Source organism: Puccinia triticina, chromosome 4A (genome assembly GCF_026914185.1).
Source record: "Puccinia triticina chromosome 4A, complete sequence".
In the NCBI taxonomy this organism is placed as follows: Eukaryota; Fungi; Basidiomycota; class Pucciniomycetes; order Pucciniales; family Pucciniaceae; genus Puccinia; species Puccinia triticina.
The window spans coordinates 2,596,599-2,735,905 of record NC_070561.1 but is presented as its reverse complement, the minus strand read 5'-3'; the positions used below and the strand labels follow the sequence as shown (position 1 = coordinate 2,735,905).

The 139,307-nt window shown below is 46.6% G+C and overlaps 18 protein-coding genes across 18 annotated transcripts; 10 read left to right on the top strand and 8 right to left on the bottom strand.

Moving 5' to 3' along the window:
• Nucleotides 1-4,980: 4,980 nt before the first annotated feature.
• Nucleotides 4,981-7,523, top strand: PtA15_4A335 (uncharacterized protein; the record flags this gene model as incomplete). Its single annotated transcript, XM_053168209.1, has 7 exons — nt 4,981-5,053; nt 5,140-5,857; nt 5,984-6,218; nt 6,330-6,535; nt 6,690-6,854; nt 6,942-7,290; nt 7,491-7,523. 7 exons carry the CDS (start codon nt 4,981-4,983, stop codon nt 7,521-7,523), a joined length of 1,779 nt encoding a protein of 592 aa, XP_053019441.1.
• Nucleotides 7,524-25,030: 17,507 nt separating this feature from the next.
• Nucleotides 25,031-27,244, top strand: PtA15_4A334 (uncharacterized protein; the record flags this gene model as incomplete). The annotated part of the gene is made up of 1 exon (XM_053168208.1): nt 25,031-27,244. The coding sequence occupies one exon, from the start codon at nt 25,031-25,033 to the stop codon at nt 27,242-27,244; it is 2,214 nt and encodes a 737-aa protein (XP_053019440.1).
• A 4,358-nt stretch (nt 27,245-31,602) lies between these two features.
• On the top strand, nt 31,603-31,953 carry PtA15_4A333 (uncharacterized protein; the record flags this gene model as incomplete). The annotated part of the gene is made up of 2 exons (XM_053168207.1): nt 31,603-31,660; nt 31,811-31,953. 2 exons carry the CDS (start codon nt 31,603-31,605, stop codon nt 31,951-31,953), a joined length of 201 nt encoding a protein of 66 aa, XP_053019439.1.
• Nucleotides 31,954-39,023: 7,070 nt separating this feature from the next.
• Nucleotides 39,024-41,702, bottom strand: PtA15_4A332 (uncharacterized protein; the record flags this gene model as incomplete). The annotated part of the gene is made up of 3 exons (XM_053168206.1): nt 39,024-39,344; nt 39,885-40,298; nt 41,700-41,702. 3 exons carry the CDS (start codon nt 41,700-41,702, stop codon nt 39,024-39,026), a joined length of 738 nt encoding a protein of 245 aa, XP_053019438.1.
• An 883-nt stretch (nt 41,703-42,585) lies between these two features.
• Nucleotides 42,586-44,906, top strand: PtA15_4A331 (uncharacterized protein; the record flags this gene model as incomplete). Its single annotated transcript, XM_053168205.1, has 5 exons — nt 42,586-42,742; nt 42,840-43,129; nt 43,208-43,497; nt 44,549-44,660; nt 44,739-44,906. 5 exons carry the CDS (start codon nt 42,586-42,588, stop codon nt 44,904-44,906), a joined length of 1,017 nt encoding a protein of 338 aa, XP_053019437.1.
• A 166-nt stretch (nt 44,907-45,072) lies between these two features.
• PtA15_4A330 (uncharacterized protein) lies at nt 45,073-45,518 on the top strand (the record flags this gene model as incomplete). Its single annotated transcript, XM_053168204.1, has 2 exons — nt 45,073-45,420; nt 45,507-45,518. The coding sequence occupies 2 exons, from the start codon at nt 45,073-45,075 to the stop codon at nt 45,516-45,518; spliced, it is 360 nt and encodes a 119-aa protein (XP_053019436.1).
• Nucleotides 45,519-52,825: 7,307 nt separating this feature from the next.
• On the bottom strand, nt 52,826-53,778 carry PtA15_4A329 (uncharacterized protein; the record flags this gene model as incomplete). The annotated part of the gene is made up of 4 exons (XM_053168202.1): nt 52,826-53,077; nt 53,259-53,396; nt 53,519-53,689; nt 53,770-53,778. 4 exons carry the CDS (start codon nt 53,776-53,778, stop codon nt 52,826-52,828), a joined length of 570 nt encoding a protein of 189 aa, XP_053019435.1.
• Nucleotides 53,779-85,759: 31,981 nt separating this feature from the next.
• On the top strand, nt 85,760-86,100 carry PtA15_4A328 (uncharacterized protein; the record flags this gene model as incomplete). Its single annotated transcript, XM_053168201.1, has 2 exons — nt 85,760-85,762; nt 85,819-86,100. The coding sequence occupies 2 exons, from the start codon at nt 85,760-85,762 to the stop codon at nt 86,098-86,100; spliced, it is 285 nt and encodes a 94-aa protein (XP_053019434.1).
• A 6,796-nt stretch (nt 86,101-92,896) lies between these two features.
• PtA15_4A327 (uncharacterized protein) lies at nt 92,897-93,453 on the top strand (the record flags this gene model as incomplete). Its single annotated transcript, XM_053168200.1, has 3 exons — nt 92,897-92,968; nt 93,080-93,148; nt 93,217-93,453. The coding sequence occupies 3 exons, from the start codon at nt 92,897-92,899 to the stop codon at nt 93,451-93,453; spliced, it is 378 nt and encodes a 125-aa protein (XP_053019433.1).
• Nucleotides 93,454-96,265: 2,812 nt separating this feature from the next.
• PtA15_4A326 (uncharacterized protein) lies at nt 96,266-98,827 on the top strand (the record flags this gene model as incomplete). Its single annotated transcript, XM_053168199.1, has 2 exons — nt 96,266-98,241; nt 98,311-98,827. The coding sequence occupies 2 exons, from the start codon at nt 96,266-96,268 to the stop codon at nt 98,825-98,827; spliced, it is 2,493 nt and encodes an 830-aa protein (XP_053019432.1).
• Nucleotides 98,828-100,601: 1,774 nt separating this feature from the next.
• Nucleotides 100,602-105,106, top strand: PtA15_4A325 (uncharacterized protein; the record flags this gene model as incomplete). The annotated part of the gene is made up of 8 exons (XM_053168198.1): nt 100,602-100,716; nt 100,805-101,251; nt 101,336-101,450; nt 104,351-104,497; nt 104,584-104,662; nt 104,744-104,790; nt 104,872-104,929; nt 105,017-105,106. The coding sequence occupies 8 exons, from the start codon at nt 100,602-100,604 to the stop codon at nt 105,104-105,106; spliced, it is 1,098 nt and encodes a 365-aa protein (XP_053019431.1).
• A 1,382-nt stretch (nt 105,107-106,488) lies between these two features.
• On the bottom strand, nt 106,489-106,896 carry PtA15_4A324 (uncharacterized protein; the record flags this gene model as incomplete). The annotated part of the gene is made up of 1 exon (XM_053168197.1): nt 106,489-106,896. The coding sequence occupies one exon, from the start codon at nt 106,894-106,896 to the stop codon at nt 106,489-106,491; it is 408 nt and encodes a 135-aa protein (XP_053019430.1).
• A 1,684-nt stretch (nt 106,897-108,580) lies between these two features.
• PtA15_4A323 (uncharacterized protein) lies at nt 108,581-110,839 on the bottom strand (the record flags this gene model as incomplete). Its single annotated transcript, XM_053168196.1, has 12 exons — nt 108,581-108,972; nt 109,038-109,282; nt 109,355-109,368; nt 109,448-109,541; nt 109,609-109,741; nt 109,814-109,887; nt 109,976-109,985; nt 110,087-110,135; nt 110,207-110,352; nt 110,420-110,497; nt 110,585-110,711; nt 110,783-110,839. 12 exons carry the CDS (start codon nt 110,837-110,839, stop codon nt 108,581-108,583), a joined length of 1,419 nt encoding a protein of 472 aa, XP_053019429.1.
• A 1,828-nt stretch (nt 110,840-112,667) lies between these two features.
• PtA15_4A322 (uncharacterized protein) lies at nt 112,668-113,364 on the bottom strand (the record flags this gene model as incomplete). The annotated part of the gene is made up of 4 exons (XM_053168195.1): nt 112,668-112,682; nt 112,757-112,916; nt 112,989-113,103; nt 113,178-113,364. The coding sequence occupies 4 exons, from the start codon at nt 113,362-113,364 to the stop codon at nt 112,668-112,670; spliced, it is 477 nt and encodes a 158-aa protein (XP_053019428.1).
• A 5,598-nt stretch (nt 113,365-118,962) lies between these two features.
• Nucleotides 118,963-120,956, top strand: PtA15_4A321 (beta-tubulin; the record flags this gene model as incomplete). Its single annotated transcript, XM_053168194.1, has 9 exons — nt 118,963-118,976; nt 119,050-119,068; nt 119,179-119,194; nt 119,277-119,331; nt 119,413-119,461; nt 119,543-120,422; nt 120,509-120,680; nt 120,762-120,827; nt 120,926-120,956. 9 exons carry the CDS (start codon nt 118,963-118,965, stop codon nt 120,954-120,956), a joined length of 1,302 nt encoding a protein of 433 aa, XP_053019427.1.
• Nucleotides 120,957-123,155: 2,199 nt separating this feature from the next.
• On the bottom strand, nt 123,156-123,461 carry PtA15_4A320 (uncharacterized protein; the record flags this gene model as incomplete). Its single annotated transcript, XM_053168193.1, has 2 exons — nt 123,156-123,187; nt 123,263-123,461. The coding sequence occupies 2 exons, from the start codon at nt 123,459-123,461 to the stop codon at nt 123,156-123,158; spliced, it is 231 nt and encodes a 76-aa protein (XP_053019426.1).
• A 1,859-nt stretch (nt 123,462-125,320) lies between these two features.
• PtA15_4A319 (uncharacterized protein) lies at nt 125,321-128,333 on the bottom strand (the record flags this gene model as incomplete). The annotated part of the gene is made up of 12 exons (XM_053168191.1): nt 125,321-125,393; nt 125,460-126,126; nt 126,200-126,342; nt 126,403-126,513; nt 126,584-126,803; nt 126,869-126,917; nt 126,988-127,132; nt 127,209-127,247; nt 127,363-127,465; nt 127,554-127,785; nt 127,879-128,020; nt 128,140-128,333. The coding sequence occupies 12 exons, from the start codon at nt 128,331-128,333 to the stop codon at nt 125,321-125,323; spliced, it is 2,118 nt and encodes a 705-aa protein (XP_053019425.1).
• A 9,369-nt stretch (nt 128,334-137,702) lies between these two features.
• On the bottom strand, nt 137,703-138,793 carry PtA15_4A318 (uncharacterized protein; the record flags this gene model as incomplete). The annotated part of the gene is made up of 4 exons (XM_053168190.1): nt 137,703-137,717; nt 137,792-137,951; nt 138,016-138,136; nt 138,220-138,793. The coding sequence occupies 4 exons, from the start codon at nt 138,791-138,793 to the stop codon at nt 137,703-137,705; spliced, it is 870 nt and encodes a 289-aa protein (XP_053019424.1).
• Between the last annotated feature and the right edge of the window lie 514 nt (nt 138,794-139,307).

Here is a 139,307-nt window from a genome sequence, read left to right as displayed (position 1 = left end):
ACCGGAAGCGGGGAGACCAGATGTTGTGGTGTCCGGTGGCGGCAGGTTGGCATCCCTGCGGAGAGTCGGACAGCTCGATCTCCAATGTCCCAATACTCCACAATACATGCAAGGATTTGCGTTGAGCATGTTGGTGTCGGTGGGGCCGCGATTGCCTTTTTGTATGTTGCCAATCGCCGCTGCGATATCTTCGACTGTAGGATGTCCTGGTCTTCCAACATTTTGAGGACGAGGACGGGCTGCTGTGAGGTTCGATTGCAGATGTTGAACCGGTATTTGAGAAGGTCCCCGGCGATGGGGTGCAGAACCCTGACCTTGATTTCCCCACGAAGTAACTGGTTGTTGTTGGTTGGGCCAGGTGCGAAAGACCGTCGGATTACTGGGAGAAAGCGAGTCAAACCATATAGCCTCGCCATACACCGAGGTGATGATTGTATGGATATCGCGGGCCGTGACATCTTTCTTTTCGCCAAGCTGTAAGGAAATATTTTGGAAAAGCTGAGAATGGGACATGGATGGCGGGGGTGGAATGATCAATTGCAGCATGAGGCTTTCAACAAGGGCCGGCAAGCCGGCGCTGACTTTCTGAAAATTGGAAAAAATGTTGAATAACTTATTGAACAACCCTGGGAGCTGGGACGGATCGGTTGATGGACCGGATATACGGAGTTTGAGTAGCTTGTCCATAAGTTCCATCTGACGAAATCAAACTGTGCCTTGAAAGTTCGTTTGAACTGCGTCGAACGCCGCGGTTCCAGTTGTGTGTCGATCGACCAGGGATGCGAGTTCGTCATGGACAGTGTGGATGAGGAATAATAGGCAGATGTTTTCCTGCGCTGAAATCTTTGCGTAATTCTCCGGATTGTCAAAAAAGTTCGCATGACCAAGCGTTAACAGGATAACCCGAGTAAGACCCTGTTTCCACTTGCCAAAATTCGACCCGTCAGCCGTCAGTTGCTCGATTTCGGATTTGTACACACTAGGTTGTTGCAAAAACTTGTTCCTAGGTGAGATGTTGGTCTGGTTGGTCTGTGACATGAATGGAATGGGCGATATGGGAGTTGATAAGTATTCTAACGTGGACAACAATGTTTCTGAGAGAGAATTGGGTGAATTGCTTCGTATTAAGTTTGTTTTTGGTTGATACTCAGGCGTCAGAATGATTGTCGTGACAGATAGACCGAATGGATTCGGGATAGTTTGATAACCGTGGAGAAATGGGGCCGATGAAGACTTGTTTTTGTCGATGTGTCGGGTTACTGTCTTGGAAAAAACGTATGAAATGGCCGATATGAATGGAGAAGGGGGACGATCGAGTATAAACGGATCGGGTTTCTCTTTGATGGGAGAAGGAGGGAGTGGGGGTAGCTTGAGGAGTGCTTTATAGGCTTTCGTTTGTTTCAGACGTTTTGCACAAGTTGGTGGAGGAAGTGGTCCTGAGAGTTCAGGTTGTTCCCGGCAGGTCCTGACCATAAACCGGGTCAATAGTTGCCGATAGTTGAATAATGAAGGCTAGGCCTGTTGGTAGACTGTCGACTCTTAATCTGTTGTGGCTAAAAACCTTGTTTCTCTATTGCTCCTCCCTGAACTCCTCTTGTCTCCAGATACTCCAAATGTGGAGTTTGTCCACCCCACACTACAACACTATTTTTGTCTCTTCTGAAAGTCTGGGGAACAATAGAATCCAGTGGGTACAAATTATAAGCTCTATCATACAAGTGCCACTAGATAGAAGCATAAATTAGATGTTAATAACAGGGGAAATGGAAGTGAAACATATCTGAAACTTGGTATGAGTATAGATGGTGTAGTAAAACCTGATACAGCTATCTAAGGGGTAGAGAGGTTTTACTTTCCAGCTGACAATTGATACCACTAAAAAAACAATAAAAAAAAGGATAGAGCTATCATGTCAATCAAAGTAATAAAGCAACCAGAGATCTTTGAACCAGTACCAGCAAAGACATTGAGAATCTTGTGAAATATCCTCTGGTAGGTTGCTTATTGGTGGTTGTTGGCCTGAAGTGCATTTCCAAGCAAAGTTAGTATATTTGAATCTTCTGTTGTGAATGGAAGTTTTATCATCAGGTATTCTGTATTAATCCAACTGAGCAGTCAAGGTACCCTCTCGGGACTCCCATACACCAAGCACTTGTCTTTCAATAAATTTCTTGGATTTGAGTGGTAGTTGTTTGATCTCAGCCATTGTTGATGTAGGAATGAAAGTCTGGGCTAGTCCTGAGGTCGGTAACAGATCCAATACATCCGGGTTGTGTTTCAGGAGAGCATACCAAGTAGTCCACTTCTTCAGGTTATTGGACTCCAATTTGCCAGTATCCACTTCCTTAAGTACTTCTCCACTCAGCTTAGGTTGATCTGAATCTGGCAGTAGATTTCTATGCTTGGAGGAGGCATTGATGATCTTCTTTTGTATGCTAATTGGGTTACTAAGGACTGTAACCTGCTTCAACTCGTTGCTGAGAATTTTAACGTGGTTGCAAGGGCGTTTAGGATGGTATATCCAAGGCACATCGGACTTCACAATTGGCTCTGTTGTTGGGTTTGATGGTGTTCAAGCCTTGCTTGTAGGTGGCAGAGAGGTAGCTGAATCATTAACACTGTCTCTCTTCATGTGTATCTGCTTGTGTTTGCTTGCTACATCCTCACGTGCAAGAGATCCACAACGTTGATAAGATGTTGCATCACTTTGAACAAAAGAATTCAAAGGGTTCCCTGAACATGATTCAACAACAAGCTTGGTTCATTTGTGGAAGCTGAAAGACACAAGATGTTGATCCTACTGGGTGAAGGACACTTGCCAGGGATGGATGTCTTTGGTCCAGTCTGTTGTTTTGACTTTGAACTGCATGGCTTCAACCTTGATTTGAGATTACTCAGCTGTAGTTGAATTTGTGCAAGCTGCTGACAAATCAAGCTTATTTCTGCTTCAATGGACATCTTGATGAAATGAAAAGGAAGAGCTAGTTTTTGAGCGGATCAATTGTTTAAATGATTGGAAATTACAACCAATGAGGAGAAGCCTGTACGGGGTTGGAACTGAAGAGGCTCAACATGATAGAGCAGCTTTGAGACCTCATCTGATTGAAGATTTGAAACCACAAAGAATCCTGTGGCAAATGAACAACGACAACAGACACAATAAAACAAAAAAGCCGCCAACGGTGTTGAACTACTCTGAGGGAAGAATAGAGCTTTAGAGGGATTTGGTGCTTGAAGGGCTGCCTCTCAGGGGAACAAGAAAAAGAATATAAGAGTATGCAGTCTTAAGGAAAGGTGTGGCTATAGATATTCTTGAGGTATGTCTTGAAAGGTATTTACTTGTCTACTAATCTAATCTAACAGTTGTATAATGAATGGAGGACTTCCCGTCAACTTTGAATAAATCTGGAATTCCAGATTTTGCAGGGGAATCTGGAATCTGGAACTCTGGATCCCTTCGGGGAGCTTTGGGGACCAAGATTTCCCTGCAAAATCTGAAAACTGGTGGCTCAGATCTGGATTTCCAGATTGACGGGAAGTCCTCCAATATCTAGCTTGTCCAATCTGATTTATTGGCATTAGCAAGGGTAATGAATGGTGACCAGTTATCTGAATTTCTGGGGCAGGATCTGATGGGGAACAAATGACACGGCCAAAGAGGGCAGACTATATATAAAATGTGGAAGGTGGGGACAAGTGCCAAGTGAAAGTGAGTGGGAAGAATATGAAACTGGTTACTGAGCCCTGGAAACAATCAAGGAGGTGGAGAGACAATGAAACTGCCAAGGTGGCTGATACAAAAACAAGAAGGGAATAAGAAATACCAACAAGGGAAAATACAGCTCATATGGGGGGTTGTATAGTGCCAAGGCGGATACATGATGTCATTAGAAAGGGCTGGTGGGGGCTTGTACCAAGGGGATGATGTAACAAAGGGTAAAGACAAGGAAAAGGGGGGAGGCTGAAACAGTACAAACATGTGGCTGAAACCATAAGAGGATTATGTCATATTCTAGAAGGAAAAAACAGAAGTGAGTTGGGGTGTCACATGGTGGGGAAAAGAGGGGGGAAGAGAAAGGGGGGCCTGTCCTTGGTGTCAGAGGTCCTGGGGCTTGATTCTTGAGGAAGATGGGGCCTTGAGTAGTCCAGAGTGGTTGATAGCAAGGGGGAAAGCCTTTAATTTTGGTGCCATATTCAGGATTGGCTTACCACACCGCTTGTGAGTGAATTCTGCTGGTTCAAGGCTCAATGTTGGCTTGACGCACCCTGCATGCCCCATGAGGGGCTTGCAAAGCCCTGGGCCATGCTCTTTGATGCTCCTCCGCTCGCAAAAGATACAGCCTATTCTATGTGCAGGTCTGTCTGGTCAGACTAATCAAGCAGTGGCCCACTTCCAGCCTTGACTCAGCGGGCAATGGTGATCATGGTGCCGAATGCCATGGCCGGGACTTGGTCTTGTCCAAGTTTTTTTGGCGCGATGTACTTTTTTGGTGGAAGCTTGAAAAGGTTTCTGGATCAGAGACTATTCCAAGACTGCATTTATTTTGAATTTTAGCTACTAGGCTCTTGCTTGAAGGCACAGGACATGGTCCTGTTGGCCAAGACCAAAGAAGGCTCAACTCCTGGACTGCGTCACTACTGGCCTGATAATTAACACCGCTTATGTTAATGTACCGCTAGCCAAGATAAATGGGTGTCATCCACTTCGTGCGGGTTTCTCGATTCATACCTGCGACAAATTTGGTGGGTACATATCCTGAGGAGTGGTTTCAAGAACTTAAATTCCACTCAGAAAACTGCACTCTAAGGAGCAATACGTTTCGTGTTTTCAATTCCGTCAAGATTCCTTTTTTGATAAAACTTTTGGGCCTTGCCAAAAAGGAAATTCTTTTAAAATACCCCAAGACCCTCATCGGAATTTGTCATACGACGAGGGACACGCAACTACAAACCATCCAGTCAGGATCCAATTCCATCAAAATGTCTAACTTCTTCCGATTCCCGGTCCTCCTTCAGATAATGCAGATATGCTGGATCATGATGAGCGCAGAGGGTCAGAATTAGTCTCTTCATCCAGATTTTTACCCCTGAACTTAGACCAACATTGTTTGTTGACTCAAAATGCTTTGTTCGCTGCAGGTTCTTCTGACCGCTCAAAGCCGATTCGACGAGTGGTTTTTGCATCGGATGTTCAGATCAAAGCCATTCGTCCGTGGTCTCCAGCAACTCACAATACTGAAGGGTTGAACTTTCCAGGATCCCCGAGGCGTTCAACAGTGGATCAAGAGAGCTCTTTAATCTGCAGCGGAGATTCACTCGTTCTACAGTTTTCTATCCCTCGGAGCTTCCCTCAAATCCCCAAAGTTGAGGAACAAGAAGCCGGAGATGAAGATTTGAATGATCGATTTACCTTATATCTAAAACCAAGCGGCACTCAATTTCTGCACCCTAACGCAACGATCACCTATCAATCCAACAATGGAAGTTCCGCAAATTCGAACCAACAGTTTGCAACCACCAAGCCAATCATTGCAGATGAAGTGCTAGCCTATTCTGGCACAGCAATTTCAGAAGATGAAATGATATCTCTGGAAGGCAACCATATGGACCGGTTTAACAACTGGGCCAATATCTTGATCCATCATCCCTACGGCACAAAATGTGTGAAGAATTCTGATGATCTGATTCTGGAGGGTGCATTTCAAGTCAATGGGCGTCTTTGGCACATAAAAGCATTCGATTCTTACCAGAAAGTGAGAGGCCCGCATGATTCTGAGCTGGACACGTTGAGCTCCGACGACAAATTGCACTCCACATTGGTAGTTTGGAACAATTCAGATGATTGGGGAACTAGTGGGTACGTTAAACAATTTCTTCTCAAGCTCCTAAGAAATTGAGGAAGGTAAAAACGTCTTCCGTCAAATCTATTCAACTGACCAAATCTCATATTTTTTTTCTCGCCTCCTTGTGGAAAAACTGCTAGCAAACACGAGAATTTCCAACAACAAGACTTCCAGGATGATGAGTCTTTGAGTAGGGTGATCAACAATTCCACGAAGGCCTCTTCTCTTCAAATGACATATACCGAGAGTTCGACTCAACACTTTCTCCAGAAGCGACAAACGATGACCAGTGACATAGCTGGATTGACTGGAGACAAAGTTGATTATGCGCGTACGATTGGCTCGACTGATGGATGTCCGCAGAGTCCAAAGATGGTATACATAGGCATCGCAATAGATTGTACATATCTGAGGAAATATGGATCAGCAGATGCAGTCAGATTGGCAGTCTTGAATAATATGCATCTGGTCTCATCAGTTTATCAGAGGACCTTTAATATCTCTTTGGGCATAGTCGAGATTAATATACCCTCTGAATCGACTTGCCCTTCTCAGCCTTCGTCCGATCGGCCTTGGAACATCGATTGTCCTGACGCTTCATCACAGGGCCTCGATATTAATGGACGTTTGAACAAATTCAGTAAATGGAGGTCTGATAAAGGGGGCTCTGATGGCGCTGGATTATGGCATTTGTGAGTCCAAGCCAAACACTGTTTGTGGGAACATTATCCTACAATCCAAACCCCGATACCTCAAAACAGTTGAAAGACAAAATGGGAAGCTGCGTCATTACTTAAAATATCATTTTGCTTACTGCCAAGTGATTTTTGCTTTCTCTAATAAAAGGCTGACAGATTGTCCGAGTGGAAGTCAAGTAGGGGTTTCTTGGCTTGGGGCGCTATGTAAAGTGAATGCGGAGCAGGGTGTCAATGGTGGAACGACTAGTGGGACTGGGGTCACCGCTTCAACACCCAATGAATGGGAGACTATGGCTCATGAAATCGGTCACAAGTGAGTTAGAAAGTTGTTAAGTCTCATTTTCCTCTTTCCTTCATTTCTAAACTCCTTCTCTTAATAATATATTTATAATGGGGACAGCTTTGGAGCGGTTCATGATTGCACATCCGGATGTAGTATGGGAGATTCATGTTGCCCGGCCTCGACCTCAAGCTGTAACAATGACGATCAAAACATCATGGCTCCTTCAAGCACAAGTGGCTCAACCAGCTCTTTTTCCGCTTGCTCTATAGGCAACATTTGTAGTGCTCTGAAGCCAGGGAACAGTCAGAGGATGGATTCAAGTTGTGTCAGCGAGCTTGCACAACATTACACAATCGCACTCAATCAATGTGGTAATGGGATCCTCGAACCTGGCGAAGACTGTGATCCCGGTCAATTTGCTTCTCCGTGCTGCCAGTGGGGCGTCTGCAAATTCTCGCCTGGTTCGGTCTGCATGCCTTCGGCAAATTCGCCTTGTTGCTCTGCTAACTGTCAATTTGCACCCGCCTCAACTCCTTGTAATTCTTCTCAATCACTCTCGGCTGCAACGTGCTCGGGCTCTAGTCCCAGTTGCCCTCTAGAAACTGATCCAGAAAGCTCAGATTTCTCTTCCTCATTTTAGTTTCTATCTACTTTGTTCTTTTTCAGTCTGATTTATCTCCTCATACAAGTATCTCATAGGACGTTAGAAATTGGAGGCGTATGAATCATCCCCAATAGTCCAATTCAAGCAAAGATATGATAAGAATAAAAATAAATAAAAATGTACTGTTGGTTTGAAGTTTTCTTTTGTATTTTTCCTGTCATCTGATGGTTTTTGCTGGTTAAAAATAAGAAATGGGAATTTCACAAGATTGGCCTGTACCAATGCTACCATAGGCATCAATTTTTCAACACTTTTCTTATCTTCCACACAAAAATAAAAAATAAGAGTATTAGCATATTTCACATCTCCATGTTGTATTAGCATCTCTTAGCTATAGATACAGTTTGTAGTCCGCAGCATCCTCTGAAACCTAGTTGATTGCACTTAGTCCAGTCCAGTTCCTGTTCTTGTAACTGTTTCCCCATTCAACATTGTTTCAAGAATCTGTTGTGGAAATAAAGGTTGGGTAGTGTGTAGAAATGACCACCTAAACCTTCTTCAAGAATTTTTATCCGGGCTGAGTGATTATTGATGTCTTGGCTCCACACTGCTACGTTCTACTAGCCTTCAGCGCTCCACAATGAGCCTGATCTATAGCGTAATAATCCACAAGTGATGAAGTTCTGCACTCCGCAAACACAAGTCCGCAGTAGAAATCAAGCCAGTAAGAAAATAAGGGTCACATAAAACACTTCTGATGCTCTAGTATGTCTCTAAGTGTAAGTACAATGATCAGTAGTAAGATAGATGATGAAAAGGAAAAGAGAAGAGAAGCTGTGAGCCCTCCACCCCCTTCCTTCCCTCCACACACATCCACCTCCATTCCCACCAAATCCCGCAGCTTTGAAAATTTCCCGCACTAGTCTGTCATCTCCGTCCAACTTCTGCACATCACTTTTCCAGGCTCTGCTCCTCTCCAATACTTGACCTCCCATGTGCTCTGCCTAGCCCCTGTCAGTTGGTCTCTCACCAGCGCCTCCGCTTCAGCTACCCTGGCTCACCCACTTAGGCACCACTGCTATCAGTCCCCATGTTTGGTCTGCCACAGTCCAGCTCTAACCGTCTGCTCTGGTCCGCAATCTGCATACTATCCCTTCTGTGGATGTGTGATTTTCTGTAAGCTTTTCCTTTTGTGCTTGTCTGACATCATCCTCAGTGCTTATGTCACCAAATGCACTCTGGACTCAGCTGCTTGTGCATTCCTGTTGTGTTACCGGCAGCGCAGCAGGAGGTGGGTGGAGTCCATGGAGAACACCTAGCCAACCCCTGTACGCGCCAAGCCACCAAACACGTAAGATGAGGCAATTTATCTTGACACATGCTTCAGCCTGAAGGCAGGCGCTTACAGGGCGGTATAGGAGGTCGAGCTCCAAGCATGCTCCTTGGGAACTTCCCTCAAGGTCTAGGTCTCTTCCTCAGACTTGTCAATTCCTCCCCAGCAAGGCTGAAACGCTGCGCTGCGCTACAAAAAAGCGGTCTTTTAGCGCAGCGCAGCGGGGAACCGCTGCGCGGTCAGCCCAAAAAGCGGTAGCGCAGCGCCAGTCCCGCTGCGCTACCGCTGAAAATAGCGGGGGCCCGCTTTTTCCCCGACCCAAAAAGCGGTAGCGCAGCGGTCGGGGCCGCTCCTTTCAGCGCCGCGCAGCGGCCACCAAAACAGCTGCGCTTTGCGCTGCGCTGCGCTTTTTTGGCTGGCAGCGGGGGAGCGCTACGCGGCCAGGTCAAAAAGCGGTAGCGCAGCGATGGGTCCGCTGCGCTACCGCTGAAAGTAGCGGGTTCCCGCTTCTTGCCAGACCCAAAAAGCGGTAGCGCAGCGGGCGGGGCCGCTACTTTCAGCGCAGCGCAGCGGCCACCAAAACCGCTGCGCTGCGCTTTCTGAAGCGCAGCGCTTTCTGAAGCGCAGCGCTTTCACCCTTGTCCCCAGCCAAGCTGCCTCAGAAGCTCATCCTCTCCTTCCTTGCAATTGTCTCTCCTAACCTGGCCTCTTTCTCCATCTCCAACAAGAATTGTACTTTCTTTGCCAGCGCTCCTACTAACATGGCCCCTTTCAACAGCCCCAACAGAGACCGTTCCTTTTTCTCAACCGCCTACCTGCCCTACTGTAAGAGCCCGTTGGGGGGGGGGGGGGGCTCTTCACTGGGGCAAGGGGCTCAGGGACACAGAGGCAGAGCCTCAAGCAGTTCTAGAACCTGCGTTGGGGTGGATTACTAGCTCGGGAGAGATGTGAAGGAGATCTCTCAGTCAGAATATCTACAAGGTAGGAGGGAAGGGGAAAAGAGGAAGTTGGGATGAGAGCTTACCTAGCTTGGGGGAGATGTGAAGGCAATCTCTGCCAAGCCAGGAGGGTGGGGGAGTGATTGGGTTGAGTAGGGTATCATTTGGGATCCTGCTTGTGACACCTCCAAGGGGAGGGGTTACACCTACTTAATAGTTTTAAAAGAGGACTAGATACTCACGTTCACACGTGGGGTCTAGCGCCTTTGCCCTCACATCCTTGGGTGTCTGTCTGCTCCGCTGGCCTCTCCTCCATCGGGAGCTTCTCGCAGACATTTCTTCCCTCCCAAACCACTCTATGCTAGGGAAGCTTAAAGAGAGACCAGTACAGTGGATCAGGGATTAAACCTCCCCCTGACCCACACACAATAGTCTTGGAAAACCACTCTCTGTTTTTCGGGGCTCTCAAAATGTGAGCAGCCAGTTGAGTGAGCCAATAAGCTAAACAGGCTAATGCGCATAGCGACATGCTAGCCACCACTGTGCCCCGCATTCCACGCCTTCCTATGAGCTAAGTGAAGGGATTTTGAATGAAGACCGCCCACAAAGAAAGCACAGAGATGAGCCTTTGGGCTCAAGAAGGGACAGTGAGGGGATGAGAGCTCACCAGATTGGCTTGGATAGGAGGCGCGGATAATGAAGAAGAAGAACCAATGAAGACTTGATTGCTCGGACTAGGCTATGTATAAATAGACTAAGTACAAGGCATCAAGTTGTGGTCGTGGATAACAATGAATATGACATGAAATGAATAGAAGGTGATGGAACCCGATGGAAGAAAGAGAAAGAGGACTTGGGTGACATTCAAACTATCACAAAGAGATCTTGTGCGCAAGAGATAACACAGTAGAGAGGAAAGTACAACAAACCAGTCTAGGCAGGGATCAATGTCACATGGCTAGTAGAGAAAGAATACATGACCTAATCTAAAAGGTGAGCATCATGGGCAATAGATCAGATAAGGACAGAGAGAATGAAGTGAGTCTGGAAGGGGGAACGGTGACAAGTAAGAGAGGCAGAAGGAAGAGATGAAAAACCCAACACTAAGCAACATCAAGCATGGCGCAACATTACCCGGCGCTCCACAGCTCTTGAGGGCGACAGCGGTTTGTTGTAAACCTCAGAGTCTTCAGCAAGACCTCCCCACGGCGTCTAGGTTAGAATGGACGCCCGAGCTATCACTGAGTGGACATTCTACCACACTTGTCAATATAAATCACCACACCGTTTGCCCTGCTCAATCAACAACTACAAAATGTTTAGGTCCGTTTCCTAGTTTCACTATCTCTCTTTCACAAGTCCTCACTTCTATCCTTTATACTTCTTCCTCTCAGGTTTGTCTGTTGTGCTCCTGTCGCCGCCGCTGTCCGATTGCTTGCTCACAAGCATCTCAAACTCTTAAGGTTAGCATAGAAGAAATACCATTCAATAATGAACTCAGAGCTTTAAATGTGTTGTGATAACAGTATCTACTCAACACAACAATGACACCCATAAACAATCACTATCCTGATCAATAAGATGAGAGTTAGAGCTTGAAAGAGTTGATTGATTGCTCATAGTGATATCAGCAACGGTGAAACAAATACAATACATGTATCTGTATATTCTTCCTGTATTTGTATCTTTTTTGCACCCAATATTATTTATTTGTATTGTATTCAAAGACCAATACTATACAAATGTATTCAAACTTTGGTATCTTGTTGCAAATACAGCCCAATACAAGATACTGTATTTTTATGTTTTTTGATAGTTTTTCTGTATACAGTCCACAGTGGCAAAAAACAAGAAAATCAAGGTTTAATAATTTATTGATACAATACTATGGTATTGTATCTTCAGGCAGATACAATACATTTGTATTTACAATTTTGTATTTTTGAACAGATACAATACACAAGTATCTGAAGATACTGTATTGTATAGTATCTGTTTCACCGTTGATATCAGTATCTAAATGATACAACAACAACACCAATAAACAATCACTAACCTGAATGATAAAAGATGGAAAGTTAAGGATAAAATAACAGGTCTTTGTAAATAATAGAATAGGGACCTGATTGATAAGATGAGAGTTAGTGAGAGTTAAACTTATGTTGAGCTTGAAAGAGTTGATTGATTAAGAAAAGACAATTACAATAGTGTGCGGACTTTTATAAGATAAACTATGTTTTGGGGACAACATTGGGGTGCTATTACATAACTACAGTGTGTATAAGATCAGGTAGCTTAAGTTTGAGAATAACTAATAAAGAACTACTTTAAGTTCAACATTCAAAATTGTTTCAAGAATTCATTTGCCCTGCTCACTCATTAACTACAAACTTTTTGGGGTGGTCTGTTGTGCTCCTGTCACCGCCAGTGTCCGCTTGCTTGAAGTTGCTCACAAGCATCTCAAACTCTTAAGACTTTTTTTCTGATAAAGAGGAGGGGAGGAGGGTTCAATTTTTGAAATTCTTCACTTTTGGGCTCAAGACTGTCTTTTGGTGATGTTCAGTTTTAGTTTTAAAGAGTATTGAGGGATATAAATTTGGAAAAATTGGATTTTCATGCCCTATGGTTAAGGCCCATGTGTCATTTAAATTTGGGATTGCACCAAGAATACAGGATGAATGACGAATCAAACCATCCTGACTGATCTCAGAATGAAACATAAACGTAGTCTTAGATTACCTTAGAATTTTAAAACCCTTGAATGGTTTTTGGGAAAACTATAGTGAAGTCTATTTTTTGAGACTGGAGGGGACGCAGCCGGAACTCTGACTAGATGATGCTACGGCTGCAGGCACATATGTATGCAACCCCGCTAGCACCCAGCTGAACTTAACTAAGTCCCTCAAGACTTTGGGCCCCTGGGGGGTAGGCTGAACTTGCAAAGCAAGCCTCCATCAGGAGGGACTTACACTGTACCTCCCCACATTGGCACAGCAAGAATGCCACTTTGATTCCAGTTATGTTCACAGCTGGTGAACAATTGTGGTCTTGTAGGGCTGATAGTATCCTCTGAGAGAAAGCTACACAAAAAAACAACCACCCATTGTGCACACAAGCTGCAAGGTGTAGCGGTCAAGTTGCGCACTGTTTGTAATTCCAGCTGTTTGGGGATTTTTGTAGAATTTCTGTGGGTGGCATGATTTTTGCCAAACACCTGAAATTATGTAGGTTTGATAGGAAAAATTAGGCCTACAACCTAAGCTATTTTATAAAGCTTCAAAAATTCCACCCAGCCAAACTCAGATTCTTGGCACGTAGCGCGCAAGTCCCTCCTACCGAGGGCTGTTGGAGGCTTGCTTTGCAAGACACACGCCCGCAGCAGAGGGACTTTGTTAAGTTTGGCGCCCAGCGGACTTGTAAATATGTACAGCTAATGCAGAAAAGCTTGCGGCCAGCTTTTGGACCGCTGATTTCAGCCTCAAAGCCTGTATGGCCCCTGTACGCCAGGATTGCCATCAGAAGAAAAAACCTATCTTCTTTGTTTTCCACTTTGGGGCCTCGAGGGCCCCACCATTGGATTCCTGGAGCAATTTTACGTTGATCCTGCCCTTTGCCGCTCTTGTCTCCCTTGCCCCTTGCCTGGCCCGGCACCCATGTCAAGCAAAACCAGCCGGCCGAACGGGTTTTGACTGCCAGTACAGTGAAGCTGTACAGGCCTGTGGCTGAAATGCATGTTGGAGTACAGAGGAGCCAACAGGGTAAACTTTAGTCATCTTAGTTTATCCTCAAGTTATGCATGGATCAAATCATGTAGATACATGCATACCTGCGGCACGGTCCAACTTGTACTGAGTCTAGTCAACACGGCAGTCCTGGTTCCCTTCTCTCTTCACCGAGTTTAGACCCAATACTGCCCGTGCTTGAGCTCACCCGCGAAGCACTTCTTATTTTCAGGTGAGTAGTAATCCACACCGAGTTTGGACCCAATACTGCCCATTCTTGAGCTCACCTGCAACGCACTTCTTATTGTCAGATCTGCATTCGCTCCCTGAGCGTCTTATAGGTTAAAAGCCGGCTCTGAATAGCACAGCGGTTTGCGTCCATTTTTTGGGAGACCATCCAATTGATGGTCGGTCGAGGAGGAAAATTGAAACTACAAGAAATTCAAGAGAAAGCAATTGAAGAAAAGCTTGAAAAACAAAACAGAGAAAAAGAAATTGAAGAAAAAGAAAGACTTGAGAAAATCAGAGAATTTGAAGAACGATCTCAAAAATACTACAAAGAAATTAATCAACCAGTTCCATTGACCGCAATTACTACAACAATGGCAGCGGGACCGACGGCTGACGACTTCTTCCACCTCAAAGGAGAAATCCAACGACTCAAAGGCCTACTCAACAACGCCAACCTACTCCGCCCAAACCAACAAGCGCCGCCTGATGGAGGAAACAGCGTAATCCAGAGTTTCCACAAGAAGCCGCTTGACCTCCACTATATGCATAACCCCAAGAAGACACAACTGGCGAAGGGGAAAGCAAACTTTAAGGTCTGGGATTGTGAAATCAACCGGACACTTAAATATGTTTTTGAGAACGCCGGCGTATTCACAGCACAAGAGGCCAATTTCAAAGCCCAATTGGCGGAGGACCAAGCGGCCATTGCTTGCCTCCTCCGATCCACCATTGAAACTCCCCTCCTGGACATAGTCAATAGGAACAACTCAGAAGACCCATGGAATATCTTCAAAAGCCTCAAGGATCAATGTGACCAATCTGACAGACAACACAAGTTAGATCTAATCAACCAATTCACAGATTTAATGGCAAATCAATCCCAACCTGGCACCAACAGTTATCTGGCAAAATGGAGCAAAGTATGGGCCAAGATGTCGCAGTTGAAGATCTTGTTCAAGGAGATGGGAGGCCTATGTCTCCAGAATAGTTTTGCAGCACCAATTGGGATTGACTCAAAAACCTTTGAATTTGTTGTGAGCCAGAAACTAGAGGCTGCAGCCGCCGTTGACTTGAATGATGTGATGACCGTGATACAAGTGGCGACTGGAAAATCTCAACACAAATCAAGCGCCGTTGCAAACAAATCCCACGCGCCAATGGACCTAGACGCCATCAACGCCATGCGCACAAACCCCAGCAGATACGCCCCACCTCACCGCCAACACTCTCAACAGCCAATGCAGAACAGCAAGAACCAGACACAGCAACCTAATGGTTTACCAACACAAATTCCAAGAACCCAACTGTCAATTGAAAAAGCTGCAGCATACCAAGGAGTTCCGCTCAACAGCACCCTTACCAGAAAATGGGGTATCAAATGCCACTACTGCAAGCAGAACGGGCAAGTGGGTATTCAATAAGGATCCCCAATACTCCGTTTGAGTAAGCCCCAATCTTCTGGCCCAAATGACAACGCCCTCTCCCGCAACGTAATGGCTTCTGCCAACAAGTGGAACTCCTCCTTGTGGAGCCATTCCAGTGGCCCAAAGTTGAGACTGGCCATCTGTTCCGCCGTAATCCGCTTTGTCGGCTCAAACCTTTGCGGAACCCGATGTAGAGGTGTCTTGAACAGATCACGGCTCCACTTAATCTCCCTCAGTGGCGGGTTTAGCTCCTGGGGCATTGCTACATTCCGTGTCTGCACCTTTCTCGCCACCAGTTTGTAGCTCCCACCGTTGACTTGCCCCATTCTTGCTTCTCTGTTGTCGCCAATTGTCCTGGCCACAATCAAACCCCTGCGCGGACGTCTCGTTTTTCTCACAACCGTGGCACAATGGTAGGGTTTTGTAGACAACCAACTCAGAAGTACATATTTGGGAGGACTTACTTGTACACTGCTTGCCTCCGCCACGCAGTTCCCGATTTCCACGCCGACTTTTCCGCTCTTGTCCATTCCCGCTTCCCGCTTGTCACTCGTCCCTGTTGCAGAGTCACAGCTAACCACAGTGGCGCTGTGGTAGTGCTTTGATCCTTCCACACTCAGAGATGCACACAATGGAAAGCTCACTTTGGTATTGACTTGCCTCTCCATCCTTTTGCCAATACCCTCCTGCTTCTTAAATGTTGACCGTCCGGGCTGAGTCAAAGCTTCCTCCGCCCGGATAGCTCGGTCAACAACTAAAAATCCTCCGCGGGAGGCTCCGCACAGTGATGAACTGGCTTGGTTTCTTTGTAACGGATTGCCAGATTGATTGATAGCGTCATCTTCAAAGTAGCCCGAGCCATGTCAGAGAGGGTATCCCAGTCCAATCCGGACTCTTCAGCGTAGTAAAGCCTCTGGGAGCCTTGAGTGAGAGGCTTGCTGTCTTTAGAGTCGGTCTCCGGGCGGAGTAGTCCTCCAGTGACGATGTCGTGCACCCCCACAATTGCAAAGAGTTCCTCAAGCCTAGTGCGCCAGGAGGGAAAGGTAACCGAGTTGCCATCAAGAACCGGAATGTTTCCAATGAGAGCCGAGGGGTTCTGAATTGATTGAGCAGGCATTGTTATATTGATCAAGGGGAATTGAGTAGCGGAACTAGTGAGATGTATTGAGCGGGTTTGAGTTCAAGTTCAAATATTGACAAGTTTGGGATTGAGTGAGATTTTTTTTTTTTGTCACGAGCAGGTTGAGCAATGGGCCTCATAACCTGTTGAGGGGAACAAAGGATGAACACTGAAGTTCACAGACACAAAGTCCTGTGACACTCAGGAGTGAGAATGATATGGTTCTGATTCACTAAGGAAGGAAACCCCAGAAGCAATCTTGTAGATACTATATACAAGATTGATTTGTGTTATGGTTGAAGCATACTGAATATTGATATAAGCATACTATCTCAAAAATTGGCACAACAATTGCAGACTTTTCTGGGAAGACGTTGAATCCGGCGTAATAGGACCACCCTGATGGACACGACGCACCAGGCTCAAATTACCTGCCACCGGATCAACCTTTTGGGAGACATAACCGTTTACAACAGCTCAACATACCAGAGGTAGACGATGGGAAGATTCTGCTTGATTCAGGTGCATTGACTCATGTGAGTGGCTCACTTACACTCTACACGTCAACCAAAGAACTACAACAGCCTTGGAAGATATTGTTAGCGGTAGCAACGCTGTAACAGCTGCGCTGCTTTTAGCGCAGCAAAGCGGTTAGCGCAGCGGTTTTTTGTGCCGCTGCGCTAAACGCTGCGCGCAGCGGCCAGACCGCTGCGCTAACCGCTTTTTGTTTTCCTGGAAAAAAAAAGATAATTTTAGCGCGCTAAAAAAAGCGGTCACATAGCGTTGAACCGCTGCGCTTCAGCAGTAGTGCAGCGGTTTGAAAAAGAAGAAAGAAAATGGTCTAAATCATGTTAAAAGAGGTTTAACATGCAGTTAAATTCCGCTATCCGCTAAATTAGCGGATAGCGCAGCGGATTTCCACTTCTGCTGCGCTATCGCTAATTGCCATGGGTGGGTAGCGGTCAACCGCTGCGCGTAGCGAGTAGCGCAGCGGTTTTTTCAACAGCTTCCGCTACTTGCCTCTGGGACATAGCCATGTGACCGCTGCGCTGCGCTAAATGACCGCTTTTTTTAGCGCAGCGCAGCGTTTACAACGTTGGCGGTAGCTGATTGCTCCGTGGATGTTAGCATGAAGGGGACAATCATAATCCTGACAAAGCAGGGCCCAGTCATTGTTGAGGATGTCTACTACTGCCCAGGTGTCGACGGCATTATCTTATTGGTTGGAAGGCTGGCAAATCCATTTCAAGGATCAAGATGCGCTGTTGACTAGTCCCTCTAATATTGTTTTTAAAACATTGTACCAAAACTACTGTTGGTTTCTGAGCAATATAAAAAAATCTTTAACCGTCAACAAAATCACACAAAAACCATTGTTTGATCCATTTCTATGGCACCGCTGACTTGGCCATGTACCTGAAGAAGTTGTGCGAAACTACTTAAAGCAACACTACCTGGACGAAATCAAAGGGAAAGTCTGGGCTTCTTTTTTTGCCAAAAATGCACAATTCCAAAGAGTATCAACAAGAAGTGGCCGGGTGGGAATTCCTTAATACCTTGTGACGAGACGCTGGACTTACTTGTTTTGGATGTAGCTGGCCCGTTCTCATATGACATGTTGGGAAAGCGGTATATTTTGACTATGCGAGATCATGCATCAACATATATCTGGTGCGACTTCATGGCAGAAGGTAGCAAGGTACCAGGAAAGATAATGGCATGGCTGAACCACATCAAGAACACCCTTGGCAAATACCTCAAGAACATTCTATGCAACAATGCGCCGGAATATACTGCATCTCTAAAAAAACTGCTTGTACCCATAGGAGTATCGTTAGCGCCAGTACCCCCATACAGCCCAGAACAAAACAGAGAGGCTGAGTGGGTTAACAGGACTCTAGGAGACATGGCGCAAACAATGCTACATGAGTCCAAAATGCCAAGACCATACTGGAGCTATGCATACCATATGGCAGCTCATCTCCATAACAGGATCCCAAATAAGAAGATTGCTGATTGTCCCTTAACAGCACTTTATGGAATTGTAACCAAAATGCGCTATACCCTTTTGGAGCTGAAGCCATAGTCCATATACCGTTGGAAAAACGTGACAAGCTGTCAAAACGCGCACATGTTGGAAGACTCATTGGTTATCCGGCATCAGGAGGCGGCTGGCTGATCCACTTGTCTCACGAAGGCAGGATCCTTCACTCAACAGCTGTAATTTTTCCCAAATTTCAATCCCTACCGGTGAAAAAGAAACCAGTGACCAAGGGAGATCTTGATTTCATCATCAGCCAACTGGTACTCAGGTTGGGCAAAGAAGACACAGAGGAGAATGCAAAGGCTGAAGAGAAGGCTATGTCTCACCTGATAGTTAACAAAGATTGAAGATTGCCGTTGAACATCCAAGCAGCGCTGAAGGCTACCAATTCTAAAGAATGGTTTGATGTGGCGGTCTATGAAGTAGAAAAATTCTTTGAATTGGACGTGTGGGAAGCCGTAGAACCATTTCCGGGGGTTAAAGCTTTGGGATGCCGATGGGTTTTTGTGATAAAAGACGGGCAAAGAGCAGGTGATCCAGAAGTTTTCCATGCCCGGTATGTGGCGAAAGGTTTCAACCAAGTAATGGGAAGAGACTGCAACGGAACATACGCGCCAACAGCGTCGCTGGTAACATTTCAAATCCTAATCTTGATAGCGGTTAAATACCACTACTCTATTGCTACTTTTGATGTCAGCTCTGCATATCTATACAGCTTGATTGAAGAAGAAGTATACGTGCAGCCTCCCACAAAGATACGGCCAGAACTCAAAGGGAAGATAATGAGATTAAAAAAGGCAATGTACCACACCAAACAAGCGGCAAGATGCTGGTTGAAATTCTTCAAGAACAAGATGGAAAATATAGGTTTTGTAGCTTTGGAGCTAGAACAATCCCTATACATCTATCAACGTGGGGGAGACTTCATTATCATTTGGTTGCACGTAGACAACGGTTTTGCAATGGCGTTGAATGACAAATTGATGGACAAGCTGAGGACCGCTGTAAGACTCAAAAGGTGTTGTGAGGCCCTTTTGCTGAATGGCAAAAGGTATGGATGAGGTGCAGGCTCTGCCTTTCTGTATATCAGAAAACAAGACCACCAAGGGTAAGCTTGGCAATTTATTTTGTGATAGGATATGTTCAAAGATGAGATATATAAGAGGATTGTTGTTGATGTCCAAGGTTGATGGGGTTATTGATGTATGAGATAGGTGATGGTGACTTGATGTCTTGAGTGGGGCTTGAACCTAGGTCTTTGGCCTGGGGGTATATAATTCCAAAAAGTCAGGGGTGATGAGGGTGAGAGGGATCTAAGCTCAACCAGGAGTGGAACCGGGGACTGGGTTACTGGTGAAAGGTATGTGAACTGAGTGGTGATATAAATCTCATATAAAGTGTGAAAGGTATGTGAACTGAGTGGTGATATGAACTGATAACTGTAATCTGGGATAGAGGATAATATGAGTGGTGATAAGTGAGTATGGGATATATTAGACTGCCGGATGGCATGAGGAGGGAACAACTGGCAGGCAGAGGCCTCCTTATATAGACAATGATGAGGGAATTTAGCTCCAGGGGAGCAGCTTTGAGGGAATTTGGCTGGTGAGAAAGTACAACTGAGGGAATCCAGCTAGTCTATCTACAATGTGTCCCTTTGATATGCAAACAGGATCATATATATTCATACAAGGATTTTCCAAGATCAAAGATATGCAAATGGGAAACAAACATATGCAAGGGGAAAATAGGAGTTGAGGACTGATAAAAGGAAGGAAGAGAAGTAATTCATGTGCCGTATGCATTATGCCAAGTATGGTAGCCAAGAGTTGAGTCTGTGTGTGAACCCGCTTGGACTGGTGCGTGAAAGGGGTGATTTGGCGTATCTTCTGATCTGGTGGAGATATGAGGTTGGTTTCAGTGGGTGAATAGGGGTTATTTTGGTCCTAGATTCCATTCCTGATTTCCATTTGGCAGTATCTTGAGGCGTTTTGTGAGTACACATAAAAGTTTGAATTTTCCTCCTACAAACCCAGGAATAATGACCACACCGCGATGGAGAGAGAAATGAAAATCAAGTGGTCAAACAGCAGAGTTAAACTAGTGGGCATCAACATCAAATTTAATGCAGACAGTTTAGAGCTCAATCAATAAAAACTGGCTACACAAATAGTTGTTGACTATCCTAGGACAATATTCCCGCAAAGGAGCACGTTACCGGCGTAGCACTAGAAATCCATGTAGGAGAACCGGTGGACCAGACAAAATATTGGCCAACAATAGGATCGCTGAAGTACTTGGCGGCAGGGACAAGACCTGATTTGTTGCACGGAGTAAACCTACTGGCAAGATACAGCCAGAATCCATCACAAAATCATTGGAAGGTGTTGGATTTTTTGATTGGGTATCTGAAGCGGTCAACGTTGAGGAAATTGGTAATGAGCAGCAGCAGAAATACATTGGATCTTTGGTCGGATGCAAATTGGGGAGGTGAACACAAGCGATTGACTTCCGGTTTTGTCATCAGCACATGGGCAATGCCATTGCATGGGGAGCAAAAAGGCAGACGGTGGTAGCATTGCCGACTTGTGCGGCGGAGTATGTTGCATTATCTGAAGGAGCACAGCACCTGGCTGGACTAGCAATTCTACTTGAAGCCATACAACACCAGCTCAAAATGAATATATATTGCAATAACAAAGCTGCAATCCTGATAGCTGGCAACAATGCATCAAAGAAGAAAACAAGGTACTTAACCCGGGCATTCTACTTTATTAATGACTTTGTAAAAGAAAAAAACATCAAGATAAACTGGACCAGCACACAAAATCAGCAGGCGGACATCTTTACCAAGAAACTCAGCCCAAACAAAATGGACACGGCATTGGCAAATCTAGTGTTGAGAGGGTGAAAGTTTACCATGTTGGGGGGGGGGGGGGGTGTTGGAGTACGGAGGAGCCAACAGGGTAAACTTTAGTCATCTTAGTTTATCCTCAAGTTATGCATGTATCAAATCATGTAGATACATGCATAACTGCAGCACAGTCCAACTTGTACTTAGTCTAGTCAACACGGCAGTACCGGTTCCCTTCTCTCTTCACCAAGTTTGGACCCAATACTGCCTGTGCTTGAGCTCACGCGTGACGCACTTATTATTGTCAGATCTGCATTTGCTCCCTGAGTGTCCCATAATGCAGAAGTCATTCTGTGTTAGCTGTATGTACAGCAGGCCCAAAAAGCTTGCTACTTTTGCCCCAATTTTGAAACTTTTGGCCGCAGCGGTCAAACTTTGCGCAGCTGGAAATGGCTGTGCGCGCGGACTGTGCTTGGTATGTATTTAGTACAGGCGGACCGTCGAGTGACAGCAGGGACTCAAGTCTTGGTCAGTCGCGGTTGCCAAGATTGCGACCCAGCGACTTTGCAAGCCGCCAAGCGTGCCATACAAAGCAATTTTCTAAGTTATAAATTATTAATCACATACCTCATCCCATTCCATCAAAGCACATAAAAAGACCTTCTGAAGTAGGTCCAATAGGGGGGTTCACAATTGAATTTTATAAAACTTTGGAGGTTGATTTTAGAGATTGCCAGTGGGTACCCAGCACCCGTTAGCGGGTACCCGCCACTGCCCTTTGAGTACCCGTCCGCAGGTGCCGGGTACGGGTCCGGGTATACAATTTGGGCTGAAAAATCTCTGGGTACCCGTTGTTGTCAGCTGCAGTTGCGCACTCCAAGTGTGATGGCCGGCCATCAACATCATCCCACTCAATGGCCGGCCATCCCATCAAGTGGGGTACACACCCCGCTTGATGACTGGACATCAAGCGGGATACACGTCCCACTCAATGACCAGCCATCAAGTGGGATGCGCACTCAATGACCATTGACCGGTCACCAAGTACACACCCCGCTTGATGAACGGTCATCAAGAGGGGTCCACACCTTCGATGACCGGCCATTGTTGAGCGGAGTACACACCCCGCTTGATGAACATTCATTGAAAGGGGTACACACCCTTGATGACTGGCCATTGTTGAGCGGAGTACATACCCCCACATCCCACGCAATGACCAAACATTGAGCGGGGTGATCACAATGGCCAGCCACTGAGCGGGGTGTGTATTCCGCTCGATGACCGGCCTACACCCCCACTCAATGACTGCTCATTGGGTGGAGTGCGCATCCCACTTGATGGCCGGTCATCGAGTGGGATGTGTACCTTGCTTGATGTGCGGTGTGGAACTCCGACCGGTGCTGGGCCGTCGGCAGTTACTTGAAGGGAAAAGTGCGCTGTGCGCTGCCTTTGCGGTGATCCAGAAAAGAGTCATGGGGATTCAAATTATAGCTTTGAGAGGGGGGGGATTTATGTTGAGAGGCGACGGGGTTTAGATCCTCGTCGGCGGTGGTTTGTTTTGAGAGATCAGGAGAAAGAGCCGGCGAACTGGGCCAGAAGTTGTGATCAGAGAAAGGTTTTCGTGACTCGGAACTTGGCGGCTGAGAGCTTGAAACTCAGAAGGCACGCGGGGAAGTGATCGATAAGCTTTGATATCTAATTTGCTGGGATTCGGGGTTGTGATGGATGATCTGAGATGAAAATTATGGTTCAGACGAAGTCCATGCCGCTCCAAAGCCTGAGTTCAGGCTGAAATCAAACCTTGGAGTTGGTGACATCTGTGGACAGGTCATCATACACCCGCGCGCACAAGCGCGCCACAACAACACGAGAAGAGAGGGGAGAAAGAAACAACACCAACAAAAGAAAACCAACCCTCCGCATGACAAAACCTCTCCAACGCGCGCATTTTAGAAACAGAAGAACATAAGACAGAGAAAGAAAAGAAAAAGCAACAAAACAAGCACAAAAGAAACTGGGGCCTGATCCTGAAACATCTTGATGATTCCACCGCACGCAACGCGCGCTGATTGATCTTGACGTCCCATGAGTTGATGTCTTGATGGCTGAAAACTTGCAGAATCCTCTGCACCGTGGGCGCCACGAAAAAGATAACCACAGCGGTCATCAATGTCAGAATACAGTGCCAGCTGCGCAACCCGCCAAACGGCGCAGGGGGCAAACAGACTATGTTGCACAGCAACGTAAGTTCCAAGTTTCACCCTCTCAGACAATAGCTCAAACCAAGCCACATAGACAGTCGCTAACTCCGACTTGTACCATCTCCAAACACAGCAGGTGAAACGAGCAACCAGACTCCGAGGGCGCAAGCCGCGACGGAAAGATCTAACAACTCCAAGGCAGCCGCGATTCCAGAACCTTTGGTCTCGTGAGTACTTAAAGAGCAGTCTTGAGATCATGAATGAGGCACAAGACTAATCATCGCTCATACATCACAGCTCACTGTCTCAAAGAATATCCAGCCGCGTAAACAGCTCAGACAACCTATCAGCTCGTATCAGCCCCAAGACAAACGAGTAAGCTATCCACTTACGAAGTGCTCAGGCAACAGCTCGCTAATTTGAGCACCGCTCATCCGCAGTTCCCACAGGAACAATTCCACAGTCTAATAGACTCGACAGTATAGACACGAGTGCGCTGAACTCAAGAGGTAAACAACCTTCACTAGTCGCATTAAGACGATCATAAATCAGCATGCTAACGCAGCGTGTCAATTTGTTATCCAAGAGAAAGACACAGCCTTATTCCTCTCTTCAGTTCCTAGCCGATCCCACTTCCTTCCAATTCTCACTCCTAGGCTTCGTGCCCCAATTTCCACTCTACACATAAAGCTCAGAGACACGGCAAATTCACCTGCTCTTAGGTAATTGGCATTTCAACTTATACGGAATCAAATTCATTGCAATTGTACATAGTTTTCCACTCAGAATCTGACAAGAAATAAAATTCTTAGTTGTTCCATAACTTTATAATCAAGAGGGGTCTGTATGCGCTCGATGACCGGCCATCGCCACCCAATAGGCCACTTGCAAAATGCAGTGGCAGTACCCGTGGTACCCGCCTCAAGTACCGCTGGTACCTGTCGGCGGGTGCCGTGTCTGGGTCCGGGTGTCCAAAATTGGAGAAATTTGTAGCAAGTACCCGCACCCGTCGCGGGTACCCGGACCCGTTTGGCCATCTCTAGTTGATTTAAGGCCTTTATGAACACATTTTTAAAATTTTGGCAAGATGTCCAGGAAAAGGTGCGAATGAACCCCCCTATTAGGGGGGTTCACAATTGAAATTTGTAAAACTTTAGGACCCATTTTAACCTGTTTATGAACATATTTTCAAAAAGTTGATTGATTGCATTCATTCATCCGTATTACCTGCTACTGTGCATTTTCCCAAAATTTCAAAATGTTGTTCATAAAGGCCTTAAATTTGGCTCCAAAGTTTAGTAAAATTCAATTGTGAACCTCCCTAATAGGTCCAATCTTGGAGCACGCCTTATACTCAGTATAGGCTGACTGATGATGAAACTTGCTCCGGTGATCAATGAACGTTCGTCGGCCGTGCTCACTGAGCCGCCCGCGAAAGTTCGACCTTTGAAACGAGACCAGGGCGGAGGACATGTCTTGTAAGCTGTACTTCATGACGCTCAACCAGGGCCGATGACACACCTTGGCCACTACGTGCTGAACTGTATGGGGATAGTGATGGTGTCAATTTGAGTTTCTCTTGGCTTGTCACTTCATTAAAATTTCCCAACAACTCCATACCAAAATACTCAGCTATTATTATTTTATAAACCAAGGCATCAAAGCGGCACCAAACAAGAACAATACTGGCTATCTTGAACTTATTTAGTCAGTAACCAAGTCATTCGGAGGCGCCATGATTGCACCCAGAGCTATATCTGGTTTAAGCACCTTCCGGATGAACACCAATTGGCAGCATGCCGCAAGCACGATTTTGTTCATAGTTTTTCATTGCACCTATTTCATTGGGAAGACGCACGAGGAGGTGATCCCTTTTGCTTGTTCAGGTGTCGAGGCTTCAGATGGCATGGCCACTGCTCCACAAACCGCTATGACGCACGGCCCAGCTTATGTTGCTTATGTTCCCGGAGAAGAACAACGTACGAAGGACGGCGTGCTGTTCCCAGAAAGTCGCAGGGCCTATATTCCATCGAGCAAAGCAAATCGTGACTCGTCTTCTCACATTGACACGAAAGCTGTGCTTGAGGCCAATCAGCCAATAAGCGAAGAGGACTTAATTTCAAAAGACAAATCACTCTCTCAGCTTCAAAAAGCCGTCATAAAACTTGAAGCGGCTGCATCAGCCGACGCAGATTTGCCAAAGATAAGGAAAGATAATCTTCAAGAACATGAGAACTTCCAGCTTCTCCAGATTGATTGGAAGGATCGTTTTATCAGCCAATATCGGAAGGAAGGCACGCCCGATGATTTGGAAAAGCTACAGACTCAGTTTCATATAAACGGGAATCCGCGTCTACTAATAGCACTGCTCCGAAGCTCTGAGCAGGTTGCGCGGGAAACAAAGGTACGACCGGAAGGGTGGTGGTCCAAATTAATGGATTTCATTCGCTATTTTTTCAAGAGAGATGAATGGATACAGGACAGGGCTGCTCTCCAGTTGAACAAAATCAGAAGAGGATTAAAAGAATCACATGTCACATCCGCTAACGAAAGGATTCTAACCGCAATCAACCGACTATCGATTTCTAGGAGAAAGGGTCCAAATTTCTCAGAGAGGGAGATCCAAATGATTGAAAACTTGTCCCATGATAGCTCTCATCTCACTGCTGAGGATGAGGCTCTGATAACCGAAATAGCCAACGAAAACTTTGCGAAACGTACCATGAAGAAGATTAAAAACTTGCAGGAAGTTTACTCTTCGGCTATGGAGAAAACCCCTGCAGCCACAAGAGAAGTCATTCTTGGGGCACTGAATCACTTTGAGGCTATGGCTCAGCGTGGAAAAGAATGGAATTACAGAGAAGAGAGAAAACTTTTTGAGATTCTGGAAAAGATGAAAGATATGAACGATGCCCCTAGGCGATTGTTCAGGAACAAGCAGATCAGGTCGTACCTCGAAAATTGCGCTCTAAAGTGGGAGCAACAACAAGATCGCGGGATAGCTGCTAGGGCGTTTCCAGTTTTGAACATGAGTTCCAGAATAGCTCCAGAGGAAAAAGAGGTTTGGGAACAGCTAAGTAGATTCTGGGAGGAGAAAAAACTTGGACCAGCTGCTACGGGACTTACCCTCAAGGAATTCTATTCGGAAAAACAAATGCAAATAGTCCGCCAACATGCCGCCCAGTTTGATGAGAAATTCGAAGAAACTTTGAAGACAGCGAAATCTATCAAACTGGAACAATCCTACCTTGACGAAATAGGGAAGATCGAAAACTACATCAGGAAAGAAGAAACTGAACAAGGGAAATATGAGCTTGCTTCAACTGCTTTGCAATTAATGAGATATAGGAACATTGCGCCCAGGATTGCCAGGAAGGGGGAAGGATACTTTGATTCCTCCAAGGAGTTTGATGTGCCAAATGTGAAGGGATTTTCCAAGAAAGAGGTTGAAAACCTTGCAATTGAACAACTCATAATCAAGAGTTCCAATATCCCAATACACCTGGTGCAAATAACAAACACATTGCTCACTGGAAATGAAATACATTTAGTTGGCTATGAGAGCCAGTTTGAGAACTTGAAGAACCACTTCACAAAGAATGAAGTACAACAGATAAGAGAGTTAATTAAATTATCTGGAGATGATGAGAAATTACAAGAAGAAACAAAATTTGTACAGCTTTTGAAAATTTTAATCAAGGCAAATGTGAGGTCAGAATATGATTTAGATTGGGGGACCAAATTTACCAAGGATCTGGAGATACTCACCACTACAAAGAAGGATGATGTTTCAGCAGCCAAGTATGAATTACAACAGGTGAGCCACATCAGATCTGAATATAAAAGGATCACAGATTCCCTCAAAATATTTGGAAAAAAGGAAGGTTCTTCAGATGAGGATTTACTTTCAGCTCAAAAAAAATCCATAAATATCAAGTTCTTGCAATAACAATCTCACCTTGAGATTCAACTTCTTTCAAAATGATAGCAAACTCTTTGTTTTCCCCTTTGAATCATTAAAGATCCCATTGAGTCTTTTGGACAGAATTATCCTATTAAAACTGGATCTTCAGACTAAATCTTTACATCTTGCCTCATTTTGCAAAACAAATTTTTTCTGGTTTCTATTCCTTTCTTTTTGTGTATCTCCTCTCATCCTCTGTATCATTGAAGGATTCTACATGCCTTCTTGCTTGCTCTGGAAAGTAGTTCACAATCAATGGGTTTATGATTTGACAAAAATACTTCCATTTTTTTCCTTATGCCCTCATCTCTCTTCTTCATTCCCCTTTCTGGCAGCCAGATGTGAGGAGTAAGAAGATTTGCAAACTCAAATAGGGCCTAGATGTTTATGAAAATATCAAGTTTTGGAGAAACAGATGCCCAAACTTGTTCAAGTTAGCTTGACTGCCTCTAGACATCAGTCAAAGGAATTGAGTCATATTTATTTGGGAAGTGTTTGAATGAGACAACTATGGGAGTATTCCCCAATCAGAAAAGGGAGATGATCCAGGCAGAACTTATTCCAAGTATGTTAGCATATCAGCATATTTTCATAGTTCACCTCATATTACTATTAGTGTTTGTTAGAGTCTAGAGATAGCCACGCGCACCCGGGTACCCGGGACATATTTTCAGTAAACTCCCACACCCAAACCCGCACCCGCACCCGGGTGTAGAAGGCGAGTACTCGCGGGTGTGGCCCATTTTTGCTCAGAAGAATATGTACATATGTATGTGGTGTAAGGATGATCACTGGTACCCGGCACCAGGCAGCTTGGTACCGCGGGAGGGGCAACCTGTCTGTTTGCGTGCAAACGGACAGGAAACCAATTTTTTGTCCTGTCCGTTTGCGTGGAGCTGATGTTTTGTCCTGTCCGTTTGCGTGCAAACGGACAGAGGTCCTGTGACACTATTTCAGACTTGTCACAGGTCCGTTGTTTGCATACATATCCAATTGCACTCACCACCTCAGATTCTTCTGGTACCGCTGGTACCGCCGGCACCAGCTGGGCGGTGCCGGGTGCCCATTAATTTGGCCCAACAAACACCCGGTACCCTGGTACCGCTAGCGGTACCCGGGTGCCGATGATCATCCTTAATGTGGTGGCTGATGGCCATCCGGCACAAGGTCTCGGAGTTTGCGGCCCAAGTCACAAGCTCACAAAATCTGAGACAGGCAGGTACCCGCTAATTTTTTCCTGGAAAAACACAACACCCGCACCCGCCAAGCAGGAACCCGCTCATGCCGCGGGTACCCGCCCACGGGTGTCGGGTACCTGCCAATGGGTACCCGTGGCCATCTCTATTAGAGTCCCAACTTGCACATAGATTTGTGCTGCAGATAAACCTATTCAATACTCTGAAGTAGTTCTCCATCCTGCATTTATGTTGTGGTGTGCCGTATTGCACTCATGGTGTCAAGATACAGTTTACAGCAGTTTTTCAAGATTTAAAAGTTTTGCTCCACCTCTATCTGTGCCAGAAGATTCATAGCATGCACATTGGAACTCAATATGTTCCATGGTTTTCAAGATAAAGATGGTGGACTCTCAGATAATCAAGTTTATAGCATGTTTCTCTACTATATATTTAGAGGATTGTAAAAAAAACTCCCATTGTTTCTGCAACCAATTCCCAACCAGCTCCTGACGTTGGCCTAGCCCCTTTTTTTGGAGTCGTTCTTCTAAAAAAATTATTTGGGATTTGTTGCTACTAATTTCATAAACTTTTTGGGACTTGGTTAATCAACTACTGTAATCTCAAATTCTGACTACCAAACGCGGTTTACATTGGGAGGACCACTACCCAACGTTGCGCCTGGGTTGTGCAGACCAAAAATTGACCCGAGCACAATTTGGTAAATTGTTTTGCAGAGGGCAGAAACTGTCTACCTGTAGGTAACTAACCCTGTCTGAGAGGGTTGTTACTAGCAAGATGATAATGTAAAGTGCCAAGGATGGGCCAATGGGTTTGTGGTAAGACCTGTAAAAGGTTTCACTCTATTAGTAATCTTGACTGAGAGGCTTGCTCAATTAAGGCGCATCCATATCAACACAAGGTGTTAATAGGCATCCAAGGAATAACTCAATATGGGTTCATGGTTTTACCTACAAAAAGGTAAGGGTAATCAAGAGTTGATGTTATTCCTGAATTGAAAGATGGGTGAGAATGAAAGCACTGTTTAACTGTAGTATGGGTTAAAATTTGCTGTAATAATATTCTGAGGGATAAACAGTCCTGGGGACGTGTTTATATAGAGGGGAAAAGAGCAGGAGGGGATTTGAGGTGCTGGGAGGCGCTTCAGGACCAGGGGGGAACTGGAAGCGCTCAAACAAAGCAGATCCTCAACAGGATCAGCATTGGAAATGATCAGGGCAGTGTAATGATCAGTACTGATCCTAGATAAGTAGCTGTGTACACTGGCTGATCAGTGATTCCATTCAGTGCTCTTTTGAATTAGATTACATCATGTATTGTTTATGTATTTATATCATGACTAGGGAAATTGCGGCTGCGCCGCAGAACAAAGGCAAAGACCAAGTGCCAGTCAAACAGATAAACAATTCAAATACACATGTTGCATGACAATAGGACAGTTCATATTTGAGGTTGAGAGCTGCTGGTTTGCTTATGACATATGTGGTGCTGCTTGCTGGTTTTGGAAATCTGTTATCTCACCAGCCAAATTTCCCTGAAACTGTTCTGCTATGTAGTTTGAAATTTTTGCATTGCTGAAAAATTTGTAATGAGAACCCCCCTGATGTGTCTAATTTCTTCATTCAATTTCATGAGTTAAGTCTCATTTGGCAGTGGTATATCACAAGCATAACATTTTGGATTCTTGTCACACCTAATAAAGTTTTGGTTGACTTTTTCACACAAGATGTCAAGCAAAATTTCCAGTATTACACTTGCAATAAAACTGCCAAATGCATTCTTACTTATAAATAATAAAATAAAAATATCACAGGCCATTAAAAGCATCCTTCTCACAGTAACTTCTTGACAACCTTGAATTTTAGGTCTATGTACCTTGGATTCATTTAAACAAGCTATGCCTAATCCCTTGAGCAAAGTAGGCCTAGACAATGCCATATAAATTTGCCCATGAGCAAAAGCTGGCCTTAGCAGAAACAACCCACCGTATCAAGTGACTGCCTTGATATTTCATGATGGTAATGGCAAGCAGACTGGGAACTGGGAACTAAAATAATGAGAAAGAGGAACCAAAATCCATTTCAGGTTCATAAGTCAGGCCCCATTTGAAAAGATTTGGACTGCCTGGTAGATCTTGAATTTGAATGGCCATTCTTACGGCCCAATGGAATTTCAGGTAAAAACTATATGTGATCATTTATTGTTTTTGTTATTACAGCTATTTTATCCTTTTGAAGGTCTAATGTTGGAGCTAAAAAAGCAAGAAAATATGTGATCTGTGCTTGTGCAAGTAGCCAGGCAGCGGCCCAAAGATAAGCCTTCCAAACAAAGGTTAAGAATTGAGTATGAGTTGTGATCTATCTCATCAACAGGAGACCTTGAAGAGAGTATCTTAGATCAGCATTGTGTGTTCCCCAATTTCCAAATTAGGTTGTCACTTTCTGGTTATGATTGTCCAATTTGACTGGAAATGAATAATTGTGGGCTTGGCTCATGTCTGTGTTTCCCAATGTTTTGGGAATTTCCCTGAGGAAGATGTGAGGGAAATATGTAGCAATGTATTGTAATGATGGACATGGTCCACGGAATTAGTTAATGAGATGTGATGGCTGGTTTGTTTCAGGAGAGTGCAAGCAAACAAAGTTGGTGTTCCATTTCCAGGGTTAACAGGGTTTATAATTTATAGAGAAAAGGAGAAAAATGGAAAGTCAAGAAATATATGTAGGAGTTATACAAAGGGAATGGCCCAGCTTGGAAAAATCCGGCCTGAGTTAGAAATCTAGTCTACAAGGCTTGGTCACGTCAATCTGAGAGGCCTCCCAGGTCCAGATGTGGATTGCCAGATCCCAGAAATCCAGATCTTACCAAATTGCTCGCTCTGTCGAACGCATCTCCTTCGGAGACGCTTCGCGCCTCCTTGGAGAGGCTTAGTTAAGCTCGCCAGTTGTCCAGCTTCCTCAGAGTCACATCCGGCCGCCTTGTTGTGCTCTTCTGACCGCTCTCGGTCTTGCACCCTCAAAGGAAGCCGCCCTAGGCTTTTTAGTCCATGTTCTTGCTTTGCCGCTCTTAGCCATACACTCTTATATATTTGTTTGCGGACACCTGTATGTGTATCCCTATTTCCTCATTTGCTGTGCGGCATTGGCAATGGGCCTCCAGGTAGATCACTACGAGTCAGATACTTTCTCAAGGGTCCCCCCGCATTGTAAGCTTCACAACAGCATCAGGAATTGTCATAATAAGTCCAGAAAGCCGCAAGAGCCAAAAAGCAGTGAAGAGGTGCAAGACGTGTATGAGAAGTTATCCGCAATTTGTTTGCCCTAGGTCTTGACGGTTTCTGCGTGCCTATCTGCAGGCAAGAATGAGTTTATCACCCTTGGATCGGCCGATATTGAGCGGCTATCTGGCACTCTTCAGAGCGGGGTCCCAGCAGGACTGCTGACGGGGATCTCCGGGGAGTCCGCCTCCAAGAAGACCTGCTTATCACTTCAGCTTTGATTGAACCTCCAACTCCACCATGCCCTCGGCTCTTGGCAAACACATCTATTTGTGCATTGAGAGCGCTTTCCCGACCAGGAGATTGCACAAAATGACATCCAGATTGCTCGCGCGTTGGACCGGATCTTGTCTTCCTCGGCCCCCGAAGCTCAGAAAAAGGCCTAGCAATCACCAGTGCGGTCGTCGACAAATGCTAATGTAGACTTGAGCAGGAGCTTGCCATATGTTAAAGCTGGGCTGATTGTGGGTGCGAGCTGATTCAAAATGCTAGTATGAGTTGATGAGTTGATATATACATAGCATGATGACAATGTTGTGTACCATCTTAGTGATGTCAAACGGGGCACCGCTGAACAGGGGATGGCTTTGATGTGCAAAGTAGACGGTGCTGGTGCCATAATATTGGGACAAAAGACAGACTGTGAAGGGGATGATGCCAGGGGATTGGTAGTTGAGTACAATGAGACAGATAGAGCAGTTTAAATACCATCACCTACCAGTGATGAGACTGGCAAAATTTACCAAAAATGGAAAATCAAGGAGACTGGCTCTGGAAGTGATGCCACAGCCCGATCGTGTTTTGTTTGCCAGATCCACCAAAGGCAAGCATGATTCAGGGCTGTAGGTTGTCCACTGAAAATGTATGGTTGGGTGCTTTTCAGCAATGGCGCAGCGGTGTGTTGGTTTTGGAATTGGGTGAACAAGCCAGTAAAGCAAATAGTCCAACACGCTGTTATTGGCCGGTTTTGGATTGGGTCACCTGAATAAGGAAATAGACCAAGACGTGCTGTGAGTGAACAGTCAAATGTAGCTTGCTCACCAGCAGGCAGGCAATGATCTGTTCTGTTTGGAATTGCACAACCGGAGCTGGGAATAGAATAGTTCATGGCTCAATCATCGGGGGGCATACCCAACATCTCGATTTTGGAATTCAGCTGAGCCGGCTTTGGAAACGCACTGGTATTTGTGGGATTCCACAACAAAATGGGAAGAACTTTGTACGAGTTGTTGGTTTTTGCTTTTGTGGAATCGCACAACAGATCTGAAATGTCTTTGTTGATATTCAAGCAAGAAGCAAAGGGGAAATGGAAACAAAGGCCAAGTCTCAAATATAAAAAGAGAGACACAAGTGCCATCAGAACCACAAGACGCTGGGAGGTATTGATTGGCTTTGCCGTGATTGTTGTCCTCCCAGCAACGGTGGGCCAGCTACGCTAACCGTAGCGTTAGCATGGCGTAGCGTAGCGGAATTCCGCTAACTTTTAGCGTAGCGTTAGCGGAATTGCGCCTTTCTGCGCTAACGCTACGCGCAAAGGGTGCACAGCTAATTTAGCTGTTAGCGTAGCGTTAGCGCAGATGCGCGCAATTGCGCTAACGCTACACACGCAGGGCGCAAAAGAGCGCGCGCTACGGTGCGCCACAGTGCTTTTAGCTGAAAAAAAGGCCTTTTTTTCCGCTAAAAGCGCTGTAGCGCAGCGTAGTGACTGTAGCGGTGCGCTAACACTAACATACAATTGGCGCGCTGTTAGCGCCGCTGAAACGTAGCGCAGCGTAGCGGCGCTAACAGCGCGCTAACGCTACTCAAAATGAGCGGGCGTAACGCTAAGTGGCCCTGTAGCGTAGTGTAGCGTAGCGGCCCACAGTTGCTCCCAGCAAAGCCTTGATCACTGATTACGACAATGCCTCCTTTTCCTGCAGACCTCATTATATGGGGAAATGCTGCGCAAAAAAATGGGGTGTCAACGTAATTAGGGATTTTAGTCAATATGTTATGTAAGTAGGGAATGAGGCGTAACAGGGGATGAATGAGTGATACCTGTCTTGGGGGTATTTCACGTGTACAGTAATGTTACATTATATTGTAATCTTACTGTGTGCACGTAAATCAACTCTTATAACAACATTACATTATGGTAACTGTATTTAACTATGGTTATCTGTAATGTAATGTATAACAAGAGTACATTCTTAAGCTTGTGTCTAATAGCCCGGTTCACATTGGATTTTTAAGGCCATTTTGACGCATTTTATCATTAAAATTCATTGTTTTTTTCAAGTTGGTCAGATTCTTCTGAAACCACTTTTTCTGATGATTGAAAAATTTGTCAAAATTTCATGATAAAATCAGATAAAAATAGGTTCAAAGTCACTAATGTGAACCAGGCTAATGATATACATATGTAATAAAGGTGTAAAAGGAATGTACTATATGTAGTGTGAGCAATTGCAGGTACTTGGTACGTGTAAGGTACTGTGACATGTACTCTGTGGCTGACACTTCCTCCCTCCAAAAAAGGCGGATCAAAGAATTAAAGAATTCTTTTATCAGCTCTGTATTGTCTAAGGAATTTTTCAGAGTCTGGAATTTGGTCAGTAGTGAGCCATTCATCTTTTTTAGAACCACTGTATCTAACTAGATATTGTTTAATGTCCACATTGATTTTCCTGATTTTTCTGTGTTGTAGAGCCTTCTTTATTTTCACAACCTCTTTCTTCAGTCTTGGAATTACAACTTTGAACATGTTGTCTTTCCTTAAAGGGAAATTTTCATTTATGGTGTTCAAAGTTGGTTTGCATAATTTTATGCATGCATAAATCATAAAATCATAAAAATATTTTGGTGAGGAAATTTTGTATTACATAATCAGACAGTCATATCCCCTACAAAAAAGATTTTATGATTTTATGATTTATGCATGCATAAAATTATGCAAACCAACTTTGAACACCATAATTGTTACTAGGCACCTAACATTTAATTAAACTAATAGGAAAGGTAGGGTGTTTTCTTTCTAATTCACCTGTCAACATAACTTCAACAGCATTCTTCCAGTTCAAAGCTTTAATAACAAATGGTCCTACAAATGAGTCTCTCAACTTCTCAGGGCCAGTGAGGTTGGTAAAATTAAATGTAGAAATAAGAACTTCTTCTCCAACTTTAAACTGGTGAGGTTTATGAGTCTTGTCCCATCTAGATTTTTTGTATTCAAAGGATTTTGTAATACATTCTGCTGCGTAATTAGCTGTCTTAGTCATAATTTGATGGAAGTCTGCTGTGTTAGGATGTATTGTTACAGATTTAGATAAAACCAAGTCTTTGGGGAAACAAGGAATCCATCCTCTTTCCAGTTCAAAGGGTGTACTATTTGTAGAGCTATGTTTACTGGAATTATAGGCAAACTCAAGGGCTGGTAAAAGTGAGCACCAATCATGAGTGTAGTTATCTTTGTCCTTAAATTCCAATCCATAGGCACAATATCTTCTGATCATGTCTTCAAGAGTTTGAATCATTCTTTCAGCTAATCCATCAGTCTGTGGGTGGTAAGCTGTTGAGAACTTTATTTGTGTACCACATCCAAGTATATTAAAGTCTCAGAATTGTAGAAAAAAAAATCAAGGGTTCCCCCTACAATTTACTGAAAACTACAAAAAAAATCAAGGGTTTCCCCTCTCAGAAAACAGAAAGGCAAAAAACAAGATTTTGCATACAAAACAAAGAATTACAAGCCAAAATAATCAGTTACAACAATAAAAAAGCCAAGCCTGCACCCTACCACCCAATGTCAGCAAGCTGACATACCGTGGCCCACCACCCATCCCTGTCTAGCAGGGTTGAAAAGTGGTGAGAGGAAGACCCCCAGCCGTTAAGCACAAGGGGAGCCCACGAGTAGCGCCCCATCAAACTGCGCAAGTGCAACAGCGGACGGGGGTGAGACAAATCCCCGGCTGGAAGCCAGCCCGGAGAATTGCCTGAGGAATATTAATGCTGCCACAGGTCGTCTATTTATAGGCACAATCAAACTTAGCTAAGTCCCTCGATCGGAGGCGCGCGAGCGCTGTTGCAAAGCGACCCTCCGAAGGAGGGACTTACATCCTACCTCGCAAAACAGTAGGCAGCAGAAATCCCATTTGGCTGGGGAAAATTTTCAGAATCTTCAACTCTTGATATCTCGACTCAAGTAAAAGCCATCGAGAATCTGAGCAGACAGATTTGTCCGCCTACATCTGCCCTTTCACTTTCCACCTTCCTGAGGTTGGATCCCTCCAAAAACACTCTTGAATCCCAAATGAAACAAAAAGGAGTTCATGGGTTTTGGGAGGGCATTGTTCAAACAGGCCTGGGTCAAAGCCATACTTTTGACACCTGTCAAAACCTAGCAGCTCTTTTTTTTTTTTTTTTTAAATCAAGCTCATGTGTTACAGATAAAAGAAAGATACCAGCAGAGAGCCATGCTTCTTGGCTATCTCTTGAAGCAGCTGACTTGGCCCCAGCTGTCCTTGCGTAGCCTCAACGGAGGGACAAGCAAAAAAAGCTGAAAACAGACATCTGCTGCCTACTCTTTTGCGAGGTAGGGAATAAGTCCCTCCTTCGGAGGGTCACTTCGCGACAACGCTCGCGCGCCTCCGATCAAGGGACTTACAGCCAAAACCGAAAAGCTTGCGGGTCCGGCAGCCTGAAAATCCGACCAACAAAATTTTCCATTTAAGCCACCTCCCCTGTATCCTTCCAAACATTCTCATCTTCGCACTCCTTCCCTCTCTCCATCTCTCCCATACCCCCTACCCCCTCCCCATCGAAAATGCCCCCCGACTCTCCTCGCCCCCCCCCGCTCATCCGGACCCACCCACAGCCCAGCCGCCGGAAACGCCCACCAGCCAGCCGGAACCATCCACCCGCCAGCCCAACCGGAACCCAAACCGCCTCACATCCGCCGATACCGATACCGGTGAGTACCTCACCACCCCCTCCCTTCCCTCCATGCCTTCCCCCCCTGTTCCCAGCTCTCCACTCACCCGGACAGCTGACCCGATCATTTTTTCTTCTCCCCCCCCCAGTCGGTCCCATCTGGAAGCCCGACCACCAAAAAGACCCTACCCAACGTTATCCGCCAACAAGCCCTTCCGGAACCCCGACCGCAAGGATATAGCAATCCATTACCGGTGAGTCCGTCGCCGCCACTCTCTCCCTTCCCTCCAATCCATCCCCCCCTCTTCCTTGCCGTCCGATCACCGGGAAGCTCATTGGTTATTCTTGCCCCGATCGATTCCACTTCAGCACGTTATGGTATATGTTAAGTATGCCCCAGAGGTCAAGGCAATTGTCGTCAGACTCAGCCAGGGTGGTATGCGTCTTGCCGAGATCAATGCAACCATCGGCTACAACGTTTCGCCTGACTCCCTCACCCGTTGGAACGATTTATACCGCCGCACCAGGAATGTTGTTAGAGATCCGGCCCTCTATCTGGAGCGTGGCCGCCCGTTAGCATTTTCTTGTGAGGAGGCCAAGTTCGTATTGACGGCACTCAAGGCTGAGCCGACGCTATACTTGGATGAAATTCAGAGTCACATCCAGGCGATTACCGGCACTCGCCATCCGCTCAGCACCATTTCGGCGGAGTTGAGAACCCGGCTCCTCTTAACCAAAAAGGTGGCCCAAACCTATAACACCAATCAAGACGAGGCGGCTCGATTCCGATTCACTGACCGCATTGGCCATTTCCCTGCGGAGTATTTGGTGTTTCTAGGTGAGTCCGCGCTGGTTCGGTGGTTTGTGAGATGTGTTTGAGGTCTAAATTGGTCTTACTCCTCCAGACGAATGTGGGGTTTTGCTTGGAACGCATGCTCGCGACACTGCGTGGGCACTGCAAGGCCGCCGCACAACTAGGATCCCAAAGGCGCTTCGAGCCAACCGAGTCACTGTAATGCCCGGGGTATCGTTGGACGGTCTGCTTGGGACCATAGCCCAGGTGGGATCCATGTGCCGCCTGGACATGGAATATTTCATTGAGACTGTACTGGCAAGTCCAACTTCCTTATCCCTCAGCTCGGTTTCTTCGGTCCAAATAGCCTGACTCTGGTATGTACCCCCAGATGCCTGCAATGAATCCGTTCCCGGGTCGAAACAGCATCCTGGTGATGGATAATGCTCGGATCCACCACGGCGGTCGGGTTGCGCAGATTTGTGCAGATGCAGGGGTATTACTCATGTACCTTCCAACCTACTCTCCCGACTACAACCCAATCGAAAAGGTATTCTCCGTCCTCAAGTCGCAATTGAAGCGAGCGCAGATTCTCACTGGAACCCGCGCGGATGCGGAGATAATCAAGGAGTTTTTGCCCACGATTGTCACGCCGGATGTGATGAGAAGAATCTTCTTGGGAACTGGTTACTCAGGCGGGGATTGAACTCAGGTACTTCCTGGTGGCTCCTCCCTCCACTACATGATTTCATCCTCCCTCCACTATATGATTTCATCCTCCCTCCACTATGATTTCATAGTGTTACACCTCCTCCTATTTTGTATGTTGACAGCACGCGCTGGGTCCCTCATGTGTGTCTATGATAGAGTTTTCACTCTATGTTACCCTCCATAGATATAAATACAATAACAATATACATTATTTCGTGGGCGCACGGAGTCAGATGACAGTTGAGCAGGCCTCCATGAGCGTGCAATCTACGCATGGGGACTTTGTGAATTTTCCGTAGGCTTGGGCGTGCGGCTCCACAGTGCGGGGACTTAGCCGGAATTTGAATCCCTCAGTGGATCTCGCAGCAGTGCGGGGACTTAGCCGGAATTTTGGGCGTGCGGCTCCACAGTGCGGGGACTTAGCCGGAATTTGTTGGGCGTGCGGCTCCACAGTGCGGGGACTTAGCCGGAATTTGAATCCCTCAGTGGATCTCGCAGCTAAGTCCCCGCACTGCGGCTCCACAGTGCGGGGACTTAGCCGGAATTTGAATCACTCAGTGGATCTCGCAGTTGAATCTACGACCCTGCGGCTCCACAGTGAGGGGACTTAGCCGGAATCTGAATCACTCAGTGGATGGATCTCGCAGTTAAATCTACGAGACCTTGATTTTTGGACATGGGTTATTAGGCTCTATCTGGTGAGCAATTAATTGCATGAGTCAACCAGAACTTTATGATGAATTGCATATAGGATCTGGGCCTAACTCGAGTGAGATACAACTAGGGACCAAGTGCCATATTAGGAAGTATGTGAAAGAAGATATTGCACGCATGGTGCTACTTACCACGGCAATCGCGCCGATTTGCCTGGAAATTCGCTCAGATCTCCTGAGTGGGTGCGACCTTGGAGAGCAACACAGCCAAAGGCGAGGGCTCAGACTCTTCATCGGAGTTGTCTGACAAATCGTTGGTCATGTCATCCTCCGCAGCCGCTTTTCTGAAGGATTCCTCGGCTGACGGCGTGGTTGAAGAGGTGGGGTGGCAGAAGGCCGCAGGTTGGCCGCCAGCGGTGGATTGCGGGCCAGAGACAGCCGTCGCGGTTGTCCCAGCGCGGTCCTGGGCCCCCGGGAGTGCGTGAGTGCCGGGAGTGGCCCCGCTGACCTGGTCCAGGGCGCTTGGAGTGCCCACGTTGACTTGGTCCTGGGGGATTGCGCGTGGGGTCACAGCGTCATGAGCGGGCAGTGTGTGAGTGGGGATCAACCATCTGGCCCCCTTCATCAATTGGGACGCCAGGGGTGCGGGAAAGTTGAGCTTGGCTAGGGCGATCGTAGAGGTGTCCAGGAAAAAATCCCAGCGACCGATGTGGTGCAGCTTGATTAAGCCCCGCGGGAGTGGGTCGTCATTCGGGACGTTGCACATTTGGAGGAATTCCTCCAACTCTAAACGTCTGCCGGCTTCATTCATTCGCAGATGGGAGCTCGGGGTCGTCATGCTGATCCAAGAACTAGCCAATGGCGATCTGGGCGTCGGGACCTTGCGGCTGCGTGCGAACCTTGGCGGCGAACGGTCTCGCCCAAAGTTGAGCCGACTCACGGTCTGCGCTATACCTTCCGCGGCGGGGCTGCGAGGCATCTTGCGAGCGGGTGACCGATGGATCCCAGAGTTGATATCTGAGGGTTGCATGACTTCTACATCTGAGCTCGCGTCACGAGTTTGACGGGTAGAAGGATTTGATGGGACTGAATGGGTGGCCGAGACTGCAGCAGGGTACTCGGATTCCGAACTGGTCGTCTCCCAATCCTCAGGATAGCCCCCAAGGTCCTCGAAACCGGTCAAGTCATACCAGAGGGCAGGCCCCGCGCTTGCCCCAAGGGACCGCTTCGCCGGGGACTCCGCACGTGCAAGGGAACCTGCGCCAGTTAGCAATTGAGCGCCAGGAGAAGGCGCGCTCGCCGCCGACTTAGACTCCGAGGCAGGGACCCAACGGCCGGGGAGGACACGGCCTGCGGACGAGACTCGCACTGGAGTAAACACTAGGCCTGCCTTCTCGGTTTTCGGCCCCGCGGCCGGAGCAGACAACGCTGACACCTTCCTGGATGATAACGATTCGGCGGGGGTCCCAGGATGGGCGGCCGAATTTGAGTGAGACGTCGCCTGGCCTGGGGTTTCCGACGCCCGGGCAGCTTGCGATTTCGAAGGGGAGGCAGCAGACTTGTGCTTACTGAGGCGCGCGTCTTGTTTAACCGCCAGCTCGGCGAGGGTGAACACGGGACGCTTATCTTTCGTGAATTCAGGGATGTCGGGGGGGTTGTCCTGGTCTATCCCGGGGATTTTATGAAGCATACAGCGACTCCACTTTGTTAACCCTTCACGAGTCACGCGGATTGAGGCGCCTGGGTTTTTCAGGTCTTTGATTCTCATCGACTTGGTGTTCACGCCGTACTTCCCAGTGATGTACACATGGAGATCGGCCGCGATCCGGATGCGCTCTTGTTCATTGACATCGGCGAGCGGCGAGCGGCTGTCGGATGGGAGGGACGATCTACCTGGTCAGTATGGCCTAACCGAGCACCTGAGGCTCCACATCCACGAAAAATGTCTTACATTGACCGCCACCCGAGCCTGGGAGCGTTCCAGGGCCAATCGCGTGTCATCAGGGCCATAACTCATCGCCAGAGCGTCCTGCTGGGCCCTTGCCTGAGGAGACAGGCACGTTAGCCACCCACCGGCGTCAATGGGAAATGAAACTGCAGCACTCACCGCCTGTTCAGCCTTCGCTTTTTTCTGTGGGTCCTGCATGACCACCTTGATTGTCAGTTGGGCGGTCGGGCTGGCCAGCGCTTGCTCGACGAACTCCGCCAATAGGGCTGCAGAGGAGACCATAACGTTTTTACCCTTTGCGAATTTCTCGTTTTTTGGTATGATGAACTGCCACTTGAGTAGCTTCTCCTTCTCCATCTGACAGAGATGAGCCCCCAGGAGCGGGACTATCTTGTCGAGTCCGTCGATACAGTCCTTGATGAATTTGGGCCAAGTCATGTGCTGCAGGATTGTCTTCAAGACCGCCTTGTCATTGCTGACCACCTGCTCCCAAGGTTTTGCACTGGCCGCGGTCGTGTTGCAAGGATTAACTTGGGCAATCTGGCCTGCCGCGGACAACTGGTACACGTGGTGATTGAGGTTGATGATCCGCGGGGCCGGCGGACGTCTGGAGTCCGATACTGGAGCCGCAGCTGCCTGGCGGAGAGGGGCGCGGCGGGTCGTGTTGGGACTGGGACCTATGCTCTCGGGATCGTCTCGGTTTGGGATTGACTGTTCATAAAACATCTTGCAGGCATCGGCCTGAGAGTCTGGGGGCTGACTGGGTCCGAGGTACGACTCTTGTGGCTCGCCATGCGCATTGGCGAAGGGCAGCGGATCCATCCGGCTGGTGAGCGTAAAGAATTTGTCGGTTACTTCTTTTTCGTTGGACTGATGCCAAATACACAAAAAAACCTTCAGCTGTTGCCCAAATGTGCAGGGTAAAGTATGATGGAAGCAAAGGTATGTACATACCATGGTTGCAACTGTGCAGCTGGCCAGGGACCAGTGGGTGACAAGAAGGAAGATGGGGATTTCTAAATCTCGGAGGGGGGGGATCAATCCAATCAGCTCTCGAGGTGATTGGACGGCAGGTAAGAGGGGCGGGAAGGGAGAAACACTCACCGGTATCGGAAAAGGTGATTTTTGGAGTCGGGGATCTGAATGGGCTGTTTGGCGGATGGTACCGACTGGGGGGAAGAAGAAAAAATGATTGGGTCAGCTGTCCGGGTGAATGGAGAGCAGGGAAGAGGGGGGGAAGGCATGGAGGGAAGGGAGGGGGTGGTGAGGTACTCACCGGTATCGGTATCGGCGGATGTGAGGCGGTTTGGGTTCCGGTTGGGCTGGCGGGTGGATGGTTCCGGCTGGCTGGTGGGCGTTTCCGGCGGCTGGGCTGTGGGTGGGTCCGGATGAGCGGGGGGGGCGAGGAGAGTCGGGGGGCATTTTTGATGGGGAGGGGGTAGGGGGTATGGGAGAGATGGAGAGAGGGAAGGAGTGCGAAGATGAGAATTTTTGGAAGGATACAGGGGAGGTGGCTTAAATGGAAAATTTTGTTGGTCGGATTTTCAGGCTGCCGGACCTGCAAGCTTTTTGGTTTTGGCTGTAGCTAAGTTCGAGGCACAATGGGCATTTCCCCTCTGATTCGCAGACGCACCTGCCCCCATGCCAACTGTTGTCTACAGCCACCTCAAACGCGGCAAACAAGCCATTTGTCCAATCAACCACCTTGGCATTTTACTCCAGAACCGCCACCGCCACCATCATATCACCACGGGCTTGCCAACCTCCCCAAGCCCACTTCACAACGCTCTATGTACATACCCATATTTCCCCCAGGTGCAACCCCTTCTCTACAGTCACCATGCAAAGCCACCCCCGGGGCAAAACCATCGCAATACCGTTGTCACGACATTCCAGGCAGGCGTGTCATCGGGCATTGATGTGGCTTAACCTCCAGCCATCGCCCGTACCAGCTCAGCCCTTCAACTCTCGAACTCGCTCTCAGGTCTTCTTCACATGTGGCTCAGCAAAATATTTTTCAAAGAAAGGATCTATTTGTAGAACGGCTGAACTGACGAGCACTTGATATAATTGAAAAAACATGGGTGCGTCCAGGTCGACAAGCAATCAATCGGCTCTGGTTCTTAGGTCAATTATGCTCGCCGATTTCTCTGAGCGCATACGAACTGGCGCTGGAGGCGATTGTTCAATCCACCTGGGATATCTCACTGTATAAGGAGACCCTAGCCGCGCACAATAAGCTTGCCTTGGCAAACAATCTTCCCCTGTTGACCGCAAACGAGGACTGGATCAATAGTACCCAGGACGAGATCAATCACACGCTTGCAAGACTTGAGAACAACCTGAAACACAATACGACTAATTGTATTAAGGATGGGATCCGGGTGAGTCTTTCGTATCTGTTGATTATGATTGATTTTGTTGATCACTCCATTTAAAACGCGCCCTGAATCGAATTCCAGTCCAGTTACCAAGCGCTGGGTGCCCATTACCGCAAAGTGGGTGACGTTGGGAGCGCTCATCGAGTGTTCTCGAAGGCTAGAGAACACGCCACGACCGCATTACATGCTGCCGAACTCTCCCTCGCCTCCCTCAACCTGGCACTCGACGCTGAAAACTTCAAGCTGGCTCAGAGTCATGCGGCTAAGGCCCAGGGTGCTCTTGACACCCTCATCGGAACCTTGGAGCTCAAGGCCGCAAAAACTAAGACTAGTGGATCTACATCCACCGTAGGCATTGATTCCCGTGACCCGTGAGTGCTTCCTCCTCAAAATTAAGCAGTGATTGCCTCTTGTGTTCATTTTGATGCTTTGTTTATCCAGAACCGAGAAAGATATCCAACGATTGTTAGATTATGAATAAGCCCCACACCTCATTATGAATACACAGCAACTATCAAAGCGAGTCATCCAATTCTCACTAGCATCCAAGAAAAAGTACCGGTCGCAAACCTAACCTCGATTTTCACTCCACATCAAAAACGACTCATACGCACACAACCTTGCTGGTCTTTTCCTCACGCGTTTACATCATCATACTCGTGAGGAAGAGACTAGTAAGCACATCAACAATCACTAACGTTATCCGCACATCAAACAAATCAAAACTAATCCGAACTTTATCCACCCCTTTTTCTTTCTCCCATCCTTTGTTTATCCTCCTATCCTTTCCGTTAAATCTAGACATAAAAACCTCTTGCGCGCGTCCCTCATAATCACCAAAAACAAAACTCAAATCAAATAATCCCTGCGTCATTGCAGGTATGCTATTTCACATCTTTTCTATCTTATAAATGTATATATAATACCAATCTAATCAATCACTTATTTTCGTCTATCTTTGTTCTTTTTCCTACATTATTGTTTTTCTAGGTGTGTTGCTGTCTTGTCGGAGAAGTCGTCGTCATTGTTCTTACAGGATTCAAACATTGTCATCTCAGGTTCGCTATTTTTGTTATAGTTTATGATTGTTTTATTCTTTTCTTTATTTCATGCTTTACAATAAAATCACGCGTTTACATCATCATACTCGTGAGGAAGAGACTAACATAAAAACCTCTTGCGCGCGTCCCTCATAATCACCAAAAACAAAACTCAAATCAAATAATCCCTGCGTCATCGCAGGTGTGTTGCTGTCTTGTCGGAGAAGTCGTCGTCATTGTTCTTACAGGATTCAAACATTGTCATCTCAGGTGTGTTGCTGTCTTGTCGGAGAAGTCGTCGTCATTGTTCTTACAGGATTCAAACATTGTCATCTCAGGTGCACTTTGTATCATCCTAAAATTTACAACGATGGTCCGACAGAGTTAATGTTGTCAATGCACTCACATCGCTTGCCCAGGGAGACTTTGGGAGAGCGACGAGCTACTTTCTCAAGGTAGGAAAAGATGCCGGAGAGAGCACTGGTGGAGAACTGGTAAGGACGTGAAAGCTCAGAACCCGATTTTCAGTGGAGAGCAGGAAGCTAAGACTAAGTATATATTTGTGTGTGTAGCTGGCGACGGCGACCGACATAGCGATCTGTACGACCCTCTGTGGCTTGGCTCATTTCGATCGACAGCAGTTGAAAGACCGTCTGATCGATAACCTCGAGTTCAGGTCGATGCTCGACAGCGAGCCCCAGTTGAGACGGATCTTGAACTTGTTCAGAGAAAATAAGTAGCGCGGCGTGTTTGAGTATTTGAAAGCCTCTCTGGTTAGTCCATTTCCTTACTCTTTCCACATTCGTCGAGAGGGGAGACGGAGGAAACTGATAATTTGAATCAATAAATAAGCCACTGTACCAAGGTGATTTGTATCTGGCCGAGCAGACGGAGCGCTTAATGATGATGATTCAGGAACGGGCGATTGGACAATACTTTGGCTCGTTCTCATCGGCGCAGCTCTCGAAAGCGTCAGAGGTTTTCGGATGGCCGATGGATGAACTCGAGCAGCGTCTCGTTCTCTCCATTTGCTCCGGCCATCTTCCCGCTAAACTCGACCTCGCCAATGCTATCCTACGCGCTCATCAACCCACTCCTCGCTCCCGTCTCCTCGCTAATGTCACCTCATCCGCTAAAAAAATTCAGCATGACTCATCGGCCGCTCTCTTTCGTCTTAAGCTTATGAGCGCTGACCTCCTCGTCCGTGATGTCAATCAACCTAACATTCCCTCTCTTACCCCTTCCTCTGAACCCGTCGATCGCTCAAAATTAAATCCACTCGGATCGATCTCAAGACAGATCGGAATATTCTCTCCAGCTTTCTGGATTGTATCCAATAGGTATATCTGTGATACTCAAAAGTTATCTTGGTCCTTTCGACCTGCAGATACTACCAATTCAATTTCTCAATATTATACATCTCGCCTCCCATTGAAATTAACCCGTAAATGTTTCTTGTGGTTTTACTGGCAGCATAGCAGCAGGCAAATTTGACCATGCATGCTTTTGCAAGTTGGTGTTAAAGGCTTGTCTTGAACACCAAAATTCAAAGAAACATTCAAGCAGGTTTGGGGGGTGTATTACAATGTGACTTGCATGCACTTTTGCAACTCCATGTTCAAGAATGCACTTGAACACTGACTTGCAAAAGTGCATACAAGTTGCTTCTGTCCAACTTTGAAACACCCTATTAGGTAGAGCCCATCTACTCAGTCCGTCAGCATTAGTGTGCTTGGCTCCTGCTTTATGGGTTATGGTCATATGTCTCCAGTATTGCTGTATTGCAATCTGCCTTCTGAGCATGTGATGGTTAGGTGTCTTCATATTCATAAGGGTTTTTGCTGTGGCAGTCAGTGACAACTATGACTTTACAACCTTCTAGATAGTAATGCATTTTTTCTAATGCTCATACAAGACAAATGCATTCCAGTGTGGCACCATCCAGGCACCGCAGCATGGTTCCACCTGTGGACACCATCACCACCACCACCACCACCACCTTGACACCACCACCACCACATTATGGTTTCCAAACCAGCAAAAATACTTCACCAGGATCTCCACAAGCAAAAATCCTTCACATTTTACTATAAAAGGGGAGGGACCTTTGCTTCCTGCTTGGCCGGTATCCACTCTCCTGACTCCGGCCAATCTGCCGATCAGACCTTCTCAACCCGGACCGTCATCCGTACTGGAGAAAAAATTGGGCGCCCGCGGCGGCTGTACTACAAGTTCACCTTCCCCGCCGTCTTGCGCTGCCATTCAGCTTGTGAGCACTCAGCCTCCCCCTCCGCCCTCCCGGAAAGCCTCAAAAGTCTCTTTGAACAGAGAAGCTACCCCCAAGGTTTGTCAACCTGCTACCCCCACCCGACCGGCCTGCTGAGTAAAAATAATTGCTGTTGCTGGCCGTGGAGCTGGGCATGTGGTCTCCGCAGCGGCGCAGCCGCCTTGGCCTCTAGTAGGTCATAAATTCCTCTCCAGAATTCTGACGTAAATTTGGGATCTCTGTCTGTAATAATGTATCTTGGGCATCCTACATCAGCAATTATCTTTTGCCAAAAAAACATAGCTATATCAAAAGCTGTATTCTCTTTATTACATGGAAGAAATTTGGTTCTTTTGGAAAATCTGTCTGCTACCACTAGTACTGAATTAGAATTATCTTGTCCTGCAGGTGGTAATCCTGTAACAAAATCCAAGTTTATTAAATTCACAAAAACATGGCAAAAAATATCTAAGTTTTGGTGTGCAGCCACATGATGGCCACTGTTGAAAAGATTACCCCCCAACACTGTGTGCCATGGATAGACCCTCCAGCTTTTGACAGTGCAACAAGCAAAAAAGGGTCAGCATTTTTCATTCTCAAGCAGGGGCCTATCCAAGCGAAGTAGGGGGCCTGCAGGGAGGGGCCAGGACAAAACCGGAACCCCTGGGGGAACATTTGACAGCAGCTCCCCCTCTTTATATACTCAAGCTCAGCCCATCCATAGGCGGCGAGTTGTGATTCCCTTGAAGACTCCAGCCGTATCCGGCGTCATGGCCACCATATCCTTGCCAACGCCACACCTCCCAGTTCCGCCCAACAAAAACCCTGCAGCTTCCCAAGCAAGCCTTGTTCTTTGTGAAACAACCGTTGATAGACAATGCCGTTGTCGGATTGGATGGCCAGGCAACGGTAGTCACAACATGAATCTTCCTGGCAATCAGCCTTGAAAAAGCCCTAGCCTATTAACACAATCCCCTTGTTCCAGGGGCCAGGGGTCATCGAGGGGAGTAACGCCACCTTTTGATGACCGGTCCCGGTCATTGAGGGGAGTAACACCACCCCTCAATGACGGACCGGTCATCAAGGGGAGTAACACCACTCCTCAATGACGGACCAGTCATTGAGGGGAGTAACACCACCTCTCAACAACTGGTCCCGGTCATTGAGGTGATTAAAACATCTCTCAATGACCAGACCGGTCATTGAGGTGAAAAACATCTCTCGATGACCAGACCGGTCATCAAGGTGAACAACATCTCTTGATGACCAGACTGGTCATCAAGGTGAATAACATCTCTCAATGGCCGGTGTGTGCCGGTCATCAAGCGGACTCACCCCTCTCCAGTCATCAAGGGGACTTATGACCTGTCTATACTGGCCATTGAGGGAAGTAGCACCTCCCCTCAATGACCGGTACATACCGGACATCAAGGGGTGTAGCACCTCTCGATGACCGGCACACACCGCACATTGAGGGGTGTAACACTACACCCCGGCCATTGAGTGGGGTCTCCTATTGATTGGGGTGAGTAGGCCACTCAACAGCCGGTCATTGGGTGGGATCTACCGCTTGATGGCTGGCCATTGAGCGGAGAGTGTACTCTACTCGGTGGTCGGCCATTGAGTGGAGTGTGTCCTCTGCTTGATTGCTGGCCATCGAGGAGAGAGTGTACTCCACTCAATGGTCGGCCACCAAGTGGGGTGTGTACTTCCCCTGATTGTTGGTCATCATGTGGAGTGCAAACCCCACTCAATGGCCGGGGTGCAACAGTGCTTTACCCCCATGATGACCGGCGCAGACCGGTCATTGAGAGGAGATGTTTTTCCCCGTGATGACCGGCAGGGACCGGTCATCAAGGTGTGTGTATGCCACTCCATGGCCCGTCATTGAGGTGGGGTTTGTACTCCACTCAATGGCCAGTGAGGACTTGAGTGCACCCCAATGCACTCCATTTGGTATTTGCCAGCTGGAGTGCAAAGCCAAAATCCTTTGCTGAAAAGGTGGAGTGCTTGGGCTTGCACTCCATTTTTATTGGAGTGCATCTAGCTGCGCTCCCCTATTTTGGTAAATTTTGGAGTACCCAGTTCTATTTTGGTAAATTTTGGAGTACCCAGTTGTGTACTCCAACAAACATGGAGTGCCCATCTGGAGACTCCATGTTTTGGGAGTACAAAATCAAGGCACTCCAGCTTTTTTGGAGTGCTGGCCCCCCAAAGCCAAAAAAGTGGAGTGCACAAAGTAAAAGTTTGGAGTAGGCTCACCCTAACACTTCAAGGATAATTAAATTTCCCAAAAAAAATACTCAAAGTTTGAGGTTGGGAAAATCATTGAAAAAAAATCACTCCGTACTGAAAAAAAATGCAAACTGAGCATGCTCAGCCAAAAAAATAAAAAATGTGTCAGACTGAGTAAAAAATAATGGGGCACATTTTTGGGGTGATTTGTTGGACGGGCCTGCACAAGGCCCGCATGGGCCACTGACAGGCCCGTTGGGCCCATTGAAAAATTAGTATTTGTTTGGAATTCCGATGCTCTGCTAAAATGTGAAATGGGTCAAACTGAATAAAAAACATGGGGGTACATTTTTGGGGAGATTTTTTGGACGGGCCTGAATGAGGCCCACATGGCCCCCACAAAGCCCACTGGGCCCATTGAAAGAGTAGCCTTGGTTAAGAAAGCATATGCTCAGCTAAGAAATAAAATGTGTCAGACTGAGTAAAAACCCTAGGGGCACATTGTTGGGGAGGCTTTTTGGATGGGCCTGCATCAGGCCCGTGCGGGCCAACAGGGTTCCTGTTGAGAGTCAAGCCCTTGCGTCAGCTTGAGATTTTTTTCTGGCCTTGTGGATGTCACTCGACCATTACATAATCATTTCCTATTCCTCTAGTCTCTCAGACTCCCTAGCTCGCCTCTTTCGTCCAAACCAACAAAACGCTAATCATCAACTTCACAACCGCTCATCTCAACTACTCGATTCACTCAATCTCTTCTCATCTGCAAGCTTCAACATTTCCGAATATTTAAACTTGACTTCTCCCTCACCTCGCTTCCTTTCCTCGGGGAACTCACTCGACTTATTTTTTTAATACATCACTTCACAGTCTCAACCGCCTCATTCACATTGCCGTCCGGACTGTCTGTTCCTCCCGAAGACCTTCACACATTCGTCTTCAAAACTCGTCAAAGCCTCAAGATCCCTCACCTCTCCCTCAAACACATCTCTCGGTCGTATGTTCCAAAAACTCTTTCCTTACTTCTGAGCTCTCCTGTTGACCTTTTTCTTTTTAGTCTGCTATTCTGTTTTTTTTCTCTCCTCAAATCTTTTTTGTCGTGCTCTTCTCCTTGTCGTGTTTGCCTTCAGGTACTTTCCTTTATTTTTTGTTCTTTTTGTTTTGTCTTCTTTTTCTTTTGTGTCTGATAAAATTGCAATCCTTCAGTTTGATATTTAACAGTTCCAAGGAAAAGGAAAGGGCCTGGACATACATTCTGTGAGTGCACAAATGTCATACAGATGGCAGAAGCCCTTCAATATCTTCTGTTGATTAGTGGTCAATTGTTGCTGTTCTGAAACATCATATGGGCATTCTTAACCAAGACTACTTCTGGGTTGGCCAAACCAGCTTTGGGTGGGCCCTGACAGGCCTGATTCAGGTCTGTCAATAAGCCCTCCCCAAAAGTGTGGCCCCATGTTTTTTACTCGGGTTGACACATTTTTGCTTCTTAGCTGAGCATAGGCATTCTTGACCAAGGCTACTGTTTCAATGGGCCCAGTGGGCTTTGTGAGGGCCATGTGGGCCTCATTCAGGCCCGTCCAAAAAATCTCCCCAAAAATGTACCCCCATTTTTCTTATTCAGTTTGACCCATTTCACATTTTAGCAGAGCATTGGAATTCCAAACAAATACTACTTTTTCAATGGGCCCAACGGGCCTGTTAGGGGCCCATGCGGGACTTGTGCAGGCCCGTCCAACAAATCACCCCAAAAATGTGCCCCATTGTTTTTTACTCAGTCTGACACATTTTTATTTTTTTGGCTGAGCACGCTCAGTTTGCATTTTTTTTCAGTACAGAGTGATTTTTTTTCAATGATTTTCCCAACCTCAAACTTTGAGTATTTTTTTTGGGAAATTTAATTATCCTTGAAGTGTAAATAAATTCAGCACATCATCAAAATTTAATTCAAAGTATTTCCACAAGAAAAAAACCTCTTCACTGTCAAAGAGAGATAAAAACCAAAGGCAGGGAGCCATCTGGGTAGGGGACTATGCTTGCAGCAGCAAAGCCGCCTTGGCCTCTAGTCCATATTAATTACAGACCATCTTTCAGTAGGTTCTTCAATTTCCTGTAATAGTCCATATCTCTTTACTGTAGCTTTTTTGGCTTTTTGGCACCTTTCACAAGATTCACAGTAATCCTTGGTTTCATTCTTAAAGTTTGGCCACCATGCAATGTGCTTCACTCTCTCTGTAGTGCACTCTACAGAGAAATTTCCAGCAGTGATATTATCATGGCATTCTCTAAGGAATAAATTGATGTGTTCTCTTTGTACCAGGACCACTACACTAGTATGTTTGGTTCTATGGTAAAGTAAACCATCAAGAAGGGAAAATCTGTCTTCTTTAAATGCTTTAGCCCAGGGTTCTTCCAATGAGTTGATTAAATCCATGTTCTTATACTTACTTTGTAGGATTTCCATAACGGTAGAAGTATTCTCATTTTTATCATAGGATTTTCTGATTTCATCCCAAAATTCTTCTTCCATTTCACATACGTTGTGGTGAGCAAAATGGTACAGACAGTCCATCACCACCCCCAAAAGGAAGGCAATGTGCACACATTGCCATGTTCAATACATTGTTAATACCAAGGTATTTCACATGGCTAACCTAGGTATTACAGATTATTAACCTTGTTGTTCCAGAAGTTTTTTACAGAAGTTTAACCCTCTTACAAGAGTTTAATTCAGTTTTCACAAAAGTTAAAACCATGTAATAAAGAATTCCAGAAGAAATTTTAGCTGATCATTTTGATGAAAATACTTTTGGTGGGTTTTAAAACTCATGCCCTGGAGTACCCTGTTGTTGGTTTAAATTCCTTTGAAAGTGCATTAGCCACACATGTAGGAACCTATCTGCAGGGTTTATCAATCTGAAATCCCCATTTAGTTGGTGTACTAGAGGCCAGGGCGGCTTCGCCGCTGCAAATCCAAGATTAATATATTCCAACCCTTTTTTACGATTACCCCTTCAATACTTGACACAAATCTGTGCAAACAGGTAGTTGCATCATATATTACACTGCAATTCAGAATTTAAAAGGTGATTTGAACTTGGTTACACAAGTTGCAATGTGGGGGTCTTGTGATTTTTACAGTCAAATTTCCCTTAGAATTCAAACTTGATCAAGAATCAATTTATCAATCAAGATCAGCTCCACAGTGATAGCAAACAAGCTAAATTATTTTGATAAATTATCTTTCAAAGCAAAAGGATCATCAAACATCAAAAACAAGTTTTAGGTCAAAGGAGGAGGTTCTATGGATGGCTGTGTCAAGAAAAAGATTTTACAGATACTGCCATACTGAAATCATGAAAATGAAAGGCAAAGGAAAAATAAATTACTTTATAATTCAACCTAGATTCATGTCAGACCAGGTGCACCACAAACTTCCATTAAACATTGACACTCTCCTACAACTCTCACAGTCCACACCCAACACACATAAGATCAATTTTATGGAAAAACTCCATTCAAACAAGTCCACCCTAATTTTTTTGAATAAATTCCTAGTGTTCATTTCTGCAAACTCTTTTCTCTTGATTCAAAATTCACAACACACAAATGATATGTTCTTAACAACCCCTGAACACATTCAGCTATGAAGTAATGATGTTATTAAATTGATCTCTATTTAATCCTGTATTTCATTCTCCTTGTTTAAAGAGAGAAAGACAGAGATACAACCATCAAGTAAGCTAAACACAACAGATAAGTGTGTTGAACTCATTTCATAGATCAGCAAAAGCAAAACAAAGATTCAAAAAATCAAGCACCAAACACAACAAGAGAGGGCCACAGGGAGTGTAGGAACCACATTGGGAGTATTCTTTTTTCTTGAAGTCGTGCAGGACCTTGGCAATAATCCATTTGAGGAGACTGTTGTGAGGTGATCAGACAAGCAGGAACTTGAGGACGGTGTGGATGTCGGATTGATGTAAGGGAAATGGAAAGACATTGTTGTATCTGGCCTTGATAACGGACTCTCTCGGCACCTGACACCCATTCTCATGAGAAACAGCGTATGTAATAGTGGAATGGCCCTTGTGGGCAGAGAAGCACTTCGGGTTGACCTATCTGTTGCTCCAGCTCATCATCCGTACGGCAAGCAGCGCATCAACGGTCGACAATCCAGAGGGCAGCGACGGCAACAAAGGCGGATGCCTCGACGTCCAGCACGCTGGCTAGCACGCCAGGGAGGGCGAGAAGGACGGGTGCGGCGGCTGATGCGCCAAGGCGGAGGCCCAGGAGGCCGGCCTTGACGACAAAGGCCAACGCGCTGGAGATACTCAAGCGGGCCCCGGGGGCCGATGAGGATGCGCATGCGGGTCGCAACAAGCTCGACTGGCGTCGGCTCTCCTCCCCGGGCTACTTGGGCGCGGGCGCGCAGGACGGCAATGACCATCGCGTGCGTGAGAAAGCGGCGAGAATGGGATCGTCGAAAATATTGTAAACTGTTTTGTGCGCCTTCTGGAGGAGCATGTGGGCTTGGCCTGTGGAAGATAAGCTTGTGGGGGCGAGGGCGGGGACAAGGGGAGGATTGATGTACCTGGAGGGCAAACCGGGCAACCTGGACGTCGGGGGCCATGGTGCGGTGCTTGGACTCAACAGTGATGTTGTGTTTGGTGACTGGGTTGAGCAGAATTTTGCGCGGGGTGTACGCGAGGGGCATGGGGTCGTGTTTGACCTCCACACCGAGTCTGGGGATTGTGAGTATCCTACATCCCTCATCCACACACATCAATACAGGAAGGAGAGAGAGAGGGGGGGGGGGATGGATGGATGGACGTACTGGAGGGAGGAGCTGACAATGCCGATGAGGCCTTCCGGACACAGCTTGGCACTGAAGCTGTGCACGTTGTCCAGCGCGTCGTAGATCAGCGGGCCAAAATTCAGCAGGTTCTGGAAGGTGTAGTTCAGCCAGGTGCGGGATGAGAGCAAAATGATGCTGGTCTTCCTGTCCACCTTCACGGGCAGGAGCTTGATGGGACGGGAGCTGAGGAAGCAGTAACAGAAACATCAATCAGTATTTCAACAAAAAAAAAGTGTGTGGGCTTTACTGGGTGCATGTTTCGGTGAGCTGGGCGTTGACAGAGTCGAGCACGGTGCGGAGGAGGATGCCGTTAGCTAGACCAATGTTAACAAAGAGGGTTTTGTTATTTTTATTGATCGATGAGTCAAGGATCTTGGCAATACAGATGGAGGTGGGTGTGGCGGCTGTTGGAAAGGGAGGGGCTTTGAGGCAAGATCAAAATGGTGTAATGGCTGGGGAGGAGCAGGGACCTTTGGATGTTTTTGGGGAGTTGTTGGAATTGGTCCACCTGGAGTCAAGGCCAGGGCACAACAAGGTGCAACGGTGGGTAGGGAGCTGGGTGGGTCGTACGGTGTGGCGGCATTGGCAAAGCAACAGTTCAAAGGTGAGTGGCGAGTCCGCTGTGATGGGTGGGATGGAGCTTCACCAGACGATTGCCTATAAATAGGGGGACTCTGGCATCCATGTTTCCCCAGGCAACTCTTGAGCTGTAATTCCAGCCTGGGGTTGCCTCACCCCCGTCCGCTGTTGCATTTGCGCAGTCCGGCGGGGGATACTTGTGGACCCCCCTGTGCTTACGGGCTGGGGGTCTTCCTCTCACCACTTTTTAACCCTGCTAGACAGGGATGGGTGGTGGGCCATGATACATCAGCTTGCTGATGTTAGGTGGCAGGGTGTGGGCTTGTTTTATCATGTTGTATTCTTTTTTCTTTTTTTTTTGTGTTTTGCTTAATTTGTGAGCTGAATCTCAGCCTGTGGATGCTTATTTGGTAAAAGGGGAAACCTTTGATTTTTTTTTTGGTATTTTAGTCAATTGTAGGGGAAACCCTTGAATTTTTTTTTCCACAAAACTGAGGCTTTAATATACTTGGATTTTATTCAAATGGCAGTACCATAAAAGATTTGATAACACACTTCATATATATATATATATATAATACTCTTCAATTGTCCTTGTATTGAAAATAAAATTGTTAATCATGTGTTTTCTCAAATCAGTTCCACTGCTTAGTTGTTGTTTTTCTATCATAAATTCATTTTCTCTTTTAAATTAGATAAATACTTTTGTGTAAACAGGCCAGGTGACTTTGAAAAATGATCCAAGTAAGATCCTTCGGGTGGAGGTTGCAGTGCTGCAACCCCTACCCAATCCCAGCAGGTACTACCCTGTCCCGTCCAAGAGGGTCAAGGAGGTTACAGGTCGCCAGACGTCTTGGGTACACTTCTGGGCGCGCTGTAACCCTGGAACATGTACCAGGGCTTCACGGGTATATCCTGTCCATTCCCGCCGGGTTCGGGTCACAGGAGAACCCTAAAAAGGCCGGGTACCCCGCGGGTTCCAGCCTAGGTGCACCTCTATGCTAAAAGGGACTTTAGACGATTGTCCAAAGTCACTCGGCCTTGATTTGGCCTCCCTGATGAAGTACAAACCCGGCCATTTTGATTCAAAAAGAGGTATGAACTCCATTTGGACCTCCATAAAATGGAGGTTGTACCCCCATCAAATGGAGGTTGTACACCCATTGGTTGGAAGTACAACCTCTGTTCATCAGATGTTGCACTCACACCCAAGTTTTTACTACGCGCACGCCATAAAGGGTGTAGACAGGTGTGTGCACCATCATGTTTGGCAGGAAGCAACATGTACAGCAATGTCAGAAAAGCTTGCCTAATTTTGTGGCTGAAATGACTTCTGCATTTCAGCCACAGGCCTGTACAGCTTCACTGTACCGGCAGACAAAACCCGTTTGGGAAGCTGGTTTTGCTTGACATGGGTGCCGGGCTGGGCAAGGGGCAAGGGGGGCAGGGGCAGCGAAGGGCCGGATTGCAGTAAAATTGCTCCAGGAATCCAATGGTGAGGCCCTCAAGGCCCCAAAGTGGAAAAAAAAGAAACTGGGTTGTTTCTTCTGATGGCATTCCTGACGTACAGGAGCCATACATGCTTTGAGGCTGAAATCAGCGGTCCAAAAGCTGGCCGCAAGCTTTTCTAACATTGCTGTACACCAAGAAAACCGGTCCTCAGTCCCGTATGCCTGCATACTTGGGGTACGGGACTGGGAATTTCAATTCCACAAACTTCAGCTTGCCAAGCGGAATACATACCTCTTGGCAAGATGGACTTTGACCAGCTTGCCAAGAGGAATACATACCTCTCGCAGAGATGGAATTTGACCGGCTCTCCGAGAGGAATAAAAAACTCTTTGCAAGATAGATTTGTACCAGCTTTCCAAGAAGAATACATCCCTCTTGTTGAGCTGGGCTTTGACCAGCTCGCCGGGAAGAATACCCTCGGCAAGCTGGTTTACAAATTCAGCTTGCCAAGAGGTATTTATTCCTCCAGGCAAGCCGATACAAATTCATCTAGCCTAGAGATATATATTTATCTTGGCAAGCTGGAATTTGACCAGCTCACCGGGGTGTCTTGGCGTACTTTTCCCTGGACGCCAAAAACCAATGGCGTACACACATGTGTACGGCTTTTTGATGTGCATGTAGTAAAAATTTGGTGTGCATTTAGCACAACCCAAAAGAAAAATAAAAGAGAAAAAGAGAGTTAAAACTCTATTCCAAATTCCCTTCCAAGAGTGGGATTGGAGACGTTCTGACTCACAAGAAGCTGCAAGCCCCACATTCAAAATTTTAGATGGGCAAAGAAAGTGTAAGCAATCTCCTGGGAGCTAGAATCCTAATTCTAGTGAGTTGTTAATGTAAGGCCATAAATAATTAAACATCTTATTAGAAACTGCACACCTTTGGATTTTTTCAAGGTAGAAGGTAGAAAAAAGCATATATGATCTTTATAGGTTCAAAGTTGAGAATATATAAGAAACATGTACAACAAAATTTTCAGCATGATTTGCTCTGTTTACAACTGTTTTTATATACATATTTCAGCATGGCAATATGCACTCATTGCCTTCTTTTTTTGGGTGGTGCATGGTTCAAGATCAAGATGAAGACTCAAGATTCAAGTGACCAGTTATCAAGAACAAGCCCTCAAGATTATCCATCTCAAATCTCAAGCTCAAGATTCAAGATTTTGTGATTGATAATGATTTTTCTCTCTGTTCTTTTTGATGCGGCTTCAGTTCAGTTACAACTCAGGGTGTAAAAGGGTTGGGTTTGGGTTGGAAAACAGCACCCGAACCCAACCCAACATACAGCGCGGGTCAGGGCAGATTTTAAAATATGCTGCCCAAACCCAACCCAATGTCATACTATTTCAGGTTGGTTTGGGTCTTGGGTTGACCCAACCTCTTAGACGCCAAAAGCCCCCAACTTGACTGTTGGGGGCGTCATAGTTGGGCCGCAGGCTGACCTGATTAGGAAATAGGCTGCCTGAACCCGACCCAACAATTTTACAAGTTGGGTTGGGTTGGGTTTGGGTCATGTCATTTTCTTTAAGAATGTGCCCAAACCCAACCCAAAACCCAACGTGTCTTGGGTTGGCCCAACCCATTTAAACCCTGAGTTACAACTCCACTTCCATTGCACCCATTCTCTTATTTTACTCTCCTCATTTTTCTAGGTATGCGGTTGATCTTTCTTTGTCTGTGTTTTGTTTTGTTTGTGTTGTGCAGAGCTTGTTTGTAGTTAGGGATGTGATGAACATGTCTGTGACATTTTCACTTCCTGGAGTCTGAGTTCAAAGGTTGAACTCAGATGATGGGGAGGCATGGCAGTCTGCTGATCCACAAAATACACCATCAAGATTCTCAGATCCTTATCCTCCTCACCTCATCATATCCTTATCCTCATCACCTCATCAGATCCTTATCAACCCTCAAGCATCCCTTTACAGATCCTCAACCCCCAAAACCTGCCAACAATTCTCACTGACATTGTTGTTCAACCCCCTTTCTCTGGTTTTTCTCAGATCTCATTCATCCTAGGACCTCACAGGAAGGCAGGCTCATCACCACTTTCCTTTCCAAGCACTGCCTACGGCCTGGCACCATAGGAGTTCCACAACATGTAATCCAAGGATATCATAATTCTCTGAAGGAGCATCATATGCAGGATTGTGTTCATTATTCTCTTGAGGAAATAAGGCCATGATTTTTGCAGCAATTTCTCCATCCCATGCTGGGTTCCCTGGTAAATTTTCTAAAGACTATCTGCTAAGAACATCCACATTTTTATGGATAATTCCAGCTCTGTGGATGATAGTCATGCTTCCTCTGTAGAGGTAGTATATGTTGGTACACCTCACACCTGTGGATATAGCTCAACGGTAGAGCAAGCCAGCATGCATCGGGGAGATGCGGGTTCGATTCCCCCTGTCCGCACTATTCCTTTTACTCGCTCTACAGGTTATGAGCCCAGCGCTATAGGCAGCTGCGTACCTGGGATGAGCCTCTGGGAGGATTAGTGGGCTCTGTCACCGGTGTAGGTGTACAGGGGGTGTGTAGAGGTAGTATATGTTGGTACACCTCACACCTGTGGATATAGCTCAACGGTAGAGCAACCCAGCATGCATCGGGGAGATGCGGGTTCGATTCCCCCTGTCCGCACTATTCCTTTTACTCGCTCTACATCCTCTCCAGATTTGAATAGCAATTTGCCATCTAAGCATATGTCTATTGGAAGTTTTAATACCTAAGAGACTTTTAAGGGCTATACAATCAGTAATGACTTCAAAGTCACATCCATCCAAGTATTAATATAACTAGAGATCAATGCGGCTGCGCCGCTGTAATGTGAATTTTCCAAAGTTGGCTCAGAACCATAATGTATTCCCACCAATTGCCACAACACTCCGCTACACTAGTAGAAATAAAATTTGGTTTTGTTGAAATGTGAAATATTTCTAAGCTCTGCCTCTATTCAAGAATTTTTAACGGGCTGAGTGATCAACAATGACTTGTGCTCCTACAGCTACATTTGGCTAATCTTCAGGTCTCCGCAATGAGCTTAATTTTTTGTGTAATGGTCCACATGAAATAAAGCTCTTGGAATCACAAGTATAGTCTACAATGAATAAGAATGATAGAAATCTCCAAAAAAAAAATATTTATAATACCATAAGTACCATAAGTGAAGTACAATAGTTTGTAATACAATAGAATAGATAAGATAATAGTCAGATGATGAAAAGAGAAAGAATTCCATTCCAATCCCTCCCTTCCCTCCACGTACATCCACTGCCTTTCCCACCCAACTCCGGTCCAGGATGCTCTCCTGCAATAGCTTGTCATCTTGGCCCATGAGGGGTTGAGAAAAAAAACACTTACTGGTTGGTTTGTGCAAGATGTAATAATAATTTGGGGGGAAAAGGTTGCAGCCATGCTGTGATTTGTTAACCAAAGTAAGAGGCAAACGATTGCGAAAATTTCTACAAAGTTGTTTATAAAACGGGATTGTAACTGGCTTGCAAGTCTCTTTCTCTATTGGAACCAGAAGAGTTCTACTTATAGGCTTCCAGACCTGCCTCAGCAGGGCAGAACTTGGAGGTTTCATGTGAAACCCCCAGCTCCACTGAGGTTTCACAAGGCCTCACGGGTCATGTCACATGACAGTGAATGTAGTTCACCCTGTTCCCCTTGCCCCATCTAGTCCGGCAGAGACTCCGGACCCCATTCTCTCTCTGCTTGGACTAGGTAAGGATTTCCCTTTCTCTCTCTTCCTCTATTTCTTCTTCCATTCTCTTCCTCTTGTACATAGACTCACAAGAGACTCCGGACCCCATTCTCTCTCTGCTCGGACTAGCCACGTAATCCAAGCTCCCCAAACGTTGGTTCTAGAACCGCTAGGCCTTTGAGCCCATCCCACCGTGCCTCTCCAGCCTCCGCTCAGTGAAGAATCTCCCAACCCTTACACTTTTTTTTTCTAGATCCACCAACCCCTCCCGGCATTTGGACACAATTTTTTTGGATCACTGTCCATTCATCCGCCCTCAATCTGTCCGCCGTCCGTCTTCAATCTATCTGTCTGTCCGTCTGTCCGTCTGTCCATCTGTCCGTCCGTCCGCCCTCCGTTCCATCCACTCCCACTTCCTCTACAAGCTTCTAAGTCACGGGAATGGCAAACGATCGGCCCAAATTGCCAGGCTTCCTAGCCTATATCACCGCCCAAGTCAAGAAACGGCTTCTGACGGGTTACACAATGGACACCTCAATTCAAGAGCTCCGGAGGGCTCTTGTCAGCTGGCAAGCAAAACACAGTTACCCCTTAACTTGCCAACTTAATGTTTTGCTACACCAACTGCAACTGTCACATGTTTCACATTCATTTCACCCTTTTATTCACATTTCACACTCTTTGATTTTATTATTGACATAGCTTATATATGCTTGTATCTAGTCAACCTCAAGAAACTGGATATATAAGTTGTACTCCTTTGATTCTATTGTTCCCTAGACTTTCAGAAGAGACGATAATAGAACTTCATTTTATTTACTCATTCCTCTTGAGCTTGAAGATACATCAACCAATCACTACTTCAAGTTTGCTCAACCCTCTCAAATCAACAGATCACTGTCTGGATTCCTGAGCATGAATTTCTCAAATCATCAATGGCTGGGTTTAAACTTTTTGCATTGGATACAACCCCCTCTACGACTCGGAGCCACTGGTCAATCCCAGTAAACTTCCATTGAGTGGATTTGCATCTTCTCCCGAGTACTGCCTACGAGGAACGTGTGTTGAGATCGATGGACTTCTTTTTGTCAAGGACCGCGTAGTCATCCCAGCAGACCCAACTCTCCGCCTTCCACTCATTATGGCGGCACACAACAAATTGGGACACCTGGGATTCCCTGAAACGATCTCCAGGCTTCGTAGAGGGTATTTTTGGCCAAGCATTGGTGAAGATGTGAGAATGTTCGTCCACACGTGCCCCACCTGCCAGCGTAAGAACATGCAGCCCCCCTCTGCTACAACCCCGGCCCCATCAGAGTTGCCAACTGGGCTCCTGCTGCCGCCTGCTACATCCTCTTTGCCCTCTGGCCTCAACAACTTGGCGCAGCGCCCAATGCAGTTCTTCCCTGAGCAAGCAGCCTCCACGCCAGCCACGCCCACGTCATCCATCATCACGCCGTCCCGCCCCCCTCATCCTGGGCCTTTCTCCAATCCACCAGCAAGAACGCTTGTCGATCTGCCCGGCCGAAGCAACCAGCCAGATCGGGGAGTTGTGGGCCCACATCCTCGCCCGTCTTCTTCACCGCCACCCATCCCATCTTCTCCCGCTCTGTTGACACCCCCGACGAGCTCCTCTACCAATCACCGCTCGGCTCCACCTCCAGCCCTGGATTACGCAGTCGGCTGCGACCCCTCATTCCCCGTCCAACTGGGTGACAGAAGCTCTGCGAGGCCCCCCGACCAAGCAGCTGACAGTTACGCAGCACGAATCGAACACCTGGAGAAGGTGATACAAGTCCTATTAGCTAGGAGTAAGTCAACCAAGCCACTCTGTGACCCCAATCTCCGAGCTGAGCTCGCCTTTGTTGTTCCTCTGGTTGGCTCCTTTCAATATTCTATGGATCGGGGTTTGCAGCCCGTGCTATCCAGAGCAACGACTGCGTCTCTGACAAAGGACTGGCGAGACCGGGGACGAAATGGACAGTTTAATCCGATCACCCCGCCGGGTCTAGCCCCATCCCGGCTGTCCAGAACCAGACCATCTGCAAACTTCCAACCCCCCTCCACCGCCTCCCAAGAGACTCTCCTGCCGACTGCTGCCCTGACAACAAGTGTGTCCCGGACCTATAAACGCTTCACATTCAAGACCCTGGCCGCCACAAAGCCCCCCAACTCTTCCCCTCTTCCACCTTCTTCTTCACCGCGGCCCGCCACCATCTTCAGCAACAACATCATCCTCTCCCCTTTCAACCGCCAACAAAAGCCAGCCATACAGGTTCCGAGTGTCGAGCCACCGACCGGCCGCCGCGTTTTCCCCAACATTGCCCAGACCCGCCTGCCATCAGCCCCACCCCCACACTTGCCCGGCCCCCCTCCTCTAAACGTGAGAACTCCCAGCCAGCCTCAGCCTACCCCATCCTCTAACTCAACGACTGGCGTGGATGCTAGCGAGGCAACCCCCTCACTGTCAGCTTGCGCAGCAAAACCACCTAGTCAAATCTCTTCAATAGCTCCACCAGACCTCCTCAGGCCTCTCTCCACATCTCCTCTGCCCAAAACTCCGCCACCCCCACCAAGAACCACCAACTCATCCACAGCCTCGCCCCCTCCAAATCACATGGCTCTGGCGCTGTCCGCGCCACCATCCCCATTGCAATTGAGAAGTTTTCCTGGCTCCTATCCTACTCCATTGCTCTCCTCAACTCCCTACTCCCAAATGAATGCCTCCTCCAACCTCCAGCTAGTCACCCCATTGCCTCCGCCTCCCTTCCCACCTTCCCAATCTCTCCCTTCAGGCTCAATTTTCTCCTGCGCCTGTCTTACCTGGACCCAACTTCCTTTTTTCTCCAACCTCATCCCTTCTTGCCTGACTTCTCTCTTCTTCCCTTTTATAGGGGGGGAGATTGTGAAACCCCCAGCTCCACTGAGGTTTCACAAGGCCTCACGGGTCATGTCACATGACAGTGAATGTAGTTCAGCCTGTTCCCCTTGCCCCATCTATTCTGGCAGAGACTCCGGACCCCATTCTCTCTCTGCTTGGACTAGGTAAGGATTTCCCTTTCTCTCTCTTCCTCTATTTCTTCTTCCATTCTCTTCCTCTTGTACATAGACTAACAAGAGACTCCGGACCCCATTCTCTCTCTGCTCGGACTAGCCACGTAATCCAAGCTCCCCAAACGTTGGTTCTAGAACCGCTAGGCCTTCGAGCCCGTCCCACCGTGCCTCTCCAGCCTCTGCTGTGGTATACAAAATGGGAAAAATCAAAAGTTTTTCTCTCATTTGCATAATTAGTCATAGAATGCCTCACGGTAAGACCATATGGACCCCAGAAAAGGAATCTACGGCCAAAGTACCCTCTAGTCCCCACTGGAAGCAAAACCAGAGCCCCACTACACTGGAAGTTCCCTGCTCCACTCTAGCTCCACTGCATATATTAGTTTGTATTTGTTTGCCATCCGCATTACATCATGTAGCACTGCCCCTGCGGCTGTGCCCTGCAACCCCATTGTTCCCCGCCTCATTTATGCACCTCCTTGCATCAATTAAGCACAGCCTCACTCATGCACGCACCCCTTACATAAACTGTACACAGCCACTCCTGTATTTGCACAGCCCCCCTGGAGCAAAAATCCCTCACATTTGTCTATATGAGGAGCTCTCTCCCCCCCCATTTTTGTTCCTCAGTTTATTAATCATCAGTGATTCACTCACCACCTTGTACTCTTGACACTTACAACTTACAACTATACTCATAACAACCCTTATATATCAATAACAACTCTTTATACGGTTCATTGAACAAACTCATCTTGAGCATCCACTCCTATCACCTTATTAAAACTTGCCAAGCAAAGCTTGGTGGGTCTTGTAGCTGGTAGTATAGAAGGGCAGAGCTTGCAACTCCTTCACCCCCTTCTCCATTCAGCAAAAGGGTTTCACAACCACTTTTGAGTCTTACACCGCTCAGTGAAGGGTCTCCCGACCCTTACATTTCAATCCCTTGATCACACTTAGCATCCATATGAATATTGAGGCTTACAAACAGTTCTGTGATATCTCTTAGCCATTGATCCCTCCTACTACAGCCTACTGCTTGCAGAGTGGTAAAACACTTCTTTGTTAACTTGAACCAAAATATTATCAACCCTTGGATTTGAGAACCACTGTTGTTTCATTTTTGCCTGGTATACCAACTCCATAATTGTTATTCCTCCTATCATTTTCAGAATTCTGCATTTAGGTTTTAAAAGGCCCAACTTTTTTATATACAGAGTGAATATATGGCTCAGATTCCTAATCAAATCAGTGTGATAAATAGCTATCAAGGAAGACTGGCTCAGCATGAACATGATTGCAGGTCAAATATGTGGAACCATCAAAAGATGTTACATCTTAGCCTTCCTTGGGGTGATAGGAATCAGCTCATGTCATCATCTTCAGCATTGTCATTGTCATTATTGTTGTCCTGGGCAGCTTGCAGGGGCACCATGCCCACACTCTCTTTGTATTCCTCTTCCTCCTCTTTGTCTTCCTTATCCTCTTCAACTATGTCTCAATGGGCCTTTGAACAACATCTCAATCAGCTGCTAAATGAGCTGCTAAATGAGGCCCTACAAGCCAGTCAAAATGGGACAGAGAAAAAGGGATGCCAAAGGAAGAGTGGTAGTTACCATGTTGGACCCAGCTCAGTGCAACTTCTCCTTGACAAAGGAACATGCATCATGAATGCGGCCGGAGAGCTGTAGATTATCGGGATGGAAGATGGCCTTGGGCATGCAGTAGCCAATGATGAAGGTATTAGACTATTTGTATCTACATGCATATTCACTTTGTTACATTGTCACGTAGTCTCATCATGTCCGCAGTAGTCTGAGTTCTGAAACCTAGTTGCTTGTTTATAATCCGTTTCTCATTCCACTCTAACGGTTCTCTAACCATTCAACATCTGGTCCAACTCAACAATATCACTGACATCCCTCAACTCTTGTCTAGGTCCGTTTTCATCTTTTCACCTTCCTGTTTAGCTTGTCTCATCTGTCTGCCCATCTTGTTAGGTTTGTCCTCTGAGTGTCTGTAGCCACTGCTGCTTGCTTGTGTCTAACGCACTCCTCATCATACAAGGTGTGCATAAGTAATCCAACCATTCAACATCTGGTCCAACTCAACAATATCACTGACATCCCTCGACTCTCGTCTAGGTTTGTCCTCTGAGTGTCCGTAGCCACTGCTGCTTGCTTGTGTCTAAAGCACTCCTCATCATACAAGGTTTTTCCTCTGAGTGTCCGTAGCCACTGCTGTTTGCTTGTGTCTAACGCACTCCTCATCATACAAGACATTTCTTCTTATAGAAGGTAACTGAGCAACTGAAACTGCACTCGCAATGGGAGAGAGTCTTGAGTTGGCGCTTGTGGGCCCGGTTGATGAGCGCAAACACCTTGGAGCCGTTGAAGATCTCTGCCAGGCCGTCTTGGTTGCCCAACCAGGGAAGCTTGATGTAGTCCAGAGAGGGGTGGGAGGTCTTGCGGTCAGCATCCAGTTGTTTCATCTGGAACGGACTAGTGGTGGTTGGGGATTCGGGGGCGGCAGCGCAGGAGCGGTTGGTGGTGCTAGACGATCTTGTTGGCGGTCTTGAGCGTGCTGAGTCGATGGGAAACAATGCCAGTGGTCAGACTGCACGAGTTCATGACCTCTGGATCGCCAGATTCACCTTGTTCTCGACCCCGGTATCAAGAGCGGAGGTGGTCAGGTCGAGGATGAGCAGTTTAGGGTTCCGGACGAGCGTACAGGCGATAGCAAGCTGTTGGCGGCGGCTGCTGCTGAGCTGGATGCCCTTTGTCAGGTTGTGGTTCTGCTACTCTTAGCTTTATCATACCTGCTGGTGTCACTCATTCATGACCTGTCATTTACAGGTCTTACCCTGAAGTAGGGATCTTCATGTGACACCAGTGGATGTTCATTCACCCACCTGCAGCCATTCATATCCAAGCGTCCTTAGTACAGTGATTAGTACACTTGACATGGATATAAGAGACATGGGTTCAACTCCCATAGGACACATAATATTTTATGGAGTTTCACACCCTTGGGGCCTACCTCGGTCTTGAAACACATTGGGAGGGCCTTGATGAACTCCAGCGCATTTGCCAGTTGTGCCGCCTCAACCATCATCTTCTCCAACACAATTCCCAGAACACCATAGCTGATGTTCGTGCTTACTGTGCCGCTTGGCACTCAGTAACACCGGATCTTGCGGGACCGCCACAATTCTGCCGTGAAACTCCGGATTGGCTCATTGCCATACAGTCTCCCGCCCAATGTGAATCATAGAACCGCAGGAGCCTTTGTTAATCATCAAAATAAACATCACTCAATCCTTTGAATGTATTATTAGAAGAGAAAAGAGAGAAACGAACAGGTTGACAAGCGTTTTTTTGCCACTTCCAGAAGAGCTGGCAATAGCAAGCGAGGTGCCGGGGGTGATCGTGTATTGAGGCCCTTCAGGATAGGAGTATGCGGCCTTGCAGAATAGGAGAAGTAGACGTCCTTGAAGACAACAGGTTTCAAGGGTTCAGCCGGACTCAAGGTGCGGCCTTCAGCCAGACAGAGACCTAGCAGAGAGATCATGTTGTTAGTTCTTCTGTTGAAAGCATGCAAGGTGCAGCGATGTGAACTGGCTGGAGGTCAAAGATCTGGCTGCTCGCACCCAGCCCTTTCATGAGTGTCAGTGCCACGCAGGTCAAATACATATAAATATGTACCTCAGCGGCGTGGCGGTGGTGTTGTCGTCATGGATATGAAGCAGGGCAGAGTCGAGGGGAAATTGAGGCGGGCCTTCTGGTGGAACGCGTATAAAACGGTGCCCTTGTGTTTGCTTTACCCCCCAGGGCGTCCTCTGCCGCTGTACTTCCAGCGTGTGGTTTGTCCTCAACCCCCTCTGCTGTTGCACTTGCACAGTTTGAGGGGCTAAAGAGTGGGCCCCCCCGGGTTCTGCAGCCTTCACTGCGGGATGGGGGCCTTCAACACCCTTCCTTTTTAACCCGTGCGCTTGACGCGGGCTGGAGGTTGGCCCAGACGCAACAGCCATTGCTGTTCACAATACCTTTGGTGTTGTTTGGGGGCATTTGAGATTTCATTTTTTTTTTCCAGTTCTGTTGTATGTAGATTAAACCTTGTAATTTTTTTTGTGTTTCATAATAAGGGGAACCCCTTGATGTTTTTTTTCTATTTTGACAAAATGTAAGGGGAAACCCCTGATTTTTTTTTTTTTTTTCAATTGTGACAAAACTGTGTCTTTAATAAACTTGGATTTCTCTAGTGCCCATACTAGACAAAGACATTCTAACTGGCTAGCTCCATATATTTTTTCACTGTCTTTCAAGGTGTGGGAAATGTAGCATATTACTCCTTCTCTGGGGACTTCAAAATCTTGTATCTGGTGTAATGCAGCTCCGAATCCTTCCATGCTGGCGTCTACATATAATCTGTAAGGTTTATGAGGGTCAGGCATGAACATTATTGGCGCTGATGTAAGTTTTTCTCTGATTACATTAAATGCTTTCACTCTAGTAGTTGTCATTTCAAAGGCAGTGTTGGGACTACTAAGCTGATAAAGTGGGCCATTTATTTTTGCAAAATCCTTAATATGTTGTCTAGAGTAACTTGCAAAACCTAAGAAAGACTGTACTTCTGTGAGGTTAGTGGGCATAGGTTTGAGCAAAACAGCTGCTACTTTATTCATATCTATAGCTATACTGAGTCCTGATACTATATGTCCCAGAGATTTAATTTCTTGAAATCCAAATTGGAATTTTCTCATTGATATTTTCATGTTCATTTTAATGACTCTTTCCAAGACTATGGTTAACTTCTTAAGGTGTTCTTCCCAGTCTTGGCTGAATATGATAATGTCATCAATGTAAATGATAAGCCATCCTTCACGTAACTCTCTGTGGAATTCAGTGTCCATCATTCTCTGGAAGTGAGATGGTGCATTTTTAATTCCAAAAGGCATTCTGAGATATTCATAAATACCCATATGTAGTATAATGCGTAACAGATGTCTAATTTCTTGATGAATTACATTTTGATAGAATCCTTTTAGTACATCCATGCAAGTAATAAATTTTGCATGCTTGAGCTGGGTGATTGCTTCACTGATTTTGGGCATAGGATATCTTTCAGGAATAGTGTAGGTATTAAGGGCTCTAAAATGTCAGGGCAGGTCTCTAGAGTGACACCGCCGTGAATATAAACCTTGGGGATAACTAAGGTTTGGCTGATCTCAGCTGTTCACAGCTATCTAGCTGGAGCTCAACTTGGCCGCGTAGGCGCAAGGAGGGAAGCCGCGCCTTCTTTGGAAGGGGCTGGTTGAGCGGATACAACCTGAGTTCAAGGACTTGTGGAGATGTCCTATCTGGGACAAGAGAGATAAAAGAAGAAGATCCGACTTACCAAGTCTGAGCGCGGCGAGTTGAGGAGGAAGTTGGATAGAAGAAAAGGTGGATCAGAAAATCCCCAATTGTTGTAAGTTTTAATAATCAAACTGAAGTAATTGCATGTGTTAGACAAAGAGACACAAAAAGAATGAAGACAAAAAAAGAAGAAAAAAAAATGTACCTGAAGGCAAACACAACAAAAGAAGAGCACAACAAAAAGTGGATGATAAGAGAGATGGGAAGAAAGAGCAGACTAAAAAAAAAACATTGTCAATAAGGGCAAAAGATAAAAAAAGAAACAAGAGCACAACATACAAACGAAGAGAGCTTTGATTGCTGAGGCGGTTGATTGAGCTTGAGGTTTGGATGTTTTTGAAGACTGATTGATTGTTTGTCTTCTGGAGGAACGGATATTCAGGAAGATGAATATTGATGATTTGTTGAGACTATCAAGGATAATGTTGAGAGTAGAATCGAGCTGGTTCCCCGGAGAAGGCGAGAGGAATGAGAATGCTTTTGAGTTTAAGTATGTTGAGATTGTTGGGTTTGTTGGTTTGGCTGGCTGAGAGAGTCTTTCCTAATGAGTTTGATGAGCAGAGACTTGAGTCGGATACAAAGGTTGAGCGGAGCAAAAGGCAAGGGATGAGCAAGACAAATGAGACAAATTAGGTTGAGTCGTGAGAAGTTTGGAGACTAGCTGAGGAAGAATCCGAGAGGATTACATGTCTTGTGATATTTGCAGGACATGTCTGCTACATGAGTCAGGAGCTCAGGTTGAGGCACAAGCTTGACTCTTAACACCCCCCCTTTCCTCTAGTTGTAGAAGACCAATGGCAGAGAGAAATTTGATCAACACAGGACAAGGGACCAACTTGGTAAGGAAGTTGGCAAGCATTTCAACAGTAAGAGTGTATTGAAGAACGATCTTGGACGCTTTGATTACATCGCGAATAAAGTGAAGTTGGATCTTGACATGTTTCATTTTTTTTGAATTTGTGTTGGCTTTGAAGTTGGCTACTGCAATGCATCCTTGATTGTCCTTGTGGACAACGGTAGGTTCATCAAGAGTAGTCAGTTGAAGTTTGATGCAAAGTTGTCGAAGCCAAAGGAGTTTGCAGGAGAAGTCGGTGAGCGCACGGTATTCTGCTTCGCATGATGAGAGAGATACAACTGGTTGCTTCCTTGTTTGCCAACAATTCAGATGGTTATTAAAAAGGGCAAGGAATCCGGTTACTAATCGGCGAGTGACTGGGCAGTTGCCCCAGTCGGCATTGGTGAAACCACGGAGAGGGGACGGCAATCCACAAGAGTACACTAGGCCGTAGTCCGGCGTGCCACTGAGATATTGCAGCACGTGTTTGAAGGCATCCCAGTGCTGTACGCCAGGATTTTCCAAAAACTGAGAAAGATTGCTAACCGAATAGGCAATGTCCGGACGGGTTGCGGTGCTGAGGTAACTGAGAGCCCCAATGGCACTGCAATAATTTTCACCAAGAGAAAGGAATTGATCAATTTCTTCCTTTGATGGTTGTCCAAGATGCGAATTTGGCACGAGAGGTGGGGAGGCTGGTCGACACATTTTCATGCCATAGAGATCCAAAACAGAATTGACATAATGCTGTTGAGTTAGAACGATGGCGCCAGGTTGATGCAAGATTTTTATTCCAAGTAGCAGATCCGCTTTTCCCAAGTCTTGTTGAGTTGTCTGTTAGTCTGCTACCATGATGTATCACCACAGTATGGAGGGCTGTCGGATCGACCCATGAGCACTACCAACCAACCACCCAGCTGGCAGCCACAAGCGTCTGTAGCCTAGTTGGTAAAGGCAGCACTCTAGTATGTGTCTCAGCATAGCTGAGGTTGTGAGTTCGACTCTCACCAGACACATCTTCATTTTACAGTCTCTACAAGTCTTTCATGTTGAATTCCTTTTTGATGGAGATTTTGAAAGGTTCGACTTGCGGTCCAAATACGGCAATGTCATCAACGTGGATGAAGAGATAGATTGGATCAGGGACAAGTCAATAGAAGACACAAGGGTCGGATACAGCACAAGAGAAGCCAACGCTAATTAACCAAGAGGATAGCCGATTGTACCATGCTAGGGGAGCTTGTTTGAGGCCATATATTGCTTTGTGGAGTTTTAGGCACTGAGTTTTCTTGTCGGCAGAGACACCTTGAGGGATCAATAGGTAGACTGCCTCCTCTAGGTCAGCATTGAGGAAAGCAGTTTTAACGTCCAGTTGTTGGATTTCCCAGTTCATGGCGGCAGCGAATGAGATGAGAAAACGGAGGGAGTTCAATCGTCCAGTGGGCGCAAACGTTTTGGAAAAGTTGACGCCGTAGGTTTGAGAGAAACCCTGTGCACAAAGCCGGGCTTTAAATTCAATGGCGCAGGATCCATCCTTTTTCTTTCGAAAAACCCAGGTAGTACCGACCAGTTTTACCCCGGGAATGATGTTCACAACGGACCAGACTTTCAGAGTTTCCATTGCGTCAAGTTCTTTCTTGATGGCAGTGATCCATTCTTGAGCTTCGCAACAATTGACTGCCTGGTGAAAGTGCTTTGGGATCTCATTGTTGACTTGCATGACAAAAGCGCGAGGTCTCCGAGGATGGTGAATAATGTTTTTGGAGGTAATATCGCCCCGAATGATGTTGGACGAAGTGACAGGAAGATCCTCTGGGATGGGAGTTGCAGCGGGATTCTCAGCAGGGATATTGGTGACAGAGTCAGACTTAGAACTGTCTGAGGTATCAGAATCGGAGTCTGAGTGCTTGGGGAAGTCGTGGAATTCTTTGTCTTCAATTGGATCAAAAGTGAGAGAGGGAGCGTCATCAACAATAAATTGATTGTTGCTGGAAACAGGAATGGGATTAGATCCAGATAAAGAAGGAAAGATTGATTCCTTGAATATTGCGTGCCTAGTACAAATGAGCTTTCCATTGCTGATACGGACTACTCTGTAGATTGCTCCATCATTTTCAAAGCCAACGAGGATGCCCAACTCGCCAGTGTTGGCTAATTTCCACGATTGGCGATGTTTTGGGACCGAGATAGCAACTTGACAACCAAACGTTTTTATCCGTTGGAGAGGAGCAGCGGTTTTTGTCCACAGTTTGTATGGAGATTTGTTTGAGCGCGAGGGAGTGACCAAGAGATTGGAGAGAAAGGTGGCTGTGTTGACCGCTTCACCCCAATAGGACTTTGGAAGATTACTGGTGGACAACAAGCAGCGCGCTTTGTCGAGAATGGTCCTGTTTGCCCTTTCCGCGAATCCATTGAGCTCTGGAGTGTACGGAGGAGCAAAGAGGTGGCTAATACCCTTTTCTAAGGTAAAAGCTTCAAAAGCTTGGTTGACAAATTCCCCTCCATTGTTGGAAACGATTTCTTTGACGTGGCAATCCTGAATATTTTCCAAGGATGCGATGAGCGTTTTCAGCGAGTCCAGCCTGTCTGACTTTGATTTAAGAAATCAAATGAATTTAAAGGATGAAAATTGGTCAACAACAGTCAAAAAATATTTGAAACCGGAGAGAGTGGAAGGAATGATTGGTCCAACTAGATCAATGTGAAGACGATGTAGTGGAAATTGGGCTGGAGAGAAGTGATTGGAAAAAGGGAGACGAGTCATCTTGGAACAGAGACACACATCACAGGAATTGTTTGAATCAGGAGATGATAGCCGCATCAATTTGAGAATTTGATTGCTTGGGTGACTGAGTCAAAAATGCCAGATATTTGATACGGGCAAAGATTTAGAAAGAAGAGCAACCAGAACTGAGTAGGTGGAATGGAGTAGTCCATTGATTATGTTACCGGTAAACATGACTTGGTCTCCATCAGAGACAGAAAAAGTATTGTTCTGTTTCTGAATAACAAGGGTTCCAGGAAAAAGAAGACCGAGGGAAATCAACTGTTGAGAGATGTTGGGAACATAAAGACAGTTTGATAGGTCAATGTGTTTTCCGTTGGTGAATATCCTTGCGGATCCATGGCCTTGAGCGTGGAGAGAGTCATTGGGATTCCCAGTTGTGATGGCGACTTTCTCATTTATTAGATTAGTGAAGAGAGCGCCATCACTGAGCATGTGATGTGAGTGGCTGCAGTGTCCATTACAAGAGTTTTGTCGGAGAGTTTTCCGGCGGAAGCGACGAAAGCAGAAGCTTGAGCAGGAGAGGCACTCGCGTTTTTTGGCTTCTGAGTTCTGATATTTGGGTATTTGTGATAAAATTGGCTTTCCGGATGAGAGGTTGACAGAGGATTGTGCTCACTTCCAGCGCATAAATGAACGATCTTTTGAGGAAATTTAGATGGGGCTGTCGTAACAAGGGCTGAGGCGGATTGTTTACCGCTGTCTTGATGCATGGCTTTAGATAAGGTGTGAGTCCTAAAGAGCCGAAGGGCGTCGAGACAGCTATAAGGAGTTGCAACAGTTTCTTCGGAGAGAGCAATCTTATCTACAATCATATCGACGTCCTTATTTCCCATGAGTTTACCGAGAATTTCATAGGAAAGTACGTCGCCGGGCATCTTCTTTTTGACCAGTTCAATTTCACAAAGTTGTTTTTGGATAGGGTCAATGAAGAGTTGCAAGTCACCGGTGTATTTGATTGCAGACCATTTCATGAAGACATGGCCTTGATTAATGATGGACTGAGAAGCGTAGCAGTCTGCAATTTTTGACCATAGAAGAGCGGCGCTGTGACGAGTCTCCAAGTTGACAACCTCATTAAAGCATTTTTCCTCAAGTCTAGCAGTGATGAGAGAAATTGCGAGAAAGTTGTTTTCTTTAGAATCTGCCATGGTCTTGTCTTCTGCATCTTTGTCGGTGTTGTTTTTACCATCCTTGTCGGAATCAATTTGACAGACATCGAAAAGCTTTCTTCCACAAAGATATATCATCATTCAATCACTCCAATGCGCATAATCGTCGCCATTGAGTAAAGGAATATTTTGTTGGCTGATGTTGTCCACTCTGTCAGAGTTGGACATGTTGAATGTTTGCCTTGTGAGTTTGATTTGAGGAATTGTACTGGTTCCGAGAACGCGAGACTGTAAATCTGTTAATAATCAAACTGAAGTAATTGCATGTGTTAGACAAAGAGACACAAGAAGAATGAAGACAAAAAAAGAAAAAGAAAATGTACCTGAAGGCAAACACAACAAAAGAAGAGCATGACAAAAAGTGGATGATAAGAGAGATGGGAAGAAAGAGCAGACTAAAAAAAAACATTGTCAATAAGGGCAAAAGATAAAAAAAGAAACAAGAGCACAACATACGACCAAAGAGAGCTTTGATTGCTGAGGCGGTTGATTGAGCTTGTGGTTTGGACGAGTTTGAAGACTGATTGATTGTTTGTCTTCTGGAGGAACGGATAGTCAGGAAGATGAATATTGATGATTTGTTGAGACTATCAAGGATAATGTCAAGAGTAGAATTGAGCTGGTTCCCCGGAGAAGGCAAGAGGAATGAGAATGCTTTTGAGTTTAAGTATGTTGAGATTGTCGGGTTTGTTGGTTTGGCTGGCTGAGAGAGTCTTTCCTAATGAGTTTGATGAGCAGAGACTTGAGTCGGATACATTAAAGGTTGAGCGGAGCAAAAGGCAAGGGATGAGCAAGACGAATGAGACAAATTAGGTTGAGTTGTGAGAAGTTTGGAGACTAGAGGAAGAATCCGAGAGGATTGCATGTCTTGTGATATTTGCAGGACATGTCTGCTACATGAGTCAGGAGCTCAGGCTGAGGCACAAGCTTGACTCTTAACAGTAAGTCGGCGTTGAGAGTTGAATACAACAATAAAGGTGGGCGTGGTAACGGATCTGGGGATTATCCCTGGTAGGAACAATCCCTAGTACTCCCCAGCCGTGCTGGGCTAACTTGTGGTCCGATGCACATTGGTACTCTTCGATCTATCCACCTTGGAATCTTATTAGAAGATACCCAGGCATTGCTCCCTTCAACAGCCAAGTCTGGCCTGCTCCCTCAAGCTGGCCGTCTCACTCGAGGGCGCCACATTTGTGCGCTCTCTATTTGGATGAATTGCTTGGTTGCGGGTTGCTCTTGCTCACAGCGGCCCGTAACTTGTCGCCGTCTGCGCTGTCTTTACTAGCAGACTGCTGACACTTCACCAACCATCTTGGACTTATCTTTATGCCACGCAATGATTACAGGTGTTGTAACTTCCACATTCTCATTTGCACCAACTTTGCGCAGAACTTTCATTCTGACTAATTCATTGACATGTTGTTGTAATGCTTCTCTGCTTCTTGGAGATGTTGGAATATAACAGGCTTTTCTTAATGGTGGTGGATAAGGTCTGGAGGTATTAAGCTTGATTCTTACTTCATGTCCTTTAATGCATCCAAAGGGTTCATCAGCTGTAGCAAAGGCTAATTTATATTTATGAAGTAATGAAACTAATTTGTCTATTAGTTCTGGCGTCAGATCTGGTGAAATTCTGGCTTCAGATATGGTGTTAGGGAACTTTGAGGCTTCTACAGCATTACATTCTAGTTACTCTAATGTAATTTGTTCCGTAATTCCTAGTTCAAATTTAGTCAAGAGATCTCCATTAATTGTAAAGTATTTACCATTACTATTAATGACGTCAATACCATAATTAATAATGTAATCATTACCAAGGATAATGTATTTCATCTTAAAATCTGCCATCACTACTAATTCAACTGTAATTTGTACACTAGTTCTTGTGTGTGGGAAAATAATATCTAGAGTAATAATACCTAGTGGGGATAATTTGCTGTTGCAGCTGTAGAATTTCTCTTTCTTGACTGAGGATATTTTGGTCTTCCAGTTAGGCACAATGATGTCTAATAATTTGGGAATAATTATTGAACAGAATGCTCCGCCATCAATGAGACATTTGATTTTATACTTGTTACACAGTATATTATTAGTTTTTGTTCCTCCTGTAGTGTGCATATTACCTACTTGGTCAGGTTTTACTACTGGTAACTTCCTAATATTAGGTGTTGCTTTACCCTCTGGTATCCTGGAAATATTAGATATAAGTTTGTTTGCTTTACATGTTATGGTGTGATTTGAATTGCTTGCTGATTCATCATCTGAGTCATCAGAATCACTAGGAAGGGATTCTATTGAGGAAATGCTAATAGTTTCACATGGTAATTGGTTATCTTCATTCTGAATTACAGCTATTTTCTTCCTGATCTTCTTGGGAAATTTGGTAGACTTGTGCCCAGTCTTACCACATCCATAACATGTAATTTCCTTAGCAGGAGCTGCTGGTTCTTTAGTCTCAGATCTCTTATCCTTGTAATTTTCTTTTCTGTTTGTTTTGCTTCTAGCTTTGTCTTTTTTACAAACATTCACTATACTTTCAATTTGGTTAATGAATTCTGAAGTATCATCATTAGTTCTGATGGCTCGGCGCATGTTATACTCAGTTTTGGGGTTGAGTTGAGACAGTAATTTATCATTTATAGATTGGTTGTCCAAGTGTCTTTCCACAGCTTGTATCCTGTTAACTTGGCTGGTAAACCATTCAGAAGGTTCAGTTTCACCATACACGTCAAATTTAGATCTTCTAAAGGCATCTCTGACTTTTCTTTTCCATTCTGGAGAACTATATTTCTCAATGATTTCTGCTTTCCAGAAAGCCCAATTTTTTGGTCCTTGAACTTCTTTCTTTCTATTATTATACCATATGTCAGCTGGTCCTGTAAATGATGAATTAAGTTTAGAACAAATGATTTGATCTGGTGCATTTGTATCATCTTGTAAACTGTCAATCCATTCTATAAATTGTTAAGGATCATATTCTCCTTTGTCAGAAAATGTGGCCCATTCACTTATTCTGGGTAAATTGGCTAATACTAATTTATGGATGGCTTTTTCCTATTCATTTGTTGGAAAATTATGTGGAGTAGAAGATGGTGTTCTTCTGATGGGAGCTGGTAGTGGAATTTCTGCATCACTATCAACTGACTCTGTATTCTGTGACTTTTAAAGTGGAAAGTTCACAGTGGGTGTTTTATCAGTCTTTAATTTAGTTGAACTGCTGCTGGCCTGCATATGGGGTGGAATTTCTTTGTTCATGCTCTCTTTCACCAGTGGAAATTGGAATGGGTGATGAGTGTCCAATATTATTAATCCAAGTCTATTAAAACCAGAGTTTTGTGGGGAAAAAAATGGGGCATGCTAAATGCACCCCAAGTTTTTACTTCATGTACACCAATAAAAAGGGGTACACTACTGGGTACACCAACAAAATTGGGGTATTCTTGATTACACCCCAATCTTCAAGGGGTACCCACCTGGCCACCCCAAAAACATTGGGGTACTTGCATCAAAACTCCAAAAGAGCTTAGATATTGGGGTGCAATCCAATTTACCCCAACAGAGATGGTGTACATGAGGGGCGCACCCCAAACACACTTCTGGAGGCGGTCATTGAGGGCAGGTGGACTCGGATTGACGCCCAGAGCAGACCAATCATTGAGGAGTTGCTACTCCCACCTCCCCTTGGTGACCGGCACATACCGGGCATTAAGTGGACTCTCCTAGGTCGCCGGTCCCTACCGGTCATCAAGGGGAGTAGCAACTCCTCTTGATGACCAACCCAGACTGGTCATTGAGGGGAGTAGCAACTCCTCTCGATGACCAACCCAGACTGGTCATCAAGGGGAGTAGCAACTCCTCTTGATGGCCAACCCAGACCAGTCAGCGAGGGGAGTTGCTACTCCCTTCAAAAAAATCATCAGGGGTAGTAGCAACTCCCCTCAATGACCAACGCCAACCAATCATTGAGGGGAGTTGATACTCCCCTCAATGACTGGTCTCATCAAGGGGAGTAGCAACTCCTCTTGGTAACCAACCCAGACGGATCATGAAGGGGAGTCGCTACTCCCTTTGATGACTGACAGAGACCAGAAATCAAGGGGAGTTTCAATGTTATGAGCCGTAGCGCGGGCTCCGCAGCGCAGACTCACATGTACATAGACTACACGTACATGTCACGGACCATACTCAAGGTTTGAGAGGCTGGAGATCTAAGCCTCTTCCTCATCCTGCAATCTACCATCTTGGATCCAGAACCCCCAGAACCCCAGAACCCAGACCCCATCTTCCTCTCCACAGAACAGACCTTAACATATTGCAGGATCTACTTAACGGAGACAAAGACCAAGAACCCAACAGACCAACAAGAACCAGATCCCTCCGACTCCGAAACCTTGAACATCCCGACTCCGAAACCTTGAATATCCCGCAATCCACTCCTAGAAACCTTGAATATCCCGCTCCAACATCACACAGCAATACAATGGATGCCTCCGAAGCCGCCAAACTCCAACAACAACTGGCGGACATTACTAAGAAGGCCAACAATGAGGAGGAAAAACGCCGCCAGGCCGAGGCCAAGTTGGAGGACGCACTCCGCACTCCAAATCCACCCCCTCCCCCAACCGCAACCAAGACCCCCAAGATTGCTCAACCCAACAAGTTCAATGGAGAATGCGGAGCGGTGGCGGAGACGTTTGCCCGCCAGGTTGGCATCTATATGACTGTGAACAAGCACTTGTTCCCGACCGACACGAAACAAATCCTTTTTGTGTCCTCGTACATGACCGGACCCGCGGGCGTGTGGGCAGCCCCGTTCCTTGACCAGGCAGCAGTGGAACCACCCACCCTGACCTACGCGGAGCTCACGGCGGCCTTCTGGGGCATGTTTTTTGACCCGGAAAAGAAGGCAAAGGCAGAACAAGCCCTCTGAGCGCTGAAGCAGACCGGTTCTGTGGCGGACTACACCCACACCTTTGTCCAGCACGCTGTGGAACTACTCAAAGGGGAGAATAGAGCTTGGAAGGGAAATGGATAGCAACACTAGTACTAATGTAAGCTATGCAAGGGTGCTGATGAGGCTGCCTTCCTGACTAATGCTGAGGGGATGAGAGTAACACTAAGAAAAAAAGAAGAAAAGGTGTGGCTGATTTCTACTTGATCTTAGGAGCTAGTACTATGAGCTGACTACTGCCTACTGAAGGTGAGAGGGTTGGAGCAATGGTTGAAGGGGGAAAGCAATTGGAAATGATTCAATGGCAATGGGTTGATGAGAATGGGCACTATAATTTCTGTATCTAAAATTCTCTATAAATTCTGCATAAGGTACAAGTGAGGGGGGGAAGAACAGTTCTTATATGAAAAGAGGGATGAGCACAGACAGTGGAGGCATTCTGGCTATGGGAATAAAGGAATGTACAAATGGGGAAGAGTGATGTGAACATAGTAACAGTATGTAATGATGAGCAATGCTGAAAGGGGAATGCTGGTTATGGGAATAAAAGAATGTACTAATGGGGAAGAGTGATGAGAACATAGTAACAACTTGTAATGATGAGCACTACTGAAAGAGGTAAGCACAGATCCAATGATGTAATGTGTACAATAGGCATAGTACATGATGAGCATTGTATGTAAAGGGTTTAGTATGTGAGAATATGTCTGTGAAAAGAATGTAATGAAATGATTCAAGTAAGTTACTAAAGAAATGAGTATTGTAACTAATGAAAACTGTAGGTTTTCTGTAAGTCTTGTATCCTCTATAACTACTGAACCATTGGAGATAAGGGGGTACTATGTATGAGTGACTATAGGTGAAATTTGGCGTAGAATCTGAATATGCAATAATAATGAGGTATTTGTGAAGGGTTATGGGGAGATGGGTAATATAATTATGAATATATGTAGAGAAAAGCAATAAAATACTACTTATGGTTTGGAATGGAGCACCACAACGCCTCCGCAGCGGGATGGGAAATCCCCACCCTCCTCAGCCAGTACCGCCAAGGTCTGAAGCGGGACATCCAGATGGCGCTCATTGTTTCCCGCACGGCATTCACAACCATTAATGAGGTTGCTACCTTGGCCCTGGAGCTTGACACGGCAATGAGCGGAGCGGAGGCCGGAACAGCGCCGGCTAAACAGAAGATCGACCCCAACGCCATGGGCCTATTGGCGTTAAACGGATGACTATCCGACTCCGAGAAGGCCCGTATGATGCGGGAAGGACTCTGTTTCCAATGCGGAGCGCAGGGCCACATCTCCCGCGACTGTCCGACCAAGAAGGGAAAAGGCCGCGGAAACGCCAGGATTGCGGCAATGGAGGATCAGATCCGACAATTAGTGGAAGGGATGGCGGCAATAGGCGGAGGCGGACCAGCGGATAAAGGCGGAAAAGGCCGGGCCGACTTGTCAAAAAATGGAGGCGCTCAGGAATGAAGGTTGTGCCTTTCCTGAGCGTGGCGGAGTTGTCTTGTAGTATTGGTGCTAGTCAAACTTTAACCAGAAATGAAATTGACCCCAGATGTTTCATCTCTTGCACCATCACAACTCCCAGAGCCACACCCCAGAACCCCTTACCCCCTGCCTCCTTTTTGATTGATTTTGGAGCAACCCATGATGTGTTGAGAGAGTCCTATGCCGCCGCGGCGGGATTACTCCGCAACGCCACCGCCTCAAGGCGGACAGTGTTGGGATTCGATGGATCCACATCCCAAGCGGCATATGAGATCAACCTGACCCTGAATGAAGAACCCCACCCTTCAAAATTCATCATCACCCAACTGAAACACACGTATGACAGCATCCTTGGGATGCCATGAATCTGCAAACACGGACACCAAATTGACTGGACCACCCGCACACTCCGCTCCGACCACTCCGACATTGCAGCTGCCTCCGCAGCTTTGTCCACTCCAAAAACATCCTCAACAGAGGGCCAAGGGACCATGATGGGGAAAGCTAGGATTTGTGACAAGGGGGTGTGTGTTTTACTGCCCCCGCAATGTGAGTTTGATAGACTACCCTCTTCCATACTCCCTGAAACGGCTGGCAAGCTTTTTGTCCCTGTGGATAGTACTCTGCACCCCAACAGGAATCCCGCCCCCCCGCAGCTGGAATGGAACCCCGCCAACCCCGCCGACAATTTTGCTGCCGCTTCGGCGGTATTGTTCACTCCGCAAACATCCTCAACAGAGGGCCAAGGGCCCATGATGGGGAAAGCTAGGATTTGTGACGAGGGGGTGTGTATTTTACCTCCCCCGCAATGTGAGTCCAATAAAGTTTCTCCGCAATCATTTTCCGAAGCAGCTGGCAAGCCCCTTTCTCTCCTAGAACTGTACACTGCAGAGATTAGCGCCGCCAAGACATCGTGGCCGACCTCCCCCCGGCTAGCAGCGGCGGAAAAGGCCGCTATTGCAACACGGACCGTTGAGGAACTTTTCCCGCAGTGCTACCATTGATTCATTGACATGTTCCGGAAATCCAGCGCTAAGAGCCTACCGCCACGAAAAAAGTATGACTTCTGTGTTGACCTAGTCCCAGGAGCCACACCGCAAGCAAGCCGGATCATTCCGCTTTCACCGGCGGAGAACCAGGCACTCAACACACTGATTGCGGAAGGACTGGCCAGCGGAACAATCCGGCGGACCACGTCATCATGGGCGGCCCCAGTTCTATTCACCGGAAAGAAGGACAGAAACCTTCGCCCCTGTTTTGACTACCGAAAACTCAACGCACTGACAGTGAAGAACTGCTACCCCCTTCCGCTGACCATGGACCTAGTTGACAGCCTGCTAGACGCCGACACCTTCACAAAGCTGGACCTCCGCAACGCCTACGGAAACCTCCGAGTGGCGGAGGGAGATGAGGATAAGCTAGTGTTCATCTGCAAGGCGGGGCAATTTGCTCCGCTCACCATGCCGTTTGGACCCACAGGAGCGCCGGGAGACTTTCAATACTTCATGCAGGACATTCTCCTTGGACAAATTGGAAAGGACACCGCCGCATACCTGGATGACATTATGGTATACACACAGAAAGGCGGCGGTCAACGGAATCCTGGAGACCCTGAGCAAGCATCAATTATGGCTGAAACCGGAGAAATGTGAATTTTTGAAACCAGAGGTGGAATATCTTGGACTCTTAATTGCGTGTAACCGGATTAGAATGGACCCGGCAAAAGTGAAGGCGGTGACGGAGTGGCCTGCACCGCGGAACGTTACGGAACTTCAGCGGTTCATCGGATTCTCCAACTTTTACCGCCGGTTCATTGACCACTTCTCGGGGAAGACCAGACCTCTACACAACCTGACCAAAGCAAAAACCCCCTTTGTCTGGGATGAAAAATGTAACTCCGCTTTTGAATGCCTAAAGACCGCCTTCACCTCCGCTCCGATACTTAAGATTGCGGACCCGTACAAGCCGTTTATCCTGGAAGGTGACTGCTCCGACTTTGCGCTTGGAGCAGTCTTGTCTCAAGTCTGCAACAAAGAAAAAGAGCTCCACCCCGTCGCTTACTTATCCCAATCATCGGTGCAGGCGGAGAAGAACTACGAGATCTTTGACAAGGAACTATTGGCCATTGTTGCCGCTTTCAAAGAGTGGCGGCAGTACCTGGAAGGAAACCCGCACCGCCTGACCGCCATTGTTTACACGGACCACCGGAACCTAGAAAGCTTCATGACCACCAAGGAGCTCACTCGGAGACAGGCGCGGTGGGCGGAGACCATGGGTTGCTTTGATTTTGAAATCATCTTCCGCCCGGGCCGCCAAGCCACCAAACCCAATGCCCTATCAAGAAGACCGGACCTAGCCCCCGCCCCTGGTGAAAAACTGACCTTTGGACAGCTGCTGAAGCCCAATAACATCACGGAGCGGACTTTTGCGGAGATATCGGAGTTTGAATCCTGGTTTGAGGACGAATCAATTGACTTGGCGGAGGCGGAGCACTGGTTTGAGGTAGACGTACTGGGGATAGACGCGGAGCACGGAGTGGAAAATGAACTGGCAATGGCTGATGCGGAGATCATTGCAAGAATCAGAGAATTGACCCCACTCGATGCCCAACTGACCGGATGGATAGAATCCTTGAAAACCCCCACAGGTAACCGGAACAGATACACGGAGACTGATGGCATCTTGTACAACAAAGGGCGGATAGTGGTACCGGCGGACCCAGCACTGCGGACCAAGCTCCTGAAGAGCCGACACAACACCAAAGCGGCGGGCCACCCAGGCCCATCCTGCACCCTTGCCCTGGTCCAACGGAGTTTTGTGTGGAACGGCCAGAAGAAGTTCGTCAACCAATACGTGGATGGATGTGATTCTTTTCAAAGAGTGTTGAGATTTGAACTGAGTAACGCTGCACGAGGATGCAAAAGATGAGCCAGTGGGCTCAAGAGAAAGGGCAGTGAGGGTTGAGGGCTCACCGGATCGGCTCAGGATGGAGGCGCGGAGAAAAAATGAGAAAGAACCAATGAGTTGATTTCAATGGACTAGGCTATGTTTAAATAGACTATGTACATGATAGCAACTTGTGGGTGACAATGAAAATGAATATGGAAATAGAAATGAATAGAAAGACCAAGAACTCTCAAAGATATCACAAATCTGTCACAAGCAGAGCGCGCGCACATCAGAGAACAAGGATATTGGGGAAAGATCAATAGTCTAATCTCGGCAGGGAAACGATGTCACAAGGCAAGTACGGAACAACGATCATGACCTACAATATACAGGTCATAGGAAGTGAAGAGAAGGGAATCAGGAGATACTTGAGTGAGGAAAGGAAAAAAGGATAGGAGGCAGAAGGCATAAGAAAAGAGGACAAGAGGACGAAATTCCAACAAAGAGTTAAAGCCTCGACGCAACAGCCATTTGGGACACTGGAGCCGCTGTCAATTCCGGCGGGGCCATGGACGGACATCAGCTATGACCTCATCACAGACCTACCTGAATCCCGCTCCCACAACAGCATACTGACTGTTGTTGACTGTCTGACAAAGATGGCACACTTTATCCCCTGCAGGAAGTCCATGAATGCGGAGCAGTTAGCGGACCTGATGGCGGAGCACGTTTGGAAACTCCACGGCACTCCGAAGACTATTGTTTCCAACCAAGGGAGCATTTTTGTATCCCAAATCACCCGGGAATTGGACAACAGACTTGGCATCCGCCTCCAACCATCTACAGCGTACCATCCAAGGACAGACGGACAGTCAGAAATTGCAAACAAAGCGGTGGAGCAATATCTCCGCCATTTTGTGAGCTATTGACAGGACAATTGGGCTCCGCTCCTGGCAACGGCGGAATTTGCTTACAACAACAACGATCACACGTCAACAGGGGTGTCACCATTCAAGGCAAATTACGGTTTCAACCCATTGTACAGCGGAATTCCATCGGCGGGACAGTGTGTACCGGCGGTGGCGGAGCGACTCCGCCAGCTTGCGGAGGTACAGGACGAACTGAAGCACTGTCTAGAAGCGGCGCAGGAGGCCATGAAAAGCCAGTTTGACCGCGGAGTGCGGAAAACACCGGAATGGAACAGTGGAGACGAGGTTTGGCTAGATGGGCGCAATATCTCGACAACACGCCCCAGCCCCAAATTGGAACACCGCTGGCTTGGACCATTCCCAATAGCTAGCAGAATTTCAACCTCCGCTTACAAACTGACCCTTCCGCTTTCCATGCAGGGATTCCACCCAGTTTTTCACGTGTCAGTACTCCGCAAACACAAGCCCAACAAGATTGCCCACCGACAGCGGCGGACCCCGGAGCCAGTAACAGTCAACGGCGGAGATGAGTGGGAGGTTGACGGAATACTGGACAGCCGGCGGAGAGGGTGGAAGACTCAATACCTTGTCAGCTGGCGCGGATTTGGACCGGCGGAAAATTCTTGGGAGCCGGAGGCGAACTTGAAGAACAGCGGAGACCTATTGGCGGAGTTTAACTCAAAATTTCCGGAGGCGGCGGCCAGGCATTGGAGGACGCGGAGAAGAAAGTGAGAGGGCAAGCTTTTTCCCACTGGGTTTTTTAATGCTGCCCGGGGACAGAATGCAGAGCCAAAAGAGGAGGATTTTTTTTCTCATTGACCAACCAGAAAAGGGGGCGGCTTGGGCATTAAAGGGGGGATAATGTTATGAGCCGTAGCGCGGGCTCCGCAGCGCAGACTCACATGTACATATACTACACGTACATGTCACGGAACATACTCAAGGTTCGAGAGGCTGGAGATCCAAGCCTCTTCCTCATCCTGCAATCTACCATCTTGGATCCAGAACCCCCAGAACCCCAGAACCCAGACCCCATCTTCCTCTCCACAGAACAGACCTTAACATTCAACTCCCCTCAATGATCAATTGGTGTTGGTCATTGAGGGGAGTAGCAGTCATTGAGGCGAGTTGCTACTCCCCTCAATGATTGGTCGGTGCTGGTCATTGAGGGGAGTTGCTACTCCCACTCCCCTTGATGTTCTGTCCTCTTGGTGGCAAGCCGCGACCGGTGTGACAAGTCGGGCTGGGTGCTGGATATGTATATCTGGGGTGTGAAGGGGCTCACCCCTATCACAGAGTATCAGATTGGAGTGCAGGGGGTTTGCACCCCATTATGATGGGGTGTCATGGCCATGTAAACCATAGATTTCACTTGTTTTGGGGTACCCTGTGGCTCACCCCAACTTCCATGGGGTATGAGGTGCTGTACCCCATCTTCACAGGGGTGTGCAAGTGTACACCACAAGTGGTTTGGGGTACACATCAGCTGTACCACTTTTTGGTGTCCATGAAGTAAAAACTTGGGGTGCATTTAGCATGCCCCAAAAAAATCAAGGGTTTCCCCTATTTTTTATCCACAAAACAACAAAGAAAGGGTTTTCCCTATCTTTTAATCACAAAAAAGCAAAAAACGCTTCCCTCATCTGAGGAAAGCCTCCACAAAAAACGCAACCTAGCCCAAAGCCAGCTGAAGCTGCTGCACCCAGGCCCATACTGCCGCCCAACTCACTGGATGGGTCAAACATTATGTCAGGAAGGCCCCCAGCAGCGCGGTGGAAATCTGCTAAGTGGGGGCCAGCTCTTTAACCCCCCAGGCTGTGCAAATGCATATGCAGAAGCGGGGGAGCCTGAGATGCACCGCCTGCTCAAACTTAACACAAGTCCCTCCCTGTGCTTGCGGGGCGCGAGCACCCTCCCTCTTGCGGGAGGGACTTGTGCCTAATGTCCAACATTTGGCCTTAGGCTGCCCAGCCAAATGGCCAAAAAATCCTTCTAATCCACATATCACCGCATACCCCTCGGATTTCTTCACAGCCTCCAGTACCATTAGAATCAGCTCCTTGTTGTACATGTTACCATGTATCCCATCAAAGTTGTATCCTCATCCCTTGGAAGTAATTGTGATGTAAAAAAAACTGCCTTGGGAGGTCTGGTGAGCCAAAATTGTGAGAACCTGTCCAATCTTGACCAGCAAGTAGCCCAATGGGTCCATCACATTGCTCAGAAACAGCCCTGGCAAGAATGGCTGCTGAGCAGCCAATTTTTGTTGAGAATACTTGAAAAAATATGTACAAGATAGCTGAGATCAAGGGCTACAACATGATCAGCTGGGATTTGGAGTAAAACTGTAGAGCTAATCATAAAATAAATGTAAATACAAAATTGCTCATTTTCTTCAAAAAACCTTGTCAGCCTCAGGCCAAGAATCCGACTTTAGTCCTAAGCCTCTCCTTCGGAGAGGCTTCTTAGTTAAGCTCGCCGCCTGCTGGAATTACAGACAAAACGGATGTGCCTGGGGGGAGAACCTGACTGGCCAGCTCGCAGTCTTTTTTAGCCAAGCCCCCGTGGGCCTCTGGATTTGAGTTGGACTTACCTCCGGGTTCACAACAACAACACCACCAAGATGCCCAAGGCAACATTGCTGCCGCCATGAATATGTAACTACCGACCTTGCTGAACCAGTTACTCCCATTCCAAGTTGTCCATAGCTCAAGCGCGGCAAGCCATCCATTCCACCCTACCCTCACCAAACATACAGGAACACCACCAACACCACCACCGCCATTGCCATGCCACCGCGGGCTTGCACCAGCCCCCCACATTGGGGGGACGGTTCAGCAGGGTGGTCTCCATGATGGCGAACGCTGCTTAATGTTCAGCTTTTTGCCAAGCTCATCGTGCAGAATGGTTGAATACTGGCAGTTACTTGCAGAACAGAAAGACTCTACATTGTTGGGTTCAAGGCCAGCCGTACCAACCTCTTCTATCTCGCTAACTCAATCAATCTTGCCGAGCTGGCCGACGACCATGCCGTCAGGAAAAACGACCTTGTCATTGTCAAGGCTGATCTTGGCAAGCTTGTACACAACCATGTCTTGATTGAGAAGGTCGTAAAGTTGCAGACCCGGCAGCAGGAACTACTTAAAGCCCTGCCAACCAACGGTATTCCCCCACTTTGGGCCCCGCTGCTGGAATCCTCAACCATGCCATTGTCACTGCAACCACTCTCTCCTGAGTTCCACTGATACATAGCAGGCCGTTGATTGCCATTGATTTGGTTGATGAAGCAGCTTCTGCTTTGCAATTTACAAGGGACAGTCAACCAGAAGCTGTTGACAGACTAAAGTGTGAGAAGCATCAGATAGAAGTTGAAGTCCACACCTTGGCTAAGGAAAAAGTGAGTGCAACAATTCCCTGGCGCTGTTGCGCGACCGATGATCAGCTCGGTCACCCAGCCAAACCTCTGCTGTCTGCTCTTTCCTAAGACCAAACTTCGCTCTAATGGCGGTAATAGGATCTGCAGATGGCGCCCCACTACACCCCTACATCAGATCACAACCAAACAAGTCGCATGAGGTCCATGATATGAGCAGACCTGTCAAAGTTGCCAAAGCTTCTTGTGCACCCTGTCTGATTACAATTACGCTCTCAAAGGCCCCCCTCTGATATATTCTAAAACTTCATAGTTACTTGTCATTGGAATTGGTCACATGTTTTTCAACAAATTGATAGTTTTATACCCAAGAAAACAAAACAGCAAAGCTTTTGGATTTCTCCCAGATTTGTTCTTGCAGGTTTCTTAGGGTTTTTTTATCTGTGCATTTTGGTTTGACTGACTGCAATAAATGTGTGTATGTACTCAAATCATATGAAGAATAAATAGCAAATCCAAGACAAATACTTTTCTCATATGACTTCCCCAACCATACATATACATATTTCCCTGTATAAGAACTTTCATCATTAAAATCAGGGTTACTTCATGAACAAATAAAAATAAATTCAATGTGCCATAAAAAGTTGGAGTCTAACAGCACACTTGATCTGTCAGTTGGCAACAGACAGGATGATCTGTCTGTGGTGAACTACATGAGACTCATTGAGGATACAAAGGACATGTTTAAACTACTTCTTCAACCATGGATTTTAGGTGTTTTTTTTTTTGCTTTAATTTTCAGAAATCATCAAAAATAATGGAAAATTGTAGAAAACAAGGCATTCCCACAATTTTGGTGACACCAAAACATTTGTTTCTGAAATTAAATGGTTCAAAATTACTGCCACATAATGACACACTTTTGTGTGAAAAGAAAGACTAGGTGAGATTCATAGTGATTGGTGAGGTTCATACTGATCAGTGATGTGCATTGTAAGATGTGGAAGAAATAATCTTAGAGAGATTCTTGCTGGAATCCTGGCATTGTATTGGCAAAGCTGCCTTGGCCTTATCTTAATCTATCTACATAGACATGGTATGGATGTGGTACCTGGGTGCTCATTCCACCGTGTAGGCGGGGTATAGCTGGATGGGGGGCATGATTTCTTGCAGTGGCAAAGCCGCTTTGGGCTTAATTTGTGTCTCCTTGGATGGTTCACAACAGTCTGGCAAGATTTGATATCATTTTGGGCTATAAAATCTGGTTAGCCTGTCAATAGGAGGGATGATTGAAAGTGGGAGGCTGTTCATTGAGTTTGCAGCGGCAAAGCCGCCTTGGCCTCTAGTAGAATTTTCTACTTGTAAAATTATATCTTCTAATTTATCTTGTTTTGACCCTGTGTCCATGTTTTGCTTTTCAAACCTATTTACTATGTCTTCAAATGTGGTGAATTGTAATGTAATTTTATCCTAAGTATCATTCTGCAGGGTTCTGAAGTGTGATTCCAACAAATTCAATTTCTGTAATATTTCCTGGTTGGTATTTTCTTGATCTTCAACCAGTTCTTCAGTTCTAGCTAGGGATCTAGTAACTTGGGTACTCAATATCTCTGGAGCAGAGGGCGCTTCATCAAGCTTCTTATTCATACTCTCCAATTTATTCAATATGAAAGTGAAGGTGTCATCTTCAGAATTCACTTGCTCATCTACACGCTGTGTAACTTTGTGGCACAATTTTTTAAGATCTGAAGACAATTCTTTGTTACTTTGTGTAATTCTTTATACAACAAAGTTAAGATTTTCTGTGTACAAATGTAGGGCATTTCTGAATGGAGTATCTGGATTGTTAACAACATTTGGAATTTCTGGGACACTTGATGCGTGTTCTGAGCCAGAATTACTATTACTACTAAAGAAATGGGAACTATTCAGGTATCTAGGTCCATCTGGCGCTCTGGGCGGGCTATTTTGTCTTGCTCCAGATGTTGATAAGTGCCTTGCAACGGTGGGCCAGCTACGCTAACCGTAGCATTAGCGTGGCGTAGCGTAGCGGAATTCCGCTAAATTTTAGTGTAGCGTTAGCGGAATTGCGCCTTCTCTGCGCTAAAGCTACGCGCAAAGGGTGCGCAGATAATTTAGCTTTTAGCGTAGCGTTAGCGCAGATGCGCGCAATTGCGCTAACGCTACACACGCAGGGCGCAAAAGACCGCGCGCTACGGTGCGCCACAGTGCTTTTAGCTGAAAAAATGCCTTTTTTTCCGCTAAAAGTGCTGTAGCGTAGTGACTTTAGCGGCGCGCTAACACTAACAAACAATTGGCGCGCTGTTAGCGCAGCATAGCGGCGCTAACAGCGTGCTAACGCTACTCAAAATGGGTGGGCGCTTTTTGCCGCTACGCTAACGCTAAGTGGCCCTGTAGCGTAGTGTAGCGTAGCGGCCCACCGTTGTGCCTTGGAGGGATCTGCCTGGGTGTATCATTTCTTTGTATATTTGACTGTGCCATTGTTGATTGCGCCCAGTGTTCCGCAGGTGTCTGGAATTCAGATTCCCCCCTCTGCCTGACTGGGGTCTTGAAGCTGGTCTGCGGCTCTGAGGGATTCTTAATGGAGAGTGGTTTCGTCTGCGGGACGGCTTCTGGAGTAGTAGGGACTCTGAGCTGATGTCCATTGGATTCCAATACTTTGTCCTCTTCAAGGTGGTTATCAATCCTTTGAGATCTATCATCTCCTGGAAATCCGCCTGGCAATACTTGAGATGTGCTTCATTGCCGTGTGGCTGCTGTGATTGCGCACGTTGTAAGACTCAAAAGTGGTAATGGAACCCTTTTGCTGAATGGTGAAGGGTATGGTGGAGTTGCAAGCTCTGCCCTTCTGTTATCAGTCAACAAGACCCACCAAGCTCAGCTTGGCAAGTTTTATCAAGTGATAGGTCTGGTCTGTTCCAGATGAAATCTGTTTGACTGGCAACGTGTAAGTGTTTTAATTACTTTGTTATAAGGGTTGAATTGTTGTTATAAGGGTTGATTTATTGTTATAAGGGTTTTAGGATTTGAGTGTGGATGAGTGTTGGGTGACTTGTGAGTTCTGGGTGAGGAACTGGGGAGCAGACCACTGGGGGTGGAGAGAGCTCCTTTTATAGACAAAAGGGGAGCCCCAGAGGGGGCTTGTGGGTTAGGGTTTCAGCTAATCTAGACAACAGGGTGAGGGATTTTAGCTGGTGGGAGTAGATACAAATGATGTCATAACCCCTCAGGGGCGCATGAATGGTGTCAGAATATACAACAGAACATTCTAAATATGCCAGGGGTGCATACATGATTTCAGAATATACAACAGAAAATTCTAACACATGCATGAGGTGACAGTAGACTGCATGAGCTGTCATACAGGGGGAATTAGTGTATACACAAAGTCTGAGGCTGCAGAAACAGTGTAAATGATGTCATACTATGTATATAAAGGAGTGTATGTAGTTTATGTAATGAGTGTAGCCTGACAGGGAGATGTATGTTTGTATCCTGTGATATGTATAAGTGTACTACTGTGAACTTGGGTTGAGGCAGGTGACAGCTGGGTTACTGGGGCTGGCCGTGTGATATGTGTCCATGAGGTGTAACTTCCACACTAGAGGGGGTCCAGGGGTGCTTCCAGTGGTGACTAGGGGTGAAATTGGCCGTAGAATTCATTTCTGGGGTCCATTTGATGGTATCTTGAGGCCTAGTATGAGTAACTATGTGGCATAGAAAAAACTTTTTATTTTTCCACTTTTCCGTCTACCACAACGTCCTTGAGCCACTTCTTGTAGCCTTTCATCCTGTAATAATAGCGCTTGAAATTCTCTTACGTCAAGACTATTAGTAGAAGATACATTTTTAATTTTTCCTTTCTTTGTAGCATAAATGATTTTGTCTGCTACAGGTTGTTTAGCTTGAGGAAGAACTGACGCAGGTGGAAATCCTCTGCCTGGGTCTGATTTATGGTTACTTCCATTATAACCTCAAGATCTGAGAGATGGGGGAGACATAATGGAAATAAATGTGCTCAGTAGGAAATCTTGCCTTCTACTTTGAGTTTATCCTTGTATAAATTTACCTGAAGATTTATCGGAAACAGCTGGGGAATCTGGGCGCTGATTAGTATCAGTGGTTTCCTCTCTAATCTCATGGGGTTGCGTGTTTTTGTCCGTAACTCCAAGGGATTGAAGTTCTGGGGTTAGGGTGTCAAAGTTGGTGGACACTGTACACAATCAGAAACACAAAAATATATTAGTATTAAAAATACCAATCTGATGGGAAAAAGGTAAGGAAAAAGATGTACTTTTTGAATTTTTCACAAGTATTTATGTAATCCAAGGAAAATGGTCTTGGTCTGTTTTCCTCAGATTGGAAAATTAGGTCGGACCTATTTTTTTCACCTTGGATTATGTACGCCTTCCCCAGCCTTTCCCTCACCCGCACCATCAGATACACAGCACATCCTTGTATCGCCCCCCCCCCCTACCCATGGAGTGAGTACCCGCCATCGAGAGCAGCTCACTACACCCTTGATGGCCGGCCAAAGCCAGTCATTGAGTGGAGTGCATACACCCTCCACCGATGGCTGGTCAGTAGGTTCTACACTCTCAATGGCTGGTGGAGACCAGTGATTGATAAGAGTCCACACCTCCGTTGATGCCCTGTCTGTACCGGGCATCACTAGCCACTCGCCACATTCTTGATGACCGGTTTGTTCTGGTCATCGAGAAGAAGATGTACTTCTCGAGATGACCCGTTTGTTCTGGTCATCAAGAGGAGTATGTACTCCCCAAGATCCGGAACAAACCGGTCATCAAGAGAAAGATGTACTCCTCAAAACGACCGGAACAAACCAGTCATCTTGAGGAGTAGATTGATGACCGGTTCGTTCCGATCATCAAGGGAGTATGCACTCCTCCCAATGACCGGTTCATTCTGGCCATCTAGAGGAGTACATATAGTGCATAAAGCCTGTCTGGGCACATGCACAAGTTTGGGGGTGAAAAGCCCAAGCCCGCTTGGCCAAGCCCAAAGTGTGTGTGACACACCCAAAACCCCCGCTTGGCACATGGCCAAGTTGGCGGGGTTCGGCACAAAGCCCCCCTGGGCCAAGGCCAAGCGAGGGTGCCACACCTGCCAAAGATGCCGGCCATCGAGGAGAGAAGTTTCACTCCTCAATGGTCGGTCTACAGACCGGTCATCAAGACTTTCCCTTCTTGATGACCGATACAGGTATTGACCACCAAGAAGCTGGGAGTCGTCTCTCCCTCTTGATGACCGGTTTGCAGACCAACCATTGAGGAGGGGTAGTTCTCTCCTTGATGGGGGCTCTCCTCCCCAAGACTAGCAGTGTATTGACACATCCGATGGCCGGTACACACATCAGTCTAGATATGTTATCGCGGTGATCCCATTGGCCCAGAGCTTGGGGTCGGCCAAGCCAGACTTGGACATGTGCCAAGATCTGCCGCCTGCCCGACCTCCCCGATCAAGCCCTCTGGGCACCCCCCAAACCCCCAGTGGCGCTCGGCCGCGCGGGACTGGGGCATGTGCCCAGACGCGCTTGATGTACTATACTCCTCCCAATGACCGGTTTGTTCCGGTCATCTTAAGGAGTCCATACTCCTCTCGATGACCGGAACAAACCGATCATCTTGAGGAGTGTATACTCATCTCAATGACCAAGAGGACAGCCCATCAAAGGGAGCCCTCAATGACCAAACAGACTTGCCATTGAGGGGAATACGTTCCCGATGGCTGGTGTGTACCGGTCAGTACCGGTGATCAAGGAGTTGTTGATGAATCCGCGGTCCCATGGTAAATACGCCTTTTGGAGCAGCTTGGGGAAACCGTGCAGGGAAAATAATCTTGACGAACCGGTATTTTTGGCAGCTCGGAATCCAAGGTGTGAATCCGCAGAAATCTATGGTACAGCAAACTTAACTAAGTCCCTCTTTTGCCTGAGGCTTTGCCGGAGGGACTTATGACTAATCAGGGATTCTTGCATGAGAGATATTTTCGTTTTGGTGGTGATTTCCTTTGAACCACCAGAACTTGTTTCTGACCATTGTAAACCTTCTAAGATTTTGGTGGATGGTACACCTGCATCTGCCCCTCCTTCTCATATAATTTTAGACTCCCTTGCCTCAATCTTCATCCCTCTTTTATTTTTTGAAAAGTCTCATTTTTGAAGAAATTGACCGGATCACACAGAAAAGGTCCGAGCGCGCTCAGCCAAAGCGCTGTACTTTTATTGAATTATTTTTTTCTCAATCAAATGTTTAAAAACTTTGAGTTAAGAAATAGACAATCTGAAAAATGTGTAAAATATAAGAAAAAGTATGCAATGTATAAAAAGTTGGTCTTGTGAATGATGGTTGAGAATTACATGAGATATGGCGGATGTAACGAAATGAGGGCTGAAATACCCGGTTCTCTCACGCGAGAATTCCTGATAAGTCACAAGTCCCTCCGGCAAAGCCTCAGGCGAGAGAGGGACTTTAGTTAAGTTCGATGGTACAGGCCCCTCGCTTCCCGAGTTCAGCCTACCCCCCGGGGGCCCGAAGTCTCGAGGGACTATGCAAGTTCGGACTTGTTCGTTTCTTGGTGCTGAAGAAGACAAGGCTTCATCAAGATCCTTTCACCAACGATCGATGGTTTACTACCGGAGCTGGGACAGCTTTGTGTCCGAATGCAACAAACTATACGAGTCATCGCCTGTAACGGTACGTCCATCATAGCAGTCGTCAGCGGATCCGTCAGCGGATCGAACAAGCCCGTCATACACATACGATCCTGATTGATGGGGCTTACACACTGACTATGCTCGATGGCAGACCCGATATTGCACGAAATGGCGTCACAGTCTGGGCCTGCTAATACTCAAGGTAACAGACGATAATAAAGTGAGTCTCTTCCAAGACGCTTATCAACAAGTGTCTACCAATCGATTCCTGACCTTAAAATATAACAGTGTATCAAGTTCAAGACTCGATCGGCGGTCTACTTAAACCGATTTGAGCTCATGACCCGGGCAACGATACAGCAGATGCAAAACGTGAAGGCCACCAACGAGCCCGAGGTTACCGACAAGACCACGACGGATAACAAGCCCAAAGATCTTGGTTCGCTTGGTCCATCCACTTCTGCTAAGGAAGCCGCCAAACAGCCCCCTGGATCCAAAAAGAAGAAAGGGAAAAAGAAGAAATAGTACAGAGGTCAAGCCTAACACAAGCCTCTCGGTGAGAGCGCGAAAGGCACCCGCAGGGTCTCTGTCTCACAGAGAGGCTTGCTCCCAAAGCCCGAAGTCCGGGGTGATCATCTGTACTGAAAAATGTGCATTTTTTATTATACACCTTATTATATATAAAAGATCCTACATGTATTCCAATTCTTCAAGGTTTCAGGACCTCCTGGCTTTCATCTCGCGCATCCAGCCATGTGACATGTATTCATTGACTCTTACTTTGAAAACGGCACATTTCTTAAAGCAGATAAAAACATCGAAGAGATGATGAAGCGACCTTAACACAAGTCCCAGCCTGCGTGCGGGCGTGCAGCATTTGGCTGGTCGTGAAGCGACCCCGACCGGAGGGAGGGCCTTGCATACTATTCAAAGTTGGCCAGGTGCTACTTGCATGCACTTTTGCAAGTCGGTGTTCAAGTTTATTCTTGAACACCAAGTTGCAAAAGTTCATGCAAGTCACATTGCACTACACCCCCCAAAGCTTCTTGAATAGTTTTTTGAGTGTTGGTGCTCAAGAAAAGCCTTGAACACCAACTTGCAAAAGTACATGCAAGTCATGCGTGGCCAACTTTGAATCCCATAACCAAAACACTTCTCTTGCGTGAGCCAATTCCAAGGTTTGGCTGGGAGCAGCCTTGTTTGCATCACCACACTCTCAACACTCAACATAATCTTTCTAGCTTTTGATACATCATAGTTCTACATGTTCTGGATTTTTCATTATTTCTTAGTGCAAAATCTTGATTGTTTCTACTGGAAATAAATTATTGAAGTTCATGATTTCAAACTTGGATTTGGCTTGCGCATCATATGACAAGGACCATGCGCAGTCATACTACTTCTTGTTGTCAAGTTTCAAATGTGAAGGGGTGAGAGTACAGCAATAAAAAAAATACTGAAAAATCAAGAAGATGGTAAGCTGTCAGATAGACAAAAAAAGAAAAAATTCTGATGAGTGGCATAGAAACCAGGAGAGAAAGAGTGGCCTCTATATCACGCTTGGCTCACGCGAGCTTTGTGTTTTAGTTCATAAGCCTCTCTGGTGAAACTGGGCTGCTGCCCAGACCCGCTCACCACGAGTGGCTTAGTTAAGCTTGATGATGAAGGGTGGGCAGAGTATGTCTATATATGTCTACATGTGAAGCCCTGAGCTCCTCTTGGGTTTCACAAGGTTACACAAGACTATCCCTTGATTCTATAAGACCATCCGCACCGGGTGCTAAGTTAGCCTGGATTAGGGCGCTTAGTTTGACCCTGCACCCGCATCAGGTTGGATCAACCGGGGATCAACTTGACCCAGAGCTCTGTTTGGAGCTAGTGGGGTCTAAATGTAGACCCCACTAATCCTGGGACTAATCTCAAATTGAATATGCATCATGCCTGTAAGCATGAACTTTATGTGTTTAGGTGCCAAACACATAACATATAGGCACCTAAGCACATAACCTCCAACAGCTTGGACCCACTAATCCCCACCCATGCGGATGGCCAATTGTAATCCAAGCTATTTTAGCCCAGGCTAATCTAGCAACGGATGCGGATGCTCTAAGCTCTCATCTACATAGTCCACACTTCCTTGCTCCCGGCCTAGCTCAGTAGAGACCCCCAACTGATCCCTCTCTGAGTCTCACTGAGGTAGGTAAGCTTCTCATTCCCTTTTGCCTCCTTCCTCTATGATCCATCTTGTATGTAGAGAGACTCCAGACTGATCCCTCTCTCACTGAGCTATCTCTATGAAATAAAGCCCCAAGATTGTGTCTAGAACTGCTCCAAGGCCTCAATGCCTCAAAACAGTAAAGGATCTCCCAACCCTTACAATACATGTATTTCTTGGTACAATAAACACAATAAATTTGCTTGTATCTACGTTAAGGAATGCCGCCGGGTACCCGTTGGTACACAGCGGGGCAACTGGGATGCCAGCAGGGCGGCCATCCAGACGCCAGCAGGGCCCTGCAGTGGCTGTACTCCCAGATGGCGCCGTTCTGCCACACACCGCCAGGACGTCATGTAGCCATGCCCTGCACCTGTATCTGGTGGCGCCAACCTGACCAAGGCGCAGGGGTGGCAACCTCATGATGCAAGGGCTGGACCTCCGACGGCCATCCATGCTGACCTCCTTGGGAGATTGTTCTTGAGGGTGGTGTCATGGCGCCTACTGCAACGCAAGGGAGACGGGTGTGAGGAGGGCAGGCTCCGGCCACTGGGGTCAGCGGGATGACATGCCTTGAGGGGCCTTGTGGCCACCGTGAGGCTATAAATTGGTCAGGTTGGGCCCCATGATCCTGACTGGGGTGGCATCTGTGCATTGTCCTGGGGCCAACGCTGTGACATGGTGGATGGGAGCACTGGGCTGAAAATAGGTTGCATGGCTGGGGTCTCACAGGCAATGGCATGCTGACTAAAATATTGGGATATATCTTATATTCCTAAAAACAGCAAGGAAGGAGACATCTATGACATACTTAGATACAACAAGGTGCCCATCTGGGCTGTTTTTACGGCAGGGATACACATGGAGGGGGAGCTAACATAGGGATGGGATCTTCTGGTGCACTCTTAATGGAGGGGAAGGTCACATATTTATCTGTGATCTCAGCAGAAAGGAAGCTGAGAGGAGCATCACTACAGGAGCATGGGGAAGGAATGCTTGCCGCCGGGGCCAGGAAGTTTGGCTGTCCTCCGGCCGCGGGTCCGCCTGTGTCGTCTGGGCCCCCGAGCCCGCCCCCGTAGGGACTAAGCCCGGGGCAGCAGCAGCAGGAGGGCGCCCCAGAAGATGAGGGCCCTCCGACCAGCAGCAGCCCAGCACTGGTTCCGCCAGAACATCCCACCCTACCACCAACAACAACCCCACCAGCCAGGCAGCAGAACAGCCGACCCGCTCCTGTTCCCAACACACAGCCAGCAGCCCCCGGAACACCAGCAGCAGCCGATCCGATATCCCGCCCATCCGGCCGACGCCCCCCCCAAACTCAGCCGGGCCATCGCATCCTTCCACAATGCCGCACTCGTCTACCTCCACCGAGGCCTGGCCATCCACTCCGCCCAGCCCGCCCTCCATCCAGCCGTCGCCCCGCAGCCGCAGGAGCCCTTCCTCTCCGCGGTCACCAAAGGCTTCAACCAGATCCTGCTCCTCGAAACCGGCCTCGAGTTCGCCCAGTCCCGCCAGGTCATGGAAGCCCTCCTGAGCATCGTCCGCCAGAAGCTCAGCCTCTCCGAAAACAGCGAGCACCAGCACCGCGCGGCAGTCTGGGAGGCCTCCAAGCAGGTCATCATCCACTGCGCGCTCCGACCCCGGATGGCCAGTGTCGGCGAGTGGGCGTGGGAAGAGATCCGGCGGGGGAACTACGACCGGCTGGCCGGGGTCTGGACGGGCATCCTGGAGATCGTCGATCGGAGGCACGGCCCAGCGGATCCCAGCCAGCCGCCACCGACGATCGGCCTGGACGAAGGCTTCTTCACCGCACTGGTCGTCGTCTCATCCACCCTGAACGAGGGCCCGCCTCTGGGCCGCCTGGTCGGCTCGTTGGTCGACCGGATCTGGTCCCGCGTCCGGCCTGCCGACCGGCTCCCGCTCGACCGACTGCCCCAGCCCGCCCGCGCCCGCTTCTTCCTCCGCGCCGTCGAGCTCGGCCTTCTCTGGCGTCGGCCCGCAGAGGACGAGCCCGAGCATGCCGACTGGCTCGTCGAGCAGGACGAACGGATCGTCCATCTCATCCGCCGCAACTTCCTCGCGCAGCACCCCCATTCCCTCCAGTACTGTCTCGATCTCTCGCAGCGGATCCAGGAGGCTGTCAAGGGCGCAGAGGGCGTGCCCGGCTGGTTGCCTGTCGACTGGACTCCGCAGCCCACCACCACCACCACCACCACACCCTCCTCCTCAGAAGATCCCAAGAAGAAACCATCCCAAAAACGGGAAATCATCCTGACACAGAAAGTGGTCGGGACCCTGTTGACGGGATTCGCGGAGAACGGGATGATCGAGCAAGTCGAGCAGCTGATCGGCTTTTCCAGGCGGCTCGGCGGGATGTCCCGGTACCTCTGGTCGGCGGTTCTGCGGGGCGTGACGAAACAAAGCCAGGCGGGCGCCCTGATGAAGGAGTTTGTGCGCCGGATGGAGGCGGAGGACGGGCTGGAGCTGGACTTCACGATGCGCTGCATCCAGATCAGCGGCTGTATCGGGAGCGACCTGGACGGCGCACTCGCGGCGATCGACGAGCTGCTCGTCCACTCTGCTGCTCCGGGAGGCAAACCGGGCGGCTCGAGTAGTAGTAGTAGTAGTAGTAGTAGTGGTGGTGGTGGTCGCAAGAAGGGCAGCAAGCTCCCGATTGACGCAATCAACTCCATCGTCTCCGCTCTTTTGAGACACCAGATGCTCGAGCGCGCCGAGAGCCTGCTGGAGGCCCTTTCCGACCGGCTCGTCCCGAACACCACCACCCTCAACCACTTCCTCAACTACCATTCCCGGCTCCAACACCCCATCCTCGACCATGTGCTCGCCCATCTCAAACGGTTCGAGGACCAACACGTCAAGCCCGACGTCGTCAGCTTCACCATCCTTCTCAACATCCTCCTTAAGCTCGGCAGTGGCCAGCACACCATCCAGAAGCTCCTCGCCATGATGGAGCTTGCTGGCGTCGAACCTAATGCGATCACTTACGGCTCGATCATCCATCACCTCTGTCGCAGCGGGAAGATCGAAGACGTCGAAGTGGCCGACAAATTGCTCGAAGAGATCGAAGAAAGAGGCATGTAAGTCTTCCCCTTTCTCTCTTTCTCTAGCACTCGATGATTCTCATTTTGTTCATGGATGTATGGTAGAGCGACGACGGACATCACATACACGGCCTTGATCCAAGGGTTCCTGCGAGCGCACATCCAAGAATACGAAGCGCGCACGGACGGCTTCCACCAGCCATCATCATCAGCAGGCGGCGGCGGCACGCATGGGGCGGAAGGAGAGGGGCGGAAGCTAGTGCGGGCGACGGAGCTGATTGGACGGCTGAAGGAACGCGGGAAGCTGAACCAAGTGGTGTACAACGCGCTGCTCAATGCGCTCTTCTCTACCCGCCAATTCGAGAGCGGGATGCAAGTGTTCAAGGTCATGCGCGCCGAACTCGCCCACAGCTCCTCCCCCGGTAGCAAGAAGAAGGAGGGGATAGAGTTGTATGGCAACGGACTCATCGACTCCTACGGCATCATGTTCCGGAGACTTATCCAGTTCGGCCAGCTCGATCTCTTTCATACCCTCTATTATCATCACTTTCGGAACGAAATGTTTACCTTCGTTCCCCTCTGGATCGAGAAACTGATCGATCGTTTCGAGAACTCGAAGTAATTACCACCCCTCTCTTGCTTTATATATATCTTGAGTTGTCTTTTTTTTTTTGGGTGGGGGTCGTGTTACGAGATGAATATGGTGGTCGTGATAACGTACAACAAGTTAAAGAAGTTTGACGATGTGTGTCGCACAATGCAAATGACCTCTTGCCCGCACTTTAATGCTCCACCAATCTTAAGATATTTAGCTTTGCTTGATGAGAGAACAGACAACACCGGATAAACAGCCCTACACATGTCATGACTGCTTTGGACGTTGTCCATGGATGTATAATCGCGCATAATACTTTTTCTGTACTCCCTAGACCCTACTCCGAGTCTCATCAGCAATCCACACGGCAGGCGGACCAACAGCGAACGCGAAACGAGAACCAAAAAAAAATGTATTACTTGTTACTCCGCCGCTGTGTTCCGAACCTTGAGCCGCGCCGGAAGGGACGGTCTACTTGTATTGTGAGATACAGCTTTGATGTCAGGGTGGACTGTGACTCGTCGCAACGGGCAGTGCCATCCCGAGACAAAGCCTCTAACACTCATTGCACCGATCGGCCGGAGCCTAGGGTCCCTGGGGCTGGGGTCCCTCATCAGCAACCAAACGGCAGGCAAAAGCTAACTTAACAAGGCCCACCCTCCTATCCGTGAAGTGGTTTCGGACCCCTATAAGGTCCAACAGCAATCCGCAAGAAAACAGAACCGAAAGAGCGATATTATTGTTGTTGTTGCTGTGAGGTTCTGTTCCGAAGTCTGGGCCGCGCCGGAAGGGACGGTCCGAGCACTTGTTTTTTCGAGGTATTTGTCGGGTCTCATCCGTCTGAGACTGTCATGTTAACCCGTACCCACCTTTTCCTGGCCTACTGACAAGCGCAGCGCCCAAAAAAAAAAGCAACTCCGACGGCCCGTACCGGACAAGAAACCTTTCGCGAGACGGTGTGTGACGGACATAACCTATGGTGTCGTCAGATGCTTCGTCGTTGGCTCTTGCAGTTGATGAAGCCGCAACAAGGTCCAGGGTTTTGTGTATTCTCTCATCGACAGTTTTTGTGAATATATCACCTGAACGATGTGTTCAGCTATATGGATGCTCTCGATGAACCATTACCAGCTAGCCATCCGCTCGAGACCCTGGTAGATATTGGATGGACGGTTTGGCCGAGCTGCTGGCTGTAAGGAAAAATGTTTTGAAGCCACAACAAGGTCTATGGTTTTCGGTTTTGGGGTCAGACTCACAACAAAGTCCAGGGTTTTCTGTACTTTCTCATCGAGTCCGACAGCTGCTATGAATACATCATCCTGAACATTGTGTCCAGCTACGTGGCCCCAGTCTAGCCCTGTCACTGATGGAGCTCTCGATGAACCCTTACCACACGTTGGCGACCATCCCTTCTGCGGTCGATTCCCGTTGGTCGGTTGAGACGAGCAGGTGGCTGTCAGCAAATTTGTTGCTGGCCTGCAGCCGTGACAAGTTAAGTTTGACTTATCAACAATTGGCCTCTCAAAACATGATCACTTGATTCGGCCTCTCCGCTCAGACGTCCCTCACGCTGACAGTCCACAGAATGCAATACTTTAGCCGTCAGACGAAACTCTCTGCCGGCTGGTTCCACGCGCATCGTAATACGACTCCGAGGTAAAAAAAAAAAAGCTAGGACCGTGTGGTTATAAATGAGGATGAAATCATGAGCAGGGCCCTCCCTTTCTCCCCCCGCGCAATAATTGGTCTACGATAATTTGTTAGTGTCACTCGTTAATAGTTCCTCATCTGCTTATTCGCCATGCCTTTTTCATGGAGAAGATATCGCCAAATCATCTTGTTGGCTCTGTACTACGTTCGAGCCACCCAAAGCATGCACCAAAGTTTACTTGAGGATACGTACGAGTCGGCAGAAAGTATGCCCCGTCCCCTCTCACCGTCTTGCTAGATTCTGCCAACACAGAAGGCTGACTATTTATATCCTCCCTTAACCCCCAAAAAAAGAAATGAAAGATTCACTCACAGATAGTAAAAGCGCAACTCCAGGGAGTGCCACGACCATCATTATAGAACCGACTATCACCAAATCTAATGGGGTAGCTGCAGTGGGCGATGATAATGCAATCGAAAAAGGAGAACATATGTTGTACAAAAGTTCTGTTAGTTCCACACATGATCCCGCTGCAGTGGATTCTTTGCGAAATGGTGTTCACGTCAAGGCCCCTTCCAGAGATCATTTGACTTTGGATAACGGCCCTCAAGATGATGGCTCTCGGCAGGATGCTTCCAGGGATGTTATCCTTAAGGATGATTCAGCCAAAGAGCATGCGATCGCAACTGATTCAATCAAAAAGGATCCGACAGAAAAGGAGAAGACGGCGGAGAAGAAAAAGGAAAAGAAAGGGGAAAAGAAGAAGGAAAAGGATGAAGAATATGATGATCCGTCAGAAGGTAAGTCCCCAAAACATTTACTTATCCAACTTTCAATTCCAAGGAGCTAATAACAACAAAACATTCCATGCTTTTCATATTTAGAAATCCTTCCAGTTGATCCGGTTCTTGGCTTCATGCAAAGTCTTAAAACAGTTGAAAATAACCCGGCTTTGGCACTCAGAATCCACGAGATGGCCACGGATCTTGAGACTATCAGGTTTTGGACACAACATGCAAAAAAGTTGATTGAAAACAAGAATGCTCTGGAAACACTTGGGAGTGATATCAAACTGTATAAAAAGGAAATCTTGACAGGCAAAAAGCTAGAGGAAGATGGTTTGAAGCTTTTGCACAAGGGATGGAAAATTTATACACGCTCAAATTTTTCCAAAGGAGGTAAAATCTTTCCAGATCCCGATGATGGAGTGAAAGTTATTCCAGATGGAGAAAATGCAAATGTCATTCGAGATCCAGAAGATGCAGGAAAAATTATTCCAGAAAATGGAGAAAGACTTATTTCAGATTCAAAAGATGAAATAGAAGTTCATCCACATCAACCTATGGCTGGCTTGAAAATGTTGCAAGATGCAGAAGAACTCATAGAAAGTGGACAGAAAATTTTGAGAAAGGGGAATCACCGGATGAGACTTGCTGAACAAGATATTAGTAAAATTTTGAAAGAGAAATCAACATTGATTGAACCCTACAAGGAATTTGTTGAACAGCTTTTTTTAGTTAATCTTGGATCAAGATTGGAATTCATTGGAAAAATATCTCCGGAAGAGAGTGCATTACTTTCAAAGCATATTGATTCCATTCCTCCAGCAACTCTTGATCAAGGAAAGGAGGCCAATGGAATCTCCAAAGATCTAGAGAATAATGCAGTTTCCTCCAAGGATGATTCCAAATATCTTTCAACCATTTTCTTCAAAAAGCATCCAGATGAAGACAATGTGAAATTTTACAGCCAAGTTCATGAGAAAGTTGAAAATTTAATTAAAATCATGAGGGGAGGGGAAACTGACTCAGATGAGACTCACTCAAAGTTCAATTCAGATAAAAAATCAATACGCCAGTTCTATAAAGCTGTTTCAGAAAATTTGAGCAAAATATTGCATAAGATTGGACCAGTAGAGATTGAGATGGGAGATAATTTTGATGAGAAATTCTATAAGAAAGGCCTACTGTTACGAAAAAATATATTTGACACAATCAATTATATGCACAAATATGGTTATATCACAACAGAAGATTATCAAGAGTTTTTCTTGAAGGATAACACACTAGAAATTGCTGCAATAAATATCTACTACTCACTGGTTTCCCAAAATCAACATTGGATTTCTTACCACACCAATGAGTATGCATTACTTGTAAGAGGGTTGGTACCCTATGCAAGCTATATCATGCAAGGTAAGATACACTTAAATATTTCACTGTTATTTCATTAACAGGTTACCAAAGCTGAAAATCTTTATTTTTTGTCTTTCTATTGGCTGTTAATCACAGTTCTTGGGGAGAGGGAATGCACAAGGTTGTCTTACTATAACTACAAAGCAATTTTCAGTTATTCTAAAGATCTGAATTATCCCTTTGATAGAAAATCAAAAGTTGAAAGTGTCAACAATCAATTTGCACTTACAAGGGAACTAATGTTTTCAGATGATAATTTTTTAGATCCGTTTTTAAAATATGTTTCAAATAGAAAAGCCATATCAGAAATTAGTGGTGAAGAAAAGGGAAGGAGTGCTTTAGAAAGGTATCAAAATGGAGAAAAGTCTATGGATAAACAGCTAAGAAGATTCCACACAAGTGGTGAATATAGAGGTATGAAAAAAACCATCCGGCAGATGTTCCGCATTTTTCCTCAAGTTGAAGGCCAGCAGCTTAGGTTTTTGTTCAGTTTTATCAAGTTTGTTGAAGCTGAAGGGGGAAAAAACTTGATTGAAGTAGGAATCCTGGATGAAATTACAAGGAAAAAGCTCAATATCATGTCAGCAAGATACCAGTTCTTTGAAGAAATAGACCAGCTCAAGCTTTATTTACGCATGAGATATGATCCAATTCAAATTCCAAACTTCATCAAGTATTCAGAAAAAAATGGAGATGAAGTTATTTCACCCCTTGATTACATAGAGAAGCACTATGAAGAGCTTTTCATCAACAATAGGAAGTTAATTTCTGATATGATTGAAAGTCATGGAAAACCAGATGGTATTGATATGTCAGAATTTAAGAAGTTCTGCATGGAAGAAAAAGATCAAGAAGAACTATTTAATATTAAGCTGGAAATCAGTAATACTCATAATCACTTGAAGAAAAAAGAGAAAAGGGAAAAGAAGATCAAGGAAGCAAAAAGAAGCCAAGAAATAGCCAATGAATTAAAAAAGGGCGAGAAGAAAAACAGTCCCACTTTGCAACGCACAGTGTCAATGTAAATTTAAACTTACTTCATTATCTGACCATTTCACATTTGCACTCAAATATCAAAATCAATATTTAATTAGCAATATAGCAATCTAAACTTGACCTATGAAATTTTGAAATTATCACTAGATAAACTCCTCTTCCACTCCTTTTTCTTATTATATACTTTCTTTCATCCTTGTTTTTTAAATTAAATCTCTTGGTATTTACTTTTGTTTTCTCATCTAGTTCCTTGTGGTTCATTTTAGTCTTTAAATTAGTCTATTTTTTTCACCACTCAACCCGGAGAGGAAGGGAAATAGATAAGCTAGGCTCTACATAGCGCAGAGCCCTGAGGGCAGCCCCACACGGTATCTGTCTCACAGTGCTTTGCGCCCCTGCCGACCAGTAGGCGAGGACTTGATGGTATGTACGGCCCGACGCGACCAGTTCAAGTTGAGTTCAGTTATAGAGCCCTCCGGGGGTCACCCGGGGAGAGTCAGAGAGGGAAGAAGTCCGAAGGATTGGAAGAATGCATATTACGTATGTATTAACTCCTGTGGGCTGAATTTGGCTGTGCAGTTGCCTGCATTGCCGGCTGGAGTCGAGCTGGGTTGGGAAAGACTGTATCAGAAAGGCAAGCCTCTTGGAGGCCATCATCCAGAGAGCTAGCACAACTCGCCAAATATCCCATCCAATCTCTTTCATCAGACGCTACAACGCCAAAATGAGCATCTCAGTCTATGTTATACTCTGTCTGGCCGCTGCGCTGAGTATTATCCAAGCGAAGCAGCAATCACCCGTGGTCTTTTGTGGGATTGTCGAAGGACCTCCGATCACCAGAGACGATTGTAAAAAGTCAGTCCCCCCTCTTACGAATCGAAATGGTTAAGAGGCTCGAAAGTTAATCACATCCTGATCACCAATCTCTCTATTTTTTGCAGGAGCTTGCGCAAGTTCAGTCACAAGGGAGGCTTCATTTCCTGGAGTGACAGCGACGTCCAATCTTGCGGAACCTGTAAGGTACGTGGCCCAAGGTATCATACATCCTCCATGTTTTCATTGGAACTGACCATTGGTTTAACTTTTGGCTTTCCGAAATAGATGTCCATCACTCAACCCAGTTTACCCAACCAGATCCAACACACCGCGTGAGTATTCAATTTTTTGAATTGAAATGACCCCAGGTCAGGTGGCAGTAAAAATCACTTATTGGATGCATTGTTTAACAGCAGATATCATGATGTGTTAATTGCGATAGACCGAGGCATGGACAAATGTGGGGGAAAAGTAAGCCGTAGTTTTTGATCCGCATTTAAGCTAGACGTTATCAGTAGACTTCTTACCTGCCGTGCTTATTCTTTGCGGACAATCCAGCCGGCCAACGCGACTTTTGGTACCTCTGAACATTTTTCGGTGTTATTGAACCCTGCCGCTGCCAACGGAGATAAGTGCCTAGGTTACTAGCGGGGAAAGCCTGTGTAGCTTGCCTTTTTCAGGAAGGGCTGAGCCTTTTGTCGTGGCGGTGCACTCGAACCCAATCATCCGACATCCTGATCCATAGGCATTGTCTCTTGTCCTTTGAATGATTACGTCAGAAAATACCTTACAGTTACATTTTTGGTTTCTCCTCGGTACATAGCCTGTACTGTACCGGTCATCGAGGTCAAACTCTAGATGTCCGATTCAAACAGTGACTTATTAAGCCTACGATGAAGGTTCCGGCATTCAGTGTAGAATGCTCTCAGTTTTTGGTGTTATCGGCATCGCCGGAACATGTGCCGAATCGAGCTGAATCGAGGCAATCTCATGGTTGGAAGCTAGCATCCACAGAGAACTCCGCTCGAAGTGTTTTGCTCCCTGTTGAGAAAATGGACAGCGGGCGCTGACCGCTTGGCCATCACTTCGGCACTGTGCTGCGCTGTGTTGCAGTCTTTCCACACTTGGTTGATTCCGAACTTAGTCAGTCCTCCCTTCTGAGTTGGCAGGCTGGCGCCCCTCGCGCGAAGCGCGAGCCTCCGTCTCTGTGAGACAGAGACCCTGCGGGGCTCTCCTCCAGAGAGGCTTGGTTAAGCTCGGATTGATTCTGGCCCTCTTTGCGTTCAGATGCTATGGCCAAGCAGTCAGCGCCCGCTATCCATTTGCTCAACAGGGAGCAAAACCCTTCGAGCGGACTTGAAGAGAGAGCAATAGAGGAAGCATTGGAGCGACATGCTTTGCAAAATAGTCCTTCGAAAAAAACACGCTTCTCTTATTATACATAAGGTAAGAAGCAGCACCCAAAAAAATTAAAACATAACAAGGCCTTGACCGATGCGCCCACAAATCAAGAGAAAATGATGTAAAATCAAACAAGATCGTTGAAATAGTTACTGGTTACATTGTGGGAGTGTATTTTGGCGGGTCGGATGAAACTTGGATGAAAAAGAAAAGAAAGAAAAAACAGATGGAAAGATGAAAACGAGTAGCATACATACAAGTAATGATAGAGGTTTGCTCTTTTGGTGGAAAAAGTACCAACAGATGATTTTGTCTAACCTTTTTTTTGATTTTCTTTAAATTTATTTATATAAGAAGAATAGGAAGAGGAAGATGATGATGCTGAACGGATAAGTTGGCATGTGAGCCTATGATGTATGTGATTGATCACATTGCAAAGATAAATAAAATAAAATAGTAAGAGAATCGCGAACTAGGATAGTGAGAAGATATTAGGGAGATCAAGAGAGTGTCTGATGGTGGCAAGCTATCAAGAAGATTACGCAGAAAGAAGGTTGATCAGCTCAGGCAGCTTGGCGAGGTGGAGAGGAAGAAAACAAACCTGCTTTATAGTACGTTGTGATTGTCCTTCATTTGTCCAAAGGTCTTTCACCGATAAAATTTTGACTTGATTGTGCGGGGTGATGTCGAGACAATGGAGAGGAAGGTTGACAGGAGGAAGACTGAGAAAGGGGGGATTGAGGCTGGTGATGATGGCGGTTGAGGAGAGCCTTTGGGAGGAGTGCAGGGACGGAGAGCAGTCTACGAATCTTAGTGGACAGGCTGGTTGGTGAACGAAAGCCAAAGTCACTCTCAGTCAGTTGGTGACGCTGGTGGGCGTTCCGAGGATTCTTCCTACGAGGGTCACGGATGAACAGGGTCGGATGGATCGGTACACTTGAGGAGGCAGCGGATCTAACGGAGCCAAAGCTGTGGCCACTGCAGCTACTAATAGAGGATTGCAGCGAATCCGGACTAATCGAACGCGGAGGCGCCATTTCGTTGAGGCCTGGTGTGTGTGTGTACTTGTAGTGACTGAAGGTGATCAAAAGATATTATGAGGTGGAAGCAGAGGGGATGGGGGATGCAAAGGTGGTGGAAGAGGGACAGAGTTTAAAGAGGCAAGCGGTCGCGAGGATTCTGATTTGGGTGGGCTGGTAGGACTGGGTGGCCCAAGAATCAAGGTGAATGCTGGAGAGGGGAAAAAAAGTGAGCAAGTTGGCTGGGTATGATGGCGATGAGATGGCTGGTCAGATGATCACAAACATGTACGCAGCTATAAGCTCCAGAGCGATGGAGAGCCAGGCGAGGTTGGCAGGCGGCAGCGGGAATGGTCTGGGATCGGAACAAGATAATGGCTTGGATGGAGGCTGGGCCTTGAGGTGGGGGAAAGTGAGGACTGATTGGGGGTGTGGACTGTCGCTAGTCCCAGGGCTGAGAAGTCTTTTAAGTTAAACCGGGATAATTCTTCTCGAGTAGCGGAGAGAAGGGCTGTACGTGGTTACTTGGCCGCTGACTTGACCCTTTTAAACCGAGCGCCTTCAGCTGGAATGCAGGGCAGTGCACTTGTATTTATCTCCGAGGAGGAGGGACAAGATGACTTGACGAAGAATTACCCAGATCCCACAGCAGCCCAGCCTCTCCCACAGCTTTTTTTAAAAAGAATCCATCATCCGGATCAAGTCGGGTGCCGCTTGGAGACCAACCTTGTGAAAATGCCGGACCACCTTGCTTGAAAATGCTCGGCACTCAGCCATAATCTACCCCCTTTATCCACAACACACCCGCTCCAACTACATATACCAAACATAACATCATCCAACACAACGCCATTAATATGTACTCTGATCTACTCTGATCCGGAGACGGAACGAACAGCGCAAGCACTCCGACGGGCTACAACACAGTACATATGTAATTACTGTGTGCACATAGTGTAAACCATCACTTTCCACCGGCTGTCTTGCCAGTCTCACACCGTGAACGTCTTGATCTTTGTCTGAAAGGACGAGGCTCCGCCGCGGAAGAGGCGATGATGCAATGATGATTCACTTCATGAGGCTGGGAGATACAAAAACACGCGGCCATTAGTCGTCATGTGTACAAATCTTTATGAACGACCACTTTTCTGATTCTCTGACATCGCGCCCCATCACCATGAGACTTGAGTGCTGTCGGTAAATAAATCGCATAGAAGCCACGACCGAAAGGGCCCACATCATATAAAACACTTGACGCTCTAAGCCTTGTTTGCTGGTGAAAACTTGATCTCAATCAATTTTCACCAGCCACTGAGGTTTGTGCTGCCTTCTTATGTAAATGAACATTTTGATACAACGGGAAGTCCTCCTCAGACCCGCCTTCTACTTAATTGAAGACATTCAAGCGATGGATAGTCTTCAAATGCATAAAACTTGCTTGGAACACAGAATAAAGCGTTCGAGACTTCCCAGTTGGGTTGAGAAATTTCGTGTTTGATTATCGTTCCATCTGCCTTGACTTTATAAAAACACATGTGAGTAGAAACTGATAAGGAATTCGTAAATATCTAATATGTACATATCTGCTCTATTCAAGCGGAATATCTAGCCAACGATCAGAAACAAGAGAAATCTCTGACAATTTTCTTTTATTTGTTATATCACGCCAAGAATTGGTACATTAAAGTAGAGTTCTCTCTTCCTAGAGACCGTTCATCTCGTACGAGTCTTCCTTTCTGTTTCGTAATTCTTTTGACGTTACATGGTTCCAGTGGTCGGTGGAGGTGGTACGCATTCCATATGGTTCCTCTTTCGACGACCCCTCGGGTGCACTGCCATAAAAAAGCCGCATCCCCACCCCTAATGAACTTATCAGCAACAGTGCTCCACAGCAGTTGATAACTCCGCGGTAGTCTTTCATCGAAGGGGTCGGGGTTGTGAGGAGCTGTCCAGAAAGGGGCCCGGTGATAATGTTGGCAAGTCCTCGTGAGGCCAAAAAGAAATTGATGATTGAGGCCGATCTGGGGTTTTTGGGAGCAATGATCATCGAGAACCGGTGCCAGAGTGATGTATAGCACGGCGCGAAGAGGCCATCTTGAAGAGAAAAAATGAATCATTGAAATCAATTAACTTACGGTGAAAGCGATCAACACACTCACATATAGTGCAGAATCCGCAAAACATGGCAAAGTCTTTGCAAAAACCCCACATGAAGAAGACGCTGATTGAACTTGTCATGCAGGATATGAATAAGATCCAGCTACAATCCATGAAATCGCTCGCCATACCGCCTATTATTTGGCTAGGGATACTGGCTGCTGAGTAAAATTCAAGTGGAAGCGCCCCAGATCTTCCCATACTCGTAGCGAACGATGGCATGTAGATCACTGGAGTGTAGAAAGCTCTAAAGATGCGTGAAAAGATGGATATCAGCCAATAAAGATATTAGTCGGACAGAGCGGTAAAAAAAACTGACAAGCTTTGCACACACTAGAAAACATGAACATGTCGGGAAGGTTAGCTAGTATCCGAATGCTTGTATTTTGAGAATGAGAGGCATCGGGCCCACATTTACTGCAATCAAGAACCAAAAAAGAGGTAACTTCAAGTATTCCATGTTTATACTATCTGACTTTGTTTTTGATGACCTAGGAAGCCGCCCGCTATATGTATGTGGAATCATCAGTAAGCGCTCAGCCAATCCAGAAGAAGAAGACAGGGCAGAATCACTTGAGGAATGGGAGAAGCATAAGCATGAGTGCTAGCCACATGACGGCATAATACCGCAATGTTATATGGGTAGGATGCTTCTCCAAGATCAATTGCATTACAGGTCCCCAAGCCAAACCCAAGACAGCCGAGCCTATTACAGCACATAAGGCACGTTAGCCCTTATAATTGGTATTGTATAGATGATTCCCTAGCATAGACTCACCTGAGAATGTCAATCCTCCAATTAAGCCTCGCCTGAGTACCCACCATTCGGAGAGGTAAATTAGATTGGGAGTACTGAAGTTTTACAAATAGGATTTAGGGATTTCGAATTCGAAATTCTTTGAGCTTCATCATAGCTACTTGGTCATTGGGGATAGCTCACTAGATCATCGCTGAATGAGAGGGGGAGAGTCAGATTGACAATCGAAGATTTAAAGGAGTGCGCAAGCAGGCCATCGACGAGAAGAAAGAGCGGCTTTATTTTTTGACTTACAGCCTCCGATTCCATACAAAACACCTTGAGCGAGGATCAGGAACACGCCCTAAATACCGCATTCCCTCAAAAAAAGCTCGATAGATCATAGGAAGCTTTGAGGTTGGTCTGAGATCTTACATTTTTCGTGTAACTGGCGCTAAACAAGCCAACGAAACAGAGTATAGAGCCAATCCAAGGACACCAAATACAAAATGTCGGATATCTCAATGTCAGTGGCGACAGCACCACACCTGTGGTGTAGAGTAAGCCGAGACAAGAAGTTCCTGATTGACGCGAATACGATCCACGACATGAATAAAAATTCCAAACATGAAATGGGGTATTCCATACCGATTAAGGCTGCCAGGGAAGGGTTAAGTTCAGAGTATGGCTTGAATGGTAAAAAGATACCATAGCAGAGTGTTGGACCTGTGAAGCCAAGACAGATATTCGAATGATTGGATGATAAAAGTTTGGTTTGTTCATTTTATTGACGACGATGCCAAGTTCTCTTACCCCAAACAATACCATCAATGACGAAGGCTACTAAAGCGAATCTCCAAGCAAGCCAGCCTCCGTCAGCGGGAGGAAGGTCAGATGGTTCTTGTTGTATCGTCACAGCCCCGTTGTCCGGTTCGGTAATCTATATCGCGACAGTCTCTGGTTCTTTAGGAGCCGCTGACTGTGTCCTGGGTGAGGATGCCTGGTACACACCTTGTAATCGACCATGCCGGATCGCCTCTCGGTAGCTTCGTCGATTTCGTGGGCCATCTTTTTTTATAAAAGATTGAAGGACGCGAATGAGTTTCTAAAAGAGATGGAAAGAGGAAAAAACTTGGTGTTTCTCAACCTTCCAAACGATTGTTCCTATCATGTAAATATACGTTATCAGATGACCGACCCGGTACTTGTCGCCAAATCGATTACCTGAAACCGCCTTAGGACCTTGTACTGGTTTTAAGGAGCTACCAGTTGTTGATCCCAGGAGGCACAATTTGACTCGGCGTATGGGCTTTCATTCTTGGCACTACGATTGGAGAGCGTAGTCTCTCATAATGCATACAAATTGTTTCACCGAGTGGCTTTCAGGCTACCTACAAGCTGATTTCCCCATTTTTGTGCGCATCGCAGTTTCCCTGACTGTGACTAAAACTTCCACCTTTGTTTATGTAGAATTGCAGTCGGTGTTGATTATTGGAGATGTGTGGAGAAGTTACTTCAGCATAACCGCTGGTAACTCATTTGCTGTTCACCCGCTGCGTGTCCGCCGCGTAACAGATCAATAAATTTTTGTTGAAAGGCACCAAGTCTTCCATGACAACATACTAACACTCAAAAGTAGTGGAGACCCTAGCTAACTAAGCCTCTCGAACGGAGGGTGAAACGACGAGACTTGCATTAAGTTAGGTGCAGACCTGTGAATCCAAGTCAGCATGGGCTCGAAGCAAAGATGGGGAAGATCTGAAATTTGGTTTGTCTGTTGTACGATAAGGACCATTGATGTTTAATTAAATACATACAAACTGAGAACGGTGAGCCAAAAGCTGGTTGCAGCGAAACTTTATAGCGATAAAATGTCATCTATCCATGTAAACCATATATTTATAGCATCGCATCGCATCGCTCACCGCCCTCAAAATAAATCAGCGGGATTGTTGTATTTATGTCAATCTAGTTGCGGATGCTCACCGCGGAGACTGAGCGAATAAAGCATGATGTAAAAGTTTCAGACACTGTGACTTGTCACCAGGGTCCTGGGTACCGCAATGCCTCAATGCTAAATTTGTTTCGATAAACAAAAACAACCGTGACGAGAAATGTGGCGCAGGCCCTGGAAGTCATGTTTTCTTCTTTCATCGCGGCCTTCTACCACAAGTATCAGGGCCGAGTGTGGACCTCGGTTTAAGACCCCTGTCATTGTGATTCCGACGAGACTCAAGCCAGATTCAGAGAGAAAAAACTGAAACCTGTCGGACTCGCAGTGAAAATCGTGCTGCGGCTTCTGCATAACCGCGGATGATTTTCATCGCGTAACTTTACAACCTCATGGTCTGATTATTTCACTATGGGGACTATTAGCAGTACTTGTAAGATACGAATTTGATAAGATAAGGTGATTTGATGATTGTACCTGAACGTTCAAGGCTCATCCCCATCATTGTCCCGGAGAGAATAAATATTGACCCTCAAGAAAACTGAGTTGTAAATTATTTAACTCTTTCCAGCCCACTCGCAAATCTGATGACAGAATACTTTGAAGCATTTGAAAATATTGAATTCGCAAGCGATCGTGACAATGTGTTTGTGTTAAGATACAATAATTCATAGTGATATAGTTATTAATAGCAGTCAAGGAAGGATTATAGAGGAAAGATACTTGAAACCCGGAAAAGACGATTTAATAAAAGACGAGGAGCCAGAAAACCCAAGAATGATGAAGCAAAAAACCCCAAAATTGAATGAAAGAGTAAAATGATTGTAGTAAGGAAAGTGATTGATAGATATATTAAACTGATGCAATAGTGATTGTTCGGAATTGGTTGTCGAATCTTGAAGGGGTGTCGGCAACTAAGTTTTGTGCCAGATGTGCTGATAAGCCTTAAGCAAAGGTCCACTAATTAAAATAGATCGTTCAAGATTAGTATTTCGCGTAAAGGGAGTATGGTGGAGCTAGACCTATCAGCTTACTCGGATTCCATGTAGCCTTCCAGTGTTGAGTGGGCTCAATCTTCGGAAAGCGGCCGGCGAGAGATCCAAATCATTGGTACTGCAGCCTTCACAGCGGTCAACAACGCTTACAACTATGGAATTAGGACCATAGGATGCCCGGATGCTTTTTCCGCAGAGACTGATGGAAGAAATTTCTCGAGCGTTAGAGCATGCGGACTGTGTACACAAAAGATTGGAAATATCTGCTCACGAATTGCCATCCTGATTTCCTCCTTCATAGCTGTCATACAGAGAGTGTGAAACCGCTACAATGAGATCCTGGTTACCGCTCTGTTGCCCACATGAGCCTAATCCAGGAGAGTAGTCTGAGAGATACACACACACACACACACTAATGAGCACATTATCATTACCGCTAGAATTCATCAAATAGACTTACATGTGGCATCGCCTCGATGGGTGTCCTCCTCTCTGAGTTTTCCTTTTGCTGGACCATAGGCAGGGCCCGGGGCATTGTCGCCCAATCCACTAGAAGCCGGTTGACTAGAGGGTAATGTGTGGATTGGGTTAATGACTAGTTGCGCCATGAACAATGCCATCATTAAGAATCGGTTTTGGAATAACATTTTCGTAGAATATTTGGTTCGTGAGTGCACGTGGTGTAGAAAGATCACGTGAAGATTAAGCGAGGAGTCGGAAAGATGAGGTGTGGGAGGAGTATGCTCAAAGATTGTGATGATCAACGGCCTGGCCGAATTGATTTAGAGGAGTGTAAAGAATGGAAATGTGGAGAGAAGTGACCTGGCCGGAAGAAAGCAGCGATTGATGGCTCGCTATAAATAGTGAAAAGGGGAAGCTACGAGCACCAACTCCAACAGTACCTTTCCGAGGGTTTGTGCCAGCCTTCTCTCATGTTTGGCGGGAAAACAAGGAGAAAATGGCCAGTCCCTTTCGAAATCGCCCCAGCAAACCCACCAACCCGGTGTTACCAGCCTTCGCTGGGCTGCTCGAGTGGGCTGTTGAGGAGACACTGTCCTCGCGAGCGAGCTTAACAGCCACTCGTGGTGAGCGGGTCTGGGCGGCAGCCCAGTCTCACCAGAGGGCTTAGAGCATCTCCAACGGTCCGGGGGGCAGTTGGCCTGTGTTCCCCGGCCCGCAGACACATTTCACAGCAGTCGCGGCTCAGCTCCGATTATAGACTGGCAGTTCAACCCGCAATCCGACTGAAAGCTCACTCCCAGTGCCACCCACCACCCTCTGCAAGCCTGATTCCGGTCATCGGGATGCACAAATATCGATGACTGTAACATTCTGGTCACGTTCTGGTCGTCGGGACGCATGTATCTCGATGACCGGAGCAAACCCGGTCATCAAGTGGAGGAAACACTGCTCTTGATGACCAGAACGGACCCGGTCATCGAGGGGAGTGTTTACTCCTCTCGATGACCGGAACGGACCCAGTCATCGAGGAGAGTGTTTACTCCTCTCGATGACCGGAACGGACCCAGTCATCGAAGGGAGTGTTCACTCCTCTCCGGAGAGAACCGGTCTTCGAGGGGAGTGTTTACTCCTCTCCGGAGAGAACCGGTCACCGAGGGGAGTAAACACCCCCCTCGATCATCATAGAGAACCGGTCAATGAGGGGAGTGTTTACTTGTTTACTCCTCTCAATGATTAGAGAGAACCGGTCATCCAGGGGAGTGTTTACTCCTCTCGATGACCGGAAAAGACACCGTTATCAAGACGAGGCTCGTTGATTCAATTGCTGAAGTTTTTTTTTCTTCCTTGGTGAGCTGCAAGTGTTTATACTGTGTCGTCCGTCTTTGCGAGGTATGAAGACGAGCGGATGCAGGTGTGTGTGGTCAATTGCGGCCGGGAGGCGACCCCCAGAAGTCAGCAGGTGATCGCGGGTTGGACTGCCCCCGGCGATGTTCCCAGGGTCGTTCCGCGGGTCCGTTAGCGCGCAAAACAGGAACCTGGGCGGCCAAAGTTCGCCCCCGAACAGGACCCTGGAAACCCCCTATAGAGGTGGGTAACCAAAAATCCAAGATTTGGCCAAAATTCATACATTTTCACAAGGCATTCATACCAGTTTTGTGCGTAGCCTCAGGGCTCTGCCCAAAAATCCATACAAATTTGGTGCGTACCCTTTTTTTGGCCCAGAAACCCCACAGCGGGCCTTTTTGCGCAGCCAGCTTGCCGCTCTTTTCACTGCATAGCATCAACAAAGGGTAGTTATGTTATGTTGCGTTATCCGCACAATTTTGGTAACGTAACTACCCCTGTTATCCGGGGCCCCCTGTTACTTTACTAGTAACGGGGTCATTTCAGGCCCCGCGCGTAACGTAACGGGCCTCACAAATGTGAGGCCCGTGATTGCGTTATCCCCCGGATAACGCAATAATGGACTATTTAAGGCTTTTTAGCCTCATTTTTTGCCCGTTCTCAAGGGCTCCGCGTGCCTGGATAACGCAACAAGCATAAAAAAAACCGGCTCAACGTGTTGCAATAACGTAACTGCACTGCCGTTACGCGTAACGCGTAGATAACAGCAAAAATTTTGTTACATTGCCGTTATCTACGCGTTACGCGTAGCGTAACTACCCTTCGTTGATAGCATCTTATAGGCAGCTGTAGCATTTTAATTCAAAAAAAAAATGAAAAACAAGTGGATTAAAAACCACAAAAGATCAATTGGGAGCTCGTCCGCATTCCAAGAGGGGTGACCACAAGCTTTCTTTAAGTACTCAAGCACAACTTCAATGCCAAACTTTCCACACCTGAGATTTTATTTGCAGTTTTCAACACCAAAGATCACATCCATGCTTTTATTCACAACATACCACATTCCCTCATCTTCTTCATCTTCAGGGATTATTGGAGGAGAGCTAAACTGCCAAAAGATTAAGTCATTTTGTGTTCTGCGAGGTATCTGTGAATCTGATAGAGAGATTGAGAAGAATTTTTCAAACAGATCTGGAACAATAGTATTGACCAACATTTTTACAAAGATGAATTAAACTTAGATGAGCTCTGATTTGCTCTGATGAGCCCTGACATGTTTCTACCTTTTTGAGAATTAGCTTGAATTTCTGTGTATTCAAGTAGAGCCTAGATTAAACAGGATTAAGCTGGCTACTAGTTGTGGGCTCTCAAACCCCCTAGAACCCCTCCTCCTGCTGGTGGGCAGTTGAAAAAAACAAATTGTTGGCTGGCCTTGGCTTGCTGCCAAGGGGGGGGGGGGTTACCGGGGTGCTTTTCTGCTCAACCATGAACTTTCATACAATCTTTGTTACCAACCCCCCAACCCCATGAGAAACAAAGTACATTTTCCGTGCGTACCCTCATGCCAAAGAAAGGTCATTCATACATATTTGGTGAGTACCCTTTTTGGTTTTGGCCAAAAAATTCATACATTTTGGTTACCCACCTCTATAGGGGGTTTCCAGGGTCCTCCCCGAACGCCCAGTCGCGGCTCCGTTAGAGATGCTCTTACGAACAAAAGCACAAAGCTCGCGTGAGCCGGACGTGATATTGTACACACCATTACTTCTCCCCTGGTTTCTATTCCACTCATCAGAATTTTTTCTCTTCTGGTTTTTCTGACAGATCACCATCTGCTTGATTTTTCAGTATTTTTTCTATTTCTGTAATTTCTGTACTCTCCCCGCTTCATGTTTCAAACTTGACAACAAGAAGTAGTATAACTGCGCACAGTCCTTGCCCTATGGAGCGCAAGCCAAATCAAAGTTCAAAATCTTGAACTTGGACAATTTTGTTTCACTGGATACAATCAACATTTTGTGATAGAAAAAATACGGAAAAATTAAGAACATGTAGAAGTATGAGGTATCAAAACCTAGAAAGATTATGTTGAGTGTTGAGAGTGGGGTGATGCAAACAAGGCTGCTCCCAGCCAAACCTTGGAATCGGCTCACGCGAGAAAAGTGTTTTAGTGTGCAAGGCCCTCCCTCCGGTCGGGGTCACTTTGCAACCAGCCAAATGCTGCACGCCCGCACGGAGGCTGGGACTTGTGTTAAGGTCGCCTCGCGAGCCATCAGCACAAATGACCAGTCCCATTATATTCCATTGATTCAAGCCCACTCTTGATTTATACCAAGGCTTCTCGACCCAGCGAGCGGCTCATGGACAAGCCCACCATTCTCGTTCTGTCGAAGCATCCTCGGCTCAGTAAACAGGCCATAGACCAGTGGTTTATGGCATGAATGTGGGTGGCTGCGAAGTCCCCTGGAGTGGAGATAAAAAACATGTTACTAGTTGGAGCACATTGTCAAATAACAAAACAATTTGGGGTGATAGGGGTTGTGACTAGACAATGGACGAAACCGAGTAGAGCCTCCCGTGCAAGCCCCTCAGAACGGCGTCTCCGGATGGTCTTTCACACGGAGACGGATTAAAACTGCAAGGCCCTCTGGAGTCGAATCAAAGAGCAGTACAGCGACCCACAAAAGGACGCGCTTGATGGCCCGCCTGTGTGCGAAGCACAAGTCGCTGCCGGGGGGGCAAGTGTGACCACCCGTTTCCTGTGAGAGACCCTGCCGGGGCCCTCCTCCTGAGAGGCACCGTGTAGCCCGCATCGATGGGGTTTGATTTTAAACTGGCCCTATGTATACATACCGATTAGACTCATGGATCATAAAGACTTCTGCTCTCGACGGCCATCTTATTCATCCTTTTTGCGTTGTTGATTGATCTTGGGGCGGGTCAGGAAACCGGCTGGGCGGTTTGGATGTATGTGAGTTCCGAGAAGATTTCAGCTTGGAAGGTTTGCATGTATTATTTTTCTGAAGTGTTTCTATCCTACCCGATGGAAATCACTACGCACTGGCTTCACGATGACAAGAGGTGGCACTCAGCCTCAGGTGGTATGAAATTTCACCAGCTCAGACTATATAATTTACGATGAGCTAAACAGGTTAAGCACCCTTCTCCTTTGTCTCGGTTTCTGAAATCAAGTGAGTCACGCAGTACTCAGAATGACGAATAAACAATGTATGTACGCACTGGAATCTTTTCATGATTTTTTGTCTTTCATTTTCTCTGATGTGGGCCGCACTAACAAAACTGTAAGCCATTCTCCCTGGTTGGATTCATGGCCCATTTCTCCATGCGGATGCCAGCCCAGTTTTTTCACCAAAGCTTCATCTTTTTTGAAGATCATATCTTGAGTCCTCTTACAGCCCCTCTGGTAGTAAGATTATGCTACGTCTCTCAATTGGAAAATACTTTGGAGGGAATTGATTTGGCTCTGCCAAGTCCCATCAGTCTTCCTGACAATCAGATATGCCAGCAATCCCAAATGATTTGATCCAGGCAAATTTGGTATGTGATCGTGGACCTGGTGATAAGTGAAAACACTTTCCCATTTGATTCTTTTTTGCAGATTTTAATTTTTGAAGGGATTTAAGTTTTGTGTATTTTTAGCCGCTTGTTCAGTCCTCTCCTTTCTTGAAGGCCTTCTTCTCTTTGTTCTGATTTCCGGCCAGTCTGTGGCTGTAGCTTTTTTCAGACGATGGATTTTTATAGATCTGATCCTGGTGATTGGTTGATGATTTTGGGTGAGGGTTGCGGCGCAGCGATCGGCCGATTGAGCTTCTCCCACCAGCTCGAGCACAGTTCCTCTCCGCACGGTTCGATCATCAAAAGTCTTTCAAAGTCGTCTGAGAGCAGCTGGCGCCTGTACACCAGAGAGAGGCTTGAGTTTGTAATTAGCTTTTAAGTTAGTTTGGCAGTCGTTTGGCTAAGCTAAGCACCTCCTTCTTCCCCTCCTCCACCCCTCCCCCCATCTCCGCTCCCCCTCTGCCACCAGCCAGCAGTAACAGTACCACCGTCATCGCCCCCCATTAAATTCCAAACACTCCTCGTCAGTCCCCCTTTCCCTCAATCCTCTGTCCTCACCCCCGTCTTCCATCTCCAAGCCCTGTCCTACACTTCGCTGCCCTCCCTTCCCCCGCCATCTTCTCGATCGCGATCGTTTCTGTTTCACTCCGCACTGCTGCTGTCCCAAACCCTCTTGCACCTGCTTCAGCATATCTTGCTGACTGAGCTGACCACCCCCACCCGGCCCGCTTTCTTCACCCCCCCCCCCTCTGGCTTGACTCTCATTTTGCTGACCTGGGCCTCTTCGACTTGCGTTTGTTTGTTGCCATAGGTCTTTCAGAAACTATAAAACCTCCTCGAGCTTAACCGGCTAATATTCGATCATGAGAGAAATCGTGTAAGTGACTTATTCTTCTTTTCGTATGGCTGGCTGTGATTGATTCTTCGTGTGCGCTTTGCTTCATTTGCAGTCACCTCCAAACCGGTCAGGTGAGTATCTTGATCCTTCGCGATTGCCCAGTTTCACTACATCACATCCTCCAATGAACCGCCTCTGATTTTGTCTTGCCCATTTACCGGGGTCTCTCTGGCGGAACTAGTGCGGAAACCAAATCGGTAAGCACTGCTCCCCTCACTAATCCTTGGCTCACTGCTTACCCGGAATCACCCAATCTGACATAGCATTCGTCTTCTTCAGGTGCCAAATTCTGGGAGGTGGTCTCCGACGAACACGGTATCGCTACTGATGGGCAGTACGTCGATCTTTCTTGAGCTTAGCTCCCCACCATATATGATCGAGACCGCTGATCAGAACCACTCGATCCATCATCCAGATACAAGGGTACCACCGATCTCCAGCTCGAGAGGATCAGCGTCTATTACGTGAGTCATCTTGTCCTTCACATGTCCTATCTGCCTCCTTGACTAATTGCCTCCACATATCAACCTCCTATCGACTTGCAGAATGAAGTCGCTACTAACAAATACGTGCCCCGAGCGGTACTGATAGATTTGGAGCCCGGAACCATGGACTCGGTCCGATCTGGCGCGTTTGGCTCCCTGTTCCGCCCCGACAACTTTGTGTTTGGACAGTCCGGTGCCGGTAACAACTGGGCCAAGGGACATTACACTGAGGGTGCCGAATTAGTTGACTCGGTCCTAGACGTCGTCCGCAAGGAAGCCGAGGGATGCGACTGCCTCCAAGGTTTTCAGATCACCCACTCCCTTGGTGGTGGAACCGGTGCTGGAATGGGAACCTTGCTGATCTCCAAAATCCGAGAAGAATTCCCCGACCGTATGATGGCCACCTTCTCCGTCGTCCCCTCGCCCAAGGTCTCTGATACCGTCGTTGAGCCCTACAACGCGACCTTGTCGGTCCACCAACTGGTCGAAAACTCTGACGAGACCTTTTGTATCGACAACGAGGCCCTCTACGACATCTGTTTCCGCACCCTGAAGTTGGCCACACCCACCTACGGTGACCTCAACCACTTGGTCTCGATCGTCATGAGTGGTATCACCACCTGTCTCCGATTCCCCGGTCAGCTGAACTCCGACTTGCGTAAACTGGCCGTCAACATGGTCCCCTTCCCCCGATTGCATTTCTTCATGGTCGGATTTGCTCCACTTACCGCCCGTGGGAGCCAGCAGTACCGTGCGATCACCGTGCCTGAGTTGACCTCGCAAATGTTCGATGCCAAGAACATGATGGCTGCCTCAGACCCGAGACACGGCCGATACTTGACCGTCGCCGCCTACTTCCGTGGTAAGGTTTCGATGAAAGAAGTCGAAGAAAACATGTTGTCAGTCCAAAGCAAGAACTCGAACTACTTTGTTGAGTGGAGTAAGTCACATTTTGCGCAGATGACTATCCCTTTACGCCTCTCGGTGTACTCTACTGATCGCGGTCCTCTCTTTATCTCATGGCAGTTCCAAACAACGTCCAAACCGCTCATTGTGACATCGCACCTCGTGCACACAAGATGTCTGTGACATTTATCGGTAACTCGACTGCCATCCAAGATTTGTTCAAGCGGGTGGCCGATCAATTCACGGCCATGTTCAGACGTAAAGCTTTCCTGCATTGGTACACTGGAGAAGGGTACGTCTAGGTATTCCTCAGATGTTTTGTATGTCAACGAGTTGGCTCATCTCTCTCTCTTGGCGCTTGTTCTCTCATTAGAATGGACGAGATGGAATTCACGGAAGCAGAATCCAACATGCAGGATCTGGTTGCTGAGTACCAGCAGTACCAAGAGGCTCATATGGATGATGATGAGGAAGTTGAGGAGGCTTATGAAGATGAAGTGAGTGGTGTTTTGCTAAGTCATCGAAAAAGTTCGCTAGTGATTCTGATGTGTCGGAATCGCTTGAATAGGCCCCACCCGAAGAGTGAAGTGGAGTGTCCACCCGAAGGATATTGTAAGAAAACATTAATAACAGTCTCCCCGTAATTCGACTTGAATCAACTGTTTTTCTTTGAAGATAGACCTAAGGAAAAAGAGCAAACCGAGTTGAATTTTCCAGTGATCGTTTCTTTTGAAGTTCTATGTGATTTCTTTGTTCTTGAAGCATAGATTACAATAAATTGAAACGGAAGGTTATAGCCACCAGGCATATGGCATACCAACGAACGCGAGAGAGAGAAAAAACTATATATATATATATATGAACCCACAGCCCAATCACGTTTTGTCTTACTGTTATTACTGCTTTATTTGTTTTTGGTTTTTGTTTTTTCTGCTCTTTTTCGTTTGTCCCTCTCTCTCTCTCCCTCTCTCGTTTGCGTTGGTGGGAATGAGTGCTTAATTCTATCGCCCCATTTCCATTCCCCTTTCCCCCCTCAGACTCAATCCACCCCTGCCAACCAAGACGACATCTCGCGTATTCGAGCGTCCCCCACTTCGCCTAGACTTTTCCATGCAAATAGACACCCTTCCCCCTTATATATAAGATTGTGCGGCGTCATGGTCCACCATTGTAGGTGCTCAGCAGACACGTGTTGCCGCTTTGGATCTGAGGAGAACAGAGGGTGTGCTCCATATGTAAGCCATCAATACATGTTGTAGAGGTTTTTTTTTTGCAAGGTTATGCAGCCTCTCTGGAAGTGTTGTGCGGGCAACATTCTTGTAGAGAGGCACTGGGTTGGCTGGCAATATCAGAAAAGCATCACACCCAGGTAGCACATCTTTTGTGCTATTGTGATTCTGCTGAAGCTTGAACAACTCAAGATTTTCAGTGGGCCAAAGTTATGGCCTTTGAGCCACAGCACCGGTAAAATTTTGGTTTTCTGACCAACACAGCTGCAAACTTGGCATTGTCAGCCCCCTACTGTTCCCCAGCAGGAAGGGTGAAAACCTGAACTCAAATGTCACTGGTCAGGATTCCATGATTTTGAGTTCACAGCTCAAAAATCTGTCCAAGCATTCCTGGAATCACAATATGTAGCTTTTTCATAGATTGTAAACTCAATTTTCTAGTGACAAAGGAAAACTGTCTCAAACTGCTCATCTTTTCAATACAATGCCCCATTGTAATTCATGGCAACATACCAATTGTTTAATTAAGCGCGGTTGGAAAAGAGGCACATGAAATTCCACTTGAACGGAGGTCCAGGGGACCCGTGTACAGCGCTCTCTGTGGGAGAGGCTTATGAGTTGTCTCTCAATTCAAGCAGGAGCACAAAGTATCTGCTACACAAAAATGCAAAAATGATAAGAAAAACTTGATTTGGCAAAATTGTAGATTCTGTCCTTGTGAGGAATCTGAGCCACTCACTCATCTTCTCGCCAGAAAACTGATTCCTGGAGACTGAGTCACAAACTGGTAAACCTTTGTTTGCAAAACTTTCACCTTGTTCAATTTTTGAAAAGATGATGGGAGGTCAATGGGTAGTGATGGAGAAGATCAAAGTATGCAAAATCATAGGGACTGTGATATAGCATATGGTACACTTGGGGTAGAACTTTAGAGAGGCTGGGTGACGAGCTATAGAAATTCATGCCAATATTGCATTCCTCTCTCTTTCCTGATTCATAATGGGATATTTGCCATTAGCATTGATGGGACTGTGCATGCTTTTCTACTCAAACAAAGCTTGGATGGCAATTCAAGGCACTTTACTATATACTTCCCTGGCCCTCAGGACAAGCTACATTCTGCACCTTCAATCTGAACCCACAATTAGTTACAACCTGGCCCAATTGGGCAAGAAATAATGCAGGATCCGCCAAGGAAACTTTGACCAAATTCAACAAAGTGCATTGGGTCCTAGGAGGTATGTAAGATAGTATTGCTATCATGTCCAAATTATTGACTTGAACTTGCAAACAGAGCCTTGCCTGACATGATGCTTTGGAAACTCTGTCTGGATACAGCTAGACTTGGTGATTGGCGCGTTCTGATATCTCAAGAGTATTGGCGCGCCAAGGAAGATTCAGAATATATTGAGGTGCCCATCAATTTGTCCTATCAAGCAGACTTCTGTTTGGAGAAAGCCAGTTCAAGGGAAGATTTGATAGCCTGGTTACTCTTGAGCACTATACCTCTCTTAGAACACCAACTTTTGAGGCTCCAACTATTGCTCGATCCCCCCGGCAGCTCCAGATGCTACAGCTTGAGCCGAAGAGAATGAATTGTTTAGCTTGGTTTTTGGCAGGGGGTAGGAAAGAGACGCGAATAAACTTTGGAGTTCTTGGTCATCGACATGGACACAACCTCTGAGGACCGAGATTTGGTTCGCACGCGGGATGAAGCTAGCACGGTTGAAGTAGAGCGACTCGTTTATGGAGGCAGCTCTGGAAGGTGTTCCCTGGAGCTGGTTGGCGGGAATGGGCTTGTTGAGGGCAACTGGGTGCTTGAAAATGTGGATGACCGCGCGCATTCCAGAGGACAATGTCGGCGGCACCACAAGCGGCGTTAGTAGCACTCGACGGCAATACCGAAGCTAGCACAGGCAAGGGCAGGAGCGTTGTTGGCATCTTCACCAGCTGATAGAACAAAAAAGGGTGGTTAGCAGCTGCAAGCGGGTCTGGATGTGTAGTCAAAGGACAACAGTTAACATCTTGACTTTAACACCGAAGGCCTGAGCATCGTCTACAGTTTGCTTGGTGTCATCAAGGGAGGGTCAAAGATGGACAGCAAATCAATGAGCTCAAATCTGCTTCCGGAACCTTCATCTTTGGCATTCGGTACATTGTAAGCAAATGCCAAGGCAGGGAGACCACGACGGGCGAACTCCTCAAAATTGTTTTCCAGACGGGTCTCAAGGGCTCCAGTGTTGTTGGACCACAAACCAGGAGTTTCTGGAAGCCAGACAACAGAAAGGGTTCAAGGAGGGATTGGGCTTGGTTTCTTTGAGGACCAAGAGAGTGTGCTCGAGTTGATTTTGCCGCGGTAGGGGCACAGGTAACACCTAGACAACAGTTGACCTGACACTGTTGTGTTGGTGACTGTTTGAATAAGCTTGAGGTGTGGGTGTGGCATAAAGCAGCTGAGGGCAAGTGTTGTCTATAAAAGGGGGGGGTTTGTATCTTGTTCCTCAGCCAATTCCAGCCGCTGTAATTCCAGCGGGTGGTTTGGTTCAAGCCCCTCCGCTGTTGCACTTGCACAGTCTGAGGGGACAATACTCGTTGGCCCCCCTTTTGAATAATGCCTTCAATGTGGCGCGCTGGGGGCCATCCTTTCACTGTTTTTTGACCCTGCTAGACAGGGATGGACAGTGGGCCACGGTGCATCAGCTTGCTGATGTTGGGTGGTGGGGTGCTAGTTAATTTTCTGTTTTCCATTGGTTTTTGTACTTGTAGAGGGGAAACCCTTGCATTTTTTTTTCTTTTGGCATTTGTAGAGGGGTAACCCTTGATTTTTTTTTTTGTGATTTTGGTAGAGTTGTAGGGGAAACCCTTGAAGTTTTGTTCCACAATTCACAGGCTTTAATATACTTAGATAAAAATTTTGGAATTTTTGGGCAATGGGAACCTTGTTTTTAAGGCCCCCACATCCTACCTTGGTTCTAGTTTTTCATGATTTTTTTAACACGGAAGAATGCTTCAAAAACTCCCAAAAAATTCAGAGAGGCCAATTAAAAGGCTTTCTATTGATTGGTCAAAAACCATCTTGAAAAATTTGTGTATTTCACCCGCAGTGTGCAAAGTGTTTGGGACTGCGCGCACTGCAGTGTGCGAAGAGTTTTTTGCAGTGCGCAAAGTAAGTCCGTATAAATAAATAAAAAACAATGTGATATCCCATATCATCCAATACTGGGATCATATTGGATTGTTTCACTGTTGCTACAAAGCTGTCCAAACATCTGTAGAAGCATTGAAATTATTTTGAAAAATGTATGCTGTGGTGGAGTAGATTTCCACCATAAGAAATCATCATACTAAGAACTCTTGCATCACCTGCTCCAGAGTTTTGACACAACTTAATATGATTGGTGTGAATTAACCAAGAAAATCTATATTATGACATCAACAATACATACCAACAGCTTTGTCCAACACACTTGATTAGTAGATCTTCGAAGTAGTATTTCAATAACCAACCAATTTCGCGCCGGTTTTTGTTTGTTTGACACCAATAAGGTTATAATGCAACACAGTGTAGGGATAGAAAATTACTCGTCAAGACGCTTTCTGGGCGATGCGGGAGTCTATTCATGCGGACAGTACTAAAATTCAAACTCCGGCTGCTGCGAGCAGGCCGGAAAGGTCGCAAGCGGTGGCTCTGTTCTTTTCAATTTCAAAGCACTCCACGTCGTATGCAGTTTTCAAGTCGTGCAAACTCCTCAACTTGTCCACCGTATCTTTGAAAGCTAGTAAATTAGCAATAAGGTCTTGTTAGCCAAGCAATCACATTCTGCGGGCCCACATCTACTCACGAGTCTTCATCAGGCTCTGCCACCTTGACTAATCCATCTTCCATATCCTTTGAGTCAGTCAGGATGGAAACAATCGGCGTTGTAGAATCGCTGGATAGGTCCGGTGACGCAGGGTCTTGATTCCAAATGGGAGGCGCAGCATTCGCGCTCGAAGGTCCCCCGCTTGCCCGCTGATCCGGTAGTGACGATGGCGTAGATACATCGGATTTCTCAAGTCTTGCAATAGGCGTCTGGATAAGTGACGTGGATGTGTTTCGGGTATCGGAACTCCTCAAACGCTTTGAGCGCTGTATATTCCGCTCCCCAAGGAAATCATCGTAGGACTGATTGGCGTTAAACTGGCGACTATATGTCCAAGCAGCCTTGTAGCATGATCCAAGGGCAGCAGGCGTGATAGCTAGCTGGTTTCCTAAGAAAACCGTCGAGTAAGTGATGGGAGAAAGAGCAACGGACTGATAGACCGGAACACCCATTATTGATGATAGCAAATCAATCATCACGCGACTTCCTGATGCTTTCCCCATGACAATGATACGTTTTGGTAGAACTGAATGGTCATATGGATTGAAGCCAAGTAAGCTGTAGGTAGTTGCTAAAGTTTCATCTATACTTCCTAGATTCCTGAGCCTTTGACTGATACGAGAAAGTTGGAGGCGCATTGTGAGAACTATAGAGAGATTTTATTGGTGAATACATGGAGAACGGTCACAAATTGACAAATCCAATAGGGGGTTACTCACACTGAGATTCTAGTAAAGAGCGTGGGTTGACTCGCTGATCCTTGAATTCCTTGATACGCTGGCCTGCTTCAAATCTTGAAATACCCTGCCAGCTCCCCAACTCTCCATGTGGCCAGAAAAAGGTGTAGAGCTTGTCATCAAGACTATAGGCTCCCCGTTAGCAATGAAAATGAAAATGTTCACACGCAATCACATGTGCGCACCCTATCGTTCCACCTTCCGCAATCAAAGTTACGAGTGTGTCAAAGGTATGCCAAGACCCATTACAATATGTATCTCGAAGAAAATGTCGCGCCAAATCAGCATCTTTATATCTGAAAAACCGTGCAATCATTCATTCAGCATGGAGGTTCATGGTGTGAGTGTAAAAGAAAATTGACGAACTCGAGTAGCGCCATGAAGGGCATGTGACTGGCAAAATTCGACGAAGACTTCACTGGGTTGGGAAGGATTTGACGAGTTGAATCGGGTAGATAATGTGGCAGCGGCATAAGAACGGAGTCCGAATCACAGTCCCCCAAGCAAATCATCACATCTCGTGGCTTGAGGGGCTGACTCAGAAATGTAGCTTGATGGTGGCCCAGAAAGCCGACAATCTGACAGTCTACAGGTTAAGGTATTAGTTTTAAGTTGCATTTACAGCGTCTGAATCATAAACTTGCTACTAGCCCGCTGAAAATCCATACCGGCGAACAAAATAGCTCGCAATGGGTCCTAGCTGAGAGGAATTGATATCCGGTCAGAAAGCTTCTCCAACTGCCTTGGTCAAAGAGGATATCACGACTGACCGAGACTGAGTTATCAAGGTAAGGTTTTCCTAATTTTTGACTCAGTTTGGTAGCTTCGTTTGACGTACCGGACTGTGAAGAATCGTTGCCCATGATAAAATTAAGCACTAGCGGATCCCATTTCTTGTCGTTCATGCTCCATAAGCTGGGCCGCACATATGGATAAATTAGCTTCACTTCTTATCGATAAGGGGGGAATTTTTGTCTTGCAAATCAAGTACCTCATGCTTGCAGCATCACTTTCACTCAACGGTGCAATACTGGCTCGCAATAAAGAGAAAGATCACGTGAAAATACGTCAGCGATCAAAAATGATACGGAATCTGGGCACGAGGCAAATCTTCCCGAGATTGTGAAAAAATGACTCAGACTTACCTGCCTAGCAACAAAGAAGACAAGAAAGATGATGCCGAAGATATACGGTCAGTGGCTTCCAATATATTTGGACGTGTTTGTTGAACTTTCATGATCTGGACACCTGTGAGTAGGAATGTTAAACGTCCGCAGTAGCTTTAGACGAAATCTCCGTGAAATTGCAGATGTGGAATGAGAAATCGCGTAATGACCTGTAAAGCGGCAAAATGCCCGAACACCGGACCTGCGTGCCGTCTCTTCTGAGCCACCAATCAGCCACTCAAGAGATTGTGCCTGCGCGTCCGTGGACGTATCGTAGAAATTGGGAGGGTTGGGTAGGGTCCATGTCTGCTCTGGCGGTAATTGTTCATGTAGGGGCTTGTTAGGGGCTAGCCTGGAGAGAAGTGCCGATGCTGCCTTTGACCACCATACTGAACTATGTTGCTGTGGTGCGAGAGGACAATGTTTAACATTGATAAATACTTCAAAAAAAAGAAATCACAAAATAATTGTCCAAATGTTGTTTGATTGACTCACCGGGGCCGATCCAGAAATGCACTTCACGCGTTTGAGTTCAACCTGAGATGATACTTTTTGCAGCAAGATATCCAGTGCTTTGACATGTAAGTGGGTGGGAGAGGTCGATACTTCGCCGTCCGTGTGGCAGCCATTCTGAGTTCTGTTGCATTTACAACAAACCCGGAATCAAAATAAATGAACAAATTGATGTGTTATGAACAGGGCACCAATGGGCTAGATAAAGAAAGCAGAGATCGCAATGTATAGCTTGAGACTCACCTATACTCCGGAAGGTCAGTATCAAATTTGACACATTCACCGAATATAACATTCAGAGATTCATCTACGATTATCAATCCCATTTTTTCGGTAGATAAGTCAAGAGAAAGAAAATAGGGTTTCTGATGAGCTGAGCCAAGATCACGAGGTCCTGAAGGCGCGACATTCTGAGGTTTATCGGTGCCTAGAACCATTGAATGAGGTACCATAACCGAATGCTAGATTGCTTGGTGATGGCCTCTATGGCCCACACAGATCCTCTTTCGTCCCTTTAGTAAATCGGAAAATCTAGTAATATTTGGTTCGTGCTGTCGGAGCCCTTCGCGAAACGTTCCGGGGGAGCAATGTTATCTTTTCAGAACACAGTACTGGAAATGCCAACGTAGCCCAGAACACGAATGCTCTATTTTTGATAGAAGTCCCTATCGGAGAAGTCAAGGGCTTTCAGGTTGATCTTGGACGCTGCCCCAATACCAGAGTGCAACGTCGAGAACAGCTTTGCACGACCTGAGCTGCGACTAATCCTTAAAGAATCCCGAACAGGCTTACTTCCGCGAAGCTATTTTTGAAATTACCAGAAACTACGGATGAACTGACAAAACAAAGTTAATACAAAATCAAAATTCGGAGGTGTGGGGTTGATTGACAACCCCGGGTTTCAGAGGAAGATCAAACTGGCCCCAGGCGCTTGAAAAGTCTCTTCAACTGCTATGCCTAAGGGAATCAACTTACCAATATTGTGTGCTTCGTGTGAACTTTTGGATGATCGGGGATGGTGACCAGGCTCGAAATCGAAGATATGTTGATTTAGTGGTGATAGCAAATTCGGCGTAATTCCCGAGAGGAAGGGCGGCTACAAGCGAGAGCAGCCTTGATTGGGTTCAAACTTTATTCGTCACGGAGTAGAGACACAAACGATACTTCTTTGGAAGCGGTGACCGCCACGTTTCTTGGAATGAGGGAGATGGGGCAGGATGGGGCGCTTGAGACGTGTTACGATGTGGTGGCGGAAAGATCAATTTAGCGCCAGTAAGCCTCCGTTACAGCAGTATATGTATGCACCGCAAAGTGAAAGACCATGGTTTCTGGAATAGTGAAGTCTGATGAAGAAAGCGACCAGTCAGACAGACCGCCCGCCTCGAGGCCCATCCCGACCCTCTGCGTGCTGGGGGACCCATTCAGCCGTCGGGCGGTCATTGTTGCGTGACCATAGAACGTGAGATACGAACCTGACGGCCTCATGAATTTGTAATTATTGAACCTCATTCACGCTGAACTGACACCTGAGCCTACCTGAGCATAAGTCATAATCCGACCTCGAAGCCCACGCGCAGCCCGCGCGAGACACCTCTTGAGGGGTAGTTTGCGGGTGATTTTTCCTGATTTATCGAAACGCCGGAAACGCCGAATTTGGCCACGAGTGTTTTCCTCCCCCCAAGTTCGACTTGATCCACTTCACCCGCACCTCCCCTCAGAAGGAGGGACTTGGAAAGAACGGAGTTTTTTGGCGTGACAGGTACGCACAAACACACCTTTTTTGTTTGGCTGTATCTTTGCCAAAGATCATCCAAAATTATTCATAAAATATGTCTTGTGTAGCCAAGAAACTCAGTTCCACTCACATTTTTTTGTATTTTTTGAGCAACTAATTGTCAAAGAAAAAAACAAGGAAATGGGGGTTTCAGCCTTTTCCCACGCCGAGGCATGCTTTTTGCAGCCCCGCGCGGCCATGCAAACTGGCAAAATATTGGTCTTTGGATGCCAATTTTTTGGAGAAGGTGGTGAAGGTTGATCCCCAAAATGGATGAGGAGAAAGGCAAGACCAAGGCCTTTCTCATAATCTTTTCTGTGCCAGCATAACTGGTATAGATGAAAAGTTATCGCAGAATTAAGATTTTCTCTGCCAAATCTGAAAAACTTGTTGCACCAAAAAAACTCTGTTCTTTCCTGAGTCCTGTCAGCAGGCTCCTCTTCTGTGGTAACCCAACAAATGTAAACTGCGTGAACAGCTGTATAAAGTTGCCCTGTAGCACAGGAGGCTGGTAGAGCAAATACTACCAGGACCTCAACTGATGAAATATAAATCCAAGGTACCCCCCTTGGGTTCATATTTGTCAGCTGGGCTACTATATTAAAAATAGCCCAGCTGTCCTGTTATGTAAATTACTGCAGATTAAAATAAGCTGTGGCAAGGTAGCACCACATAAGAAAAAGATAAAAAACAAATCAACTATCAATTAAATGTAACATTACATATGAGCTGAGGCGCGGGAGCGCTGCACACAAGTAAATAGTTAAAAGTGCTCTTTTATCTCTGAGAAACTTTGAAAACAATGTACCTTTGATTTAGATGAGGGGCAGAGAGGGATGACATGTTGGCCCCTCAAATCCGGGCAGAGAGATGGAAAGAAACAGCTTCACCCAGATGCCTCAAGATCAGAGGATAGGTGAATACCACACAATATGAGATCAAAAGACTAGGTGAGACCAGGTGAATCAAAAATATATAACCTGCATGCTAAGGATGAGCACGTAGTGTAATAGCGTTCTAAGGTCCAGAGGCTGAGTTCATACCACACTCTCTGAACCCAAGAAGCTAAGAAAAAGGATCCTGCAATTATCAAATCACATTACTGGTTACCCCAGATCCGGCTGAGAGACCAGATATGTACATCACTACCTCAACAAGTCCAGCACCAGCCAAGGTAGTGGATAGAACTTATAATGAGAAGATTAGATGAAGCACCGCGTGCTTTCCATCTAAAAATCTCCTCTGATTGTGTACATAGGATGAGGATTGAGTAGTGGAGGCTACCTAGATCCCCTGACAAAAGGCTTCAAGAGCACCCAAGAGGAATTTCAAGGGATCTTGATTTATAACAATCTCCGGGCAGAGAGAGATGGTAAATACTTCTCTGCCCATGGCCAACAAACACTTCAGAAAAGCCAAACACTGTTTTGATCTTGTGCGCAGAACCAGGATAAGTAGATCTATAGCACAAGGTCCTTAGCTTAACCCGGCCAAGAGGCTGAGGTACTTGGGGACTGGCAAAGAGGTTTATCACAAACTCGTTGCCTCCTAAGGAACAGAAACCAATATAAAAGGTGGGCTTTTGAGAAAGTGAAGGCCCCCCAGAATTTTCAACATATTCTTTTCACTGCCAGCTCCAACCCCGTCAACCTCTGACCCAACGGTGGGCCGCTACGCTAAACTATCCGTAGCGTGCGCTATCTGCTAGTTTAGCGTTGCGTAGTTCCTGACACATTGCCGTTAGTTGTAGCGCCCGCTACGGGCCGCTACGCTACGCTAACGGGCGCTAACAGCGCTATCAGCTTTTTTAGCGGTTGAATAGCACTGCTAGCGCTGATAGCGGCGATAGAGGCCCTGTAGTTTCAAGGGGTGCCTGTTAGCGGTAGCGGGCAATCACTGCCCGCTAACGGAAAACCCTGTCATTTGTAGTTTAGATCCGCTACGCTGCGCTGAACTACGGACTAAATGTAGCGTAGCGGCCCACCGTTGTCTGACCTGATTGCTGTCAAAATAAAAGTGTGTCACCTGATAAGAAATGGCACTCCACCTCCTTTCAAGATAACTCCGGGTTTTTATGGTTATTGGCGCTGGTTCTTCGCAACGTTCAAACCTCTTCAGCGCTCCGCTATGAGCCTGATATGGTCTGTCTGGTCTACGTAAGAGTAAGCGGCTCTGCTTGCACACAGTAAACTCCGCAATTAAATAAGAATATTGGATGTTAAAAACTCTCCATGGTGTAGCAATACACAAAAGCTCTGCAAAGTATATCTCTAACTACAATAATAATGTAAGATAGGTAGTATCAACAGTGGGCCTTTACTTTACTTTACTATAACCAGGCCCTTCCAGTAGAGTATAGATGTTTTTATCATCTCTGGTACTTTAACCAGGGGAGATTTTGATGCACTCTCCAGAGAGTGCCATACTGTACGCTTTTTCCGTAACTGTGCTGGATGCCTTTGATGAAAGTAGTGTAAAAATTAATGAAAAATTCTGGAACTAATCCAAAAATGATCTGAAACAAATCCTGGATAATGATTCATGCATAAACAATCCAGAAGTCATGCAGAAGTCAACTGGAACGTGTTTGAAACCACTAAGACACAATGGTCACAATCAAATCATAATTCAATTTGAACTGTTTTTTAATTGAGATGAATTCTTGGGTTTCAATTCATATTATTTACGTGTGCATGAAGGTGGTCATTGTTTTAACTTTGCTTATGTAGCTGCCATGTGCGCGTGTGTAAGTTTGTTACAAATCTCAGGTTGGCCCCCCCGCAGATCAAAAACATGTACACTCCCATTAGAATGATGTGAAAGGCCCATCTGAATTGGCATGTTTCCCTAAAGAAGGCCAGTATCATCTAGAATTGAACCAAAAAAGGATGAAAGTAGGGTGAAAATATGAGTCAAGTCAAGCTTGGAGGTGTGTGGTCCCAGATTTCAGCTAGACATCCTGGCTTCTTAACATATATGAGCTTATGAGTTGGTTTTGTGTTTGTTTGTTTTCCAATTTCTCCATGCATATGCATGTGAGTTTTTTTCCACTTCGCAAATGTCACCTTTGTGTACGCGCGTACATCAGGGTGACAAATCAATGGAGGGGCCTTTCACAGCTCCATTGCAAGTAAAAACCGGTCAGCAAGCCATGAAACCCGCAAGTCACATTTAAGTTGTGTGAAACCCCTTTGACATAGTGAAATTGATCAACAGAAATTTGTCATAAATGAGTAATAATTGGGCATTTCTTAGCCATGATTTAATAACAGGTTGTAATTAATTTATCATTAGAAACCTGAATGGTTCTAAACAACATTGCACAAGTTCCTGTGACAATTTGGCATCACTTCTGACACACTTCCCATTGAATTGTGAAAAATTTATCAATCATTTCCTAATCCAAATCTGACTCACATCAGACCCAGAACAACATAAAATTAGACTCTGGCCCTCTCTGGAGAGTGTGTCAAAGTTTCCCCTGGTTTTTACTGGTTATAGTAAAGGAATATTTCCCAATGGGCTGATATAGTAGAGAGCCCTATGAAACATGTTTCAACCCTAGTTATTTCAATAACCAGGGGTAAAAGCGGGTTTAAATGTACTTTTACCCCTGCTTATTGAAATATGAAGGGGCAAAACCAGGTGCAAATGCCTTGTTGTGGTTATAAGGGGCCTTTTACAAGCTCCCATCAACAAAACAAAACAAGTTACTTTAACTGATACTGTACCTGTAAAAAAAAAATTAAAAAAATCAAATACGTGTTATAGTAAAGAAAAATTCTTTACTGATTGGAGTGCTATCTGTTATAGTATTGAGCCAAAAACATCTACTCTATATATTTATAACTTTACCAATAACTGTAAAGTAAAGGCCCATTGTTGGTAGTATCCCCCCTGATAGATAGAGAAGTGAGAGAAAAGCCCCCAAAAAGGTCCCCGTTCCTCCACTCCCTCCACCCGTATAACTCCGCTCCCAGCCAACATTGCCCATGTCCTTCCTTTCCCGCACTCGCCAAAACTCTGCATGCATTGCTTCCAAACCTAGTACCTCTCCAATGTCAAAATAAAGTGTGCCACCTGATGAGAAGTGGCGCTAGGCCTCCTTTCCTATATAACTCCGGGTTTGAATGGTTATTGGCTCTGGGTTTCCGCAATGTATAGACCTCTTCAGCACTCCGCTATGAGCCTGATATGATCCGTCTAGTCTGCATAAGATTCAGCTGTTCTGCTTGCACACAGCAAAACTCCTCAAGTAAGTAAGAATATTGGGGGGGGTAAAAACTCTCCATGATGCAGCAATACACCAAAGCTTTGCAAGTATATTAGTAATCACAATAATACCATAAGATGAGTAGTATATAAAATGATAGACAAAGAAGTGAGAGAAAAGCCCCCCAAAGGTCCCTGTTCCTCCACTCCCTCCACTTGCATAACTCCGCTCCCAGCCAATGTTGCCCGTGTCCTTCCTTTCCTGCACTTTCCAAACTCCGCATGCATCACTTCCCAGCCTAGCAAATCTCCAACACCTGTTCTGCCGCACCCTCTTACTAGCCTCCAACCCCAATCTCTACCTGGCGCATCCACCCCAACGTCATCTGCTTCCACTGCCCCAGTTCACCTGGTGCCAGTCCGCACTATTCAGTCCTTCCATGCGTCCCGCCAAAGTCCTACTCCAACTGTTCCAATAAGTCCACGTGCCCGCAGCGTGGCTTGAGCCCCAGTTCCCTTGTCCCTGTGACAAGTCCTTGGTCCTGCAGCTTCCCCATTTGCCAACTTTCCGGGTGATTTTCTTAGCTGTACATTCAAGGTTTTCCTCAACCTACATATAAGACGCATAAGCACGCATGCTTGTTGTCTGTTTGGATATGTAGACTGAGCATTTGCTCAGCCACCCCACTGCATTTCCGCTTGTGCTGTGGTGAGCAGACATTCTACGCCGCTAGCCTATATAAATCACCAAATCGCCCGCTGCTCTTTGCTGAAATCTGACTTGATTCCTGCCTTTGCCTCAGGATTCCCTCTTCCGAGTGAGTCAGCTATTTTCATTAATAATCTATTGGATCTATCTGAAATCTTCCTGGGAACTTTATAGCTCAAACACACCTGCTTTGAAGGCCCCAGACGTACAGGCACTCAAGTACCCTTGCTAAGCAGGCCCTGTAGTACCCAAGAGGGCACTTAAATACCCCAGGCGCTCCTGGCCCCTCCGTTAAAAATCCCTTTTGACGGTGTAGCTAGAAGAAGTATTAATTCTTGGCTTCCCCAAGCCTGACAATATTTCATTGGTTGATATCAAACCATTTCAAATTGGTTGAGTGCATCCCAGTTTAAATGGGATAACTTAGTCTTCAATACAGCCAATTATGCTGGCAGTGCCTGTTATCTCCGCTGTCAAACTCCTATCTCCCTCACTATGAAAAAACTCAAGAAACTGCTGCCAGTTGACATGCAGCATACTCGAGTTGATTTCTAGTTGATATCAGGCTCAGACAAATTAATCCAAGGGTGGTACACCCTGGAATATTTGGAAGTTCCTTAGCTTAAGTCTAGTGCACAATGCACTAGACTGATTGGAATGAGGTGCACAGACTGAGCCCTGTCAAATCTCAGTGAAGATCAGCCCCTCTGGCCCAGTCAACAAGGGGGTCATAGGCGCCCAGGCCATACCTGCGCGGGTCAGGATGCATGCACATCCAGTTGACCTGGAGGAATCCCTCCTGGTCAATGACTATACACAACAGTTTGCCGGGGGAATCCCGCCCAGTCAACACGGAGGGCTCCTCCCGGTCAACAGACCATTTGACCCGGAGGGCTCCCTCCTGGTAGACAGACCAGTTGACTGGGAGGGCTCCCTCCCAGTCGACAGACCAGTTGACCGGGAGGGCTCCCTCCCAGTCGACAGACCAGTTGACCCGGAGGGCTCCCTCCCGATTGACAGGATAATGTAATAGTCAACTGCGGTTCATCTGGTGGCTCTCAGCCCTCTTGATGACCAGAACATAATGGTCATCAAGAGGGTTCCAGCCCTGTTGATGACCGGCAATTGAGAGGGCTGAGATCTCTTCATGACTGGTATGTTCCAGTCATTGAGAGGGCTGAGATCTCTTCATGACCGATATGTTGCAGTCATCAAGAGGGTCTCAGACGTCTCAATGACCGGCACACGCCAGTCAGCAAGAGGGTCTGAGCCCTCTCAATGACCCAAATACACTGGTCATTGAGTGGGTCTCAGCCCTCTCAATTGCTGGTCATCAACAGTGCTGGGACCCTCTTGATGACTGTTATGTTCCGGTCATCAAGAGGGCTCAGACCCTCTTGCTGACTGGCGTGTGCCGGTCATTGAGAGGGCTGAGACCCTCTTGATGACTGGAAAATACCAGTCATCAAGAGAGCTGAGACCCACTTGATGACCGGGGTGTGCCAGTCATCATGTAATTATGTTGGCCGGGAGGAATTGCTCCCGGTTGACGCGCTTGTACCCAGTCAAAGTGGGTGGCTTCTTTGCTGGGAGGGATGTGTCCATGAGGCTGCAGGAATCACTATGGGCTTGTGCAGCCCATTGTCCAGGCTGATTTTCTGAGGACACCTGGAGGCACAGTGCTCAAAATTGAGCACTGAGCTGTGCCTTGTGGCTTAGCACCAGCCCATGCTGAGCTAGGCTGGAAGCAAGCTGGAAGAACCCTGGAAGAATCCAGGTACTGATCAAAGTACTAGCATAGTAACTGCATGTCAACTGAAATCAGTTTCTTGAGTTTTTTTCATAGTGCCTAGCTTCCAAACCCCTTTATAGTCTACAATGTTAGGATACCACTCACTGCCTCCACCTGCTGACATAGCCCACCTTGGATGTCACAGCTTCCCCCAATACCTACCTCTGCTAGCCACTCTGTTCTGGCCTGCTTAGTTTGAGTCCAGCTCCACGCACCACCACCTTGAGTTGTGTGCTCCGCCGCCCTTGGATCTGTAGTCAGCTGTTGCATGTCCCCCGGTTACATCCGTAGTCCCCAAACTCCAGGACTCCACGCAGCCCCAAACACTTTCAAGACCTGCACCACTTTGTGTCACCACAACGGGACCACAACGGGAGGTGCAACAGAGCTCAGATTTCACATGGAAATATAGATCCCCAAAGTGATCCAGAATCCTAAATTTCAGATTTCTCTGCAAAATCTGAAATTCCAGATTCCTCTGCAAAATCTGAAATTCCAGATTTATTCCAGAATCCAGATTCACGGGAAGTGGAGGACTTCCCGTCGGCTAAATTGCTTAATCTAGAGGGACAGGCTAAACCTTACTGGCTGGTGAAATTTTATTGATATCGAGTTTTAACCAGCAAACAAGGTTTAGCGGCCTCCTCTAACTCAAGCCTTTTAGGCGACGGGAAGTCCTCCAGTGAGGACTTCCCGTGCCTGTGAGCCCCGCAGATGATGGTTTAGACCCAAACAGTCTAAATTCTTGCAGGGAAATCTGGCTTTTGGGCTCTACATCTCTTCTGGGAAGCCCACAGATCTTGATGGGAATTCATCCATTAGAGAAGAGTGAGCAAGCTCTTCTTTAGCAGCCGAATGCTACGCTGAACAGAAGTATGAGCGGAAAACCTCAGAAAACAAATTTCTATTTGCTCTTTCAGAGTTGTTTCAAAAAATATACAGTTCAATTTCGTCAAGATATCGCGCAAGTGTGTATACAAAAAAAAATCGCCCAGAAAGAAATGACAAATTTTACTGCTATAATAGACGCGATAAGACTGGAGGTCTTGAATCAATCGGTGCAGAGGTAAGGAGATAAGATAACAACTGATAATAATAATGCAAAAGAGTGTGATAGTAAAAATAAAATAGATCTTTTCTGTTTTGGTGTTTGACGTTATGTTACCGATTGAAAGCCCCAAGATAGTTGAAAAGAACGGAAAATGCTAGTGGCATGACTCGATGCCGCTACTGCTGGTTGGAGCTAGCCCCGACGCGAATAGTTGAAAGAGAATGTACTGATGTTGAAACTGTAGGCCTCGGTGGTCTCCCTAATGAGACTACATCCATTCCCACTGCATCGTCAAAGAAAAAAAATGTGTTAGAAACGATGCCTACAGAAACGAGGCCGATATTTCATTTAACTGACTGTCATTCCATGCAGACGACCACGCTCCATAGGGCCAATTTGAGCAAACGCGGCAGGAGAGAAATCCAAATCATGCAAAGCGCATCCAGTGCAGCGGTCCACCACTTCGACCACCACAGATTTGCCTTGATACGTAGCCTTGACTTTTCTGCCGCAGATGCTAGAAAATGGAAAGATCTTTTTAAGTCACCCAAAGTATTGATATTTACAAAAGAGACACTAACGGGTTCATGTTTGGGTTGGCAGTAGCACCAGGAAAGCTATCGAATAAAAGATGAGAAGCGGCAGCGATCATGGAGTTGTCATTGCTGACTATTCCGCAGGCCCCCATACCAGTCCCGTAGTCTACGCGAGAAGCAAGTTTCATGAAGAATTAAGTAAGTCACTTCACAGGCATCAAAATAAGAGAAAGACAAAAAGAAGCTTACAAGTAGCATCACCGGAATTCGTGCTGAGTCCTATCGGTGGGACTTCGAGTTTGGGGGTCAAGGGGGTCGACGGAACTTCGACCTTGGGGGTCGACGGAACTTCGACTTTGGGGGTCGACGGAACTTCGACCCTGGGGGTCGACGTGATTTCAAGCTTCGGGACTGGGACGGGGGCGGCAACGTCGGGTATGGGAATTGAGACTGCTTTAACATTCCCGACCTTCAGACTTGAGTCGCTCTTCAAAGCCGATTTGCGATCTTTCAGGTTTCGGTGGTAAGATCGGCAATACCTGGATTTGATGCCCCTGGAGCACTTTTTCCATCGCGGCTTTACCACCAACGAAGAGGTATTATTGGTGGCAACGGATAAAGAGCCTGACCTTCTTGCTTTGCGGATTATTGCGGCGTGGAACGACGTGGCATCCAACTGTTGAGGGAACTCAGTCGTCGGTGAGGTCATTGGGGAAGGCGAAGCTGGGATGAAGTTTTGGAGGTCTGCTGCGTGGCCATATCGAGCCGAGATTGAAAACGTAAAAACTAAACAACCTAACGTTGACATTCGAGTGGTATGCATGGTGATGAATGAGGGATCTTGAAAAAAAGGAGGAAGAAACACTTAGTCCAGAGTGCTCAAGAATTTAGGGGAATAATAAGGGTGGATTGTGATTTATCTCTGTCCGAGATAATTCCACAATAGAACAAATTCAATCGAGGGCGCCTTCAAGACGATTAGTCAGATTTTGATGTAGGAAATGGATAAAGAATGAATGCTTTTGTCTAAAGTAATGTGTTCGATTTTTCGGACTGTGGCGAAAGGAATATATATCTGCCTTTCTAGGGTTTGGGTGATTGTGGACAACTTTGATGGCTTGTTTTGAGGGCTTAACATGAGGGGGACGCGTCCGACGTAGCCTAAGAGAAGAGGGGCTTTTAAATCAAAGACCAGGCCACATGCGCCAGTTATACGAGGGATTCGCCCAGCAAGGCTCATTCGAGCGAGATAGTGATAAGGCAAAAAAGTTTATAGGAGGGTACAACTTGCGCGTACTCACCGAAGCGAATGCTAATTCTAAGCTGCCGAGGATGAC